Here is a 143782-nt window from a genome sequence, read left to right as displayed (position 1 = left end):
AAGTCCTCAAAGTTCGGGGCTCTGTGTTCTTCTTTCAACACTTAGCGGCAGAAACACCTAGGGTTGAGTGGAGAGATTTCCTCCTCACACTGGCATTATTCATTATTTCTGAGGTGTTGACAAATGTCTTCAACACTATACAATGCATACAAACACAGAGTCCCTGCCCCAATGAATTTACAGTCTGCGGCTGTTATCTTTGTTCTGCTTTGGTATATCACCACAAATTTCATCAGGGCACCAGATGAGCCCAATACAGCTTCCACCAGCAGTTTTCCACTGGTTTTGATAGGAGTTGGACCAGCCCCAGGCAGACAAAGTTATAGGATTAACTATTGCAGGAGAAAGCTGAGGTCTTGGCATGTGAGCAAACAGCAAAAGAACTGATTCTCAACAGTTTTGTTTCAAATTAAAAATATATTTCGAAGTTTTCTCATGTAATACATTTTGAGAACATAAAGAGTTCCCTTTCACTACATCTTTCAACCAACGCAGCGTTACAGATCAACCAGCAGTAGGTGATTTCTGAACCAAGGCAGACTGGCAGCTACAGTAACAGCTCCAGCTGGTGGAAGCTGGTGAAAGTTTTGTTTTGTTTTCTGGAATTTTGTGCTAAGCTTTCTGCCATCATGTTTCACATACTGGAAGTGTGTATTTTCTCTGACATTTTGAAAGTTCCCAAGTGTTCCTGTGAATAGCTTAAGAAATCTACTCCACATTCAAATTGCTGCAATTTCTGTATATCCAAAATTGTGCGCTCAGGTACTAGCCCTGCCTTTCCTCAGCTGTAGCTTGTGGAAGAGAGCGCATAGGCACGCGGTCCTGGGCGCTTACACGCACAGAAGGCACATACACCTATGAACACCCAAAAGGTAACATGAGGACAGCACCAAATGGAGATATTGCCTGTCTGGTTTATGCTCTACATGGGTCTTTGGACACATTGCTCTGTAAGCCAAACTCTTTTTTGAACCTGGTAATCATTAATTACTGCTGTTCAAGCAGCATTTGGAATCACAAGTGAAACACATTCTAGCTAAGAGCAGAATAGGCATTACTGCTGTGACTGGGGAAAGAAGCATCCTAAAGCCACGTGCCCCAGTTACGACTGATTCATATGAAGCCAAACCCAAGAATTAGCACATCCAAACGCCACGAGGGCAGCTTACACCAGACTGGCCTCGCCATGCCATAAACTAGGCTAAGTTCAAACACCGCATGACATGACTGGGAATCCACAGAGTTCACAGAGAAGTTCCAAAGCCCCATTCCCTCCATGTCCCCATCCAAAGCCTTCTCCAGCCTACCTGGTGCTGTCTTTGGGTCTGGAAGGACGAGAAAGTGCTTTCCTGATGATCGTGTTTTGGTAATCTGCTCTCTCTTCCAGGCAGGACATGGCCATTAGCTGTGCTAACATCCAGGCAAGATGCTGGTTCCTCTCCTTCTGTCCTCCAGCTTAGCAGTGCTTCTTGCAGGTATCCCTGGTTACAGGTAGTATTTTCCCAATCATCTCAGAGACATCCTCCTGCCTCCAAGATTCAAATTCAAAAGTCATCAAATTGGTTTCCATCCTCTTCCTCAATCACCTGGCTCAGCCACTCAGCCGTCCTAGAAAGCAAAAATCAAGATCATGAGATCTGTGTAAAACCACACCCAGATTACTAGAAAATGTGACAATACCACAAAAGTTTGCTAGTCCAATTTTTGTGTTCAATCCAACCAAATTGCTCCATAATCATTTTTAATGGCAAATGACTAAAATAATACTGTTTCTTGCTGGTTTTGCTATTGATGGTGTTTTTTTTTTTTTTTTTTTTTTTTTTTTTTTTTTTTTTTTTTTTTTCCTATTTCTTTGATATTTTCAGAAATCCCAAAACAAATGTATGCATAGTTTTAATTAGAAAGTATCCAGCCTACTTACCTGGAAACACTGTTTGGGTATTTAATAGGCAACTACGCGTCTACATTGCATGTAATTATTTACTTAATTTCCTGAACACAATGTTTAGAACTTATTGAAGTTTTAACTTGTTCTTTTTTTTTTTTTTTTTTTTTGGAAAAGCATAACCTGAGTTGTCTTGTCTTCTGTAGCATCATCCTACTGATTCCATATTCCATGAAGAGACAACAGGACCAGACAGTTATCAACTGGATTCAATGCATAATTCAAGAAAATCTCTTTCCATCCTAAAACTATGTTTTTTGTGAAACCACTATGGTATACAAGCCTTGTATCAGGTCAGTGATTTGGATAGGAAAGAGTTTTGGCCACATCTTTCATACGGGAATGGAATGCTTTGAAGTGTGTTAGATTTAAGTTATTATGAAAAAAGGAACCACTGGGAAGATCATATCCAAGCTTAATTTCTGAATGCTTCCAAGATTTTAAATGCTCAGGCTCAGAGAGCAATTCCAAGTTCTGTATAGAAGCTGCCTTATGCTCGAAGGAAATAAGGACTCCTGAGGAACTGTGACTGATTTCCTTTATAGACCCTGGAAAGTCTTTGGGGAAAAGAGACTTACATGGTCTACATTTTCACCATCTAGAAATAACCTCTTCTCACTCCCTGCCTCCCCTTTACTGCCTGCTGCCTCCCACTCACCCATTTCCCATAAAGGTTGTTTCCAGACACAATTGATTTGAAACCTCAGATTATTCTGTTAAAATTGCTGACTTTGGACTTGAGACCCCAAGCCAGATTGGGACAATCCCCTCAGGTCCTTTCTCCAGCTAATTTATAGCAATTTTTGTTGAGACAAGGAGTTATGGTCTGTAAAAGGCTTGCTGTCGGCCTCTCATAAAACCCTAGCACCCTGTCAGAGAAGGGCCAGAGCCTGGGAAGAAAGTTTCGGCAGCGATCAGCTGGTTTCCAGATGGGTGGCCTTCTACACACTGTCCAATCCCATGGGTCCAATAAAGCAGCCCTGATTTTGCACTTTAAAAAAACAAAGATACAAACCCTCCTCTACTCTCAGTTAGGCTTTATAAACACGCTTCCAGTCTCCACGTCAAATTTATTAAGGAGAAATTCATTCTGCCGTCTCTCCTCTTTGCTCTCTTTGCACGCATGTGACAGCCCCTCCTGCTCCAGTTTCTCACTTTTTCATGGGGTGGAGAGAGTTGCATCATGATTTACGTCCTGCTGGGTTGTTTTCCCATCAGAAATAAAGAAGGGGGCAAACAAATCAGAAAGTTGAGGGATTGGCCTCCAAGGTATAAAACCACCCACATGAGGCAATGTTTGTTCTCAGTCTGGCAAAAATTCTCCTCTTGTTCTGTCCTCTCCAGCTTAACAAACCAAAAGAGGACGTGATTAAGAAGGTAAAAGGTTGCTCAGCAGCTCCAGTAGTCAGAAAACAGCACACTTCTGGCTAATTAGGTGAGGATGCTGCCTCAGCAGAACCAAGGAGCTCCTGCTCAGAGGGTCTGGTTCTGCCTCAGCACAGAAAGCAAATTCACCCCAAATTGAAGGACTTTGACTTCAGTGTGGCTTTGACTTCTAAGTAGGAAATCTCTAACAGCCTCTAGACAACTGTTTAACCAGCTACCATCTACATTAATTGTGATGTGCAGTATTTTCCCTGTATTTAGCTCAAATTCCCCTTTTACTTTCAGCTCATTGCTCTTACTGACATCTTTCACTTCGGCAGTGCCAGGATTTCACACCTGGTGTTACCCTGAAGGGAACCAGGACTGGCTGATGTGGCTCCTGTGCCTGGCAGACATCTCAGAGCCAATATTCAGGCCTTGGATTTTCCTTTTAAAGCTGCAACTTTAAGCCCATTTTTGTTCTTATCTCAACTCAGTCTATAAACACTGCTACTCCTAAATAGGACTCTTTAGGACCATTTTCTCAGCTAGCCAGTCAAGATGACAACCCTGATCACAACTTGTTCAGAAAGTCAAAAAGCAGCAAAAAAAGAAAACAGTTGTAGGGGCAGTCTGATTGTCTTCACAAAGAGTGGGTAAATGTCACATTTAATCAAGATGTAGAACTAAATTTTTGGACATCACAGATGTCTGCTCACTAAACACGTAGTTAGGGGTGATCCTGGAATTGGAGTACTTAGACTTGGACTTTCTACCAAGCAAAATAGTGGGAACTGCTAAGGATAAGGCTGATCTAGCTAATATTCTTCAAAGGTTCTTGTCTGCTTGTTTGTTTGCTTACATTTTCTAGTAGTTCCCTTATCAAAGATTCTTAATGTTGTTACGGGGTGAGAAGAAACAGCCTCTTGTAGATTAGTAACTGATGAAAGAGAGTAAACTCCTTTCTCATAGCAGAGCAGGGTTGCTGAGACACTGTTCCAAGGAGCTGTCCTGGCATCTTCTAGGAGCCCGCTTTCATGCACGGGTTGTTGAGCTGTAGCACGATGCAGTAATGTCACGTGGCTAACACTGCCTGGGAATGCTCTACCCACGTAAATACTTTTCATTGAAAAATGATCCATGTGAAAGGCACAGATGTTGCTAGGCCAACATGTTGTTAGATGCTTTATGGTACAACATGATTGTTGGCCTAAAATATCTGTAAAGCTTCTTTCAAATTCCACATCCGTATGCACAAATGGAAAAAACATTGCCCTCCCTGTTTTGCCTCTATATAACACTCTACGGCAAGGCATTTTGCAAACCAGAGACACATTTTTGTGAACAATCCCAGGTGTAACATTTCCCCATGGGAACAGATCTGCAGATTTTAATGCATTTTGCTACTGGTAATTGTTTGCAGAATGGAGAGCATCTCAGAATTGCAATTTTTATTTGAGGAAAATAAAACCTTTGCAAAACAGTGAGAGCTCTGCCTGTGTACAGGCAGAACGAGGTCTTTGGGAAGAACCCTGCAATGTGCTCACCCCTGGGAGGCAGAGTACAACCAGCTGGCAAGGGGGATTTCTAGACCGTAACCAAATCACCATGCAAGTCCTTCACTTTGTAATGTTGGGCTTCTCTGCAGTAGCTATGTGTCACATCTTCAGCAGAGACAATGCATATTTCCCCATCGTTTCTCTGAAATATCCATCATAAAAATCCAGCTTTGCTCGCCATGACTTGCAGCCCCCTGAAGGCCATAACCAGTTTCTGACAGACTTCAGCACAGACAAGATTTCACTCTCAGACAGGAACAAATCTTTAAATAAAAACAAAGTGTCCCACAAACAATTACAGTGTTTTCCATCAACACAGTATTCGGCAGCCTCAGAAGTGCTGACACTGTTAGCGCAATGAATTTTTGGTGGGAGCCTACAGGAAGCTCATGGTGTAGGATCGGGGTTATTACACCATTTTTAGAGGCATAAAATTCCCTCACTAGGTGCACTGAAAAATAGAGCTCCTTTGCAAAGGATTAATACTTCACAGCCACTATTAATAAGCTTTCAGCACTGCGGTTTGGGATTGCCACAAAATGCTGTTACCAAGATTTCCCGTGCAGCCCTGCCCATCTGCAGTATTTACCAGAGAATTTAAAGTACAGTGGACTTGAGTTTTCCAGGGAGCAGCCATCATTCCTGCGCTCTCTCTAGAGTGACTACTGGAAGCCAAAAGCATTTAAGCAAAGCTAGATAAAATCAGCAGCACCCAATGTGGGTTCTTTCTGGTTTCCTGCAAGTAAACAGACATGTTTACAAGGGGCTGTACATTCACATCAATCATAAGGTGACTTTGTTTACAGTAGAGGAATTTCCTGCAGGCTTTTGCTGTCCTGGTTTCTTTCTCTTTGTATTTACTTTTGTTCAAATGCAATTTAAAAAAGCCATAGGTACTCCAGCTCAATTCAAAACGTGACACACAGAAATCTGAAACAGGCTATAATTCATGCCCAGATTTAGTTGTTCTTTTTCTTGTTTGTTTGTTTAAGCTAACACACACCTCCGCATTAAAAAGCCACTTTTCTCTACCCATCCAATTCATCTACACCTGGCAAGAAAGCAGCTTTGATTTGTCTTCTCCATAAAGAACTGCTTTTCTCATCAAGCCCACAAAACACCAGAAGCCCACCTGACACAGGGATTGGGCTTTTACTTCAGGCATTTAAGAGGCAGATCTCTCAGAGGAATTAAAGTCAAAATGGTCTTGAATGCAAATGAAAGAGTAGCATTAATATCAGCTGAGAAGCCAGGGATTAGGCAGTTTTGCTGCCGTGAATAAGAGCAAACCATTTCACACCCCTTGATAAAGTAAAGAGTGACTGCAATGGGGATTTAATTCGAAGAACTGCTGCAGAGTTTGGCTACAAACTCCAGAACTTTGACAGAAAAGTGCATCTCAACAGCAAGTTCTTCATTTTCTATGAAAGAAGTCAGAAAACCTCTAAAGACGACTTCTGTACAAGAGCTTTTTATCTGCAGTCACCCAGAGATGGATACAGCCAAAATTTGAATTAAAGGAGCTCCATGGTCACTTCTGCGTGATGCCACTCAGAGCAAACATGCCGCAGTGAGCCACAGGGCAGGAGGGAAGCTACAACACTCCTGGCCTCACTTCTCTCTGGTTCTTCCCTTCAGCCCCAGCTGTGCCCGGAGAGCAGACCTGCTGCTCCTGGTGCACAGCGATGAGCAGGGCCCACAGCGGTGCAATGTGACCACTCATTAGGTCACTGGGGTTTGTGACACCCGAGCACAAGCAAGCATTAACAAGTCAAACAGAGGAAGTGCCAGGAACAGGCACTCCTTTGACACACAAGCTTGTATATCCCACAGAGGCCGCTAAAGACAGAAGAGCTAGAGCAGGAAGTGCAGAGCCAGGGGTTGCAGAGAAAAGCGTAGATCCCTATTTCCGAGCGGCAGAAGAGGGAAGTGCTGCCCCCACTTGCCCTTCCAGGTAAGCTGGAAAAACCTGAGCAGGGCCCACATGAACATGAGGCTTTGAGAATTTCTTTCCAGTAGTCTTCAATGTACAAGCCATGATTCAGTACAAAAGTACGGGCTGTCTTTGTTAGCATCTGTTAGCAAGAATGTCAGCTAATCAATACATTTTTACTGCCAGATACCTACAGGGCTGGAAGAGACACCATTTCTGACATTATTTTCAATGTTCTTCTTACAGCTCACGATCCTGGAAGCAGTTTTCCCTCACCTTGTGTGGCATCGTTACTCATCTTCACCGATGCTTATCTAGCTCCATCAATCTGCAAATGCCCATCCAGAGAGCAGTGTCCCTCTAGACACAGCCAACTAAACCCGCACAGCTAACCTTCTCCTCCCCATCCCTTCATCCTGCCAGGCTGCGGCTAGGTCAGGATTCAGCGCTTCATGGAGCGAGCACCCCTGTAGCTGACTCGCACTGTCCCCACAGAACAGCTTCGCTGCTCTAGGCAAAGAGAGTGAAAAGCTGGGACTTGGCAGTGCACAACAAACAAACCTTCCCAGTCCTGTAATCCAATTTACAAAGCAGCACCTCGTACCACATTTGTGCATCGCAGGTGAATAGAGCCACAAGCCATATCTGTTAGCAGCCCTTGCTGCAACCATAGACTTCTACAGAGCTATTTGGCACACTGGAGAATACACGTTAGCAAGCCTGGAACTGCCTCCTGGAAACTTCCCAGCCTCTCTTCTTGCTCTTCCAGACACCTCTTTTCTCTTCCTAGCTAGCTGTGTGTTTTTCTCTCCCATACACTGGCAGAGCCCGGGGTTCCTCAGTGCTTTGTGCTTTTGAGGAATCCCAGCTGCACGCACAGAGCCCAGAGATTAACTGGCGAGGGATGCTAAGCCCCAGGTGCTACTCTGCAGCACAAGCACTGCTCAGCAGAAGGACGTGTAGTGCAGGCACGGGGTGCTCTGAGCCAGCTGGGCAGCCCTGCAGTCTCCTCCTGCCGCTCACCTCTTGGCACCTGGCGAGTCGCTCACCTCCTCCACGTGCTGGTAAGCTCAAGCACCGCTGTGCCTTGTCACTTCGGATTAATGCGCTGAGCCCAGCGATAACAACATGCTGCTGCATGGGCTAGGTGAATCCAAGCTTACAAAACACAATCAGCAGAATAAATACCAAGTATACAAAATATATTATCTCCAGGCTACTGTCAGAAGGGAATAAAATCAAGGGAAAATTCTTCTACTGTCACTTTTAGTCAATAAGGCAATATCAATTAAAAGAGGGACACAGCCAGCAGTTCCATGCACACTCTGGGAAACACATCAATATCAATAGTATCTTGGAATAACATATTTAAGAGAATTAATTTAATTCTGAATGCTGTCTTGCCTCAGGACCAGTTTCTATTTGTCCCAAGACATGTTGAAACAATAAAGAACATTTTCTTACCAAGCCCCTGCAAAAAAATTTCTCTTAAGGCTTAAAAAAATTGGCAAAAAGCCCTCTGCAACGAAAATGGAAATCCTCATTGCCGCATAATCATCATACTGTCTTGAAAAATTCGTATGGATATCAGTGAATTAGAAAAACTTACAGGTTTAAAGCGTGATCCTTTTCTGGGAAGGACAAGCAAACAATCTTCCTTTGGCTTTAGAAAGGGACAGAACTGAGCAAAACTTCTCAGAGTATCTTCTCTGAGTAAAGAGCAAACAGATGATTTCCGTAAGTACTTAGACACTACACACCAAGAAGCACGTGCTGTACTTGACAGGTAGGTTGTGATATGTTTGTTTAGCTGCAGGAAAATGAAATTCTGGGGCTCCTAGCTGCTAATACAACCCAACGGATCATCAGGTATTTTGAAGAACTGGAAATAACCAGGACACCACAGTAAACACACAAGCATTTGGTATTTGCATTACATTAACCAACCTAACAGGTCATCTGAATATGCCTGGAATGTATGTAAAATTCCAGGGGGCTGGTCAAAATGTTGAGGCTGATCAAAATGAGGAGCAACTTTGAATTATATCTGACTGCATCTTTCCATTCTTTGAAGGAAAGTGGCTGAACTGTAAGAAAAAAGGAGGCTTACTTTTGTGAACCTCTTTGGAGCAGTATCTGCCACACAGAAGATAGTGAGGGAGAAGAAACATCCCTTGTATCCCACATGCCCTGATATTCTGGAAGGAAACACTAGGGGGTAGCCTGACATTCATCAAACTTCAGAAGGCAAAATGCAAGTTCCAGCAAGTTCTTTATAAATGTCTGGTTTTCAGTGGAGAAGACCATTACAACTGTTTAGCAATATACAAGGACGTTGTGGAATAACAGGGTAAAAGGACTTGCCTTGTTAGATGGATCTCGTTGGATAGTATCTGCTACAGCTCTCTCAGAGCCAACCAGCACTGGGAGAAGGAGGGCACTTGAAGGGAATTTCAGCATGTCAGAGACCCTGCAGTTATCATCCTCCTGAGGCATCACTGGTGCAGAGTGCACTCACCACAGGAAGAGACAAAGAAGCGCAGTGAAATGACTCCTCCTGCATCACACACTCGATAGCTACACTTAAAACCCAGCAAGAGCACCTCCACGGCTTGCAGCCTGCTGGAGGCACCCTGCATGTGAAGAGGGGTTAATCTACACTGTAGACATGTACAAGGTACAATATGCGATCAAGGTAATAAGCAGAAAAATCACTGAACCTAAAGCAATGTCGTCACTGGGGAATGGCTTCCTCATCTTTGCACCCCACGCAAGGATAAACACAGTCTCTTCCCCCTTAACTCAAGGTAACCTTGTGAGCTTTGGTTACATTTTTCATTAGAAAAGGCACAACCTGGGCAAGGAAAATAAATGAGCTCCAACTGGGGGTGTTTTTCATGCTTAATGCACAGTGTACAGCAGTACACACTTCCGTGTTTGGGCTTTCTCATCTCCGTAAGAAAAGGGTTTCTACATTTCAAGAAAAGGAGAGGAATCCCCAGTGTTCTGGTCTCCTTGACATTGTTCATGGTGAACATTTGCATAGCAGATCCTGCAACCTGTACTTTCTTTATCCAGGCTGTGTGCATGCTCACACCTGACCACAGTCCTGCTGTATTTGCTGCCAGAGAGATTGCTTGGGAAACATCAGAGTTCCAGCAGCAAACCCAGCTATTGTTCTGTTGCAAGAAACCTAACCAATTCACATAGTTTTACTTAAGCTAATGTAAAAATCATTCAAGTGTTCTTCCCTTCCCCACCCTGCTGCTGATTAAAGGTTATTATAAGATTCACAGACCTCCCATTCCTTCCCATCTAGTAGAGCCATTTGTCCAATGCACTGGTGTGTGTGGTAGTCATTTGTGCCATCCGTAGGCACAGACGTAGAGAAAATTGTTGGAGCATGTAATTAAGGCCCTCTAAGGACAATGTCAATGCTAAGCACATGCCCAAATGCACTGCTGAGCTGGCAGCACTGGTAAATCAAGATTTTCAGCTGTCAGGCTTTGAATGAGAAACTCGATACCTGCACCAATGGGTGAAATCTTCTGCCTCAGAGTTTGGCGACTGCTGCAGCTTTAATCTGTTGGCAACTCCTGGGGCTGGTGCATCCCTGTCTCCAGGCATGGGCAGCACACAGAAAGCAGGCACCAGGGCAGAGCAGTGCTGATGAGCATGAAAGAGTTGCATGAGCAGTCAGGGACAAAACTCAGAAAGGTTCAAGGCGTTGGGTGAGATGTACAGATCAGGAGATGCCACGGCCAACAGGAGATATTATAAATGCTCTTGAGTATCAAGACAGCGAGGAAAGAAAGTGCCACTGGCCCGCTCACTTGGGAGCAGGGCTGTGATCCCCAAGCTCAGGAGCAAGAAGTGGTGCCAGCAGGGAACAACTGGCCCAGCTCTGCTAGCTCTCACACCCAGGTTAGGTTGTCCTGCTAACTCCTAGGCAAGCTGGCATGGCACAAAGGTGCAGTGGAGTCTGGGGGCAGTGCTGGACTCCTTGGGGGGATGATTACCCCGACTGCACTGCCAATCACTCCTGGGATCTCCCTCAGAGCCCGGCTTGCCCTGTGGGCCTAAGCAAGTCTGTGTGCAGGTGGTGTGTATTCGGGAGAGCATGCTCCTGCAGACACACTTCCCAGGCAGAAGCAGAACAGGAAAGGGGACGTCCTCCAGAAAGCAAGAAACTCCTGATGTTAACCTGTGACTGGAGAAAGATTCTCTTCATGCAAAGCCACTTTCCATCCAAAACCAACCCCACGGTCCTTCATTTTGATTTCTACCAGGAATTATAAACACCCTATCAGGACAAAATCCACCTCCTGTGTTCTGCTTCCAGCTCTCTCCAGCATCATTGGAGTTCTGTATGTCCCACTGAGTTCTTCTAACATTTTGTAAGGTAGCAGCTTAAATCCTTGTAATCTGTGCCCCTGACTATGGTTATCTGAATAAAGTATGAAAAACAGGATTTAGGGACAGTGGAACGAAAGTATCAAAAAGCAGCTTCTAAACATGACTGCAGCTGCAGAAATGAGTCTTTGAATGTCCAGGGATGGGGCTGCTCTCATGTAAACCAGGTCACTTAGACGCCAAATCTCCTGGTATGACCACACCTGCCAAAGCTTGAAAGAGGCAGGGAAAAAGGGAACATGCAGCAAGATGCAAATTCTCCATTTGCAACACTGGCGGTATGTATTTATCTTGCAAATGTCTCAAATAGGACAAAATCTAAAGGAATGCTCTCCCGTAACTGCTCTGCTCAGGTAATAGTAAAAAAGTGGCACAATTTCTCTGTATAAATCTGGGCAAAGAAGGCTTTTGCCCCAGAAATATGGAGAAATTCCTCCTCTCTAGATGCTGAAAATTGGTTAGCTAAAAGAGTATATCCCCAAAGGGGGTTGATGCCAGAGTCAATAGATGAGATCTAGTGCCCCTTTTTATGCTGGGGGCAGCCGAGATGGCCAGCTGGCTGGTGTCTTACTTCCCTTCTCCCTAGGCATCTGGACAAGTGGAGCTTTTAAACACCTAAGAGTTAGTATGTGAACCAGGAAAAAACCTTGTCATAACCTATCCCAATGTGAGGGGGTGAGGAGAGGGGGAAAGTTTAAATCTGGATGAAGATCCAAATATTACACGCTGAATGTAATGTAACAGAAATCAGTTAAGAGCTAGCTACAGCTAATAGTGCACTAATCATTTACAATGAGTAAGTCATATCCTAAGCAACAACAAACACACCAGCTTCCCAATATGTCAGCCTTAAATGCCATTTATGCAAGCCCTTCCAGTGTGTTACATTTTGATCACTTACTGTCATGTTGGAACCAGTTTGTTCCTGAGACCATCTTGGAAATGATCATCAAAGGAAACCACAATTATAAAGTGCAAGCCATGAGTATCCAGACAGGCACAGAGATTCTCAGCAGCATTTGGCATTACACTCAAGGTCATTTTTTCACTAGCTTGTAAGGGATCTGTAGTGACCTGCAAGTGCAAGGCACAAACCTGGAGGTCTTAAATGAGCTAACAGCGCACACAGTCTCCAGCCTTTTAGGGTAAGTGTGAAGATGCCTCTTAGATCAGATCCTCGAGATAGCCTAAGGATACTGGTGCATTCAGGTTTGAAATTCATGCCAAAACAACCCCAGATAAAATTGCTGTGAAAAATCCAATCTCACAGTGTCTAGCTTGGAAATGAACATGTCAAAAGCATATGAGTTGTTTTGCTGGGAACACAACTTTTAGAAAATGTGGGCTCATTTAAAGAGTGTGTGTAGAACTCTTATAACAAAAATACTCTTAATTATCAAACAGTAGAGAACTAGCAAATGCTTCATGTAAGATGAACCTGAGAGCATCTCTCTCTCTTTTTTTGTTGTTGTTGGGAGTAACGTGATACAGTGATCTTAAGGGACACATTTCCCCTAAGTATCCTGGATTGCACCTTCATAGTCTAGCGCATGGTGATTGCATGAGCAGTGTTGTATGTGCAGCTCTACCCATCTGGGCGTAAAATCTGCACTTACTATATTTGGAGGCAGAGTAGAAAGCCAGCTGACATCTGCCCTTCCCCTGCAAGATACCCCTTTATAGCCAGCAGTCACCAAGTACCAGACCATACCTTTAGCCAGTCACTCATCCTGACCCAAGTGTTTGTAAGGGTTCCCATTAGTCTGTGCTCCTGTGATTCACACCTCCAGCATTTGAGCATTAAAACGAACCAAGGAGACACTCAGACATTACAGATCAGCTCAGGATACTTTATATTTAGAAATCAGCCTCAAACTACAACAGGTCTTGAGACTCCTAATTATCATTTGACTCGAGCATATGCTGTATTCCCTGAAAATCACTTCAATTACAAATTGCATACAATTACAAATTGCATACAAGTGGCAAAAGCCACAGGGGAGCATGGGGCTTCCACTGAGTGAGGAAAAATGCCAGGAAACAGAGGACATGGCCCTAGCCTCAAGTGAAATTTAATCCAAGGGTTGCTCTGCTCAGTGGAAATCTGGTTTTAGAAATAATTAGATCAGCCCCCTTACATTTTATAATTAGTTGCTTGCTTTCATTTTGCAAAATATTTTTCTCAAGCACTGGCTTAAAGGTTACCATACTCTGGTCTAACATGAGCTGGCAAAAGATAAACATGAGCTGCCTACAAGATAAATCTAAAGAGGCTTGCAGGCCATAGTACAATCCTCCATTGCATCTGTTCACTTCACATGAACAACTGCTGCAATCCGGCATTTCTATCCCAACATATTAATGTGTTTCATACATCAGCGGAAAGCGATTAGGCAGAGCAGCCCCAACAGTGCAAGCAGCTCACCAGCTGAACTGTGCGTGTGGGACGATCAGCTGCCAGCCTGAATCCACATGGATTTTGTTACCTGTTGCCCCTGTGCAACACAGTAATCAATATTAAGGGATTACACTCTAAGAACATGAGCGGGGTTCAGTTTTCTCTAAGTGACCCAAGCACATGCTCAACGTGTTTGGATGAGGAGATCAAGTGAAAGATCCATTAGACAATAAAGCAGCACAAGCCCACGTTCCTGTGGGCTGAAATCAAGGGCATATTTTCAAGCTCTGAGTAGGCTAAAGAAACCCGACGCCATCTGAAACGGCCCTCAGTCAGCGTGCAGAGACTGGAGAGAAAATTCTCATTATCTTCTTATCCTGCTTTGTACCTTGCTGGGTTTTTGCAGTGTCTCAGTAATAAAAAAGCTAAGCAGCATCCCAGAAGGACGCATCGAAGTGTCACACAATGTTTTCTTTATCAAGTGGTTCATGTATCTGCCTCCAATAACTCTTACACAGAAGCTAAGGATACTCCTGGGATGGGGCACAGAGAAATACATCTGCATCTGGAAAAGTTGCTATGCTCCTTACTTGTTGTAACCCGAAGCCATTGACTTCTTTTTTCTTTTCTTTCTTTCTTTCTTTCTTTCTTTTTTTTTTTTTTTTTAATAAAATAAAATGAAATAAAATTCTGATACAGATTTGAGACCTGAGCCAAAATAATATCAGAAGGAATCCTTCTGTGGCTTTGTTTGTTCTTTGAACAGGTCCACTGCCAGCAATAAACACCCATGCTGATAGCAGAGGATAAGGCAATTTCAATTCAAGCCGTAAAAACGCAAAGCCAGATGAATGCTGAACAAAACACAAAAAATCTAAGGGGAATGCATGTGGTGATCTACTAGTGCAGTGTAACACCAGGTGCTGTGGTAACTCCTCCTGCTCCAGGAGCTGAGTGCTTTACAAATACTCCTGAGCTAAACACAGCAGCATCCCATGGAAGCAGGGAGGTCTCCCGTGTGCTACGCTGCAGGCTGGGGACTGTGATCCCAGCAGGACCACAGGATGCTTGTTCAGGAAGCTATTGACAGCAGTGGGACTGAACCCTCCACTCCCAGCCTGTTTCTCTAACTGGGAATAGCATCCTTCCTCCAAGGCGTAAGAAGAAAATAGACAAAGATATGCTGATATGCTGAGCTGAGGACAAATGCTGGGCTGAATTTCCACATTAGATGGTTGTGATAAAGATTTAATTTTTATATTGAATGTACAGGAAGATCACAACACATTTTATTTTAATAAATATTTAAGGCGTACTCATATAGTGTCAAACCCAAGTTTATGATTTAGTCCCCAACCCACGAGACTAGTATTAAAATAGCATAACATGGTGAGCTGGGTTGTTGTTTTCTTTTAAATTTGCCCCCTACTTCCTGAGCCTTGAGTTCTGTTTTACAGATTTGTATTAATTTCTTGGTATGACGAAGAGGGCTAGAAACTGCCTTGATTTTTGGAAGCTGAGATTCTCCCCTCATTACATGCGTGGCCCTAGGAAATACAGCAAATATCACATAACTTGGCGTTCTTAATGTGTTTTATGTTCAAAGCACTTTGCAAACCTCAGCTAACAAATGCTGCAGCCACTGGTGTATTTGGAGGCAGTCAAAAATTATTGCTCTGGGCAGGTCTTGGGACCCAGACAGGACTCATTGGAGAATCAGGCCCTAAGCAAGCTGTCTCAGGGTCATAGGAGGACTCATAACTGGGATTACAGCTCTGAATTCCTCCTGTCCTGAAAGCACACTTCCCTTATAAAAGATATTAGCACTCAGCCAGAGCATGATCCACTCTGGGGCATCTGTTTACATGGTCTAGGTAATTTTAACCTATTTCCATTACTGACCTATCCTTCCAGCCAGCCCTATGATAACAAAACATCATACAGCAGCAATAAAGATGCGTACCAACAGTTTTTAAGTTGAAATACTACACACCTCTAAGACCGGGGGAGCAGCAAAGCACAAAATGGCAGCTCGTGTTTCCACACCTGCCTTTCTTCCCCATCCACCCACCCAAAATTTTAACAGGAGTGTTTATTTGAAGAAAGACAAATTAAAAGCTAATGGATAAGAGATGCACACTGGGGATTCAGAGGGCCCCGGTCTAGGGACAGGGAAGGTCTCATTACACCTGGAGAGCCCTTTCTCCTTTCACTGCTAAATCCCACTTTTGGGCGTCCCTTCTGGAAGGCTTGCTGAGGTTGGCTGTGTTTGCCTTGCTTTGAAATGCAAGTCTCTCCCGCTCTGTTTGTTTTTGAAATGGTTTGAAAGGGAGGAGCAGACGTCCTTGGCTACTAAGGCTGAGCTTTCCCAAAACACAAGCTGCTGCTCTTTGTTTGCTTCTCGTTAATTAGCTGTGTGTCTAATTAGTGACAGGTTCCCTTTGGCTTTCCTGAAACCAAAGCCGCTCCATGTCAGTAGAGGTCCATCAGGGGACTTGTCAGTGCCCGAATGGTTTCCAGCTGCTGCGCAGTCCCCTGCACAAGCACATGTGTGCTCACCAACGCGTCCCCACTTCAGCCCACCGACTGGTGAGAGCCCTGCCAGCACACAAACCAGTCTCCACGTCTGCCCCAGTTCAGCCAGACCCAATGTGTGGTATTCCAATTCATATCAAATCCTAATTTACTGTAGATACAGATCCACAGCAGGATAGAAACCTGGGTCTTGACCTGTAACCCCATGCTCTAATCCGCTTTCTCTTCCCACTTTGCTGTGCCGCCCTGGTCCAGGCTCAGCCCTCAGTCACTGCAGTCCACCCACACCGATTCCACCCAAAGGTGTAAGCAGCCTTTCAGCTGCACAGAGCATCGCTCAGCTTCCAGGGCACTCACCATGGGATACGCTAATGTAATTTGTTTATTTAAGCTGAGGTGAGTCTAGCCTGTTAGCGGCTTTAAATCCACCTTTTGGGGGACTCACTGAAAAATCCCTTCAACCGTACATGCTGGTGTGAGAAAGAGGAAAGACACAGACTTGCACCATCCCAGGGGACAGCCAAGACTGTTCTTCCCCCACGCACATGCTTCCTGCTCTTCCCTGCTCACTTCCCCCCTACGGGTTTCCATCAGCAGGTCCCTAAAGAGAGAGGAGTTTATTTAATTCCCCACTGATGTCAGATCCTGTTGGTGCCAGAATGATTGATGGGCAAGCCCCATGACTGACGGGGAGATGCGCTTTCAATTAGCTGTGTGGGCTGTTTCCCCCTCTCTGCCCTCGCTCCCCACAGTCCCTCTGGGGCAGTGCCCTCGTTTTGGGCTTCTCTTTGGGCCGGTGCTCTGCATTCCCTACCCTCCGCTAGATCAGCAGCACCGTTTTAAACAAACACGGCTTGTTTTAAGCTGGGTAAAACTGAACGTAGAGATCTTTGCTTTGGGCATAAAGCAACCCCAAACCCCATCAATCCTAGGCCAGCAGAGAAGACTTTTCTCCCAAGAAATACGCTCTTGGAAGCCACAGGGTTCACAGGATTTGATTCAAAATTTCCCCAAAACCTTGCATCTGTTGTACCTGGCAGATCACAGCTCCAGGGAATCAGGCAGAACCAGGAGAAACACCGTACGTAGTCTTAACTCCTCTCTTGCAATATCCACTCTAAGACCGGAGTGCCCACACAAACTGGAATTGCTCCTGTGGAAAGCTACCAAGTGCAACGGAGTTGAGAATTCATCCTTTATGATTCCTTGTTTCTGCAGAACATGCAGTATCTTAGCTCTTGTCATTCCTGTGTAACAAGTCCATCCCCTAGCACAGCCACTTGTGAAAACAGGACAGCATGAGGACATCAGATGAGCGTTTTCACAACCTCCCTTTGGCATTCAGTTGAGACAGACAAATTAAAACACCTAAACCTAAAAATTCCCACAACTGTAATAAAGCCAAGACAACCTTCAGCATTTACAATGATGATGGTAAAAGCAAAGAATCCTTTGAGTTTTTAACACGGTCTTGAGTTAAACTGTGATTAAAAAAATGTCGCCCAAAGGATCCTGGTGTGCGGAGCATTAAACCATGTACTAATAAATCCAGTAAGTCTGTTTTACAGCAAGAGGACCATCTGCCTTGACAGCATCACGTCCTGGGAAGTATTTACCTTGCAAAAGGCACCTTATGTCGTAGAGTCTCACTTGGGAGGCAAACACAGTTTCCACAAAGGTAGTATGCTGCTATTTCTTTCCAGGTTGCACTAGAAGAAATACCATTTCCTGGAAATCTTTTCCTACACCAAGATTTTCCATGAAGAAGAAATTGTAAAATCTAAACATTAACTCCAACCCAGGAGGCTGAAACCACTTTCCTGTGTCAGAGGTTTAGCAATAGCCAGATGTGGATGAACAGCAGGTGCCAAAAGAAAATATCAGCTCTGAGCTCACATGCTCTTCACCAGCCAAATCCAAAGCATGAAGCTTTGCATTATTTAGCTTTCCACAGTATAGGCAATCTGTTCAGTGACAACTGTGTGGAGATCAAAGAAATCAGGGCACTAATGAGGGAAGAACCTACGTTGTTCTGGGACAATTGATCCCAGAAATAAAAATGGTAAGTTAAGAGTTGAAGAGAGGTATAGACAGACTTTGCTGGTGCCGTACTGAAGATATGAACGTCAGGCCTGCTCTCCTGATCAAACAAAGCTGTTCAGAGGAACTTACATGAAATTAAATCACGGCAGAGAAACTTACCTTAACCTAATCCACCTGTGATTGGTTCTCCTGTCCCGTACCCCATCCACAAACACATTCATAGCTTGAGCTACATCCAGCAGATCTATACAGACCACACTACAGAGCTCCCAGCCCACTGGCTCTACAAGTTTCCAGAAGCACTGTTGGCTTCTGCAGTTTACAGAAGCCTCTTTCATTCAGTTTCAGAAAAGCACATCTAGTGATATCCAGCATTTATATAAAAATAATTAGTTTGAGATAAACAGTTCTGTACTAGCTGGTAAGAAGATTCTCTACCTATGCAAATTAAATTTCATGGCTGTGTCAATAGCAATTAAATACAGATACAAATTTGTCTGCCTTTTCCAACACTGGGCCAAATCTTCCTGGTTTTATTCAGGCAATGTATCTCAAAGTCACTTACACTGTGTTTGCACTGCTTCAGGAAGAATTCTCCAGAGGAGTGGAAAGAAATAGCTTGTAATAGAGATTCTTTTCCGCATCTCCATGTGTGAAAAGAAACCTCCAAGGAATGGCTCTATTGTAGCTTTCAAGCCTCTGTTGCTTTTCTAGTTGAATTTGGAGCAGAGTCTGAAACAGCCCCGTGAAGGTTTCGTAGGAAGCTCTAACACAGGCAGCACTAACTCCTAAGCTGCCGGGCTCTTGATCACAAGGGCTGAAATACAGAAGAGCCACACCCTGAGCTATATTCCCTGCCAAACATCTCCAGACCACCTGAATGATGAAGCAGAGGAAGGGCAGAAGCAGCAGTCGCTCCCCATGCACCTATTATTTCTGATCCAGCCACCGATCCTGTCAACAACAACCTTTGCCTCGGTCACTGGCAGCAGAGATGAGCGGGGACAGCCGCGTGTGTGCGAGGCGGGCAGCAGGATTTGGTGACATTTCTGTGGAGCAGCCCCTGGGGCCATTCCCCAGCCCTGCTGGCTGCGGGGAGCAGCCGGAGGGGAAGGTCTGGCTGGGAGCAGTTGGCACCCAACGGGCAGAAATCCACCCCCCAGCAGGAAACCCGTTTTCCTCCCCTGCTCGCTGTTTGAAACAGCCGAGCAAATGCATCGCGAGGACTCTCCAGGTTGTGGGTGCCCCCTGCCGACCACCGGGAGGAGGATGAGCCTGGTGGGAGCAGCAAAGGGGAGGAAGGCCCCTGCTGTGTGCCAGCCCATGGCAGAGGCCTCAGCCCAGCCCTCAGCACATAAAACTTCCTCCCGCTTGGCCATGTTCCCTGCAGCAAAGGGACAACACGTGCCACAAAATCACACGAGGGACGACTTGCAAGTGCCTTCCTGAACTTCACTGCTGCTCCCGGCCCTTCCCCAGTCAGCACGGGCAGGGCTGAGCCGAAGCCGTGTCCCAAACCACTCGCTTTGGGTTTGTTTTCAGGGAACAGCCCCCTCAGCACCTACTGAAGTGCCTCGGCCCCTCCGGTGCTGCACTACAACAGGACAGGGGAGAAGCAGCGCAGCCCATGAGCACTCTGTTCCAAGTGAAAGAGGGGATTGAATTATCTGATTAGGTCTAAACAAGTGCCCTGGAAGTTCAAGCGATGTCCAGAAACAGATGAAAACAAGCCGTACTATGGCCACTCTGATGGCAAAAAATGAAGGGGCTGATGGCTTAATGAAAAAGGCCCATTGCATGAGAGAAATGGAGGGTAAATTGCTCTTTTTATTTCCTGTCCGTGTCAGCTGGTGATGAATTAGGCACACAGATCCCTGCCGCAGAGCTCCAGTGAGCTGACCGGCCGAGAATTTGGGAGGTTCAGCTCTGCAGGGACACACTGGGCTGCCTTGCCCAGCAGCAGCCTCCTGCAGCTGGGAGAAGCAGCCGGGAGGTGCCTGGGGACTGCTGCTGTGCCTGGCAGGGCAGCTTCCCCCCCCCCAGGCTGATGAAGGGGACAAGGAGACAGGAACAGGGGCTCTTTGCAAAAGGTGTCTCAGCCTTTGAACTCGACCTCTCCTCTGGGGTAAAGAGGGAAAGAGGCAGTGCAGCGATACGCCAAGATCAATATGCTGTGCTCGCACTGGCCTGGCTGATCTCAGCATTTCTTTCCACCATTCAGACAAATTCTAAGTTACGAAATCCATTCTCATTTCCAGCAAGGCCACTTTCTAAAGGGACTCCTCAGAAAAGCATCCTAAAGGAGTTTAGAACAAACAAAACCAAAACAACGAACAACTTGAGCACAGGGCTGCAGAGCAAGTACAAGGACAGCCCCGAGAACACGGGGCATCTGTGAGCTGTGTCTTCCTTCAGCACAGGGCTTCCTGGAGCAAAGGGGATTTGGTATGTGCAAGACAAAGAAAGTAATCCTCAAACTATTCCTCTGAGGCCCAGAAATGAGACTGCACATCCTACAGATGAAAAAGCTTACTGAGATTGTATTCAGATTTTAAGACGAGTTCATGCATTCAAAGCTTTTCTGCTTTTCCTGGCTGTATCAGCTCATCTGAAAAAGGATATTGCCTCTCTCGAGAAACCCAGCCAAGCTTTCAGACAGCAGCATGTGGAAGGAGAGAGATGGGCTGGCTGATTCCTTCCAGTAGCACTGGGATGTAAGGGCATGGGGACATTTGTCATTCAACAAGCTCGCCTTCTTTTGATCCCCATGCATTCAGCACACGGCTGTCCCACCACATTCACTTGGAATTTACTGAACCGGGCATCCAAGGAGTGACGGTGCTAGGAATGAAGCCATGGTACCTGCTCCATGCAAGTCTGGGAGGGGAGGAAGCTGCCTGGTTCATCTGGCAGTACCTTTATCTACTCTCTTTGCCCTCCCAGCAGTAAGCCAGGCAAAAAAGGGCCCTTCTAGAACAAGAAAGAGTCTCCTTGGGAAGGAAACAGTGGCTGCACGGTGCTATTTGTCATCCAGGCATGCTATAGACAGCTGGAAGGAAACGGAGGGGCATTTGTGGCAGAGCCATCCTAGCAGGAGAAGGCTTTGTAAGTTTCTCCCTGGTCTTTGAGGGCTTTTTGCAGGATGGAAATACTCCTCCTTTAGCAAAGCTTCAGTAGGGACAATGCACAGATTTCAGGCCCCAGCATCTCAAACTAACAAGCAGAGATGACGGCTTCCTTCAGCTCCAGTCTGTTCTTGTCCCCAACTGCTCAGGAGCAGTCAGAGCTGGCTCAGAGCACCTGCACAAGGGGTTTTGCAAAACCTCACAGCCACAATACTGTTACCCACATAGAAAGGAGTGAACCAGCCCCTCTAGAGAGATCCGCCAGCTTACAGCAGGCTTAGCCCTCAGCCACCCACAGCAGTTATTTCCTCTTTGTTCATTTGGGTGGCACTGGGTTGAAGAGGCCCTTTCCCAGCACTGTCTTGGAGCCAGCTGACTTGTCTGAGAGCCCTGCTTCCTTGCCTGTCTCACCACACTCTGCATGTAAGCGTAACTGTATTCATCTGCACCTAAAGTGTGGCATGCAGCAAAAGAGGAGAGCAGGCCTTGGCATCTGCTCTGCAGGCCCAGGCGGTGTGCACCGAGAGGCAACTGCTTTCAGGCTGCAGGAACAACAGTCAGGGCTGCATTACAGAGGGCGATGCCAGTCGCACATCCACAGGTGACCAGGTTTCACCCACAGGAGACAGGCAGCAGGATGCTTCAGTAAAGGGCACGCCAAGGAGAAGCACCTTCTCTTGGTTAACCTCTGCCCCCAGTCCTTGCCACCCACAGGGAGCTAAGGATGCTCCCTGAGCCCAGGTCACCAGCTTTGGTGGCAAGAGCACTGCTGGCTGTCACAGAGCACGGGCTGGAGCTCACAATAAACACTGCTTTATAAAAGCACTTCCCCGTGAGCTCTCCCTTGGGTGGCACTAGCAGCACCTCCCCTTCACAGGTGCCGTCTCCTGGCCTAGACCTCAATTAACTCGCAGCCTCAGGCTATAAATCAAGTCAATAAAAGGGGCTGTAAAATAAACACGAACAGCTCTTCCCCTTTCCATTCAAATGTACTGAAGTGGCAAAGGCTTTTTCCAAGCAGAGCTCAGACACCCTGTGCTTCACTGGCCTCACAAGAGGGAACCCAATGTGCTCAGGTATTAATACAGGTGACCAGGTCACCGGGATGTGGGTAGCACTAAGAGGTGCCCCATGGCTTGGAGGTCAGCTTCAGGTCACTCCTCCGGAGCTTCCATGGGATGGACAGGTCTCATTGATGCAGCTCATAAGAGCTGGAAATGAGGATTTTAGAGATGGAGGTTAAATAAGCAACTTGGTTGGTTTTTATTGTAAGATCTGGCCTAGCAGAAGACAGAGAAACAAATTGCATCCAACAGATTTACCTGACACCTCAAATTACGAGGAAAAGTAAATTTTTAGTCTCTGAGCCAAAATCTGCTCCGAGAGCTGCCCACAGGGTCAGCAAAGCTGGCTGCATGACACCATCAACAAAGAGGACTAAATTCTGCTGTTAAAGCAGCAGCCGTGAGAGCTGTGACCTTTCCTGGAAAAGTGCAGAGGAAGAGAACAAAGGGTCTGTAAAGCATTATTACTTGTGGTGCTCCAGTGTCTAAAGCTTCCAGTCCAAATAAAGGGCCACAGCATGCCAGGTGCTTTACGCCAACGTGAGAGAAACACCCTGAAGAGATGAAATCCCTCACATAGGCAAGAGGGGAAGAAGGGGAAAGCAGACAGAGCAGCACGAGCACAACTTCAGCCCAGTTCTCCGGATCCACGTCCCAGTATTCTCTCCCCGGGCAATGGAGCAGGATACCCTCTCCAAAGGCTGATGGGAACAGCCAAAAAACAAAGCAACGTGTCCCAGTTTAGGGAAAGTTTCAGTTAACTCTTCTGCCTTCATCTCCTGCAGTTTAACCAACTCTACTCATTGCCCTGCAGTCTCACTCACCTGGCCCACAGACAAGAAGCTAGATTCACTAACCAAAACCTGTGATGGGAAATAATTTTAAAACAGCTCAGAAGAACGGAGCTGCTCATTGCACAGGGGAGTGCACTGAGCACACGTGCACGTATCTGCAGTGGAACAAGAGGAGTAAAACCTTTTGTCCGTCCTTCTGTGGCCACTCCTTCTGTGTTGATCATGGGTTTGCAAACAAGTGCTCATTCAAAGAAGCAGGTGAGACATCTTTAGAGTCATAAGATGGAGCAGAAGATAGAGAAAAAAAAGAGTTCAAGAGAGGAGGAAAAAAGCTGAAGGGGACTGAAATCCTCCTTCAAGCCTTTGTCCCTCCTCTGTAAATGGGGAGCTATGACAATGCTCCTGTAGTTTGTCCAGTTAATTATAGAACAATACAAGGAGGAGGGCCGTGATGGATTGGTGATTTACAAGATAGGGGTGTGAGAGCCAGAGAATGGTAATTACACAAGCGCTTCCACACTGCCTATACAACCCACTGTTTGACTAAGGAAAAGAATCCCTTGTATCTGCCTTCCCGTCGCCGATAAGAGCCGAATGCCACACAGGCCCAGGCAAACAGCACAGCTTGGCTTCACTCAACCTCAAGAGGATGCCCGTTGTCCTTCCCCCACCCCCGATCCAGGAGAGGCACCCAGGGAGAAGGCACAACAGCGGCGACTGCTCACCTTCGCTGCAGGGAGTGGATACCCAGGGCAGAGATAAGAATCACTCAAGCAAGGCCACAGGCGAGCGGACAATGGCGAGGCTTGGGCCACAAAGCCATCCATCACATGGCAAACAAAGCTGTTGTCAGCAGGGACGGCCGCATCCTCCAGGCATGTCAGCTGTTGAGTGAGCTGGATGACAGGCCCATCAAGGGCTGACAAGGCCTCCAGGGAGATGCCAAGAGAAGAAAAGCCATACAGGGACTGTCCTGATCCTGCACCCATGCCAGGAAAGGCCACGCTGCTTCACAGATTCCCTCCAGGTGAAGGAAGCATCTCATGGTATGACGATCAATTTTTCTTAATTGAAAGCTTCCTCCAGTAGCTGAGGATGCAGGACTTTTCCTTAGCACAAGGGATTATTACAACTGCATAAATTAAAGCTCTTTATGTATTCTGACCAAAAATCCAGGCACAAAACATTCAGGGAACACCAAAATGGGATTTTCCCCCTTCTTTTCTCAACAGTGTGAGCTTTTCCCTAGTTAGACTGTTGTAACTTTGATCAGACATACAAGAAACCCCACCTGCCCTACAGCCCAGTCTGTGACTGGCAGCTAAATGCAGCAACCTTTGCTCCAGTTACTTCATGACAAAACGAAGGAATGTAGTGGGGCACTGCCTGCTAGAGAAGAAGACATGCAGAGGAAGAGAGCTGTAAGGTGGTACACGTGACAGTCCTTGCTTTCCTTCATACTTTACACATATCCCACACCGTTACTTAAGGCTAGCCCTAGGAACAGCTTTGTTGACGAGGCCCTCCAGCTGGATGCTCTTATTCCAGACTAACACAGCCAGCTCACTTCAACTTCCCTACCCACTTGAGTCTCATCACCCAGTGTAGACAAGCCCTCATGTGAGTAGCTTCGAATATCTGTAGTTCCACCAAATCACCCACCTTGAAAGAAAAAGCGAGCTCCCAGCAGGTCTGACCTCCACATGAAAGCAATACGAGAGGATTCGGAGTTCAATACTGGCCAGAAAACAGGAATGAAACACGTGGTGCTGATCATTTCAGAAGCTCCGAAGATGTTTGATCCAGAGAATGGGCTGGAGTTCGAAGGAGAAGAGGGGAAACACATGTCCTGTTTGAAGTGTAAGGGCTGATTTTTTTATTAAGCCATCTTAGCCACTCTTACCACGTGCACTTGAAGTGTCAGCCCAGGGCAACGTGCAGGGCGGTTCACGATGCAAATATGAGAAGTTAAGACATCCCAGAGCTTGGGAACTGCTGAATCCAGCAATGCGGCCTGAGCTCATTATAAAGAAAGGTTAAAGTGGAGATGAGGGTCTGAACTCAGACTCACAAATACCAAAACTTACACTGGGGTACATCTTGAATTATAAGCTGCTCTCCCTCCTTTCTTTCTTCTTGTTGCAGCTCCTGGGACTTTCCTTCTCTGTGTCATGTTTGGTGACTTTTTGCTTATTTTTCTGCAGTCGGGAGAGATGCCACGAACCTGGAGCTGGGCCCTTCCACCCATTAATCAAAAGCTACAAGTGCTCTGCAGGGAGACAAAACCTCTGTGTGTTTTCTCTGATATTTCTGGAGCGGGGCATGGAGGGCGGGGGGGGTGGGCCAAGGACCCCTAGCTAGATTAACATTTTATTCAGAGACCTATTAATCAAAGTCAGAAGTGGCGTGAAGCAGCACCAAGGGAGAAAAATGGCTGGACAACCAAGGCCATTTCAAAAAAAAAAAACTTCTCAGCTTGTCCTGATTTACTGCAATTCACAGTACTAGATGGGGAGGGGGGAGGATTTGCAGCCTCTATCCAGCAGGAGTGGACCATACAGGTAAATTCTGTTTTTTTTCCTCACGTTAAGCAAACAGCTCCGTATCCTGCCCCCATCGCAAGTCAAAAAGGTCCCTATCTTTCTTTCTGTGGAGCATTACATGCTTTCATGCAAGCTTACACTTTTTAATTATTATTTTTGGAAGACAGCACTATTAGACTCCTTTTTCTTACAAGGAAAGACAGGCTCAGTTAACAGGAACGGGTCTGGCCAGCGTTCTGCTTGATTAGGGCTTTTTGGAAGGGAGCAGTTTGCCCCACAGAGGAGACAAATGGCCTCCTGCAGCATGATAGCAACAGGAGGCAGGCACGTATGTGTCAGGAGACAGAACAGCCCCGCGCTTGTTCCCTCCGGCACCAGTGCTCACCCGCCCTGAGACAAAGCACAGGGACGCAGGTTGGAGGAGCCTGAAAACACACAGAGGCGCTGGGCACAGTGGAAAGGGGGTATTCTGGTTGAAGAGAAGAGTCCACCATGGAAGAACCGAACACTCATCTTCCCAGATGGGGTTGGGCCACTGGAGCCCAGCATATTTCAGCAATTCCCAGCCTCTGTCCCCATGTGTCGTTTGGAGTAGTTTAGCTCAAGGACCTTAGAAACCTTGAGGCACAGAAGGGAATTGGGCCCCATGGCCCAGAAGGGCAATGACAGAATAACATTATTCTCCAGGGGTCTGAGCAGTAGGAGGACTACATAAATTAAACAGAGCTCAGAGGAAAACCCTGGGCCTTCCTGCCCCCCTCAGAAAGCAGTGGGAGCCTCTTAGCTAGAAGAGAGGGAACAAGGGCTGAGCTGGAGAGCAGGGCTGTGCCCAGTCACACCAAGCACTCCTAGGAAGCTCTGGCAGCTGGCTTGTGCAAGGACAGCTCTGTTGCGGGGAAGGAAAGACTCAGCTCCTTCTCAGAGGAGATGGGGAAAACTCTGTGTGTGCATCCACAGACAAGGCCTCCACGCCCACCCAGGAAAAGCCGAGGCATCTCCAGCAGTGTTTGGTGGGTTTTCTCCCGTGGCAAGTTCCTGGCAGCTGCTGACAGCAGGGAGATTTGAGGAACTCGATCCCTTCCCTCTTCCCCAGGCTTTTGCGCCCTCGGATCCCAGAACACAAATACATGGATTTTTCCTGCACAGATACACAAGACGCCAGGCAAAGAGAGGCTTGTGGAATGCACAGCCCAGTGGATCTTGTTTCCCAGAAAGACTGGCCTGGCCTTAGCAGAAGGTTAATTAATTCTGGCAGCTCAGGGCTGGAAAATGTCCACTTCATGCATTGAAGTGCCTATCCACGGGTGGAGAGGGGGCCAGGCAAACCATAAGGGCAAAGGTCCATCTGCAAACATGTAGGAAAAGCTTGGCCGGGTTTGTGCCTGGGTCCTGCGGGAGGAACACAAGATTGACTTGGCCAATTGCTATAGCCAGCGCGGGGTGCAGGGGGAGAACACCAGAACCACAAAAGAGCTAGAAAAACACAGCCATGCCAGGCGTAGGTGGAGAAGCATTATCTTATGGGGCAGGCATGCGCTCTGCCCTCCCTTCTCTGAGCTCTGCAAGTGCCTTTGTGTCTCAGCCTCCAGCAAGAGCGGCTGAGGAAGAACGAGCCACAGACAGGTTTGAAGACCCAGCCCTCAGCAGGTGGTGTAGTTCCGAAGCCGTGGAGCTGTGCACGTCGTTGCAGCATAGCAGAGAAATAAAGCTACTTCATGGCCAAACAGACCTGCTGAGAGCAGGATCCGGCTGCCGTTGCCCACGGAAAGAGGACACTGTGCCATCTCTGCTCCCACTGCTAGTTCTGCGCCTTGCCAGACTGCAGGCTGCATTTCATGCTCAGCAGGACCAAAGTTAGAGATCTCACCCCAACACAGCAGCTCCCAACCACAGCACACACTGAGAAATGCCCTCGTTCCCTTGTCATTCCGGTAACATCCAGGATATGAATGCTTTGAGAAAACTCATGATGGCTTTTTATGAAACTTCTGTGAGGTGGCAGCTGGTGCCCTTCCATGCACAAGCCCTGAATACAGGCAGTGCCCCTCGTACGCTGGTGCCAGCATGGAGCACCGACTCTTCCAACCCCAGTTACGCCAAAACCTAAAGGGAACTTGAAGGCTAAATTAACGTCAGGCACTGAGGTCTGGAGATGGGAAAACCTACCTGAAGAACAGGGGAACAGCCCCTCTTCTGCAGTGTGCAAGATACTCAGAAGCTGAGGCAGAGCTACATGCAAGGCAACCACCTTGGGCTGTGCATCCTTCCCTCCCAGTTCCCAGGAAGGGGATGCAAGCAGCAGCAGTGTTCCCTCCCAGCTTTGCTGCTGACACACACCGTGAGAGCAGGCACATCCCCGAACTCCCTCCCAAAACATTCATCACAGGGTGGGTAAGAGGATGAACAGCGCTGCAGCAATTTTCAAGTGTCTCACCATCCAAAAGGTACTCAGACCAAATCCTCTATCCTGAGTGAGGATGCAATGAGCAGCAGCTGGGGAGCTTACAAATCTGCCCAGGGAAGCCTTCATGCAGCAAAAGGAGGGTGAGACATTAACACAGAATTTCTGTGATTCCTTGGCTTGCTGCTCAAGATAAGTATCATAGCCTTAAATATTTGAGGGAAATATTAAACCTAAACAGGGTAAAGTAAGGCTCAAACTGAATTATTTGCAAAGAATAGGGAAAGAAGAGAGAAGAAATAGAGGCCAGAAGACATTGGACAAGCCAAGGAAAACATTTTGAGAACGTCATGCCACTTAGTGCAGTCAGATACATTTTAAAAGCAAAGAAAGAGTTTTTCAGAAGTTCCTGTATGGCCAGGCTGCAGACAGGAGGGATATCCTTGCCCCTGCTCTGAACCACAGATACACCCTCTCCCTCTGCCCAGCATTTTTCACTCACCAATCTCAAAGCGCTTACAGATGTTCAAACTTAGCATACTTCTGAGATTAATTTTCTTGATAACTCTACTCAATACAATGGATTTCAGCTTTTTCCTTTTGTTCACAAAGTCCCTGCAAAAGCTGCTTTGCTGTGAAGCTAAGGCATGCCTCGTGGCAGCCCACAAGTCAGTTCCACTGCTTTTCTCTCCACTGCAAGCTCCCATGCAGCAGTTCCCACAGAGTTTATGCTTTATTTTATGTACAACTTGACATAAACTGACAATATCTGGGAGCGTGCAGCAGCCCCAACAAAGTACCTCCCTTTCCTGCTGTGCTGGACTCAGCCAGGGCTGAATTAGCCAGGAAGGTGAACCAGCATGGAGAGGCAAGGAAATCCTGGCATTCCTCTCCAAGTCTGTAACCAGATCCTCCCCCCTCTGTTATTCCTGCCACTCATTGCCATCTGTAGGAACTGCTGAGGATACAGCAAGGCCAACTCAGTAGGCAACTCTGTAATCAGCCCAGACCGAGCTCCTCACTGTCAGGGAAACACCTTTTTTCTTCTCCCTCTGGTTCATAGTTTACCCAAAAGTCTGTACGCACAGATTTCATCCTGAGGCTGCAGGCTCTGAGCACTGCTAGCTCTGAAGCTGAATACTCCAGTGAGGTTTTTGCTCCCCACCTGAGCGAGGGCACATCTTCCAGGCAGCTCAGAGCAGCAAGTGGCCAGCAGTGACCTCTGTTGCGCAGGGCAAAGACCTGAGGATGGGCTAGTGTTGGCCACCCTGGGCAGCTGCTGAGGCTGCCTCCTGCAGCCCTGGTGGGCTCCCCACAGCACCAATCCAACCCTGCCAGGTGGGGTACTGCCTGTCCTGCTGGGTACAGGGAACTCTGGCAGCCCAGATGTGGTCCAGGGATTCAGGAGAAGTGGGGTACAGGAAAGTGCCCTGCACTCTACCAAGCGTCACCTTTCCTCATGGGCAGTCGTGAAAAATCAGGGCTGAGTTTACATAACGCTCCTGCAGCTTCACGTGCCTTTTGTCCTGGGCACCGACGTGATTCCAAACCCCTCTGTGTCAGCAGTCCCCTCACGCCCTGCTGGTGCCAGCACAGAGGGCAGAGCACAGCAGCTAACGGCACCACGCTCAGCATCACACAGCCCAATGAGCCCTCGCCCCAGCCCCTGGGGGGCTGCACCCTGTGCCCAGCAAGGTGCGCAGCCCCTGCCCGCTCGGCTCCGCTCAGGTGCCTCCTGCCCCAGCAAAAGCTGCTGTGTGACGGGCACTCGGCTGCTCCCCAGCAGGGGAGATGTTCCCTCGCTGACTGCTGTTTCCTTTGAAATAGGAGGAATACGGTGGGTCCTGCACTCCCAGTGTGTCAACACGTGCAGCTCAGCACCTCCAGGGGTGCCGGGACTCCTTCCAAGACCAGTGGATGGATTGCTGTGCTTAATAAATTCTCCGCATCTGAGCAGCAAAAGCCCTCTGCTTTCCAGGGGAGCAACCCGAAACGCCGTCAGCCCCGCGCTGCTTCCATCAGGTGGATCCACCTGCACAACAGAACAAAGCTGTGACACAGGCCGGATCCAGCCTCCTTCAGAAATGGTAACTCCACGGAATTAACGCCCCAGGTGGGACCACAAGCCACAGCTCCTCAACAGCAGCAGCCCACCAGGCCCTGGGGCCACTGGCAGTCCCACCAGGAGAGATCAGTTACCCCATCCTCAACTTTCTGTTCCTCTGCTGTCTCACCAGGCACAAGAGAACACCCCCCAGCTGACAGACCCTCCTGACTGTACAAGGTAAAACGCTGCTGGACCCATACACTGATTTATTATTTCATCAGAACCCACCAACTTGTCCAGATGAAGGAACAATTGGTAGAAGTAACTATTTTTAAAACAGGGGACCAAAAAGCCTGTGGAAAGGTTCAATGTCTGTTTTCTAGTTCACATGTATTGAAGCTCCTCCTCCCCCTCCCTGCTAAGGTGGGAAACATCCCAGATAATTTCCCATCCCACAAGGATTTCACAATTTCCCATCCCTGGGAACACAGAGTGCCTGGCACGTGGGGCCCTGCAGACACCTACAGATAGAGGCAAGGCAAGGCAGGAATGTGGAAGCCCACAGACAAGCAGTGATTACAATTACATGCATTTTTTTCCACAAGAAAGCTACTTAACCGCTGGAACAAGGCTAGGGGGTATGCTCCCCAGTTTTCATCCCAATTTCCTCTCATTTTGACAGCCCTTGTAAGCTTTGGTGGTTTTAGAAACACCTGCCTTACTGTAGGTAACTGAAGGCACACTACCAACACATCCATAACCGAGAGACCTCACCCCCAGCTGCGCCTTCCCGTGTTGGGTCTCACCAAGAGCCACGGCAGCAGTCGGTGAGCAGGGCCTAGCACACCTCTTTGGCACCCTCCAAAGGCTCGAGGAATCCTGGCTTTGTTGAAGTCAGTGGCAGCACAGAGCAGGGCTAGGATTTCCCTCCCTAGTTCCCCTGCTTTTGAGTTACACACATTTTCAGCAGTTGCAGCTTCACATTGTTTTTTTCCCCTGCACCTTGCCCAAGGAGTGTCTTGACTTCTCCCCCAGTGTGAACACCACCACACATTTCAAACTGTGCTGCATTTCATGCAGAGCCTGGTGCATGATCTATTTTCAAATTACAATGGGCAGATGCTAAAAACTCTACCTGAAGTACCGTGGGAAATCACAGGGGGATTTGCAGACTGCGGTACAGGTACGTGGCTGAGAGGGAACTTCCCTTCACTTCGGGGCAGGGAGCACAGAACGTACAGCATTGCTTCTTGCACTGTTGCAGGTCTCAGGCAAAGAGGAAAGGAAGCGAAGGGAGCATTAAAATGTCATCCTTGACAGATGGTGGGAGAGGGGATGGGAGGAGAGGAAGTGAACGAGCTCATCAGTGTCTTGCTTTCAAAGCCTTCTGCACTGGATAATCAAATTAATCACTGTGGTGGTTTTGGTGCAGTTTGGCCCATGAAGTACCAAGCACAGCAAAGTAGCGAGCTGTACTTCATGTACAACCTGAGAAATGCTGACAGCACTTGGAAGGGTGGGGAAGAGCAGGTACCAACAGAATAGGCAGCGGGGCTGGGGATGAGGCAAGAAGGATGACGACAGCGCTGGTTTGGGAACAGCCAGCACAGGGTGGAGGCTCTGGACTGGACCTGGAGGGAGGTGTTACCAGGCAGAAAACCACGCACAGCCGCACGGGGAAGCGGCCCTCCACTTCACAGGTTTCAATGCGGACACTCTTGCTGCAGCACCAGGTGATTTTTGCAAACTCAGTCTGAAGCCCAACCCCAGTGACTGCCACTTTGTCTCACATCCCCTGGAACACAAAGGCTCGGTGCTTTATCTCCCTTCTCTCTCCCGGCAGGAATCCGGGCAGCTGATCAAATATGAAGATTCACCTGAGAAAGGTACAAAATGGCCTGGGGAAAAGGCTTCATTTCACCAGCAGGTTCATTCACAGAGATCACGCCACAGCACATAAGGGGGGCATTGTTTCTGGAATAAAATCTCCATTTGAGCTCTCTACTTTGGCCACAATCAATGGGAGGGAATTAAAGTCTCATCCTGGGAAAAAAACTATTTTGCTAACACTGTGTTGAAAGATCAGGTAATGGAGATGCACCCGCAGCACCTCTTGGTGAGTTTGAGAGCGATGGAGGTAAAAGCCCCTGGTGGAAAAAGCTCCCCGAATTCAGGCAGAGCTTTTGACAAGGGAGGCAACCAAACTGAGGGCTATTATTCACAACAGGTGCTATCAGTGTCTAATGGTACTTCAGCCCAGAGAATCAACACTATTTCCATCACAGCCTTCACAACGTGACACCTGCATTTCCCCGCCACAGTTTGTCTGGTATTTAGGAATGCCAGCAAGAAAGGGACTGCTGCAACCACTAGTCACGGGCTGAAAATGCAGTGTCTGCTGCTTGGACACTGCACCTGCCTTCATCCTCTTCCTAGCCCACATCTCACATTGGTTTTGTTAATAAAAGCGAACAGGAGATTAAAAGCTATCTGCTGCCCTCTTCTGAGCAAACCCCGACTGCATGTCGATATGGGTATCTGCTCGAGAAAGTCATTATTCAGTGAGCAGAGCCCTCTTTCCATGCAAGAGATGACACTGGATGGCATCACGCAGCTGTGACGGGGCAGCTTAGGAGCAATCAGCAGCTATGACAGATGGGGCCGGCAGATCATCCGCAGCCTAACCCGACAGTTATCCATAGAGGGCGTTCTTGGCATGTTGGTTTGTAGCTCTCGGCTTAACGCTGTGGTACGGGAATATAAAGAAATACCTCCCAGCGTATTCTGTTCCCATAGGCACAAACGTTTCAGAACTGAAGCAGACCATAAGGCACACAAGGAAAAAAAAAAAAAAAACTCGTAGATTTAAAGAGGGTGATTTGGTGTTTTTGTTGTTGCTTGGCTTGGTTTGGACTGAAACCACTCAAATCTTCTGTCTTCCAGCAGAGCTCTATCATATCCTTCCATGGAATAAATATCTTTAGATATGCAGTATGTATAAACACATTATCTTCAAAAAGAACCTTAACACTGCAACCTGATGCTCTCAAAGCATTTATTCAATACTGCTAATCATTCACAGAAACCTATTAAATTAGAGTTTGTGCTCTCCATTCCTCTCCAAGCCTTAAAAAAAAAATAAAAAAATAATAATAAAAAGACTTGTGAGCTGAGGGAGCCTCAGTTTTCATATGCAAATATACAAAAATGTAAAAGCCACTTCTAAACATATCTGAAATAGTTCTTCTCCCATGTACCCTAGGACAGATGAGATGTCCCATGATGTTGAATTACCACTGCTTTTTTTGGCACTCTCTGGGATGCCCTGCATACTTCAATCCTGAAGGGGAGTCAGGGTTTTGAAGAAGACCAGGTAGCCTCAAATTAATGACCATGAAAAATGTCTTTTGCAATTTGTAAGCAATGCAACAAACCCCAGACCAGGCTGCCACCAAGGCATCTATTAAATGTTCCCACTTGGGCACACAGAAAGCACACAGCTGTGACTATGTGTGACTGGAATATGCCATTCTTCTACAGGACGTGCCTCCACAAGATCTCTGAGCACTGCTTAATTCCTGACTGTCGCACAAAATTGGTCTGTCTCAATGACCAGGCCCTGCAGTGAATGTTAGCAGATTGTTCTTTGTGTGTACAAATGTGGTATTTTTATCCCATAAATGAGGGGTGCAGAAAGTATCAAAGTCTATTTAAAACAACAGAGGTAAGTTCCCAGGTGTCATGTGAACCCAGCCAATTTGTAAACGCCTGCAGCAATCGTGAGGCAAAACATAAAACTTATTGCTGCAAGGAGAAGGGACTTAAAAAAAAATGATTTTCTGTGGGATTTTCAATTAAAATTCTCTAGGCTCCAAAATCAGCTTGTTCTGCTTTCAGGACTTGTTCACTCTACAACCCATGTAAGTATCACCATGCAGACACCTAAAAAACGGCACACTGGAAACAAAGAACAGCCGCTGCGTCACCTACCAGCCATTTGGTCCTTTCCTTAGATAGTACTGACCTGCTTTGTAGGCACCGCAGGTTTAGAGTTTTGCACCATGAAGGCTGCAAACACATTTTGGTTCAGTTTCCCATTTTTTTCAGCCAGTGTCTCTCAAAGAAAGATGCTGCTTCACAGCACCCTGAAATTTTGGCAATGCAGCAGCCTGTCCAGCAGGCCTGACAGCCCAACCCTGCATACCCAGATGTTGGCCAGGATTGGCTTTAATACCAGGAAACAATTTGCCAGGAAAGAAGCTTTGCAACTATTTTTGCCCTCTTTCAGCACAGTTTCCCCTTCAAGACCACTGTGCAGCCTTGGACAGTCCTTTCCTTCAGCAGCAGCACAGCAGATCCTCCGCAGGGCAGTGGAGCAGGAAAGCATCTGTGACATGCAGCTTTCTAAGCCAGGAGAAGACAAGACATGCAGGCTCTAGATTTATGGAGTAGACATGCTGCCATGGCCTACAAATCACTCTGCGCTCAGTGCCATTCATTATCACACTGCTATGGCTGTTCACATTCTTCACAGGTGCAAAAGATGCCAAAAAGGCTTTTTACCTTCCATGTGCCAAGACTTAATGAGGCATAGTCAGGACACTGGGGGAAGTGAAACCGAAGTCAGCAATCGTTCTGCCTTTGTGGGCACACCAAGTCCTGAAGGATTTCCAGCACCCCACGGCAGTGCTGACAGGCAGGCAGCTGAGCACTCGCAGCGCTGGGATCGTGTCTGCTCCCAGTCCAGCCTCTCCCAGCAACTGAGCCCATTCGTGCAGCACTGTCAGTACCTGCCCACATGTACCATCAACATCCTCCAGCCCAGGTAAACTCAGCTGAAAATCTGCAGGCAAAACTGGGGATTCATCCTGCCTCATTACCAAGCCTGGCAGTGGCATTAGGAAAGCAAGGGTCTTTTTACCTATTTTGTATGGATCAGAAAAGAAATGAGACTTTGACAACAGGCACAAGGCACCTAAAATATTTGCATAATTGACCTAAAAAAAATAAATTGAAAAAAAAAAACATAAAAAAAAAAAAAGAAAAGAAGGGCTGAAGGGAAGACAATGGGTTGTGTGACTACTTTACGCATCTGCATCTTGATTCTAGGAAAACGACACCAGAGAAGAACAAGCCAGGAAAACAGGCTTTCTATTCCTGTGGAAAGTTTGTTCCTCAGGAAAAATAATAATAATAATGCTAGCATACTTAAAACCCAGAGATTTGAAAGTGTCACGGGGCCTCTCAGAGCATCGGTTTGGGCATCTCCTCAGGGTTAGCCCCCCAGCAGAGCCGCATGTCTCCTGGGCCACGGTGGTTGCTGGTGATATTGATCAGTCCCTGGCAGGAGGTGCATTGGCTACAAAACCCATCAATGCCCAATCCCCAGAAGAAAAACCAAACACACCTGGGGTGGAACTCCTTCACCCAGCCAGGAGAATGGCGGGAAGAGGCCGCCATGGCACTCACCTCACCTCAGCTCCGGCCGCTCCTGGCTCCATCTCCCCGCCTCAGCCTCCACCTCCACACCTGGCCACCAAGCGCGGGGGGTCGCCTGTCGCCATGCACCGTGCTGTGGTGGCCCCGCGGCCAGCCCGGCTCCTGGCCGCCCTCCCCTCCTTCCTCCCCCTCAGCAGCCCCCAGCCCAAAGGTGCGAAGAGGCTGCCGGCGGCGCCCGTCGGGGCCGGCCATGACCGCTAGGGGGCGGTTAGCAGCCGTTAGGGGCCTGTGGGAGCCGTTAGGGAGCCGTTAGGGCCGTTAGGGCCGTTAGGAGCCGTTAACGCCCGCCGAGGCTGGGCGCGAGGCGCCCCTTCCCTCAGCGCCGCGCGCGGCCGCCGCTTCCCGCCCTTTCCCGCCTCACGGCGCGGCGGCGCTGCAGGGCGGGTGAAAAGATAATTAAAAATAAAAAGCCCTTCACAGCATCAGTCAGCGTTGTTTTATTTCACTTTTGCGTCGTTACAAAAAATATTTGAGGCATAATAACCGGCAACGGGCACGTTAGAGGGTTCTGCAGCTGGAGGCCCCAACGCGCGGGTCTCTGTGGGGACGGGTGGCACCAACATGGCCCCGAGGAGCATCTGGTGCCACAGCCCCGGGCCTGGGGGGGTCTCGGGAACACTGGGGCCCGCTCTGACTCAGGACAGCTGAAGTCAGTATTAACACTAGCAGGAGGTTAAAAAGAATGAAGATGGGGTAAATGGGTAGGCTATTAAATGTTCCCCCTCTCTTCCACAGAAGAAAAATAAAACACACGCATGAGGCAAGAAGAAAGCAAGAAGAAACAAACATCCTTTCTGTTCTACTGAGGGAAAACTGAGGCAGAAGAAGACTTAAATCGCTCATCCAAAGTTACCAAAGCGTTCAGTGGTAGCACCAAGGAAAGTGTATTTTTCTGCTGTCCTAGTCCAGTATCCAGTTCACCCTCCACCTCTGTCCTGGCCTGACCCAGTGCAACCACAAGCATGTGGAAAGCACAGATGAAATACACCAGCACATTGGGGACTGAGCACAGCTGAAATACGCCAGCACATGGGGGACCAAGCACAGCTGAAATACGCCAGCACAGGAGGGACCAAGCACTGCAGCCCCTAAGAGCCTGTGAGCCATTTGAGTCAGTTCTGGTTGCTGTAGTTTATGGTTTCCACAGTCTACCAAACCAGAACTACTTCCAGTTCAGCAAAGCAGTGAAGATCATGCTGAAGAGTTAAAAAAGCATTAATTAAGAAGCACAAGATCAGCTCTTTGGAAACACAGCAAGTGTCTGATCAGTTCCAAGTCCTGCTCTGGACTGCAGTCAGGATCAGATGCTGCATTAAACGGTCCCCTCTGGGTATCACAACCCACATGGCTTTGGCATAGCAACATCCAAGGGGGAGTGGGACCCTCACTCTGCTGATGTTAATCACTGTTGTAGGGGCTAGGTATCTGCATGCTGGTGTAGATCTTGGCTGTTACTCCAGGTTTTGGCAGTCATTCTCTGAAATCTCCGCAGGTAGCAAATGATGAAGATGACCAAGATAGCCTGGACTAAAAGGAAGATTAACAGAAAGAGCTGAGAGAGGAGAGCCAGCGTGCAGTACCAGTGCTGGCATGTGGAAATGATCTCATCTTCTGTCAAATAAGCGATGATCCGGTCCTGAAGGTGAGCTGGGGAAGCACATCTCACATCCCTGTAAAAGGTCCGGTTCTGCTGCCACTGGAGCCAGGAGCGCAAATAGAGGATGTCACAGTTGCATTCCCAAGGGTTGCCCTGCAAGTAGACTATCTGGAGGTTCTTTAGGTTGTCAAAGAGCCCATTGGGAATAGAGGTGAGACTATTGTGAGCAAGGTTGATAATTTCAGCTGATGGCCGGAAAGCAACAGGTAGTTTTGTTACAGTTAGGCCTTTTGACGTGCAGTCAATAATGTTGGTGGCACACTTGCATCGCAGAGGGCATGTAGGTATCACGAGTGGGAAGAAGCCAAGGAAGGGCAAGAAGAGAATCCCTCTGTTCATCTTCACCTGCAAACACTCCCCCACTGGGAGTGGGTGAGGTGGAGATCGGGCAAATAGACACCACAGACTTTAGGACTACAGAGATCTGAAAAGAACAGAGTTTAAAAAGGTGTGAAAAATCTTGGTCTTTCATTACAAGAAAGGCAATAATTCTGGTCTTTCCAAATGTGAACTTGGGCAGAGATATGAGCAGATGAATGCTGGGAGGCTTAGTTGCAGCCATCAAATTAATTTTCACTAGTCCTCAGAAGCATACAAGAGTTGCTGGTACTTTCAGCATTACTGCAGAACAATTTATAGGGAAACCAAGAAAATTCTTGTCAGGAAGTAAAAAAATAGAATATGAAACTGCTCATGCCTTATCATAGCACTGAATTACATCTGTAAGCAAAACTTTGTTGTCAACTGCAAGAGGAGATTCAGAAATAAAGTTACTATTACCACAAGTAAAAAAATAGTCTTTCCAGTTTTGCATAGACACGATAAAACAGTCTGCAGGCAATAGAGAGGGTGCTGACTACTGGGAGGAGGTCTGTGGAGCTTTTCACACTAGACATTGCTCCTGCAGATGCATAATCTGAAGCTGAGACCGTGCTGAGAGACAGCTCATTGACCCATGTCTTTGTATTGCAGTCTCATGCCATCACTGAACACAGCCTGCTGTAACTTCTTTAAGAGAATACTACACGTGCCTGCAATGAGGCACTGTTATTTCATGCAATCTGTCGAAAGAAAGAAAGAAAGAAAGAAAGAGAGAGAGAGAGAGAGAAAGGGCAGAATGTAGCTTTGTTGACTTACTAAGGCAGATCAATCCTTGCTTTCTTGCTGGCTTTACAACACAAGACAAAGGTCTTAAGGCAGTCCAGTCAGTGCAGGAGTGTTTGCAGCTGCATAGTTGAACCCCTGAATAATCCCCTTACAGCTGGCTCACAAGATAAGGGTCAGGCTCATCCCAGGGACACCTCCCACATGAGGCCTTCCTGCAAGTTTGCTGCATGTCACCGGAAGCGAAGTCTTCATTGAGCAAGTCTGCCAAGAAATGGGAGCTGGCACTGCTTGCAAGAATGCATTTGCTGGCAGAGATGCTGACAGCACCGATAACTCTGATTCTGTGCCCACATGCTCTAGGTAACAAGTAGACCAGCAGTGCAATGAATTCAAGTATGCTGAGGATGATGACAGCAAAATATACTGCCCAAGTGTTTCCTTGTTATTCTTGTACAGGCAAAATACCTGCAGGGTGAAGACTTTGCCTTTCACCACTGTAAGTGGATGAGAAGAGCTTCCTCCATGTTATTTTCTCAGGTTTGAGCTTTTGGCTCTTGGAAATACAAAAGAGATAAAGCATAGCTGTTAGCACGTGCCCACTTAACAGCCAGCACAGTCACAGACTGCTTGAGGAATCCTCTTGTGGGTCCAAGTGCTCTGCTTTTTCCTCTGGCCCTTTGGAACAAGACAATTTAATTTCTTATGTTGAGCACCGCAGGGCTCACAATCAGCATCTTGTATGTGCCAAGTTGGCCTCACAGCCATGTAGAGCAGCAACAAATCTATGCAGAAATTCCAGTCCTGGCTGCTCCAAACGCCAGCTGTTCAGCCTTGCTCCCGTGCAGTTTGGTGAGCAGGGAGAACCCTTCCCCTCCCTTCACTCTGGAGGAAGTTGGGGCATTGAAATAAGAGAGGATCAGGCTGAATCTAGCAGCATTTCTGTAGAGAGCCATGGAATTTGGGGACCTTATAGAGCTCAGCATCAGCTGGAATGTAATAACTCTGGGTGAAGCCTTATGATAATTTCCGTATGCTTTACATGTAAATATATCAACTTTATGCAAGTTTCACAAACTTCCTGAATTATTTCTCTTTGCTGTAAGCTCAAGAAACACACCTTACTTGTAGTCTTTTATCCCTGAATAACACTAGTTTGAGAACTAAAGGAGAGAAAATACCTGCAAGAGGAAGCACCTCATTTTTATTTAGTCCAGAGTCACTTCCTCTGCATGACATCCCTTTTCTCCACTATTTTTTCTGGCCTTTTCTTTTAAAGATGATTCACTGTGAATAGAGCCAGGGTTTGTACACCTGGTGCACAGAACCAAGCAGGCCAGACAAGGAGACAAAGGAGAACACCATTCTAGCAGAAACATCACAAATTCTCAACTGCAAAGTAGTAACTCAAAACGTACTTCAACACAGAAGATGATGTTACCAGTTTGTTCTACAGTCTATGCGCACCGTGCCCTTTGGTTTCCCAGCTCATCAGGAAGACTCTATTTGGCAGAGTGGTGAGCCCTAGCACTTCGCAGTGTGCTGTCCCTGAGGTTTCTCTTGAAGCAGTGACACACATCTACTCCTAATCAGCAGTGGAAAGTCTGCTGAAAGAAATGGATTTCCAGAGATCTCATTGCTGTCAGTGGTTAAGCCAAGGAAGAAGACCCCCATGTGCTTACAGCCTTTCTTGATTGTTAGAGGTAAAATACAACTCAGCATTTCACTGTCTACACCAAAATAAAGTTGGTTGGCTCCACAGGAAGGACAACAGACCGGGGAACGCAGTGTTCCAACAGACTGCTCTATTGATAGCCAAGTGACTTGGCAGCTTTCAACAAGTGGAGCTTGCATCTACTGAGAAAAACTGACCACATCCTTCATTCAGAGTTTGCATCACACACATACTCAAACAGATAAGTACAAGGGTCAAAAATATTCTCAGGAAATATAGGCATAATTTTGTCTTCTTGTGGTCATCACACCTTCACAGACATTTTCTGCAATGGGCCTGGCTCTAGGCCATTGGCTATGCTAAAGGCTAAGGCCACCAGAACTGCATTGTGACACTGCTGCCCCACTGGGCCCAACTCTCCCTTGCCTTGCAGTGTGTACAGTACTCAGCATAATGTGGAGGAGCTCTGTTGGTTCAGAGCAAAAACAATGAACACCCTGAATGTGCTGGTGTTAGGAGAATCTAGGGTGTAAGCAGAAGCAGAATTTGTCCCTAACCACTCTTCGTGATGCTCTAAAACAATTAAGCTTTACACTTCTAGTGGGTTGGAGCAGATCATTCCAGTCATTTCACTGTGGCAGGCAGGCAGAGGGGCAAAGGGATCCTGGGCTAACAAACTAACCCATTTTTTCCTGCGTTACGCTTGGGAGCAGCCTGACTACAGCAGGGTAAGTTTGCCCAGCCACAGCCACGTCTCGCTTGTTTGGGTGCTACTTTATTCACAGGCAGGTGTTCAGGCCAGGGGTGGCATGGAGCTAATCTAGAGCCAGACCCAGCCTGGCTGTGCACGCAGCAGACAGCAGTGATTCTTTGGCTACTCACAAAGTGGATTTCCTGGGATTGGATCCTGCCCAGCTGCTCACTGCTGATTTAGACACCGCTCCTAGGGGAAGCTTAAAGACAGAAGAACTTCAGGATCATCTCGTCTAGCCTCTGACATAAACACAGTCCAGAAATCCCATGCCTGCCTGGAGCCTGCTCTGATGGAACTGGATAAAAGGACAGACAATTTTGCCCTCTCCTGTCCATAACGTATCACCAATGCTGCTGAAGGGGACTGAAAAAAAAAACAAACAAACAGAAAGGTTGTTTTTTTGAATGTATTTATTTCACTGATCAATTCAGGTAGTAAACATTATTAATAATAATAACAATAATAATCATTTAATAAAATGGATATGTTTTAAAAGGTTTCATTTTTCTTTGTTCACAATGACAAAATGTTCCAACAGAAATTTACAAAAAAAATATATTATAATAACCCAACAGATAGATGGGAAACGAAGAGCTTAGGAATGGAGTGGGGGGTGAGGAAGTCACATGGCAGGAGCAAGCCAGTGTTAGAGCACAGCTGGGGTTGTGAGGAAGCGCAGGGAACGCCATTGCACAGCACGAAACGTGGGACCCCCTCCTCTGGGGGGAGGCATGCGGGGAGGCAGCAGGAAGCTCCACACAGGCAGGACCAGCACAGCAGCAGCACACACGGAGTTCATGCCACGGCTCCCTCCCTAGTCAGGCACAAGGTCTGAGACCTACCAACAACCCCAGCTGCAGCCCGGGACAGACAGCGCTGCGCGGCGGGACGCAGCCCCTGCTGCACCCAGCTCGGCAGGGCACGGCTTGGCAGAGGCATGGGAATGGGCCTGGGAGCACAGGGGTCGCACCTGAGACTGCGGAGGGTTTGTGTGAGGGGAGGTGTTAGATCACCTGCCTATCCCCACTTCTCACTGCCAAAGCCCAACGGCTGAGCTGCATTTGTCTGGGAGTCTCTTCTTGGCTCACTGTGCAGCTCATGCAACAACACAAAACGTTCATCCTCTTATAAACTGTTGTCACCTTCCAGGCCAGAGTCCGGATCCCTGGTGCCCCAAAAAGTCAGTCCCTAATCGCTTGCCAGGCAGCCCCCAACTCTGATGCCCTGGGCAGGGAACCTCTGACACAGGGATGTGGATTTCTGCAGCACCCCTGCCCTCTGTAAAAGCTGTCTCTGGTGCCTCACTGCTGTGCATTCTGAATAGGTGCAGCTCAAGCCATCTACAGCTGGTAGCTGAAGACTTCAGCTCTGTGAAGAGCAGGGCTGACGCTATCAACTTGATCTAGAAGCCATGTGCACTGAGCTGATGGAGACTTCCTCACCCAGAGGGACAAGGCAGATACACGCTCAGCAATCCTGCCTGCCTGTGACCACAGTACCCCGTGCTCTCACCAGCACGCAGCACAGGATAAAAGCTGTCTGCCCTCTTACGTCCATGCTACAGGGTAAAGGTCTGCTTATTTTTTTTTTTTTCTGGGAATGAATCTGTCTGAAAGAGGAACATCTTTAGCTGAAAAGTGCTCATTTGCAACAGAACATCCTCCTAACAGACAAAACTCACGTAAGAAATGAGAGGGGACAGGTATTGCAAGGTGTTTCCAGTTACACTACCATGGATGAAGCTGAGACCTCAGCAGTTCTCCTGCTTCCAGCAAACCAGCTCAAGGAAACCTGGAGGAAGCTCCTACCTCAGGCTACTCCATCGCTCAGGCAAACGCATTGCAGAAAACAGGGCTGTAATTCCTCCTTAAGCACCTGGCCCTGGCATGTTACTGAAGACAGGCTGAGCCCTTTCCTTCGCCTAGGCTGGCACTGCCCAATGTCGCTTATGAGCCTGATACAGGGGAGAAGGAAAGAAAAAAAACATTGTTGGGACAGAACAGCTGCCTTCACCCCTGCCCTGCTGAGCTCATCCCCAGTGCCCCTGCCCCACCTCTCACCCCTGAGGCAGCAGAAGGGCACTTCGGAGAGGTTTGCCTTGGGCACTGCTCTTGCCCAGCTTGCACGTTTCTGTCAGTGGGCTTTGTCTTTGCACAGTGTCGGGGTGCCTCCCCTGCCCCTACAGCCCATGATCTAGTCAAACAGAGGTTCTGTACAGAGAATGACCTGACCCAGCCAGCCTCTGCACCTCCTGGACAAGCCCTGATCAGGGCTCTAAAGCCCCACAGGGGGAGTCAGATAAACGCAGCACCTAACAACAGTTTAGGGCTTGGCTATTCCTGGCCGATGCTGCCTCCTGCCCAGGGAGGTCTGCTGGGAAAAGCCTGAGATGGAGCAGCTGATATAAATGGGGAAGGGAGACAGGGCAACTGGGCTGGCAGCCAAAGGAGCAGAAGGGTCCAGCCCATGGCAGCACTCCGTGGAGCTGGAGGGAAGAGCCAAATGTCTCTCACTCCAGCAGCCCCTGATGCTCTGCACATGGCAGCGTTGCTGGTGAGTCCTGCCCTGTCAGGCACATCACGCTCCAGGGCTCTCCTCTGGCTGGACTGGAAGTTAAAAATACCGCAGGAAGCAGAAACAGGACAGAAGCTGCTACGAAAAAAGCGCTCTTATCTCTGCCCAGCAGATCCACCAGCTTTCCCAGCACTGAGACAGGAAGAGAGGGGGACTGGGGAGGGGAAGAAGGGCCGAGGCTCAGGGGAAGGGCAGGGGAGGAAGCGCCAAGTCTGCTGGGCTGTGCTCAGCGCAGTAACGCTCCTGTACCTGCCACACTGACCCACAGCAGCTCTCCAAGCCCCCCGTCACCCTGGGCTTCCTGCAGCGGTCTGCCTGGCCGGGCAGCTTGCAGACCTCTGGAACGAGCCTTCGGAAACTGCCCCTTTCCTCGGGAGAAGCTCAGAGCGACCAGAGCTAAAGCACGAGAGAGCCTCTCCCAGCCACCGCAGCGCCCCGCTGTCGTGCTTCTGTCAGCCCCTCCAGCCTGCCTTGGGAGGAGAGCACGGCTGGCAGGCTGGGGAGGTGTCCGCTCCCATCATTGCTGGTAATCCTCAGTAACTCATCCTCTCTGCCACAAAGACACACCTGAGGGCAGTGGAAGCTGTTTTCGTCTAACCAGCCCCTTGACAGACTCAGCTCCCTGCCACTCAGTGCAAAGTTCTGGAGTTCATAGGAAAAACAACCCCGGCCAACCAACCACCAACCAAAGACAAACCAAATAACCTGGGCAGGAAACCAGACAAGCAGCGGGCCCCCGGGCAGGTCAGTGCACAGAGAACCCCCCAGTCCCCGCTCTCTGGTCCACAGCTGGCCCCTGGCGGAGCAGGTTGAACTCCCAGGAGGGAAGGTCTGCCTTTACAACGCTTGTGCTGGCCCTGGACAAGGGGAGTGGGGAAGGGGGCACAGCACCTCAGGTGGGAGTAAACATCTACGTGCATCGACACAGATATTCTTCAAGTTCGTACACCAGAGAAACCAGGACTTTAAATACCAGAGCATTCCCAAACAAGAGATTAGTACATGGGAAAGGGAGAACTGTTTCTTTTCCTTTTTTCCCCCCTTTTTAGGATGCCTTAGAGACTTCCCAGGCTAGTTCCTTTTGAAAAAACAAAATGAGAAAAAAAGAAAAGAAAGAATAATAAAAAAAGAAATACACATCAGTAAACAGTTAAGTGAACAGCCTTCTCCACAACCCAGCTGACCGCAAAGCCAGCGCTGCTGCTAATAAATTAGAAGTTGCGGGTGCAGCTCTTGCCCACAAGTCTTTATACAACAGGAAACCTCTTTTTAAACGTCCACAGCTCTTGCCAGGCTTCAGTTGGTCGCTGAGGGGTTCCCTTTGCCCTCCAGGTACCCGCATCTCACTGATCCTGCATCTGCTGCTGCATCTTCTGCAGCATTTCTTGCATCCGCCGCAGCTGCAGGAGACAGAAGAGAGGTGATCAAAGACAGATCTGCTGGGGCTGGGGATCTGCACTGGGGGCTGGCACCATGAGATGAGTTTCTGGCTCCCCTCGCCCCCAGCCACAGCCAGCAGGTGACAAGTCCATCAAGCCCAGCAGGACAGCTGGGCAGGGAGCCCAGTAAATCCCCGCTGCACCGCACAAAGCCACAGGGCCAAGTCCCAGGCTCTGCATCACGCCTCTGACAGCCAGGCGCTGCCAGCCCCAGTGGCTGGCCAAGGCAGAGGGCCTGGACAAAGAGAGCCCCGAGTGGTGCTGACTGACAGCGTGACGGGCTTGGGGTGACGGGGTAGACCCTTGGGGGTGGCAAAAGGGATTTCTCAGAGAAGGCTAACTCCTGCCTGAGCACAGAAGCATCAGTGTCTGGAGTGGAACAGAGCCATGTTTCCCTGCCGGGGGAAGGTGGGCACAACATCCACGTCCTGCCCTACGCACCAGGAGAAGCCCAGGGGGAAGCGGGAGTGGGAAGCCCCAGAACAGCCTCTGTGGGGCAATCCTGGGGAAACACCTTGGATTTCAGCTCCAATATTAAAGCTGGCCAGCTTTGAGGGTCTCACCTCCTCGTCCTTCATTTTGATCAGCTTCTCTGTCTCAGTGTCTGGTGTTGGGAGAGGCAGGATAGGAATGGGGCTTTCTATCCTGTTGTCCTGAGTCAGCTTGCTAGAGAGACAGAGAGAGAGGGAAGAAATGCAGTCAGTTATGCTTCAGGCTAGATGGCTTTGGTGTCACCACATGATGGCTGTCACTCACGATGGCAGACCTGCCAGCAACGTGGGAACATGCACCCAGCCACTCAGAAGGGCTATGGGGGCAATCTGGCATGTAGGTGTAGGATGCACTCGGAGAAACTACCTGAGAAAACCCAAACCAGGATTACACCAAGGAAAAAAAAAAAAAAAAAAACCAGCCAGAAAGAGCTGGCAATTCTGAGCACTTTATGTAACAGCACTGGAAAATTTAGCAAGGACATTTACAGCCAATTTTTATCTATCTATCAGCATCTCTAAGCCACTACATGCTCACGATGTTGTGGTGGTTTTTTATTTGTTTGTTTTTAAGGAAAATAAAACCAGAGGAGCAGTTTAACTGCTGCAAGTCTGATAACAAAGCCTGGTCCCTGTACTCAAGGGGAGGCATGGTGCACAACAGGCATGGCACAGCAGCATTGTGATGAGGGCTGGGGGTGTGCACAAGTGCTGGCAGGGGACAGAGGAAGGAGGTGACTTCCAAAAGTTGGAGGAGCTCTCCATAGAAAAACTGGGAACTCAAGTTGCCACTTTCTGGCTCTCACCACTTGGAGTCACCAGTTCCTCATTATTGAGTCAATTCCAGCTCTGGAGCTTGGTATCTCCTCCCAAAAGTTTCTTCAGAGAAGAACCCGTATCCCACTGCTAGAAACGGCCACGCTGGTTTTTCTGAGAAAGAACCAGCCGTGGCGTGAGCAACAGCACCAGAGTTTTAAGCCGAGCAATTGCTTTTTCACCACTCTGTTCTTTTAATAGATACACAGCCTGTCTAAATAGCAACTGTGACACTTCTGACAGATCTCTAGTGTTTCACATGGTTATTTTGGGACTCCCTATTATCACTGTTGAAAAAGACAGGCTCATCTGCTATGCAAAAGTACTGGGATACAGCGTGTGTGAGCAGAACGTGCCAACCTGCACATTTGCACACACGCTGGGCTGTTCCTCGGTGCAGTGCAGCTATTTCTGCTCTGCAACGTGGCAGCACGCGGTCACCCAGCCAGCTCAGGCAGGAAGTGAAGGGGATGGTTTACAACAGAAGAGCCAAAATCTATTTAAACCTAAAATGTATCACCAATATTTCAGTCATGAAAGGGAGAAGGAAAAGATATGACTTTCAAATGAAAAGCCCGTGAGTGCTCTCTGTTTTCTGATCTCTGTGATTAAAACTACAGAGAATCAAATGCAACAGCAAGATAATGCAGAGAAATCTTTGGAGATGTGATGAGACTCTTGCTAACTGCTTGGGTTCCGTTGTCTGAGAAACAGCAGCATCCCAAGGGTCAGGCTGTCTTTTGGACAGAACTGCAGATTGCAGAATGCCTTCTTTGGCAATGCACACAGCAGTAATCCACCAGAGAAATGGTTTATCTCGTGGTTCTTTAGGCTGGATGTATTTCACCCAGTGCTAGGAACAGCTCTTCTAAAGAGCATTTATGGCCAGGCCTATTTCCCAAGATCTGTGTGGGGAGTCCTTGGACAGGAACATGGGTTCTGAGAAGCATCCTCACCGTGAGCTAAGGCTGTGGGAGACGAGCTCGGATGTGCTGTATTACTTCCCAGTGCCATTCCCCAGAGAAGCCATTCTGAAAAAGTGGTCCCTTCTCCACAGAGGCAGAGAGATACCCCTCCAACCCGCAGGCAAAGTGAGGGACCCACCTGGTCATTTGCTGGATGCACTGGGCTCGGTAGTTCTCATAATGGACATCGCAAGTGACATCCTTCAGGTCGTGCATGTGTGTCCGGATCAGCATGTTCCGCAGCTTCACAAAGTCGCAGTGCGCCTGATTTTCCACTGCAAAGCAAAACCGGGAGAGCACCTGGATGTCACACCTCATCGGCCACATCCAGGGAGTCCCTCCTCTGCACCAAAAATAAAATTCCCCCAAGGGCCCCTTCCCCATCCATCCCCACTCCCCCCCTTGGCCCCAGCACAGGCCTTGATGGAGCTCTGCACTCCTCGACCCTGAGGCCAGGCTGCCGAGGTCACTGCGTTCCCAGGACTTTTTCTGGGTAAGAGGATTAATTAAGCACATATAGCAGAGCCCTGAGAGGATGCTGCTCCCAGGTACAGTGGATGTCATTATTATAACCCCAGTGAAAACAGCAACTGCTGGAGACAAAACGGCCACCTCCTCAGAACTCAGCACTGATTGAAAGGCCGCTGTAGGCAGGATGGTTTCCACAAGGGATCTTGAATCAGCCCCTGAGGAGCAGAGCCATTAGCAAGCAATGGGCTAGAGAGCTGAAAAAGCTGCTGTTACCATGGGGAGCCAGGCCCCAGGCAGCCCTGTGGGAGTCTGGGGGGAAGCGTGTTTGGTAGCTGGGTACTTGCTGTGGTAATCTCCATTTCTCTCTCCGCAGGGCTGGGGGAAGCTGGCTGTGTGAAGCCCAGGGTCTCACAAAGCTGATCTCATTGCCAACTACCAGCACTCTGACAGGTACAGCCCACTCAGGAGACAGCAAGAGAGAAGAGCCAGCAGCTGGGCAGCCCAAGCAGCTGACACCAACCCACAAGTGCAGAGGATTTGGGGATTGAGAGCTCCAAGATCTAAAGCAACGTGCCAGCACGGGGAGTCAGCAACAGCAGGAAAAAACATTGCAGGCTTTTTCTACCTATGAAATTTCTCATTTAGAAGGGGAGAACTTCTACAAAGAGACAAACACACTGTGTGGCAGCCCTCCTGCCCTCTCCTCTAGGTCTCGCTGCGGCTTGCAGGAACCTTCACAGCCTCGGCTCCATCCCCACAGCAGTGGCACCACATTCAGGCTCCTCCCTGGACGTGTGTTGCACAATGCACCCTGGCTTCAGAGGCAGGGTGATTGCTCTGCATGCAGCAGCAGAGCAGGCAGCTCCCGGCACCTCTCTGTACCCTACTTTGTCCCCTGCCATGTGCCAAAGGTCGTGCAGTTGGTCAACAGCTGCTCAAGGCTGCGCAGGGGTGAACTCCCCACTGCAGTCCCTGTTGTACGTGCCCACCTCTGTCCCTGCCCCGTGCTCAGTGCCAGCTTGCAGGCACTGTGCTTACCTTCCACAATGCCCCACGGGTACAGCCGTCCACGGACTCGCTGGCCTTTTGCCTCCACCACTGTGTTACTGCCGATGACAGCAAAGGGAGCACTCTCCTGGAACGAGAGGCATCGCTGAGCCTGGGGCTGCCCACACATCCCTCCTCTGAGGGCTGAGCTCAGGCAGAGCAGAACGGGAGGATGAAGGCACTGATAGGAAAGGCACAGGGATATCCACACATCCCACAGCATGAGACAGCACAACATGATTATAGAGAAAAGCCTCAGGCACTGGGATCTGAAGGCAGCTTGATTCCCAGCTTGACATTCTCAGCTCTCCTGAGGGAGGCTGTGTCTTTGCAGGTGCCTGCATCTCTTTTTTGAGGGGAAACACTACAAGGAAGTCAGAGCAGAGAGGCTGGGACACCAAACAAGTGGGACAATGGAGGTCAAGAGCTCATCCAGGCAAGGAAGTACAGGCTGTGCTCCTCTCTGCTCAGAGCCCATTGCCTTCATCTGGCAGGAGAAACAAAGCCATACTGCACACACACGCATGGCTGGCTCAGCTTAGGAAAGGGTCAGGCCTGGGCTGCTGGGGCCTCCAGCCGGGCCTGTGTGACCCTGCTGTGTTTCCCACACAACTGAGGTATCAGAGTGGGGATGAGGCCTCCTCACCCACAAAGTGTTCACTCAGAAATGGGTGCTCACAAGTGTCATACAGCCCAGCCTCCATCTTAACCACACAGGCTGGGGTAGACCGAGGAAAGACTGGCACTGTCTGGCAGGACACCAGAAGTCCCGTGTCTTCATGCTGCACTTCATGGCACCAGCAAGGACATCAGCCCTCTTCTCCAGTCCACATACCACATGAGCCAATACAGGCTGCCTCCTGCGTATCGGCAGCACAGCACGGGACTGTGGCACGCACAGGGCAGCTCCGGCTCCTTCCGGAGCAACCAGTGTACCCAAGGGGCAGACTCTGCAGTCCCTTGCTGAACTGACTCCTTACCTTCAGCTCTCTATCTTGCTGCTTGAACTCCTCGTCTTCGTCAGAGTCACACTCAGGAAACTGGTATACTTTAATGCCAAATTTCTCAATCTCTTCCCGGATCTGCGTCCATGCAAGACAAGAACAAAAAAAATGCAGCACTGAATGACACAGAAATGCTGAGTCTCTTCCCTGTTTGTACTGCCATGAATCCTGTAGAGTTGGCTTCACTGCAGACACCACTTCCCTTCTCACAGGTATCACGTAGCACTGCTGCAATTAGATCTGCAGGTACTATATATGTGTGTGTGTATATATACATACACACACGCAGACACTATAAATACATACACACACAAGTTTATTTTTGCAGGCATACTGCTTTTCTCCTTTCTCAGCATATCCCCGCCACCACATCAGGTATGCCCCTGTAAGGAAACAGCATCTCACCCTCTCTTTTAGCTTCCGGATCTCAGAGGGGATCAGGCAGTCAGCTTTGGCAATGAGCGGCACAATGTTGACCTTCTCGTGCAGAGCCTTCATGAACTCGACATCCACAGGCCTCAGCCTGCAGCAGGAATGAGGAGAGACATGGTTAGCAAGGTGAGCCAGGACACAGCGGGCAGCTCCCCCTCCAGCCTCTCCCGCTTCACCCACTAGCCCCAGGAAGAAGGGAAGAGGACAGCACTGTCACAAGAGTCTGAGGCAGCCCTCAGCTAGGGCTGCATCTGCAGGAAAGCCATCTCAGATTTCAGATGCTGAGACATGTCATGCAGACACAGGCTGAGCATTCACCTTACAGAACAAATATTGCCCAGGCCACGGCCACAGACCTCCTCCTGGCTGCCCTGTGCTGCAGGGTGCCAGCACGGCTGCTCCAGGCTAGGTTAGGACACAAGCCAGCAAGGTCTGGCAGGGACTGAAGGCAGCTTAAAACTCCCTTTCCTATCTATCAGTCAGGCTTAGGTAGATAGGAAGATACAAGTCCGTGTGGCACTGCTTCCCCTGATCTCTCTCTCAGGCCTGTGGCCTGGTTTTGATCAGCTCTGCCTGACCACAGGCTGTCGTGTCAGCGAGGAGGGAGGCTGTGTAGTGCTCAGCAAGGGGAGCAGCTGATGGCTCTGCACCTGTGTCAGCAGCCTGGACACTGTACAACACGCTGTGAGGCAATCCTGGGGCGCAAGGGTCTTCCCCCCCAGCCTGAGTCATTCCCCATCCCCGGAGCGGGGTGCCTCACCCGTGCCCAAAGGGCGAGATGAAGTAGAGGCAGCAGTGCACTCGGTTGTCCTGGATGTTCTTCCTGTTCAGGCCGCTCTCATCACGAAAATACTGTTCAAACTGCTGGTCAATGTAGTCGGTGATGGGCTTCCAGCTGGGAAGGAGAACTCAATCAAAACCAAATCACGTGTAACAGGACACTGTCTCCAGGGACTATAAGGCAGCAGCATCCCGTCCCCACTGCCAAACCCCTTCCTGTGAAGCTGCCACAGAAAACAGATGTGGCCGAGGATGAGGAGGAAGGCAGCGCTGGCCTGCTCACCACTCAGTGTTGTTAACAGCATCTCCAAAGCCTGGTGTGTCCACTATGGTCAGCTTCAGCTTGACGCCCTTCTCCTCTATGTCCACCGTATGCTTGACAATCTCCACTGTCTGGTTGATTCTCTCTTTGAACAGGAATACACGAGTTAAGGCCAGGTAATGGTGGGGATCCCAACTCACACCCACAATGAGATGCTCCCCCCTTATCACTCAGCACAGGGACTAACACGGGTTTCAGAAGACCTTGATCATCCTCTAAGGAGCCTCAGGGGAGGGGTGGTGAGGGAGACCAGCAGCAGGCAGACAGGCCTCTGAGAGGGCACACAAACTTTCCAACTGCTTGTAGCCCAGCTGATCTGAACATGTCCAGTCACTGGGAAAAGGAATCCCTACCACACACCGGCACCCAAGAACAAAAGACAAATCTCAACTTCTCAACCCAAAGGGTTAGTGCTGCTCTGCAGCCTCACCTCCCCTTCATAGGGCAGAAGAACCCTACAACCAGACCCTTCGTGCTTGGATCCTAGTGCCCCTGCAGCCAGCAAAGGAGAGCAGAGCAACAAAAGCCAGGGCTGGGATCCAGCCAAGCTGTAGCTGCTGCTGAAGCAAGGCGCCAAAGGACTGGTCCTTAGGATGCTACAGACCTGGGGATGCAAGATCCCACTTGACCCCCTTTGCCCCAACTTACCCTCCGCATTGAGGAGCTTTCTGTCTTTGTAGAGGTCCGTCAGGAACAGGCTGTTCACCAGCGTGGATTTGCCCAGACCCGACTCTCCTAATTGACAGAGTGCAAAGGGGAGGAGGGAAAAGCAAACAACATGACCCACTAATTGACTTACAAATGAAACGCTGAACAAGGCTTTGAATCCTGAGCCAGAGGAAGTGTGAGATATGAGCTGTCTGGAGCTGTTTATGGGCATTACGTTTCTCCAGCAGTGGGAGGCCTTTTGCTGCAAGAAATCTCAATCCTTGTACAAAACCATCCTCCCTTCCCTTCCTCTCCCTCAGGTCCTGGCTGGCCCTGCCTTCACCGCCCACCCAGCCGCTCCGATGAAGCCCAGTGCTCACTTGAGAGGGCTACCAGTGGTCAGGGTGGGCCCCTCCACACACCCACCGTGCAGCCCAGCATCCTCCATGCACCGCAGCCTCACCTGCAACCATCAGGGTGAAGTCGAAACCTTTCTTCACGGATTTCCTGTGGACCTGGTTGGGCAGAGTGGCAAAGCCCACGTACTGCTTCTCATGGTCCTGCGGGGCAGAGGCGGGCAGGAGGTCAGGGTGTGCCACCACTCCTGCCTGAGCATTACAAAGCAACACAGAGCTGGATTCAAAGGACTCAAAAAGCCCCGAGGCAGAGCCAAGGGGTGGAGGAAGGACAGGTCCCTGCCCCAGCAGCAGCGTGGGACTCAGGGACTAGGCTCAGGGACTTCTGCCCTCCCTGCAGGTGCCTGCTGGCACCGAGAGCCACCTCCGTGCAACCACTGCCCGGCTCGGCTGCTCTCACCCACACAGGGACCAGGCACAGCCTGCCTCCCCCACACAGCACAGGGCTGGGCTGACAAACACCTCATAACCCTTTGCTGCTCCTGCACAGTCGCCGCTCCCCAGGTCTTTCAGAGCCACTCGGGCACCTCTCCCAGCAGAGGCGTGCGGCACGCAGCGGAGGGCTCGGTGTAATTAGCAAGAGGGGCTGGAGGTGTCCTGAGCCATGGCCCGATGAAGGCACGGTGGTTGGCTTCTGCGTGACCTGGGAGGGGATTATTTCTTGCTGTGTCACAGCCACTCCTGGCTGAGTAAGAGGAAATCCTGCATAATCTCTGGTGTTATTTCTGAAGAGACAGAAGTTCAAGGAGCACGGCATGGGGGAAGACGCACGAGATGAGGGAAGATGTGCAGGATCTTTGCCTAGGAGAGGTGCGATGGGTGCCCGTGTTACACGCGGTGTTACTGGAGGATTCCTTACTGCCCTACCACTGCCCAGACCCCGCTTCCTGTCACCCAGCACTCTCTCACCACAGAAAAGCCGCAGCCACCCGCTGTGGGCTCCGTACAAGCTCACCGAGCGCACTCAAGGAGCAGCACGTCCAGCGGCACCTCCCGCACACAGCACACATCCTGCGGCCACCAGCAAACACACAGCCTGCGCCGTGTCCTGGGGTGCACCCCAAAGGTGAACACAGCTCGTACGTGGGGTTCACAGCCCTGCTCCAGCTACTTTCCCCGCTGGGCTCAGCACACAGTCCTCCGCCCACAGCTCGGGTGGCCGCAGGTAGCTGCGGGCTGCATAGCTCCAGCCAGCTCCACCTGAGCAACCCCAGGGTTTCGCAGCCTGCTCCCCCCACAGCAGCGTGTTCCCCTCCCCAGGGCCTGTCGAAGCTGAAGGGTGGGCACAGACCCTGGCAAACACCTCCCTACTCACATAATTTCCAAGCTAGACCCAAATGCCTAAGCTAACGACATCCCAGACAACATCACTTAGGATAAATACACCCTGGGATTCACACCACAGGCAAATCTCCGGAGCCAGGAGTTCCTCAGAACCAGCCCTGGCTCCCACCCGGTCAGACACCATCCAGCCACCCTCTCCGCGGCTCTCTGGCACTGGTTCTCCAGGCACAGTGGGGAAGGTTCCCCAGGTTCCCAAGGTTCACTGGCTCCATTCCTGGGCACACACTCACATAGGTCACTGCCCTGCGTGTCAAGCTTAGGGCAGTGCTGGCTCTCAGCTCTTCCCGTGTTGCACTCAGGCAGGACGGACACTGTCACTGCCTTCTAGAAATTCACTGTTGGTTTGGGTCTCAGAATTGGTCTCTTTAGCCCTGACAAATTAGAGAATTAGAGAGTGCCCACATTCGCATCCCACAGCAGCAGTGCAGCGAGCAGTGAGGCCCCAGGATGAAAAGTGATGGCAGCCACTTGCAGGAAAGCAACATCTGCCTGGAGACTGCACGGCCACCCAAAAGGCTCTGCAAAGGGAAGACACAAGGTGTGCAAGGCAGGGTGAGAAATGTGTTAACAGCAAGATCAAGAAAACAAGATAAAACGTTCCCCTTCCATCCTTTCTGGCTGCTCTGGTTCCTGGTGAAACACAAGCACAACCCAGGTGCATGAATAACAGCCCGTGCCTCGCAGCACACGGAGCAGCGAGCGGCACAGATACACAGCATCCTGCCCCTTGCACCTCTCGTGCAGCCAAGCTGTGCTTCAGGAGCAGGAAAGAGACCTCACCAGCCTTTACCAGACTTTGGAAAGGCAGCGATTACCTGCCCGCTGCAGTGACTTTATGTGCCAAACAGCAATAGGCACACACAGTAAAACCGTGGCTGAGACTGGGGCGTGTTTCTGTTTCCTTGCTTTTTAAGCTAGGTGACTAAAGGCTGACAGTGGAGATACTGGGGAGCTGAGCTCTGGTGCAACCCTGCTTACTTCAGCCAAGTGCAACTGGCTGAACCTGATCTCTTGTTTCTGTTCAGCCCAACCAAGAAAATGGGGATTTGTTGTAGCTCCGGTTACTTCCCCATAGCTCGGTGGAGTCCGGACAGTTCGCAAGAAGCGAGCAAATCCCAGCTGGTGCAGGATGCTGCCCTTTTCCCATGGCTCATGCGGTCATTTCCCTTGCAGTAAGGCAGAGCAGGGCTGAGCACAAGGTCAAGGGAAGGGCTTCCCTCCTGCAGCGGGAGGCAGCAGGGATGCGAGGGGCAGGGCCCCGTCCCTGGCCGTGCCTCCCTGCAAGCAGCCACAGACACACTGTGGAGACCCGGTGGCAGCCAGCGTGTCCGTGAAGGGAGAGGCCAGAGATGTGGGGCCACCAGTGGGGTGGTCACATCCTTTAACAGCCCAGCTCTCAGGAACAGCCCCTGCACCACAGCCAGCCTGTCCCGTGGTTCTTCCCCGGCTGTGAGGCACCCTGTGTGTGCTCCCACCCTGGCCGTGTCGGGCACTCGTGACAGGCACACTCACCTGGGTTACAGCCACCTTCACCAGCGTGCCAACATCAGCGTGGTGTGCGAGGAGCCCAGGTGCCCTCCCGAGCCTGGTGCCTGCCTTCCTGGAGGCTCTGCACCCCTCACTGCCCTCGTTAGCGCGCAGCACGGCTGCTGGCACGGCAACTGTGCTCAGGATGCAGAGCCCCAGGGGGGCAAAGGGGGATGGGAGGGCTGGGGGTAGAAGGCAGGTGGCTTCCTGCATTGTGAGAAGCCGAAATCCATTAATTAGATGAGGGACTTTGCCTGAGGGGCCTCCAAGAGGCATCACAGCGCCCTTCATGTGCTCCTGACCCCCGAGAGCAGCTCCCCTCAGGCTGACAGGGGCCAGGACAGCTGGGCACGGGGCTCTGCTTCCCTCACCAGCCCCAGCTGTCAGGACGCAGCCCCGCCAGCAGTGCCAGCAGCGCTCTGCTCCGCGGAGCCCCTCTCCCCAGCACCCCTCCTCGTGCTGCCTTTGTTCCCGCTGGCGTCCTGCGCCTGGGAACGTGCCCTGAGCACCACAGCTGAGGCCACCGAAAACGTGGCTGACCTCTGGGGCCCTGTTACAAACCAAAGCTTCCCAAGCCAAGCAAAACACGTCTGTGCCCTCCTCCCTCAGCACACGCACCACGGTTCGCTGGACATCACGGTGACACGCCGTGTCCTCGCATCCTCCACCACCCCGCCGAGGTGCTGAGGCTCCCTGGCACACAGTGAGGTCAAGCCAAGGAACAAAGCAGCCCTGGGTTCAGGTCCTGTCCCTGTCTGGGCTACAGATCCCCACGACAGAGGTACCTGGGGGCTGTCCGTACTGCCACGGAGAAGGGCAGGCAGGCAGCAAGGACGCCATCGCTCCTGATCCTTTCCTCACCTCCCCTGTGCATGAGCTGCTCAAAGCAATCCAGATCTCACGTGACTTTGCCACTTATTCTGGGGATAAATGAGGCTTGCGGAGTGCATTCAAAAGTGCTAAAATTAAACACCATAGGATTACAGAAAATCTGAAGAACGGCCCCTACCCTGTCTCTGGAGCAAACCCCAGAAATGGTGAGGCTTGTGCCGGGGTCCCGATGAACCTGTCCCCACCAAGGCCCCAAATATTCTGTTCAGACCCTTCCTCCAAATCCTACAGAGCATGATGCCACCGTGACGCCAGCCGCAGCACTTTGGGGGGCTGCAGTTCCCTGCCTCGGGGCCCTGTGCCCATTACAGCAGAAGCTGCCCGGCCCTCTCCCGGCCGCCACATCCGCATCTGCACGGAGCAGCAGGGCCCATTCCCAGAGGAGGGGCAGACCTTTGCATCCTCTCATTCTCAGAAAGCTGCATAAATTCATGACACAAACAACCCCCAGGGGCTCCCCCATGTACATCTGCCTCCTCAGGCCCGGGGCTGAGTACGGAGCATTAGCAAAGCCGCCCGCCCACCAGCGCTGGGTGCAGCAGGAAGAAAACCGGCGAGCGAAGCACAGCTTTAACACAACGCAAACCAGGCTGCTCTGGGGCACATGCACAGCCCTGGCTCGTGCCCCGAGCCCCCCAAGCGCACACACACGCCATTCAGGGCAGGAATCACCGCGTGAGATAACCGCCCAGAAATCAGGCACGCATCTCCCAGCTGGCCAGCCTGCTCCTGCGCCCGCGGGGCTGCTCCCCTCCCCGAGCTGCCCGCTGGGTCTCTGTCCCCGGCCGTGTCCCCGTTACCAGCTTCCTTCCGCTGCTCTGCTCCTCGGAGATCTCATCTTGTGCCGCACACATCTGCTCGGGCACCATCCTCCCCCTGCCTGTCCCCGCTGCTCCCCGGCTCGCAGGGCGCTATAAATACATCCCCGTACCTTCAGCCTGGCCGGGTGGCTTCGCTGTGCCTGCGTCCGGGGGGAAAGCAGCCTCTCCACTAACCGCTCCTGGATAATGATCGAATCCATAACCGCGGCCGGCAGGACGGACAGCCACCGCAGGCCAAGAAAAAAAACACCCAACCCATGTGTTCCCTCCCAGCCTTCGCTAAATCCATGCGGCAGCCCCCCCGCCCACGCATGCACACACACGCAGGGCTGGCTCGGCTCGCCTCGGCGGCCCGCGAGGCGAGGAGCAGAGGCGAGCAGAGGAGAGGAGAGGAGAGAAGAGGCAAGCGGGCTCCCACGGCAGCTGCCTGGGATTTCCTGCCTCCGCCTGTGCTGCGGGAGGAGCCTGCCAGCCAGGACAGGACAAAAGCCACCACGGCTGCAGGCCAGAGCCGATGTCTCTCGCTCTGCCAGCATCCCGCGGAGAGGGTTTGCACGTACCGGCTGCTGCCCCAGCTCCGAGGCTGAGTCCTCGGGACAGCTGGAGGGTTTCTTGGATGTCCTGATACAAAGACAAAGGTTCGCTGTGAAGGAACTGCTCTGGGCAAAAATGTGCTGCTTCTGGCCGTGTGCGGGGAACACTGAGGGGTCCAGAGAACTCCCCAAAAGCCGACTCCAAACATAACCCCCAGGCCCCGGGGCTGGTGGACGTAGGGCCCCCCCCACGCAGCACCGGTCCCTCGCTATTCCAGAGCTATTGGTGCTTCACCTGAATCCACACCTAGCAGGCAGCTGGGCTGGGCTGCACCCGATAGCAACTGTTCCAGCTTTGGAGAAATTTCAAAAAAAAAGAAGTATCCGTGCATTTGTTAAGCACAAGGATCCAGCCCAGTAACAGCTTAGCACTCACAGAAAAATCACTTAAGCTTCAAGTTTAGGATTTGAACCCACATGAGACCTACGCTTCAGCTTTTCTGTGCAGCCATAGAAACTGAGCACGAATATATTTGAAACAAACCCTTATAATCTCATGTAATCACACAATCCCAGGAACTGGGGGTTAATGCCATGGCACTTATAATAGAGCCACACGAGATGGCAACACCGGTGGTGCAGGAGGAACCTGCAGCTCGACACACGGGTTCTGGGCAGCTTTCTGCCCGCGAACAGGGCAGGGTGCTGGCTCCCTGCTATGTTCCTGCCTCTCTCCCAGCCCCAGCTCCCGCTGCCTTTCTGGGAGCTGCAGATTTCCAGCAGCAACTTTGTATATTATGGGATCAGCGGGGCTGCCCTGCTCAGCCTCAGGCTGCAACCCCCAGCTGCACACCCCAGCTGGTAGGAGATTGTGCTGCAAGGTACAGAGACACCAGGAGATCTCCAGTGGCCTGGAGCCTGGGAGCAGCTGCAGGAGTAGAAAGGTCTTAGAAGCCGGGCTTCTGCACAGACTGCACCGGGGGGAGATGGGACACAGACAAAGAATGATGTTTTACTTACACTGCCATCCTGCAAGCTGAGGGAAGGTGAGGAGTTACAGGCATGAGGTTCTGGAGGCTGAGAAACATGAGAGGGAGAACTGGGAAACATTCCCAGAGAAGGAAAACTCCCTCCCTGTGGCAGCTGTCATATCACATGCACATGCACAAAGCCCTTTTCCAAATGACCTTGCCCTACCAGTAGCGTCCGTAAGTTCTGCTCACTGGGGTTTGTTCCCAGCCATTTCTGAGTGTAGTGGCCAAGCAGGTCTGCACTGAGATCCAGGTGTGCCAAGAGTTGCCACTTCCCAGAACAAGGCATTTTTCCTTGCCCCCATAAGGCAGCTCCATTTTCAGGGGGTAGATAACACAATGTCCTCCCAGCTCAGCAGTAGGTCAGGCCATGCTCGCGACACTTTTTTTCCCCTCCAAGATTCCCAGTGTCTGATTCCTGCTTTCCTGACTGGAGGTCTCCACCACCACGGTCTGCAGCTTGTGCACGACCGAGGAGCGCTGAAGGCATCGCACTGTCTGCACCAGGCAGCGAGAGCAATGGCTTGGGGGTGCACAAGAAACACGTCCAGACTTAGCTGCAATAACACTGAGGTTCCACCAGTCCTTCCACCCCATAAACCACAACAGCTGCAAGCAAACCCTCTCCAACCTCCACAGATTCTCATGGCCTGAACAACCCTTGTCTGCAGGCCGCAGGCCACATGGCCACCAACCACAAGCATGTGCCTGGGCACAGGGAGGCACGCTGCGTCCTCCCCAGCCCGCTGCACCCAGTGGGAGCATTCTTCTGAGCTGGGATCACCACGAAGCCAACAATGGTTTGGTTGCGACAAAACCACAGTGTTGTTCATGGCCCCAGGAACCGTGCTGACGGCGCAGCCGGGAACAAGGAGCTTCTGTCTCCTGAGCACCCTGAGCTCTCACATCACACACGGCTCTCGGGACTGGCAGCCAGGGAGGAATTCCAGCCAGGAGGCCACGCCTGGGAACGCAGAGAGCAGATTGGGAAAAGAAACCCAGAAGGGAAGGTCTTGGCTACAGAGAGCACTGTGTGGCCAGCGCTACGGCTTCCAAAGCGCTGAAGGTTTGATGGGTCTCAGACTCGGCCTCCTCTGCCCCTCCTAGAGATGCTCATCTTGGCTCCTCTTCCACCCAGAGGCACCAAAGCAGAAGCCATGAGCCAAGGACAGGCTTGTGCCACACAGACGTGCTGCAGGGCACACCCAGAGGCTCAGGTTGGTCCATGTGCAAACCTCCAAAGATGGCCAGGCCAAACCTTATTTTGCCTCTGCCCTTTCTCATTTCCCCCCTCCCTTTCCACGCAGGCCCTGGAAGTGCCCAGTATAAGCTCCGACCTGCTCCTCCAACAAGAAACCTGATGTACAACAGCCTTGAGAGAGAAACACAGCACACGGGACATCTCACACACTGCGTGCAGTGGAGCTCAGCAGAGAAACACACACCTTCACCCTTTCAAAATATAGCCCAAAACCAAAGTGTCTTCTGCCACCAGCAGAAAGGGAAACACAGCTGTGGGGTGCCCCAAGCCGGCCCCACCTCACAGACCAGCCCTCCTTTGTCATGCCTTGACACCAGAAAAGACAAAAAGTCACCAAGCGGTGCCATCAGGCACAGCCTGACCTCTCCGAGTTGCTGCTGCGTTGAGCACGTGCCTGCCAGCAAGGGGGCCAGGCAAGAGCCAAGGCACGTGCCCTGCTTTCTGTGGGGTTTCTCCTTTGGCTCGGGGCAGCTGCAGCCCAGGAGCTGAATTGTGAGGGAAGAGCTGTGGCCACACACCAGCGGTGAGGGAGCCATGTCCTACTTCTGCCTTTGTTAAAGGAGATTTCTAGCCTGCAGGGCTGAAGCCGGTCTCTGAGAAGAGGAGAGAAAACACATTAATTCATGGCTTTAGGTATAAACCCACAGAAGGCAAAATTTACCCCTAGGCAGCTGGCCAGAGAAGAGAAAACCTCCCTGAGAGCAGGGCATCAGCCTTGGAGGGGGTAAAGGCCTCACGCTGCACCCCCCCACCACACCCCCGTCCAGGGAGCACGGAGCCGCTGCAGCCCCGGCAGCGCTCGGGGCCTGGCAGGGACGGGCAGAGCTCGGCCACGCGGAGCCCAGCGCTGCGAGCGTGAGGATGGGCGAGGAGAGAACAGATCAGAGATGGAGGCAGGGAGAGGAAATTCTGCCCTTGGCTAAATTTACACCGTCCTGGCTGGGCTCCAGGGACAGCAACCAGCCCCCAGCCCCCACTGCGAGCTCCCAGCTTGGTTCCTGCCTTCTCCTCTCTCACTGCATGGAAAATCGGTGCTGGCTGTGGACAGGTAGATCCCTCGGGTGTCACGAGGCTTAGACTCTGCTGCTCCAACAGCAGCAGCGCAGCACAACCACCCCGAGGCTCCTGCTGACCTGAGCCAAGAGAAAACACCTGGCTGATCTCAACTCTGAGGATTAACTAAACCTTGAGCTTGTAAGCGAGGCTCTAAGTGGTCACTGGCAGCATCAGAGCCCTGACACTTCAGTCAGGCTTCATTCTTTGATGCTCTGGAAAAAAGCAAGCAGCCAGCTGAGCAGAGCTCTGCCGAAATCCCCAAACACGGGATTATTCCCCTGCACACGCCGGGCCACGAGCACAATCAACACAGCAACCAAATCTCCTGTGTTTTCTTTTACCTCCTCCACAGGTCAAGTTTTAATTTCCGCTGAAGGATCACTGCTGTTTTTCCACATAATCCCTCCCGAAATCTATTAAATTGCATTTTAATGGTATTTGTGCTCCCTGCTCCCACCTGAAGCACCTCAGGCTCCCCAGGCGGCCCTGTGTGACTCACCAGGTGCCTCCGCTTCCAGCTCTGAAAAAGGACCAGGGCCCATAAATTCCTTCCCACTTCTTTCAACTTGTGACTCCCTCTGGAGCGAGCTGACAGCTCTTGTCACACCCAGCTCCTCTGCTCTTCATTTAGGGTGATCTGTGAAACGTAAGAGCTTGGACAGGCATGGTCCCTGGCTGGAACTTTTCCACGAAACGCTCCGTTACCAGCCTCTGAGGAGAAGCAGAGGAAAAGCCCCTTGCAGGCAGGCTCCCTGCTGCGGTACCGACACGATCCACGCGAGGGAGAAGCCGGCCAGCAGAAGGCAGCTCTGCTGGGGTCTGCCTGCCCTGGGTGTCGCAGCCGGCAGGAGCAGGGAGCTCCCACTGCGGCTGCCCCTGACCAGGGCTGAAATCAGTCCGTGGAGCAGACCCGCAGCCCTCGTTGCCCCTGCCCCAGGTAGGGTCGCAGGCAGCAGCACCTCCAGCTGGGGGCACACTCCAAACTGTAGCAAAGGATGGGAATTTCCAAAGCTGGGCTGCTCAGACCGGAGGAGAAAGCAGGCGGTGCAGGAAGGGCTGCAGCAGCTCCTCAGCTCTCCCCTGCTCCAGCCACGAATCGGGCTTCAGTGGATCCCCTCCCTCCCACCTCGAAGCCACGGCTGGCAAAGGCAGAGAGGCGGCACGGAGCCCTGCCAGCCCTGGAGAGCCAGGAACAAGCACGCCTGGGAGAAAACCAGGTACACATCGTCCCAGGGCACAGACGTTGGCTGGGCTGGGAGCTCTGTGGAGTGACAGGGTGGGAAACAAAGGTGACTTATGCTCAGAAATGGCAAGGCACTGCTTCTGCAGCTCTCAAGTTGTCCGCCCCAATGCCAAGAGCATCAGCAGCTTTGGAAGCTGTCGATGCACATTTACGTGCTTGAACAGCAAAAGGGTAAGGAGAGGACCCTACAGGAGGTCCACTTTCAACTTACAGGCAGTGCTCCCAGTCCTGCATCCTTACTCAGAGAAGTCCCGCTGAAATAGAGACATCTGCTCACGTGATTAGGGGATGCAGGATCAGGCCTGCCTGCCAAAAAGGCTGAATCCTGAACCAGAGAGGGTGTCAGGGCCTCTGAGCATCATGAGACGCTCCTGCCTGGCCCAACAGGGCCAGCCCAAGGGCATCAGCAGGGAAGGCAGTCCCAGCTGGGGCAGCACGGCACGCCAGGCAGGGATCAGGCAGGGGACAAACATTGCTGGAAAAAGCATTACCCAGGCGGGGATGCTCCTGGTTCATCCCCGGTACGCCCATCTCGGGGATACTCCCAGCTCTTCAAGGAGGTCTTGAACACGCTGCCTTTCCTGCAGGCTCCCAAAACAGCACTGGGAGAACACAAGCCAACTATCTTTGGGCCAGTGCCCAACCCCTGTCTGGGTCTCCCAGCTACAATTAACATAACTTTAGGAGTAGCTGATGCCCACAAGAGAGGAGGATGAGCCCACTCTTAGCTCACCAGATCATTTTTAATTCCATTACATTAGTGAAGGGAGAAAAGGCAGTGCTTGGAAATAACCTTCAGTCGTGGAAGGCACGCAGCAAGAGGAAGGCCAGCCCCAGCCTGTGGGAGCAACCACCCCCAAAAAGCACCGCAGCCTGCAGCCTTCAAGGGCAGACAGACTGCAGTGTGCCATGGCAAGGGGGGAGAGCACCTCCTCCTTCCCAGGGGGGCTCCCGGGGGTCTCCCCCCAGCCCCCCTGGCTCCAGCCTCCCCCCCTCCCCCTGCTGTCCCCCCAGGACTCCCCATTTCCCAGCCCACATCAGCCTGCCCCGGGCTGGGCCCTGCGTCAGGACTAAGGTTTGTCTTTGCAGATGGATAATTAGATTCCCTTTCCATTTCCTTTTCCTCCTGATGGTTTCTCTGCCTGGCAATTTCCCCACAGCCCTGCATGATCCAGCAGCATTAGTCAGAGGGAAATTCTGCTCCCTTCCTCCCCTGGATGTTTCTTCTGGTTCAATATAAACAACAGAGCGAACTGCGCAACAGTTGGAGCATTTCACTGCAGAAGCATTTGTCCTTTTCAGCCTGGCAAACGCGGCTTTCCCTCCCACACCTGCACCCTGCTCCTTCTCCCCGAGTGGCACGGAAAATGACTGATTACAACCCGTGTGATGGTGTTGGCAATTGGAAGCAATCAGCTAATCAGCGGGAATAAGCAACAAGCCAGGCCGGGGTTGCAGCGCTCCTCGGTTTCTGAGCAGTGGCACAAAACAACTCCTTCAGGGCAGGCACGGGAGGCACACCTGCTTGTCAGCAGAGCTGTGAGATGTGCTCGGGAGAGGATCACAGCACACGACAGCAGGAAACAAAAAGCTGAAGAGATGGAGGAACCCTGAAAACTGGGGAAACCACTGGGTAAAGCAGCACAGCTCGCTCGCAGCTCTCCGAGCACCCACTGAGATTCTGACGGAGCACACAGGACGCCTGCCCTGCCCTGCCACCACGCAGCTCTCCGGGAGGCAGTGCTGCTGCCTGAAGCCCTGATGTTTGCTAAAGCATCCCCAGGACCTGCAGAGAGGCACAGACACAACACCTCTGCCCCACAGAGGACAACAGAGAGCAGAGCTGCCCTGCTGGCATTTACAGCTCCCCGCAGATCCCCGGCACCAGAGCGCACAGAGGCAGGCAGTCAGCTGCACGAGAGAAGAGAAGGTCAGGGCTGCAAAGCAGCAGTGCCTGTGCTAGGTCCACGCTTTAAAGACAGTCACATTGACCGCCCGAGGCTTCCTCGGCTCCAGCCAAAGGACAAAGGCTGGGAACAGGGTTGTTCCCTTCCCTGGCTGCCACCCACAGCTGCATGGCCACCCCGTGCCCCCTGCAGGTCCCTGCACCCCACCAGGCTGCAGCTCAGGATGATGCCATCAGAATAACCACAAGGGGAACAAGGAGATGCTGTCCCACACCTGCTGTCCCCTTCTTCCCCGTCACCTTGCTCCAGCAGGCACTAAGCTTGGATGCACCTCTGTGGCACACATCACCGCTCCTCTGCCCTGCAGCGTGCCTGGAGATTTACACATTGTTAAACGTGGAGATGGGAGAAAATGTCAAGTCACGGAAAATCTAAATCAAACCGTGCTGTCTGTCAGAGAGAATTTAAGGAAAGTTTCTTCCAGCCTTAAGAGTAGTAGGCAGGGACTGCTGAGCATTGCTTCTCCTTCCCAGAGATGCTGACCACTAGGGAAAAATATGAGGAGTTAGCCTGAGTGCAGTGAGACGGAGCAGCAGGCTCTCTGCCCGAACCTGAGCAGAGATCGTGCTGGGTAGGGGAGCACTCCCCACGCCCTGCCATCACGCAGTGAAGCGAGGTGTGAGGCTTGCAGTCGGGATGCCTGTTTGGAGGCTGCACCAAGCCTGACAGACGCCGACAAGGTCCGGGTGGCTCTGTGGTACCCCGCTGAGCACCCTGCCCGGGGCTGCCAGGGGAGGCACCGCCACGGGGAGGGCAGCTCAGCAGCACGGCCAGATTCCTGCCGACCCCTGAGATGGCCCCGTCTGTTCCCACCTACGTGCAGGCTCGCAGGGGCAGCTGCAACAGACCCCAGAGATATCGCTCTCCTGAGCAGACAGAGACCGAGCAGCCAGTCTGTCTGTCTGTCTGTCTGTCTGTCTCCCCAGAGCAACCTCACACATCCCTCTGTGCCAAGGCACACCTGGGACGCCCGGCAGCCCTCCCAGTTTGGTTTTGCTCTCAGGCTCTGCCACCCACCCACCCAGGCCACCTCCCTGCAGGCACCGAGGCCTTGCTCCCAGCACCCAGCACAACTGCACGAGGCACTCGGTGTCCTGCAGAGAGCAGGGGCTGACCAAGCTGTTCCCGCATCTCCTGCTCTGCCCCCTACAAAGCCCAAAAGAATCTGCCACTGATGAACCAGGATCCCCAAAATTAACAGCTCAGAGCAGAGTGGTGATAAAAACAGCAGTGAGTGGCACAGGGATGAAAACAGAATCAGTAGGAGGGAAGGGAGAAAAACTGCGTGCAGGGAAGCTTTGGCCCTGTCTGGCAGCTGAGCTGCAGGAGGACTCTGCCTCCTCCTTTTACCGTTTCCACCTGCTTCAGGAGAGAGCATCAGTCCTCTTGCTCAACGCATCTCATGCTTTGAAACAGATTGCTTAATTCTTGGCAAATTGGGTTCAGCAACTATCCTTTTCCTGTGGTTACTGCTTCCTCTCTGAGCACACAGCATTTTCTGGAGCCAGCAGAGACCTCGTGCTCCTCAGCCTGCCCGCCCAGGCCCTGTGACTGCCCTCAGCCGTTCCTCCCTTTGGAAGAGCCGTGTCTGCGGCGGACTGGCCATCACGGCAGGGCACGCACCAAGCTCTCCTTCCCTTCTCAACAAAACCTCCAGAGTCTCGCTCAGAGGCAGCAGAACGGAGCTTTCTGGGGGAGCAGCTCTCCTTGGTCGGGAAGGACGAAACGCCAGGGCCACAGCATGAGCACCGCGGGCAGCAGCAGCGCTCTGTGAGGCCGCAGCAGTGACAACTGCTGGACAAAACGACCCAGAATCAAAGCCACGGAGCATCCAGCACAGCTTCACGGAGGGGAATCCTTCCCAACGGGATCTTGTCCCACCGCCTCAAGCCCACCGCCAGCTCTCAGCCCACTTGTGGTGGTTTCGTGTACCAGCTGCTGACTGCAGGAGATGGGCAGCTCTCAACGCCCTGGCAAGTGCCTCCTGCAGCCACGGCCATGCCAAACTGTGCGCCAGCGCCACACCAAAGCTGCAAGCAGCAATGGGAGGGCAGCCAGGGGAGAGGACCCCAGGGGCAGGCATCAGGTCCCCGTGCAGCAGCCCGCAGGGCCCCGAACGTGGCACTGGGCAGCCTGGCTGCTGAACACCAACATGAGAGGCCAGCAGCCCCAGGAGCGAGGGCAGAGCGCGGGGCCGTGCCAGCAGGCAGCACCCTGCCTTAGCACCGCAGCCCCAGAGCCGACAAACCTCGCGCTGCCGGCAGCGCCTGCTACAAAAGCTCCTTTGTTCCTGCCACGCGAGCCCGGCCCAGGCTGCCGCCCGGACACACCGCCTGCATTGTGCCCTCCTGACACGGGCGGCTGGCAGGGCGCGGGGGCTGCTCTCTGGCTGCTGCTGGGGCTGGCTCACAGGGGGTGCCGGGGGGCTGAGCCCAGGCAGGCAGCGAGCACCAGCACTGCAGGGCCTCTGTCAGCAGCAGCACAAGCCTCCCTCGGGGCTCTGCTGACCCGAAGCGCTTGTCACAGGCACGCAGAGCTCCTCTGCCCCCCGGCTGGCCGCACTCACCTGCCACTGCACGGGCAGAGCTGGGGGGTGCTGAGCAGAGGGCACAAAGGGGGCGTTTTAAAGCACAACCCCCGCTTGCCCATGCTCCTTCAGGTTGCTCCATCACGCACGGGCACGGAGACCTGTCTCAGGCAGGAAGGAGGAAAACAGGACCGTGAGCTGCCATCCCCACAGCGACACTGCAGGATCTGCTTCCAGCCCCTGCTCCCACCCAGTGCAAGAGGGGCAGGAGGGGAGGGGGAAGGCTTTTGCTGGATCCCAAGAAGGGTTAAATTCTCTCTATTCAGCAATGGTGGGAGGGAATTTATCTCCAGGCAGGAGCCTTGATACCACCTGGGATGAAGCCAAGAGAAAAGCAAATTCCTCCAGTGAACTTATCCCCCTCCAGTGCTGCCTACCCAGCCACAGGGAGTTTCCTCTGCAGCCACGCAGCCACAGAGACACAGCACTGTTTTTATTTTCCCAGCCGCAGTCTGCCACAGCCCAGCATCTCTTCGCTGGAGCTGGAGCCAGCAGACAACTAGGCTTAAGGGGAAGCGGCTGGACTCCCCCGCAGGACTGGCGAGCCGGCGCTGCGAGGCTGCTGTTCCTGGAGCACTCGGTCCCTCGCTGCAGGAGGAGCTGCGCTTGGCAGGGCAGCCCCAGCAGCCGGGGTGGAGCTGGCCTCGCCTCGCCGGACACCGGCACGGTCCAAGGACTTCAGGCTCCAACTGTGCAAGAGAAAATCCCGGCTGTCTCAGGGGAGCAGACGTCAGGGCAGGAGGAAGAAGGGCACTTTTCTGTGTCAGGAAGGAGAATCCTGCTGTAGTCTCCACAAGCAGTGGCTGCCTGTGCTCTCCTCAGCTCCCCAGCACCACCTGGGACCTGGTGGTGACCGCTCAGCTGGCTGCCCCCACCCCGTGCTCTGCAGGACGGGGCCAAGCTCTTCACCAGGAGCTGCCCTGATACATGGTATTTCTAGCTGGGCCTCTTCTCCAACTGTCTTTGGACTTTGTGCTGTCATCTCTTCCTTCCAGAATGACAAAACACCCCACAGCCATCCCCAGCTCCCAGCACACTCGCACCCCATGCCACAGCCCAGCACCAGCTACATCCCTGCCCCAAGCAGCAGGGCAGCTCGGTGCCAAGCAGCCCAAAATCCTAGCAAATGGGGTGAGATGTCAGGACCTCACAGGGAGAGGTCCTCAGGAGAGGAGGGGCTGGGGGCTGGCGTGCTGTGGGATGTGAGATCCTACCCCCTACATGCCAAGAGCCCTCCGCTGAGCGGGGAGCACCGGGCTCTCCCCAGACACTCAGTCTCCCGTCTGCAATGTTCAAAGAGCGATGGAAGCTGTGGTCGGAGCTCCAAACACCGCTCCACCTCAGAGCAGGAGACGGATGAGGTCACCTCCAGGCTGAAATCACTTCCTTTCTCAAGCTGCTCAGAAAACTGTGCCACAGAACGAAAAGAGTGGGATGGGTGGGGAGGGAAACCCAAATCAGCAGAGCATGTTCCCCATTAAGAGCTCAACACTTCATTAATCTCTGCCTCCCCGTCGGCTGCCACCCGAACCCCCCAGCTCCCCTCCCTCCTTCCCCTGCAGGAAGGAGCCTGGCAGGGGCCGCTCTGAGTTAAAGCCGGGCATGGCACAAGCTGCGTGGGTCTGTGCCTGAGCCCCAGCTCCCCAAATTCCACCCTGGCAGGGCACGGAGGATTAATCACAGCCTAGTGCTGCCACAAAGCTCAGCCACACTGCTCCACCTCGTGCCCAGCTCCAAATGCTGACCTGCCCTGCAGCAGCCCAACTCCTCGTCCCCATGCACATGGTGGGAAGTGAGCCGTACTGCTAACGAAGCCATCCGCATCGAGCACAAAGTCCTGCGGTCTCTCCGGCACAGCGCCATTCTCCAGTGTCCATGGAGAACACACGGCCAGACTCGATCCCAGAACAGGTCTGTGCTGGGAACCTGGGCAGCGAGCACAGCACAGGCTGATCCCAACTCGTTTTAGAGGAGGTGGCAGACACGAGCAGCTGAGGATCTACCAGGCTGTAAAACTGCTGCAGGCCTCCAGACAGTGCTGCAGTCAGCTACTGGGACACCACCACGCTGGCCACAGGGACAACTGGACTCTCACTTCACGCCCAGCTCAGGCACCTCAAGGAACCAGGCAGCACGGGGGCATCCTCAGGACAGGAGCCTTGCAACAGCCGCGCTTGGCAGCAGCAAGCAGAGGGACTGTTTGGTGGCATCATTTAGAAACACACTGACCACAGATGGATCAGCGTCTCAGCCTTGGAAGCGCTCAGCTTCCCACAGTGCCTCAAGCAGTAAGGGCCAGGATACGTCACGGCCACACAGCTCCTTCCTGTAAGGCCATGGATTTGTCCCCTCACCCCAGAGTTTGCCCTGCAGAGGGAGGCTCTGAGGTTTTGTCAGCCCCTTCCAGAATTCCCCGTCTGCCATCGGGGTGGCAGCCACAACGTGGAAGGGGCCGTTTTGTGAGCAAATACCCACGCTGCAAGCCACGTGCTGTTCGGGCCCAAACCAGCTCCAGCCCATGCATGAAAACACACAAGACCTTGGTCCTGAACGTGTGCCACAGCAGTGACCGGCCTAATGCAGCCCTGGGCAGAACTTCTTGCTGCCATAAAGTGATGGAAGTGCAACGGAGAGATCGCAAAGGGCACGGTGCACAGCTGTGGATCACATGGCACTTACTTCTCAGATTTCCTACAAGCAGATAAAAAGCTGGCACTCAGGACCATTTGCTGGTGTCTCTAGCTCACACAACGTCCCTGGAGCTGAACGGCCAGAGAAGTACAGCATGACTGCTTCTTCCTTTGTTCCGTAAACTTCTTCCAGAGCCCAACCCTGGATACCAACCAGCCAAGAAGATGCTGAAAGCTAGAGCTTTCTCCCTTGGGGGCTTCAGCCCTTCTAGAAGCAGTGGGCACCAGAGAAAGAAAACTCTTAAATTCTGGCTCCAGGCACAGAGAGCTGGGCTGTACACGTTGGTCTTCTTCAGCACAGACTAGCAATGAGTACAGTATGGGATGGGCACGTTTTGGTGCAGGAAGCAGCAAGATGTTCCCACCTGGCTGCATTCCCACCAGTTTCTTCCTGCCAGTTCTAGCCTCACATCTGTAACTTGGTAAGATGCCAGCAGAAGCCATCAACATAGCGAGGACCTGGTGGGGAAGCAAATATCCAACAGCCGGGTCACCTCGCTGGGAAGATGAGCAGTTGCAGCCCTCCTACACAGCAGTGCCTGCTGGCTCCCATCAGGAGAGCTCCAGCAGCAGTGAGCCGAGCATGCTCCACATCCCACTGCCCTGAGGAGCACCAGTGCAAGGCAGAAACATGCCTGAAGTCAAACATTTGGGCTAAGGGCACTCCTGAGGCTCAAAGGAAGCTTCAGTTGCCGTGTGACTGACTCAGCCACAGAGGAATGGAGCCACTCTTCCACCAAAGCAGCTGCTGTATATCCCTAAAAATCACAGCCTCCAGACAGAAGCTCAGAGGTATCACGTCCTGGGCTTCAGTTCTGCCACCTCTGAAGCAGCTGTGAGAACCCATGTGGCACCTGCCCTGGCTGGGCCAGGGATCCTGCCGAGCCATCAAGGATCCTGGGCTCAGAGGCACCCGGGAAGGGCTGTGCTTTCACCCTACACCCAGCCACCCTGGAGAGCTCTCCAGGCACTCACACCAGCGCTGGTTGCAGAGACCTCCTGCTTCCTGTAAGCTTCCCACTTCTCCAGTACTCAGATGCTCCTTGTGTGTAGGACCAGGCAGTCATTTTATCCACAAAGCAGCTGTACATGAATAACTCCGCAAGTGAGAGCAGGCATGCACTAAATTCAGATTCAGAAATTTCATACACGTTTGTTTTGGTGGGTTTTTGGGGAGACACTCACTCAACCTACAGGTAAACGCCATCCAGACTGAAAGCAAAGGCTTTGCTCAGTGCAGTCTAATAAGAACCCGACTGTGCCATGCCTGAGGAACTCACGGATAAGAGGCTAATATACAAATACACACCCTGTACTTTCCAAACCTAAGCTCATGGACAGTTGAACATTCTGGGCAGCAAGATCTGAGGCTAAGAAAGGGATGCTGTGAACCGTTAGTCTATTAAGATCAACAGAAAGTAAGCTAATTCCAGAAAAATCTCGCTTCCCAGGCAAACCAGGCTTCCTCTCTGTGAAGGAATTCCACAGGCTCGAGGACATTAGTGCCCTGGCAGAGCTAGAGATGACGAAGGTTGTATTTTCCTTTTCCAGTAATACTTATATTTAACTATACAAACTGTTCCCTTTGGAGCAGATCCTATTTCACTGTTTACACACAGCCTTAGAACTGGATTTTAAAGGTGAAAGCACCTACTCCCAAGCTGCAGGGAGCCCGCTCAGTACAGCTGCTACAGCAAACAGCTGCTTCGCTGCACTTCTCTCAGACTCTTTGCCCAGCCACCCCTGATGTCATTTCCTTATCCAGGAAGAGCAGGGCACAGGAGGAGTTCAACCAGGCAAAAATGTCAATTATCAATACTGCAAAAGGTAAGAGGAGATCTGCAATAGAAAAGTTTACAAGTGTTTTACCTGCTGTCACAAGTCAGGTGAAGCAGGGACAGGCACAGGGGATGCGGAAGCTTTCAGCCTCAGGGCAAAGCACTGCCGAGCTCTGCAGCCCAGAATTTATCATCTGGAGAGCGGATTGCGACCAGCTACATGCTCCTGGGGAGCACAGCCCCATGAAGAGGGTCCTGAGCCAGAGCACAAAGGCCATTCCAGCCCCGAATGGCTTGCAGTCTCAAGCACACAAGAAAACTAACGGGTTATCCCATCAGAAACACACAAAATAACTACACTTCCCTCCTCCAGCTGTATGGAATTGTGCACATGTGGGGTGGGGATGGGGGCATTGATCCCTTCAGAGCCATTTTCCAAGAGCTAGGGCTCTTACTATTTTTTTTTCAGGCAGAGATGAAAGGGCCATTCAGAGCAGCCTGGAGCCCGCCTCCTGCAGTATTTTCCTAGTTATTTTCCTCCACCAAGCCCTTTCCTGGATTTAATCCGGGGACCACAGCGCATGAAAGGCAACTGTAAGCCTGGCACCAGGTGTGTAAACTCCTCAGCAGCAGCTTGCTCATGGGCGATGGCGAGAGCTCCTGCTACACAGCAGCTGAGATCAGCTACAGCAGTGGGGGGAGACAGCGGCAGACAGCTCACCGAGGCCGAGCCTGTAAAACTCCAGGGGTCCCTCGCCCCTCTCATTTTCAAAGGACTTGTGCACTTTCATCCACGTTCACAGAAAGCTGGCCATAGATTTGTATTTTATTGCAAATTCCCCCAAAGATTTGCCTTTAAAATAACTCTATTTGACAGTGGCCTTTGTGGAAAAGCTGCTGTTTCATCCTATTGTCTTTCATCTCTACGTCAGCGCAGACCAGAGGAACACGTCAGCCCCTGGTTAATCCCAAATACGCCTACAGAGGCACCACGAGTGGGATCGCAGCGCCGGGCTGTGGCCCTGGACAGCGTTTCACAGACAGCACCGCCACACGGCCACCAAGCAGCCCTGGCGCCGTGCCACAAGGCTTAGCCCTGGGAACAAGAACATCAGAGCTGCTCTTATGGTCTTCTTCCCCCAGAGGCAGGGGGTTACAACCCAACCCGGCCATTCTGGCAGATTTCAGCAGAGGTAACTCAGTATAAAATACCACGGCTGGAGCAAGAAACTTACTTTGATCAGGACAGACCTGGAATACTGGGATTTTTCCAAGAAAATCTCAGGAATGGTATTTTCTACCAGATTTAAAGGCATTTTTCCTCTCTCATCATCAAAAAACACGGCCTTAGGGACAAACCTTAGCACAGAACTGGACTGGAGGAGACAGAGAGCTAAGGCCTAAACCTTGCAGAGGGTCATTAAAGGAAACACAGTCTGAAACACACTGCTCCACTCCTCCTCTAACTCTTTCCACCTTAAGGTAACAGTTTCTTCCCCCAAAATTGAGTGAAAAAGCAATCAAAAAAGGTTGGCACCCCAAATTGAATAACTAATGTCACTCTATCAGTGATACAACCCAATCGCACAGAATAATCAGGGTTCTCGATAGCATCTGTTCTTTCCAGATAACATTACTGTGGCTATTTCAGTCCTGACTGCCACTCTAATTTGCAGTTTATCCAACCAGAGCCATCAATATAATCTGCACTTGCCCTGCAGCAGAACTGTTAGCAGTGACTCACTGATACAGTCCTGATCTGAAGGAACAGCTCATTGTGAAATCCTCACTCCTGCGGATTTTTATTTTTTTAATGGATTGTTGATTTCATTTTTTTTCTGGGCTTCACCTGAAAATAACCAGAATGGTAAAGTACAGGAGGTGGAAGATGGGGGACATTAATGGAACGGGCACTGGAAGAGCAGAGTTCGTGGAAATGTCACCTTTGAAGTGATTACAATGGATTTCTGGAAGCCAGAGAAGTGAAACAGGACTAAAGAAGTTATTAGAGGAGACAAAGTCATTTGACTGTAAACGCTGCGGTTGTTGGACACACAAAGCGCAGCAATACCCAACGTTAGAAAGAACTTTGAGGCAATGAAGAGGAAAAATTGCATTTGCTAAATTGTGCTTTCCTGTGAGGCAACCCAAAAGCAATGGAAACAGCCACACGGGTGAGAAGGAAGAGTGGGGCAAGACCAGCAACGCTCAGCTCAGGCAGTAAGCTCAGAGCCACAGCTCGCCCTGTGCAACACAAGCACAAGGGAAGGCCGCAGCAGGCCAAGAGCTAAAGTCACTCACGGCCTTTCAATGGCCATGAACAGCTCTTGGGACCTGCAGCACAGCACAAAGTCAAAGCTCTGTATTTGTCAGATTCCAGGGCTAAACATCTCCAAGCAAATCCCAGAAGCAATGCTACATGCCCAACAGGGAGGGATTGCCTTGGGCTCCCAGCCCAGGTTCAACTCCCTAGGCCAAACAGAGGTCTCCTGGGATTTATTTCCTGGAACTGGTTCTCGAGGCATGTTTTGTGGTGGGATCTCCTCCTGTTGTCCCTTACATGCTCTCAGACTACACAAAGTCAAGCAAATCCCACTGTCTTGGGAGATAAGAGGAAAGCAAAATCTGTAACGAGAGCATTCCTGACCTATGCACAGGGTAATGCCCCCTCACCTGCTCGTCTCTGGAACGGACTGTTCCCACTGTGCATGACCAAATTCAGGGCCCAGCTTTAAGAAATGGTGATGGCACTCCTCCCTGATGTAATTTTGCTCTAAGTGGGGAAATATTTTTCTTTTCAGGCTCATTTACAAACCACTGCCTCAGGAATACAAAGCGAGACCTGCTTTCTCCACGAGAGGAAACGCATGCTGGCCTATTCTCTGCACAAAGGAACATCCACGAGCTTTGCAGAGAAAAATAAGATGGTTCAGGAAGCTTTTGGACCAACCAGTCCTATGAGATCCCTCATTAGCAACCCCACGCACACTGCACTGCTGCTACACGAAGAACAACTCCACCAGCACCAGCACTTGTTTACCAAGAGAACAATTCTGCTATTGACCGACACCTGCCCATGACACTATGGCCACGGGAGGAGCAGGAAGATGTTCAGATCACATCGGCCATTCAAAGTAGGCAGCAAAACGCCTGGCACTGCCTGGAGCCTTCCAGCAGCTGCTGAGGACTGGCCCTACCAGCTCAAACAGAAAGGCTTTCACTGACGTTAACGAGAGCTGCTGAAAATAATGCCACCACACAGCTAGGAGATGGCAGGCAGCCTTTCTGTTCGAGGACCAGCAGCCCAAACAGAGCAGGCACTGAGGAAGAGGAACCCTGAGCTCCATCCAGTTGGTTTTGGTTTATTTAAACTCCTCTGAAGTCGAATGCTGTGAACCTAGCATCAGCTGAGCGTGGCGGGGCAGGCCAGATAAAGCAAGTGACAAGAGGACACGCTCCTGCTCACAGCAAAGTCAAAAACCTGTCCTGTTCATAGGAATGATGTTTCTGAGGATCCCAAACAGGTCAGTGTGCCAGTGCTGGGGTGCACACGGAAGACATACCTCTGACTTTCTCACCTCTGTGGGCCTGGTGTGAGCTTCTGAAGCATCAGGCTTCTGGCAGACTAGAGCAGATCCAGAGCATTCGGCTGCTCGGTGGACCTGGAGTCCTTCCCAAGCATGTGCCTGGATTAACTGCCCAGAAGAAGCACCAAGTCCTGTTAAATAACTGTCCTCTCTAATACCCGCTTCCCTCATAAATATGTGCTCTGCCAAGGGCTCCTTTCAAGGGAAGAAGAGCTCTTGAAAGTAAGCAGACAACAACAACGGTATTAACCTCAGGAGCGAGGCATGAGCAGCTCCCCTTCTGCGTGCTGCAGCCAAGGGAGGCAGAGCAGTGCTCCAGCCACGTCGCTGAAACCACCTAGGCAGTGTCAGGACTGTAAGAGCAGCCTCTCAGAGACAAGAGAGCATCTCAGCATCTCTCTTCCTGCCGTGATGACACTCTCCTGCTCCCCTCTCAGCGCTGTATAATCACAGAGCAGGACTTTTCTACGGGCCAGCTGTATCACTCCATTTAACCCCCTCAGCCTTGGCTCAGCCCGCTCCCCAGAAAGCAGGACGAACACCAGCTCCCCAAAGCCTGGGTTCTTTTTCTTCTCTTACTGCCTGACCAGCTGGCACCAGCTCCTCTGAGCAGCATGAAGCTCTGAGAATTTATAGGGTCCTAAAAGCCTGAAACCTCTCTGACATTTTTTATGGCAGGCCTTGAGCAGAGAGAACTTCCTATTGGTCCACATGGACATTTCCAACACCGTCCATCTGCATTTCCAACACTTCACACCACTTAACTCCCAATGCAGAGACTCAGGAGAGCTCTAAACTACACAGAAAACACAACCAGGGGACAACGTGGGTAGGACAGGCAGACAGCAGCTGCCCAACTTTGTGAGTCATATTTCACCTGGACATATACTTTATGAAGTATGTAATTTATTTAGAAATAAAAGCGGATGGCAGGCTGCAGGCTTTAAAGAGACTTCACGTGTGCGTGTATCACGGCAAGAATGAGCTCAGCACAGCAGGCAGGATTAGAACAGTTCCCACACTGAGGGAAAAGCCAGGAGACATTACAGAATGCGTGGAAAAAAAAAAAAAGAAGTGAAGTGACTCGTCTGGGAAGTGATCTTAAAAATAATTGTAACACAAACTGAAGCATTAAAAGGCCTGGTCTGCTCTCATGTGTGCTCACACAGCTCTGAGCATCAGGGGTCTGCAAGGCAAAATGAAACAGTCACCGGAGCACAGCCCATGTCTGCACTGCCAGGGGCTTCGCCTCACCGAAAGCAGAAGGCAGATGCTGAGCCCTTGGAGCCTCTTTTCCCACAGGCGGAGGGGATCTTTTTTTCCCCTCCCTTGCTTCTGCACTGAGAACGTCCAGAGGTCAGCGGGACGGGCTCGCTCCCCGTGGCCGCTCTCCAGGAGCTAGCACTCAGCAGCCCGCGGTTTATTTGCTCAGCCTGCATTCCCAGCTCCTGCTTCCCCGGGGCCAGGAGTCATTCTGGGAGAACGGCACCAGCTGCCCTGGGTGGGGTGAGGAGGAGGCAGGCCATCCCCGTCCGTGCACACACCCTGGACACTCTTGATAACATGCTTCAAAACAGACGGGGCACTCCCAAAGTTCCCAGGGAGAGCAAAGAGCTGAGATGAACAACGCTGGCAAGCGCAGGACCTCGGCTCTCCTGCTCCGAGCACCCCACAGGGCCGCAGCCGTGGCAGGCAGGGACGGGTCAGCCACCACCCTGCTCCCACCTCCCCACCAGCTAACTCCAGCGAGCACTCCAGTCCTGCCGCAGGCTCTCGGTGCTGTCAGCAAGCCCAGCTGTGCGGAGAAGCAGCACAAGATGCGAGAGAAAAGCTGGAGGTAGAGCTTGTAGCAGGGGCTGCCCATCTCTGCCTGGCTCCCAGCTCCCCTGCTGCCTGGCTGCCACCTCCAACTCCCGAGTACGCACGGCAGCAGGAGATCCTCCGGCACACCCGGCTTGTGCAGTCCTTGCCCTGAGCCTCCTCAGCCCTTGCTGGCACAGCACCGGGCGGATGCAAGCTGAAGACTGCCCAGCTGCTCCCAGCGAGGTTTCTGCCATCTCAAGCATCGCTGCGTTGTGCTGTCCTGCACGGCATAGCTGCACCTCTCTTCCAGACATTAACTTCAGCTTTAACTTCTACCCCCTCTCATTTTTTTTTTAATTTTTTTTTTTTTTTTTTGATTTCAGGAGCAGACAGTTGTACTAAAGCTAAACAATCCTCCTCCCACTCTTGGCATCACACCCTTGCAGATGCTTGCGCAGGGTTTCACTTCCTCTTGGCCAACGCTTGGCCAAGCTTTGCTCATCAGCAAGCCGGGCCCGGCAGCCCTCCGGTGCTCTCCTCCCAGCACGCAGCCGCTGTGGCAGCGCTCGGGGTGCCACACGTAGGTAGGGGCCAGGAGTGACAGGCCGAGGGAAGGCACTGCAGTCTGCAGCTGAGCGTCAGCAAGCCGTAAGATTCCGATTAATGAGCTGGAAACACACTCCTAGAAGACGGGGAATTAAGAATGCTAATCTAGTCAGGCCTCAAAACATAAAGGGCTCTTACTTGAATTGGGAGCAGCAGAAGATGTCCTTGGCTTTCTGCGGTCCAGCCGCTCTGGGTAGCGTCACACAAACAAGTCCTTCCCCTCAGCACACCCAGTGCCACCTTCCAGTGCTTATTTTAAATGATTTTTCTGGGCTAGCAAGTCACGGATGACCAGCAGCACACACGCTGATGAGGAGCACATGTTCTGGGATGCGATCCCAGCCTTTCTGATACACCACACACAAATCCAGCTCCTGAACATCCCTGTGGGAACGAGATGACTGCAAATCTCTTCACTGCTCCAGGGACGATTCTTTGGGACAAAAGGAATGCGTAACAGCCGACAAACATTTTTCCTGTGCTTCGAGGCTAACCACACTGTAGACATACACACAGAGACAAAATCCAGCCCATGTGGAATTATTCCAGTATGCTGTGAAACAACTTGCATATGCCTCACAAAAATCTGAAGTCACACAATGTATTAGAGACGTCGCATATTTCCTTCAGAAGTAACCGAGGGTTGCTCTGGGAGATTTCACTGTCCCGAGGAAATCTCTGCCTGGGGCAGAAAGGGTACAAAGACCTAATGCTGGTCAGGCAAGAACTCTGTGTGGGTGAGCAAAGAAGGTGCCCTCCAGTTCGTACTCTGTTATCCAGAAAAAAAGTAGCACAGCAGTCACCTGAACTGGAAGAGCAATGAGAGAAACCCTCCTGGCTTAGTTAGCAGATACCTCAGCAAGAAGTGCTCGAAATGTTAAAGATGGAGCTGAGCTCTCCAGGCAGGGACTCAGCACATGTGGGCTCTGTCTGACAGCAGCAGCAGAGCGACAGCAGCCACCGCTACGGCAGTGGGGTGACGCAGGACTGCTGGGGAAACCCCTCGGACTGAGTATTTAAAACTAATTCAGCAGAGCTCTAACGCAGCACGAACCCAACCTGGCACAGTGAGCGACCAGCTGGCTGAGCACAGAATCCTCCCTGGGTTCCCAAGATGTCCGTGTCACTGGGCACGTAACGAACAGCAACTCAGGCCGAGACAGGGCAGCTGCACGGGCTCCAGCAGACGGCAGACTCACGCTGTTCCCCTCCAGCCTTGCTTTCCCTCAGATCTTGCAGCAAAGCACCCTCTGCTCGAAGGGCAGGACAGCGCAGTGACAACAGCCTTGCATCTATTTCCTGCCGGGACAGTCCTGCAGAGGATAGCACTGGTGTGCAGTTGGTATTACTCCTGAGAGCATTAGGAGGTTGGATGAGACTCCTTGACTTTGAAGACTAAAAGCATGCAGGGACTGGGTTTCTCCTTCACTTAGGCAGCAGCAACGCTTTCACCTCTACCTATGGACTGCCTTTCATAAGGCCCCAGCAGGCTGCAACCCAGCAGCTGAGCACCAGTGTCACAAGCATCTCTTGGGGTTAAACGAACTGCTACCTCGTTAGCATCAGCGAGGATCAGACCACAACAACTGCCACACATTGGGCTAACGAGCCCAAAACGGCCCTGCCCAATTCACGTAAGGGCAGAACAATTTTGGACACACACGTAAGTAGCCAAGCAGTTCGTGGAAATTCAAGGGACAAAAATCCCCGTGCAGGAAACATTTACTTCTCCTTTTCATGAACTGCAGATTGCTACTCGCACTGAGAAGGCCGGGGCCGGACCCCTCCCCAGCCCTGTACTGATGCCCGTTTCATCCATTTGGAGCATAAATAATTGAAGAGAGAACAGCAGCAGCAGGAGGCAGGCTGTGCCCAGCTCTCCAGCAGCCCTGTTTCACCATGCAGCCCATGTCCTGACCTGCTTTTACAGCCCTTTTCTAAGGGCAGGCAGAAAAAAAAAAGGGGAAAAAAAAAAAAAAAAGAAGTTGAAGTGCCCAGGATGGACTTCCCTCCAGAGCCCAGAATAGCCCATCTGTGTGACGCAGGGGCCTCCTGCAGCAGGCCTGCTTAGCCAGATGCCCAGCAGGACAAGTAGGGCTGAATCTCTTGACCTGCTGCAGTCCCACCCAGCTCCTGACACACTGCGCTGAACACCGAGCCCTTGCCCAGTGCAGAGGGCAAGGGACCAAGCTTGCCTTTTGAAATGGGCCAAAAACAATGAATGAAACACACCAGGCTTCTCACAGAGAAGTAAAAGTTTCCACCCCTATGCTACGTCTGGCCAAGATACACTGGGCCAGCAGAACCACAAGCAGAGATGTGCTGCTTTAAGGCCTTTTCCAGTGTTTAGCTCTAGATGCTGTGACTAATTTGCTACTCCCTTTCTGGCAGGCACATATTCGTGGCCAGGATGCAAGACCACTATTGAAAAACACAGGTTGGAAGAAGCATTAACATGGAGAGTCACAGTGAAGCAGCCTCACCCAGAGCCATCAATGACACAGTGAGAGACGATCCAGCTGTGGGGAAACGGCCATGTGCCAGATGCAAACATCATTTTGCTTTCTCCTAGAGAAAAAACCCTCACCACAACCACCCCATCTGAACCGATACAGATCATGACGGACTTGTGCACAGGAACACAGATCCCTGTTACCACTCCCAATGACTCAAAGAATCACAACTACAAAATCATAGGGTTAACCTGGAGGAAATTAAGAAAGCCTGTAGAACTGTTTCTCTTCCAGGTTCTGTTTTCTGTACAAGCTCAGGCACAAGAAAGCAGAGCTTGCCCCACATCACAAGACTACGATAAGAGTTATTTTAAGGAAAATACTGAGGTGAAAGATAACAATGCTGCAGCCATGTAACACAGGTATGAATCCTACAGGCTGCTCCAGCCCAGAGTTGGAGGCCAAGACCTGCCCAGCAGCAAGCTGCTGCACATGGGAACCGATCCTCGCGCAGAACATTTCATCAGGTATTGCACAAAATTCAGCTAATCTATTTTTGTCTCATACACGTACACAGAAACTGAAGTCACGCTAAGGTCATCCTCAACTAGTTCAAGACACAGGAGTCACCACTCCTCCCTCCTCCTAATCTGCTCTTTGTCATGAGCAGCCACCTGCACCTGCAGCGTGTCATGGGCGGCATCTAGAAGTGTCTCTGGTACCTCTGCACTACACGGAGGGGGGTTACACAGTTCTTGTAAGCCCACCTGAGGTTTTCTCTCCATAAACACAGTAGAAAAAAGGAGAAGGCGACAGCTCATATTAGCAGGGATTGGGGGATTTCCATCAGCCAAAGGTATCTGGTAGGCAAGACTAGGGTGAAGGTTGACCTTAAATTGATGCTCCGTGTTGGCACATTCACCATTTTAGATGAGACATCTCTGCTTTTGTAATATATCTACACCACTCCAGTAACAATGGAAATCACTGATTTTTTCTTTTTCTTTTTTCTTTTTTTTTTTTTTTCCCTAAGAAGAAAGCAAAGAAGTTATGCATTTTGAAGACATAAAACCCAGAATCTCAAAAAGAGAGACAAATGCAACAAATTCAGGAGTTCTCAACACCCAGGCCATTCCTTAGCCAAACAACCTTTTGCACAGCATCCTCTTTATACACTGTACCCCCTACGTATATTTTTACTGACAAGCAGATCACTTCAACATACGCTTAAGAAGAGAAAAAGACCAAGCTGAATGCAGAAGGCACAGCCCTGTAATTTCAAACCCACTGAAAGAACTGGATCCACCAGGTAGTCTCTGCTCCCACACCCAAACAGCTTTGCAAGTTGATGGGGTGGAGAGATCAACTTGGGAAGGAGAGGTTCCCATCCTCCTGATTTAAACAGAAACAATGACTTCAAAGAACTTTAGAGACATGGGCCTGAGTGAGCAGGAGCCAGCTCCAGAGACACGGCAAGGTAACACCCCAAACAAACACACGCCAACAACAAGAGCTAGGAGGCACGTTCTGCAGGAGCGTGCCAAGAGACTCCAGTTTAACTGGGTATTTAGAAGGTTTCACCTGTACTCCTCCCACAGCGATACCCTGGGCTTGGGCAGGGTGTCCTCAAGCTGCACTGCCCTGTTTGGTACACAAGTCAATACAGTCTTGCGACAAATTGCTAGGTTTCCCTTACCCATGGCCTACTCTTATGCATATGGGTTATTAGCCACTGCCTCATCTGCCTACCCAGCTTCACCACGAGAGGCTTTCCCTCTTAGAAAGCTCTCCAAGAGTCCGTGAGTTCCTAGGAGAGAAACCATCCCGATCGGACAGGTGCTGAACCGAGGCTGATTGGTGACACCAAGCTCCTTGCTGTAGAGCTTTGGACCAGAGACTGATTTCTCCTAGTCCAGGGTCCCAAAGCAGGGTCCTTCCCCTTGGAACGTGGGTGCTCTGCGCACGGACAAACCTCCCCTGCCTTCAGTGGCACATGAGTTCAAAGCCAAACACACTTTGAAAATCAAAGGTGAAGAACCTGAGAAAACCAGAAAACAGGGACAATCCACTGTTATTTTCTATTCATAAGTGGTAGCCACGAGGAGCCAAACCCACAAATCAGAGTCCCTTGGACCCAGACAATGCATCAGCCCTGACTATTATCTGAGGGAAGATGAACGCACATTCTTTGACACCACACTGTTCCTGTTTTTTTTTTGACTCAGCAACTCATTAACATTATTACTTTATTGACAGCTACCCTGCTTACATGCAACCTATTGTACTGCCGTCTCCTTAGCTTCTATAACATTTTTTTTTTTAAATGGTTCAGCCAAGAATTGCAGCTTCAGTAAACCCTTTAAAATTGGTACTTGCTGCCAGATGCAAGAGGATTGGAAAAAGGTGGCACAGGAAGAAAATCCCTGCTCTTGAAGGATGCTAAATAAGGCTATCATTTGTGGTTTAGTACGTTCACTCTCGTTTCAGCAGATTGCTTTGTATTCACAGCTTGGTTTCCCTCCACCATCCGCAAGTAATACAGCTGGCACAAATTCATAATTCACCATGCGCTGTCACCAGGACCTGCTCTACACTCAGCAGAAAACACAGGGACACACGCACACACCTCCGGACTTGAGGAAAGACCAATTCTGTGCCAGAAGAGCCTATGCTATCCTGCAAACACACACACTTTTGGGTATAGTCTCCAGCCCACTCTTGCCTATAAAGCGTGACAAAAGCCTTTAGGAATTACGATAACATCTACACCAAAGTACTCTGGTATCTACTGCACTTCTTACTCTGGGGATCAAGCAGAACGGAGCCCTATATATAACCTGCTTCCCTCTTTGTTTAAGGACAAATAAGCTAAAGAGCAGTGTGATTTTTGGGTCACAAATCTCCTCTTCAGTTCCCAGCTTACCCTGATTTTTCTGTAATTTCAGAACACAGCCTGCATTGTTCCCCTCCAAAATAAAAAAAATGTGGAATAACAGCAATATACTAACAAATAGCTACAAGATGCTAGTAAAGCTCCAGTAGCTTGAGAAAAACATGCCTGATAAGACCCCATTATCCCATTACCGCTAGATTTACTTTGTTCCTCTCACCACTGCAATCAGCAGCTCACAAAACCACACACGTGTCTTTTCACAGACAAGCGCCCCAGCCTGCGCTACAGGGAAACACCATTTCTTGCAGTGCCTGGGTGAACGCCTAAGCTGCTACAAAATCAGTCTGCTTCTTTGTGCTCCAGAAAGGCTGTGCAGTACCACTGCCTCGGCAGGTAAGGTGTTTGCTTCATGAGGAATTACAGCCCCAGACAGAAATAAAGCAGACCCCAAAACAAGTGCAAGCCAGGCTGGGAATGGGTGGATTTCTTCCTGCTGCATAGCCCCACTGCACTGCCCTGCTGTGTCAAGCATCGCCTCCATCCCTACCTTTGTGAGGCACAAAAGCTTTTCCAAGCTCATTTACAGCAGACACTGCCTACAGTCATGATGACGGGTGCTAAGGAGCACACGGTACTCTGCTGCTTACCCCTTACACAGACATTCAAGCCCAGCAGAGAACAATTCTCCCCGTGAAACACCCTAAACCCCTCCAAATACAAAACGATGAACCAAAAAACAACCAATGTCATCTGATTGCATCACCCCCTCTATCTCTCGGGGACTTGGAGACATGCCTGCAAAGCAAAGCAGATGTTCCCTAACGCCCAGCAAGGAGGTGATGTGCTGCGCCAGCGAGGAGCGGCGCGACTGGGTCAGTGCCTGCGCATCTGTGCTGCGGAGGGGACAGGGAGCGATGGGCGACGTGAGCCTCATGCTGAGGAGCCTCCTCCAGCCCCTGCGCTGCCTTTCTGCATCCGAACCTCCTGGGCGCACCCAAAGGAGAGAAAGGGAAAAAAGGAGACCCCATCCAAAGCAGGGGAGGGGGATGAAGCAAAGCAAAGGCGCGTTCCCCGGATGGACCCAGCTCACCTACCTGCTTCTCCTCTGCGGGGCGCATCGATGCGAGCGGGGCAGGCGAGGGCGGGATGCCCGGCAGCAGGGAGAGAAAAGAAGAGAGAAGGGGCCGTGAGGTGAGGGATGGCTTCGTGTGTCCCCCCCCCCCTCCGGCCCCGGCGCCTCACCTGGGTTGAGCAGCTTGCTCTTGTAGCGCATGCCGGTGCTCATGGTGCCGGGAGCGCCACCAGCGCGGGGCTGCCGCGGATGGGGCCGGCACAGCCCGGCTCGGCTCGGCACGGCCCCGCCCCGGGTGAACGCCCCGCGCCCGGCCCCCCCGGGAACGGTGCCGGCTCCCGGGCACCGGGGAAGAGGAGAAAAGCAGCGAGAGGAGCTGCTGGGGGCGGAGGGGAGGCGGCGCCGCAGCCCAGGGCCGGGGGAAGTCCTGGCTCCCGCCGCGAACCTCCCGGAGCGCAGCCGGGGCGATGCGCACAAGATGCACAACGCGCGGCCCCTCTCTGCTGAGCCCTTGTAAGAATAAGGCTGGGAGTTATTTTAGATGAAAGCTGTCGGTACTGCTTTAAGAGGAGGCAGGAGAGAGCTGGAGTGAACCTAAAATGCTCCAAAAGCGGGACTAGCCCACGGTTTAACAGCTCCAAGGGACCTCAGCTGAACCGTGAGGGTGCAAATGTGGGGAGGGGAAGGCTCAGGAAACCCAGCGCCTTCCACGGCTGCAGGGAGGGCTCATCTCTTCCACCTTTCGAGGTCAGGTAAGTAGTCAGACTTGAAACTTCTAAATAGAGGACAGGACTGCCCTGGCACGGTGATGGCTGCACAAGGACAGGGCCCTGCCTTAACACAAACCTGACACCGATGCCACAACAGTAACTTTTCACACCCCCATGGTCACCCCAGCATCTCTCTTGTCATGTCTTCCACCTGCTCATTGAAAGCACACCTCACATCCCAAAGCAGAAGCTGGCAGTCCGAGGCATGGATATTTTAAAAACTCATTAGTTTGTTCCCAACTTGCTTTTAGCCATTGATTCAAAGCATCAGAGAAAATATTTCATGTAGCTGTTAGCATATTTCCTCTATTTTAAATACTAGACAGCCACAGACCATTAGAGACTCCACACCACAATTAAAGGCACCAACAATCCAATGGGCCTTTCATGAGTTGTATAATAGTCTGCCACAGTGCTTTAAAACTAATGAAGACTGAAAGGACTGCAGTTGCCTGCTTCTTGATCCTCCTAAACAGAGTCATTAAAACAGTTACCTGCGGGTACTTTGTCCCACTGCTGGCAAATATTTGCCTGGAGAAGGCCTGGATGGAATTCACAGAGAAAATGGGATTGTCTTCCACAGCCGGGGCACTGCCAACGCCAACAGAGTGCAAATGGAAGGTCCAAAATTAGGCTCTTGTCAGAGCCATCTCTCCAGAGATCTTCACAGCAGCAGACAGCTTAACAAACACATCCCCCTTTCAGCTCTGAAGTATTTTAACAAAACCAAGTTCAAAAGTAACTGAAGATTAACATCAGACAGTATCAAAGAAGTGACATAAGAATTAAGTCCATGTAGAAAGGAAAACACTCAGGTAAGGTATCAGTAATACTGAGTCTGGTTTTGAGACAAAATGCTCCAGCTGGAATGGACAAGCCAGAGGCAGGCACAGACTGATCAGGATCAGTGGCTGCTACTGGTCAGTAAGGCTTCCCACACCAGAATTGTGACACTGATCCTAGGTGCCTTGCTTTGAAAAGAGAGGGGAAAAAAAAGCTCAATTTTTAATAAAATTAAAGACAAGATGCTTTTGAAAGCCTGCTTCCCTACTGTGCCAGTTTCTCTTGAAAGATGAACCTTTCATGTTACCTTTGCTTAAAAAACTACTGCAGTCTGCAACTAAATGTCTTGGTTTCTCAGGAAGGGTGTGGCTGTCCTGGCTTTCACAAGTACAAATGGACAGCATCATTTTAAGAAGGTTGCAAAATATGATGCAGAACTCTGGAAGAAAACCAAGAAAGGCAAACATAATTGGGCACAATTAATGAGAAAAAAAATTCACAATTAAATCTCTCACCTTGGCCCTCTTGACAGACATGCTTAAAATTCAAATCTCCGTAAGTCCTGCAGAGGCTTTGCATCTCAGAACAAAGCTGTCACCTCAGTTCTTCTTTCAACTTAATACAGTAGCCAAGATAACAACATTACGTCCATTTTATGCAGTTTAACTCTGAACACAGGCCAGATACACTTCCCTGTGATGCAAACTTTAAGTCTATCCTGATGAAACAGTCATCACTAGGCAGCAGAATTAGGGCTAATACCTACATGAAAGGTGCTCCAATTTAGTACAGAAGACAAAGTACCTTAATCCCACATTTGCAAGATAATTTACACTTACGTGTATATAATACACACAAGACTACAGAAGCATGCAAAAGAGCTATAACGACATACAGGAAACAGCAACATTCATGAATTCCTACACGAAGGTGCGTGATCAGATTTTCCAACGTATTTACTGACCTAAGCAATGTCAGAAGATGCCTAATGGACTTTGCAAAAACAGCTAAAAACAACAAGAAACACCGCAAAAATTCAACTTTTTCCACATCCATACATTTATTACAAAACCTCAATGAAAATTAGTGTCATGGTATATAAAAGGTTCGGTACATGCCATCACTCAGCTGAGAGAAAAATGCCTGTGGTAGGAATTCTTGCAAGCAATACTTGAGACCTGAAGACATCTTCAGAGGCATCCACAGAAATCTCTGGCATGCATAGTGTTCACAATATTTTAAGGCACGATGATTTAGAAGAGCCAGCTTCTCTGCATCACTGGTGTATGGTCCGTGTTTGTATATTTTCTCATACATCACACAAACACAAGTCACCAGAGAGGAAGCTTAAAAAGTAATTGGATCAGAGAGAAAGTTATGAAGAAACTGATACAATACAGAATGGCTTAAAATAGCAAGTGAAAGTTACGATACTGTGCAAACACATACATTTACTGTAAACAGGCCACAAAGTCTTTTAGAATTAATCACAAAACGGTTCAGAAGAATCTAGCAGATACACGATTAACTCCTTAAACCCAGCACAATGACTAGCCCAAACAGCGTACTCTATGCATTTCTGTATCAAAAGGTATAGGAAGGATAATAAAAACACATTGATAAGTATGAAGACAGTGTTACCAAAGTACTCAAAAAAGATACAATATAACTTGATTAACATTGAATATATAAAACAAGCAGTTTTACAACACAATCTTCAGACTTTGTGTTTGTTTTAACGCAGGTCTTGATCTGCGGCATCTTGCATTTGAACGTTACCACTTGGTCAAAGAAAACAGAGCACCCATCCACTTAGAGAAGTGTATACTGCTGTGAACGAAAGTGGAAAACAAAGAGCATTAGAACTGACAAATTCTCAGCACCGGAGCGTTTTTGGCATTCTGACCCCCCTCCTAGCAAGCAGCGTAACGCAGGGAGCAGGGCACCAAGTTGCAGCTGCAGAGACCTGTGCTAGGACTGGATCGAGTGAGCTGGCTGATGACTACGGCGAGTTCCTGACGCAGTTTGGCCCCAGATATTTATCACAAATGTCTAATAAAAGCACAAACAAGAATCTATTTTTAGTCGCATACTTTCTTAGGCACCCACACTCCCTCTAGCCTGTGAGAACACGAGCACTGTTAGGGCTCATCCAAACAGTAACACAAGAGATCAGCCCCTGCCGCCTGTTATGTGAAGCATTACTCGTGATGACAAAAACTGAATTAAAAAAAAATATCATCTAAACATGGCTAAAAATAAGCAGCAAGATTAATATTACGTATGAACACTCTTATGACACTGCTTAGGTAAAACAGGAAAGCAACCATTTTCCCAAGGCTTCATACAGCAGCACTGATTGACGTGGCTGGAGGCAGGGATATTGAGCTATCACTTCAGAAATGACCAGTTCTGGATATCTTTGCAGTCACTTGCCAATTGAAAAGGCTGCTACCAAGAAAGCAGAATTCCAGCTTCTCCTGAAAATTAAGCCCTGCTTAAAAAAGCCGTGGCAGGTTTAGAAGTTGGGAGACCCCTCTGGTTCTCTAGTCCCAAAAGTACTTATTCACAAGAGGAAAAAACAGCTTAATTGAAACATTCATCTGCATGGAAATAAAGAAATACCCTAGAAAACATTGCTGTGCCAAGGAAAGTACGGTGCAACACCCATCCAGACTGCACTTGCTGATTACAGTTGGGATAACAAGGAAAGGAAGCTGACAATCGGGGTCCTTTGCTGTTTATGTATTGAAAAAAATTCCCACTGTGAGAATGGCAGTTACCTAACATCTCAAGTAGGCCATCACTTCACGTAACCAGAACAAGCAAGCCAGCAGTAAGCTTTAAAGCCAGAGTCCATGCATTGCTAACCATATTCGATATTAAAATGCAAAACTACCCTCATGCTACACTGTTAGGTCAAATATGAAAAAGAAACTAAATTCCTGATATGGAAGGCATATCAAGAGGAGGTGGTAACTGATTTCACAAAAAGACTGGAGTTCCCAATAAACGTGAAGGCTCTGGTTATAAGCACAAGTGTGTTGGTGTTACCAACATCAGCAATGCAGCATCTGTTTTTGTTATTATGCCTGTGCAACATCACTGGGCGAAGTATGCTTGTGTGTTTTCAGTGTGGATTCACTTCACTGCTTTCTTCCTAATCTCCTCATGATGCAATACCTTATGAGACATTAGGTTGATAGTGTTCATTACAGATTTTATCTCCACTTTTATGCATGAAGACTCCCCCATACGTATCTTTATTAAATGCCTCCACCTGCAACATGAAGCCCCGTTATTTGATGTAACGCAATAAACACATTTCTGCAGTATGCCACTAAAACAGAACCAGAAAGGAGCCTAGCCAGCACTACATACACGCACCCTGATGCACGTCTTCAGAACACTGATTATCCTACATTTGTAAAGGTTTCAGAAGACTTTGGAAGGAACAGGCTTGTTTTGCCCCCCTTCGGTTGCTTCAAAGGACACCACTGTAACACAGGGCAGCTTGACACATCTCCCCCTAGAGTCCTCAGTTCCCAGGGAGGGAAGTTTTATAACCAGTTACATTTTCTTACTGACCTGAATTCTTTTTATTCAAGTATCACCCATTTTATGTTGCAGCTACAACCATTTTGCTTTCCAACCCCTAGCAAGAGCTTTGAGAAATTGAGTCTTTCCACAAGGCTTGTGCTTTATAGTTAAACCCTGGAGCTTCTGTATCAGAAAAAAAAATAAAAAAATCTGGAAACTTTATTAGAACTCCTGGAAAAAAATAAACCATTAAGTACTAGATAAAACCAATATCCTGTTGTTTGCTACTTTTGATTCATGTTGTTACAACCTCAGTTTGGGTTATAGTTAAATTTGTCATTCTCTGGTGAGTCTCATGCTTCAAGTTTGTTCCATTTCCTTTTGCTAGTCTGTAGCAACACCTTTTATTTCTCCATAATAAATGCCATCAGCCAACTATACAGTTACAAAACTGGCTTTTGAACTGTTTTCCAACATTTATCAGTTAATTTAATGTGCTAATAGGCTTAATGTGCACTGAGTCACATATATATGAGGCTCCAAGCTCCACAACTATTACAAAAGTTTCTCTGAAAATGCTTACAGAGTAAAAAGCTGCCTGAAGCATTTAGAGGCCCACCACGATAACACGTCAGGCCTTGGCACAGCCCTAGTAAGTCTGCGTGCTCCCCTCCTTGGCCTGCTAGTGCCTACAAAACTCCAGCAGTGAGTGCTTCCCTTCACCCTCTGCATCCAGTGCAGAGTGTCACTGAGATATAATAAAAGGTGGAAATACTTAAATTGTATCATTCCTGAGAAATCAAGCCTTTCGGAGGCAGGAATGCAAGGTACCACTGCATATTCACAGGAACTGTACATGTCACTGCACTGTGGCCTTAATCTTTCCCAGGGCATGTACATACTAGTAAAAATAATAATAATAATAATAATAATAATAATAATAATAATAATAATAATAATAATAATAATAATAGGCATTTCCACTCTGACATTTCCCCACAAAAACAGGATTTCTGCAGGGACCCGCTAGGAATTTGATTTGATCTGCTCTCTATTCAGGGATCACTTGGCAAAAATCAAGGCAATTTGCATTAATCTATTTACTTACATTTTTGTGTAATTATGTGAAATTATCAGAAAATTTGCTTTTGGGTGTTTCAATTGTTTTCATTTTACATTTTGCAAACTCATCGTATTCCTTGGAAAGCTTTTAAGTCTGCAAAATGGAGACTGTTTTTGTTCTGGGGAGGTGGGAGGGTCGTTTCTCTCTCTGCTCTTCTCTAGAGGGAACAGAGCAGTTCTGGAAATTGGTCTCAATGGGAATGCAATTTTCAAGATGCATCTATCCTAAGAGTTAGAAATGAGACATCATTTCTATTCCTTATTGAAATAGGTCTTGACAAATTCCAGGAAGTTTTGCATACAGAAATTGTACAGAGAAGAAAACCCAAGCGAGGTTCTTTAAATAGACCATGTTTAGGTACAGCAGGTTTACCGACCTGACTAACTCCTCAGTCTTACCATATTAACAATACGTATTTTTTCTGTACAGTGCTTTGAAGACTACCACTTCAACAAAGTGCTACCTAATTTCCTACTGGGAAGAGCTGAACTGATTATTTTCTGTCAAAATCCACAAGCAGAGATAGTGTAGAACAGCCCAGGTCACAATCCAAGCACAACATCACCTCTTCTTAAATTCCTGGATTGCAAGTGGAAGACGACTGATCTACCAGTTGAGAGCAGTATGGACTAATAGAGAGGTGTCAGATATTTTTAGATGAAAGAGTTCAAATGGAAGCTTTGTCATTCTCTATGATGAGGATTAAAAGCCATGTAATGTCCATCACCTGTAAGTATGCCTAGCTGTCTCCACATTATGCACAAGGGCAGGCAGGCACCAACTCCAAGTGGGCAGGCACCAGCCCCAAGGCAGCTCTTACGGACACTGCTGAGATCTCTGTATCTGAGTTAACATCAAGGTCCTGCAGAGCCACACCAAGTCAGTGCTGTACAATAGCAAGGGGAAAATGTTGATTTGAAATCAGAAGTCAAGTCTAAAGGAAACTAAAATTTGTGCTAATCCATCAATGCAGGGTTTGTTGAACAACTCCAAAGTTCAGAGAGCTGGAAAGTGCTGGAGAATGACAGCGCTCCGCTAGGCCAGTTTTTGGCTAGAGAAACATCCCCCGGCAGTGCCAGGTGCTTGTTCCAAATAGTACAACTTTGCCAAAGCTCCACATTCTCTAGGCTTTCAATTTCAGCTGCCAAAAACTACAACATGATCTTTACTTCCTCAAATGACATTTCTCATCAGATCAATTCGGCATTCAGCAGCATCATTTTAGAAGGCTGGTTGCTATGACAATGCTTTGTGGAGCTCTGTTAAATGCTGTCAATTCATAGGTTGAAAGAACTAAAGAACTGGCTGTTTGGGGCCTTCGGAGCAGTTCTTATCTAGAATCAGAACAGTGTTAGGGAGCTCAGAACGCTTTAAAGTACTCATGGAAATCACGAGCTTTACTAAAGAATTAACATCCTACAGATATTTTAAAATGCCTTTTTTCCCCAAAAAATACATTTCCCTAACCATAACTGTATTTCCAGCTGGCTATATTTGTTTTCCATTGCCTGGTTTCTGTTACTGCTCTGTCCCACTGTGATCTTGAAGCTGTGTACCAGACAGACGATTCAGATTTGTAAGAATAACAAGAGGAAAACAGATTGCAAAGACCCACACTTTCAGAAACAGAAAAGGAAGGGGAAAAAAAAGCATCAATAAACATCTCACTTTACAAAAATAACTGCAGCTTTTCATAACAGTTGCTCATCTGAGATAGGTTCAGAAACTAGTAAATATGCTGTTAGGGTTACTGCAGACTTACTTCAACAGGCAAGAAGCATTTCATATTGGAACCAAAAATTAAACCGCATTTTTTTGTTTTATTTTCTGGTAACTTCAGATCTTCACCTCCTTTCTCTCTGAGCATTCATTTGAGCTGCCTAATGTAAGAAGCAATAAGCCCCTCCACTTTACAGCAGTCTTGCATTTTGGAAGCAAGAAATGTGGAAATTAAACTTGTCCTGAAGTCTTTATTGTGCTCCACATGGACTCATAAGACTAACATATCAACAGTTAGGGGAAAAATGGCTCCTGCTTATTCTACCTTTATTTTCACGTCTGGCTGTGCTCTCACTGCCTGCTACAAACAGCTCTACGTGCACGATTTGTAGAAAATATTTAGGTGGAAAACTGCTCTGAAAAGCTCTTAATCACCACTATCATGTAGAGTAAGTACTCTCAGACTTGTGTCAAAAACTGCACTTGGCACTATGGTTGCTACTGTCCACAAAATCATCTTCCTTTCCTCAGTCTCCACCAGTGCTTTTCTTCACTTCCCCGCAGATGTCTACTTTAAAAAAAAAAAAAACAAAAAAAAAAAAACAGCCCACTGTGTACAACCTTCACCTATGTCACTCCCCCATGCTTCTCTTACACTAGCCTGAAAGCAAAGGAAACTGCCTGCAGTCAATTCTCCCTTCACTCCTTCCATAAACCTTTAAAGACACCTCTATTCAAAGGGGACCAGATAAACCAGACCTTCCTTCCAGTCATCCCTTCTTTACAGCACTTCATGCTATACAGACTTGCTGGTCTTCGGGGCGAAGATCTGATTTCACCTTTATCATCGTGCAATGCCAGACTCTACGGAAAGCCCCAAAACATTCAGCAATCTTCCCCACCCCATCCCAAAGTACATCTGAAGGCCAGAAGTGGGTGGGTGTTTCACAAATTCGGACATCACCGCATTTAATTTTCCAGCTGTTCACTGCCCAGCTCTTACCCACGAAGACACTTAGACCACAATGTTCTTTTTCCAAAAATACCTGAAAACACCTTTGTGCAAGCTTTACAGAGATTTAAAGGATTTCTGAAGAAAATGTATAAATATGCATTTGCCCAAAATAATAACAGTGACTTCACATGTTGTCCACGAAGTTACTTATTTTTCTCAGTGTAAAGATAAGTGCAAAAAAGCAACAGGAAGAGAGAGAATGCTTCCAGTAGCAGTGCTGTCAGAGGCTAATACTTAAATTCTTGTAGAACTAGAGCCTAAGAGATGCTCGAGATAAGCTGAGATAGAACAAAAAGATACCAAGTATATTTTGATACGTGTTGACATTTCTGTTCTGTTAACTACTGCGTTAATTACAGGTTTCCTGCTTTCTCTGGAAATAATGTATTCAATAAAACAGCACAAATAAGATTTGATGGGAATAGTGGAGGTTGAAATCATCATTCCTCCTTATCTGAAGCCAGTTAACATACATGAGAGAAAACTTCCCTAGGGATAAGTTCTTGATGAGGATTCACTTCAGCGTACTGATGGGCTCATACAGCAACACTCCAGTTTAGCAGGACTGCAGCTGCAGTTCTGACTGTGCATATTAGCCAACGAGTTATATTAAAGTCTATCAATCAATATCTGAAAGGTTACAAGAAGTTTTCAAAACACTTTCCTGAAAGCAATCTATCAAACAATACAATTTCCCTAGCAGCTGCAGAAATCTAGCTTAGCAGATTCCAAAAAAAAACAGGAGGACCTTTGCACATGAAGATGTCACTCAAATCCTTCTCAACTTTTTTCATATTGACTATTTCACACTTATTATTTGGTTCAAACTAAATCACTACAAGATCACATAGCCTAACCTGGAAAGATTTCCTGCTTAATATATTTAGTGATCCAAGATGTATTTCAGATTAGTAAACTATCTAAAAAATCACATTTCACTTGGACACACATAAGCATGCTCAGAACTTTGTTTACTTATGTAGCCATGGCTGCGAATTCAGTTTGGGACACACCATGCTGCAATTTGTTTTCATAAATACCATATTCAGTATTGCCAGAAGCTGTGAAACACATGGAATCTGGTGCCATTGCCGGCTAACCCTTACTGTGAGCCCTCAGATGCCAATTTCAGACATCCTATGCTCTGCAAGCAACTATAGACAAGGCAATTAGACTTAGGGTGCTTTTTTCTTACCAAATATAAGTTTAAAGGATGCATGTTATTAAATGTGATTTGTAAGTCACAGAAATAATTGAGCTTGCTTGCAAATAGCAATAGTAATTTACACTATATAAGGTTTCCTGCATCAAACAGCTTTTTTCACAAGATGCCAGAGTCTGGCCTTATGATAAAGTCAGCAAGAAATCTTGGGACCTTCAGTTCAAGCTAAAATATTTAACAGTCTGCATAATTACCAGCTCCTGTCTGAGGAAATGAGAGCTTTATGTCAGACACTGATATCACATACGGTGCACGGTCAGCCACAAATTAACCTCAGGGTTTAAATTTCCAGCTGTGGGAATATATATCTTAGTATGAAAGTTGGAAGACTTGATGTGAAGACTCCCCTGCCCACAAGATTTGGAATTGTAAGAGTAAGAAACCTAAGTCTGAATTACTTCTTTCCCTTAACTACTTCACTGAAAGATCACAGTACACATACCATTAAAACCATCAACTTCTGCTTAAACAGGAATCCAGTAAGTAATCTTGTTCCTTAGGAGATTCTTTATTTATTTATTTAATATAAACAGGAAGACTGAAGGTTCAAATAAAGGCAACAAAAATCTCCTTATTTTAGGCTTGGAATGTTGGCAGCTGCCACAAGGTCATACGGGATAATATAATCCATTTTATTCAAGCTTTACATTCCAGAAGACCAGCAATCACAACTGGAGTACTAAACTGAAGTATTAAGCAACAAGATTCCTCATATTCTATGTTTTATTCTTGCATTTAAAAGGGAAATTATGCCAGAAAAGCTGTAGAAAGCAGAATTTCTGAAGAAACCGTATTTGCTACAAGATTTCTTCACTCACTCTGATGTGCCACAGAAGTGCAAAACTGACAACAGTCACTACAAAAATCTTATGTAGGAGGAGTAAAATGTCAGAAAAGTCATACCTGATACATCCAGATGTTAAACATCTTAATCATCACTGGGCTTCATCCTCATTTGGGCTTGCATCTGTGCAATCATCTCCTGCATGCGGCGCAGCTGTAAGAGAAAAACACCCACATGTTTAGGACAATTTCTCTTAAACTTCAACATGGAGTCCAAAATCCAGGAAATTTTACATCTTTTTCTTCCATAGTACAAAGCAGATCCTATTCGCATCCTTTTAAACTAGAAATGTTAAATTCAATCACATAACTGAACACTTTGCTTCTCCTATCCCAGATTCTTTAGAGCATTACATCCAACTTTCACAAGAGTTTTGTAAAAATACTTAAGAGAATTAATCAATAAAATCCAGATCTTTTGAAGCTAGCAATGTTTGCAGCTGTTTGCACTTGTGAATATTTATTCTAGGATAAAGAAAAAACATTCCCGTCATGTATGTACAGAGATACAATGCTTGAGTGAGGTGAAGAAGCTTTGCTCTGATACAAGCACTCAAAGCACACTATCCTTCATGAATACTCATCTTGTGGCTAACCAGATAATTACACAAGTTTTTAGAAACAATAACAGCCAAAATTGCCAACAGAATTTAAAAACTTCTTCAAAGGCAACACAGAAAGATGCTTATAAAATTTGGAAAGACAGGATAAAAATATTAAACGTTTTTTTTTTTTTAGTATCTAAATGATGACATTTTCTTGGAAATAACTGTTTTTCATAAAGACATTTTCTTAGGATGCTGACAAGTTAATTTCCATGTAATAAAAAAATGCTTGTTATGTATCATGCCTTTTTTATCCTTTTTTTTTTTTTATATATATCATGCTTTTTTTTTTTTTTTTTCATTTTTTCTTTCTTAACATTCCTAAGAAAGAATAAGAAACACTAAGGCAGATTTTAAAAATGCATATGCAAATACCTCTAATTTGGTATACAAATAAACAGGTGTTCTGTCGTACAAATTGGAAAAAATAGGCTGCAATTTCCATGCACGCTGTATAAAATGATGCCATTTCAAACTGAAGATCACATAATGGATCTGCTGCTTGCATAGTAAATGCTTATTATTCTAAGAATAATTGTATTGTTTTAATACTCTGCCATTAAGCTTTATTCTTCAGGAATAAATACTTAGAGGATAATCTTCTTGGGGGGGGGGGGGAAAGGGAGGAGGTGGGGAGGAAGATGATGAAACATTTCAACTCACAATGCACCGTGTAAACAACTATACTGTATTTTCATCCAGGCAATCATAATAGCCACAGAGATACTAGTTACTTCATTACATTCAATCCAGAATGATCTGCAGTGTGCGTGCAAGTAAATATATGCAGTGTTGAGCTGTCTTGATTGTTTTAAACACAAAGAAACATCATGGAACAGGGATAGAATAAGCTAAAGGTGCCTCTATCACTTTTTCTTGCCTTACTTCAGATGTGGGTTTGGGAAAGAGTAAGAGAAAAGACGTGCAGGGATCGGAGCATAGCTGGAGGTAGCAGAGCTTGCCTAGAACTAGCTGGCTTCAGACTGGGACACATCTCTTGCTGCAGCAGCACAGAGAAAGGCTAATTCAGGTTCCTGTGACTACAGCACAGATACACCCTGACAGAAGAAGATTCACACAGGAACAGCGTGGTACAGTTAAGTCTGTAGTGATTATTATATATCCGTCTACCTCTTTCTGCTAAACAGTCAAAAGGCCTCTGATCAAAAAGATGACACTGTTGCAGGAAGGAAGAAAAGCAGAAAGTCTCAGAAATGAAGGGTTGCGTTGATTCCCTGGTTCAGGAAAATAAAGTTTCATAGATGAACCTGTACAAATGTAAGACACCTGGTCTTTTGCATTTCCCCTCTGCAGCTTTACCATCAGAATAAAACCAGCCTATTGGAAGCTCGCCTACTTTCCTTCCCAAGAGCACTTGAAACTGAGCCCTGAAATATTCCCAAAATAGCAGCCATTCAGTAATCACAGTGAAAGATACTGCTGCACATGTATTATGGAGATTTGCTCAAACACAGCATTCTGCTAATAATCAACATCATATTTTTAGACTTGATTACATCACCGAGTCTCACATTTTCTTAACCTTAATTGACACAAACATGCCCACACCATGAAAGAAATCATACGCTGGAAGACTCAAATCTAAGGCAGGACAAAAAATTAGATCTGCTCTGCTCCACCATTGAGTAAGATTTTATTTTTACATTTTTACGTAGAGCTCTTGAGATCTACTGGTGAAGAGTTAGTCCTATCCCTTAGTTAAATAATGGCAGGTTGCTGAAGCTTTCAGCATAATTCAGTAGGAAAACCTTCAGGCACACACAAACCTGTTAAACTAAACATGTTGTTGTATCCCATGGCTGTTAGTTCATAGTAAGACATTAATGTCTCCTTTTAATAAGAGAAAGCTGGCCCAAAAATAAAGAAAAATAAAAAGACATTTAAGCATACCTATCTACCAGAGACAACCAGTGTATTTCACTGCATTTTGTTTTGGCTTTTGTTGAGCATTTGATATGCAAACAATCCAGAATGGTTTCTTGTTCTTAAACTGGAGCTTCTCAAGAGCCCTTATCAAACAACTATGCGTTTCGTAACAACATGCTTAACAGGCAACCTATGAGTAATGCTTGATACCGCACACTAAAACCTGACCGTGCTGAAGTTTGAAGTAATAACTGAGTTCAGAGAGAATGCACGTAAATATCTTAAGAAAATCATTTGCACTATATGAATCCTGGCAGCTCAACTGTAAAATTCACAAACTGGCTCTTCTGTGCCTTCCTTCTTTACTCACTCTTTATGTCAGGACTAAAGCTTAGTTTAATCTATTGTGTAACTACTGGGTATCTATTACATGCAACTGCTGTAGCAATACAGAAAGGACACGAGCTTCTAAAATGAGAGTGAAAGTTACTGAGTTAAAAGTGAATCACACAGCTTCCTAACGGATTCCATACCATTAATACAAATCACAAATAAACAGCTTTGCCAACAAGATTTCATCTGTAATGTTTTGCCCAGAATACAGACAAGCACTGCTCCTGTCTGAACAAGGTGTCTCTTCAGTGACAACCCCACAGATATCACAGGAAAAGCAATGTTAAGAACTGAACACTATTTACTTCCCACTGACACGCTTCTCCTCCCCACACCAAGTATGACTATTTCTGTCCATGCTTTTACATAAAAAGCTCCTAACAGAAGAGGCTGCGAGAATAGGACCAGATGGAAAAATGAAGCTGCAGACTGAATTTTCTAATACACCAGGATGTTCCCACAATAGCTGCTGTTGGTTTAAAATACTTTCAGTACCAAAGAGTAGAACTAAACTTGTTAACTGAGGACAAGAAAAATACTCCTGATAAGGTTGCCACATTGGAAAAGCGTCTAACAGAAAGCTAAACGTATACTTTCATAGCATGTGCTAACACTATAAATAACAGAAGTCACTATGGTCACAGCCATCATGCTACATGGGCAGCAAGGACTGTTCTTTCAAAGAACAGCTCAAAAGGACAAAAAACGCAGTTACTCAAAAAAAATCTTCTTCACTCCAGCCTCCAAGGGATTCCCACTGCTAATCATCTGCTAAGGGCCATCTTCTCATGATGTGCTCCCAGGACTCACTTCACAGAAGTCTGCATAAGGTGCACCTCCTTCCCCCTACCTTGGGTAATAACGGTCGACAAAACCAAATTAAACATTAGAGCTGTTTCTATTTCTGTCAGGTCTGGAGGCCTTTATCAGCAGTCACGCTGCCTCCCCACATGAAAGTTTTCACCTTATCTTTCATGAAAATACTTACGCAAATACCTGCAATTCCAGCCAGCTACCGACACATGGAAGCATTTGGCACACCCTCACCTGCCCACGGGGCTGCTGCGAGACCCTGGCACTGCAGGCTGCCCCCGAGAGGGCTCCCATACTAAACCTATGGCAGAGTTCTTGATCTCAACTGCCAAAGGGCTAAAAACGATTTAGGAAGTAGGACAAAGAAAATGTTAACATGGCGATTAATTCTCTCATATTCAACCAATTGTTGACCAACCCCTCTGAAGACACTGGAGCCTGAAGTCTCTGAGTAGCTCACTGGAGGGGAGGAAAGAGAAAAACCTTGTTCCGTGCTGTTTTCACATAATCACAGCCGTAACATTTTTCTGGAAGCATTCCTTCTCAAAAAACTTTGAAAGATTCTCATTACAAGATATTTGCAGGGTAGGAGAAGTATTGCACAACACTATAAACTTTCCTAAGTTTGGGTGCCCATTTACACCACAATGTCAAAATGATCTGAACTGCAGCGTGTTTACAGGAAGGAATGTGGATACCTTTAGTCTCATTTTCACTTCCCAGCTCAGAAAAACAGATCATCACTTGCAGATGAAGAAAAAGCACAACCAGACTGAGCAATAAATCCAAAATGACAGATTAGCTATTCCAAATTGCTGAACTGGGGACCACTTCCTTTGGCATAATAAAAGATCACTTAAAAGTGATGCCTTGATAATGATGATCCTGGCACTAACCCAAGCATTCATTCCTTCCAAGGTTATATAAACCTTAAAAAACTGTAAATAGAACTTCAAGCACCGTTACTGATGGGAATGCAAAACAGGAGGGGAAATGGATATTTGTTTTCTCTGCAAAGGCCATGGAATGCAAACCCATTTCCTCTGTGCCTCTTTCCTCCACAGACTTTTCCCAGTCCGAACCATCGGGACGATACAGAGATGAAGGGATTTCATACCAGCTTATCTACAGAAGATTCAGCAAAGCCTCTTGATCTCTTCAAGACAATAGAATGCAGAGCTTAAAAAATCTACTTGTTTTTTCAAGTTCTATCCTAATCCTCTGCAACTTCAGCAGCAGTTATTCAGAGATGATTACTCCCAGAGGGAACATGCAGAGATCATCCTCCAAGAAATTCAAGACTTCCCCCGCTTAGCCATAATATATAAGAACTACATTACATACATGCATGTAAATACTACATATTCGTTCACATGGAGCAGTCAGCATAGAACAGTATATGATGATGTGCTTACTGTATCAACAGTTTCCAGCAGAAACAGTTACAGCATTTTTTTTTCAGGTGTAAACCTGAAGACAAATAGTTCTAGAAAGATACTTAAGTTTCTACTTAACTGTTAGGCAAGTATAATTCAGTTTAAATAAAATAAGGAGAAACAGTTATCACTTAAACTCTTTAAGTGTGTCACATGAAACTTTGAAACACTGGATTATAAAAAAGTATTTCCAAGCCATGCTCTTGACCTTTCCAAAGCATCTAGTACTCTCTGCTGTCAACTGATGGTCTGCTGTTGTTTTGCACATAGGTCAGTGAATCCAAAGCAGTCAATTTGTGTACAGAACACTTGCAGAAGCTCCACTGCCCTAAACACATTTCAACAATATAGCTGCATTTTTATCACTGCACAATTTCAAGTTTGTCGTATTTATTCTCTGATAATTCATATTATTAGCTACTAGTTATGGTGATAAATACAAAAAAAAAATCCTAAAAGGAAATGCAGAAGCAGCTGATTATGTCAACATGCCAGGTAACCAGGGTTAGCTATTTTTAAATGTGGATGCTACAGAGGAAAAAGGAAATGCATAGACTGAAGTAACTATGCTCCATTAGCTTGCGTGTACTGGAGTCTGAATGTTTCATCTCAGAAACACACAAAATTGCCTGTATTTTTATTTATAATTTCTTACTCTAAATCACTGCATGTATGCATCGGTCTTTTAAATCATGAGTCCTCCATTTATGGACTTGGATCCAAGCTGACTTGGATAAAAGAAGGATAAATAGGAAAAAACAACAACAACAACAAAAAAATCTTCCAGTTGGCAGAAAGTGTTGCCACAATGAAAGCAGTCATAAGCCTTGGCAGTGTACTACTTGAATTTAAATACTAGGCTAACAATCTCTGAATCTTTAGAACTTCAGAATAAAAATATTAGGTTGAAAGGCTTAGCAGTAACTTGAAAGCAGAGTAAGAAATCAGGGACTAAAAAGATCAAATCCATAAATTGACTGATACAAAAGAAATATTAGGAGTTTTCCGCTGCAAGCTGAGATTGAAATGAAAAAAACATGCACATTAATTGTATCACGGGATTTTTAAGACTTGGTAACCTTTTTCTACTCTGTAGCCACTTAATGCATGGAGAAATTTATTGCTAACATGGTTGTACTAAATCATGCACATCAGAAATGACATTAGTTTACCAGTCTACCCCAACATATGTTCAAAAAAACACATGTAGCTGACAAGTATAAATTGACTTCTTCGCTTAACAAAAAATAGAAATTATGCTTTGAAGAAATCAGCATATGTACTGGAAAAGAACAAAACCCTGCCTACACAACCAGGAGTCCACACACTACCTGCTGTCCATATTATGCAATTAACTTTGGATGGGCAGCCTGTATGTTCAGATTAGGTCTTATTTTTCACAACTCTCATCTTACACTCTCTGGGCAGTAGTTGATGCAGAATACTGAAATTGGAGCATGGCATATTATATAAGAGAACAAGAAGTTTTAGAAGCTTTGCCTTACCTCAGCTTCTTTCTGCTGGAGGATTCTATCCTTGTCTACAACTTCTTCTTCAACAGGCCTGTTGGACAAAAGAATGAATTGATGGTCTAAGATACAGAAGAAAAAGTCTGCAAGAACAGATTGAAGGCTCATATTTCAGTTAATATAACAATGAAACAGCATGCATGCCTTCTTACAGGGAACAGAAGACATTGTTAAACTCACTGGCATCCCTTTTGTAAAAATGCCACCTTCTATCTGTTCTTTGCCTACTTTGCATTCTGTTATTTCCACCCTCTAATTTTCTTCTTCAGTTTCTTAAAATGGGATTAAACAGCAAAAAAATCCTATAGCAATGAAGAAGTCACAAGATTCCTCTGCCACCTGTCAATACTACAAAATCATTCATAAAAGCAGCTGTGAAATAACTGCTTAAGCTATTTCCTTTCCTCTAGGATCAAAAAGCTTAGCTGAATACTTAACAAGTAAAACATGGAGAAGAAATAGTTGCTATCAAGAAAGATGTAGCATGAATAGTTGTGGATTTTTTTTTTTGCGTCAAATCTGCCAAGGACAGAAGGTTTACAATTAAAAAAAAAGACTACCATAAAATTGGGCTCAACTTCTCTCTGTAGCTATACATGAAGAAGTACAAAGGAATAAGGAAAAAAGCCAGCATGGCAGTCCTGAAATTACTAGAGAAGCAACATTCTACTTAATCAGATAGACTGTGTCCTATATAAAAACAAACTCTAGGAGGCATATTGTTTTTCCAGGTAGACATCATTAAATAAAAACCTATCTTGCTTGCAAGTCCATTGCTTCTCTATGCATAATTCCATCTGAAAGCATAGCGAAAAGGGAATGGATATCAAAACAAGACCAGCTGTTTGTTAGCAGGGCACTTTGCAAGTTTTAACTCTTCAAGAAAATAATCACATGTTTCACTAACTCCACAGACTGAAATCTCATGAGAAATAATGAGATACAGGGGAGGATTAGTTAGGAGGATGAGAGTGTCAGATACCACAGAGGAAAAGAAGAGACTCACCAGTAACAGGGCCCAGAGGGACACACATACTTACTTGCCAGTTCGTTTTAGCCTCTCTGAACGGAAGTTCTCATAGTGCAAATCTTGGGTCACCTCCTGCAGGTCCTGCATGTGCGTTCTAGAATGAGCAAAGGGCTATTGAACATTTTGTCCTTCTTGTCAAAGGGAAGAGAAACACCCTTTTATCTTCCATTTTCATTTTATATAATGGATATACTCACTGGAACATTAATTGCTGTACCCTAAGTCTGCCATAAAGCTAACCAGAACACTGCTTTCATGTTCACTGGTCTTCGAATTCATAGTTTGGTGTCCTACCAATATTATTAAAACACAGAAAGTGTGCTGTCCTTTTCTTGTTCAGTTATTACTTTATAGGATTTTTTTTACATGAGCCTGAAGCACAAGAACCTCGTGAAGACCATTATCTAAAAAGGTAGATTAATTACTAAAATATTTTTTGACACTTAAGTGCTGTTAGCTATAATTTGTAACTGAAAACTAGGCAGAGTTCCCTGGCTAACGGAACAGCTGACATGGCATAACTTTCAATTGTCAAAAGAGAAGAAAACGCTTGCTAGAAATGATGACCAGTAGAGGGCAATCCCTGCCCAGCAGAGAGTAAAACTCAAAATTCACAACAAAATTCAATTTGCAACAATACCGAGACGTCATAAAAATTATTTAAAGCTATCTACACTGGCAGAATATTTGTATCAGCTGAAGTCATAAAGGGTGAAAGTTATCGCATTTAACAAAGGATTTCCCATGCTGGCAGGAAATCTGAGCTTTGCCTTTACAATACTCATCTTCATAGATTAATCAATCATTTTTGTATTTTAAAAACCTATCTGCCCCACCCACTGCACTATAAGAAAACTTCAATGTACATGTAAAGCCATAAAAGCAGTTAACATAAGATATAAAAGCTATTAAATGCATCTTACAAGAAAATATTTTCTAAATTTTGCATTAAGTCAGATCAGAGGATCATAGAAGTAAATCAAGCTGCAGGAGTATGCAAAAAAAAAAAGTCAATCTACACTGTCACCAGGACAACCACTGAATTCAAGAATATAGATTCTTATGACTCTCTAGTCATTGTAACAGAATTACATCACCACAGGAGATGGGATAATTTTACCATTACTCACACCAGCATTGTGCGTAATTTAAGGAAATCATTGTGCTCTGGATTTTCAACTTCAACAACTCCCCAGGGATACAGACGGCCTCTGATTTTCTTCCCTTTCACCTCAATAAGTTGATTGGATCCAATAACAGCAAAGGGAATGCTAGCCTAGTTGAGACAAAGCAAAACAAGTTACTGTGTTGAGTTCTGATTGGCTATGGGTTTTTTTGTGGGTTTAGTTGTTTGCTTTTTTCTTTTGAGGAAAGTGCAGAAGTATTATAAGTAACAGACAGGAGACAGGGAAAGGAAGTGTTGACAAACGTATTTTACTAAAACCCTTCTACGTGAAAAAAAACAACAAATCCTATTCTGAACAATGCAACCTCTCATTATTAATACCTGCAGTCTTGTTAGGATCAGTTTGTCTTAACAGAACTTGAAAAGGAAATGACGCTTTGCTTTAGGAACACTTGACTGTTGTTGAAATACAGTTTGGGCATAATGTGTCATCTGACATAACATCATGCATGGAAAACAGCCAACAGAAACATACTTCAGATTCAGATTAAAGTATCTGGAGACTGAGAATTTCAGATATGTTCTTCAAGCATCTTTGTAAGTATCACAACACAAAGAGGAAATGACTTCATTAAAACCCTTATTATCTATTCTAACAAGAGGAAAGTTGTTAATTAGTATAGTAACTGCACATTCTCTTTTGCTTACATGTTAAAACGTTTGAGTCAGAAAACAGACAGCAACTCACAGTTCTTGGTGAACAGTTGCTTACATTTAAAAAAGAAAAGTTGTAACACTACATTTGGAACTCTGACAAAGCAAATGGACTAAAAAGGATTATAGTTCACAAAGAAAACATTTTCAATGTATTGAAATGTAAGAAAACTTTTCAATACATATTATAAAGGAATGAAGTATTTTTAGCACACAGTAGGCCTGCATAGTTACTGCAGCAAAATAATAAATTGAGAGATAGTGATACTTGCCTTTAAAACTCTGGTTTGTTCTTTAAATTCCTCATCTTCATCAGAATCTGCATCAGGGAGCTGGTAAATTCTAATGCCATGTTCAGAAATCTCATCCAGAACCTGAGGAGTTTACAAAAAAAAATAGGAAGGAAAATAATAAAATCTTATTTTATTGAAAAGATATTATTAGGTTAAAGATATATGCAATAGATCTACTAGACTGTTAAGTATAGAAGTCTCAAAGCATGTTTTTCTGCTCTAAGTTTGAAAATGATTTAAAAATCCCTTAACAGAAATTATCATTACTTACTCTGACTATATTACATTCCATTAATTTCATCCTGCCTATGAAGAAAAAATACCATTTTTCATTTTTCTTCATTCAGACAGATTTAGACCTCAAATCCATAAATACCTTAAGAAGAACAGCTCAAGTTATAAAAACACCCATCCAGCAACCTACATGTTCTGAGAGTGAGAAAATAATCACTCATAAAATGAGCACAGAAACCCACACTACATACTTGGATTTTAAAGATTTTATTCTGCTACTACAAAAAACGTATCTTAAGAACATCGCTGAGATTTGCTAACATAGAGGTTCTCTCTTTAAAAACAGCTTACTAACAGGCATTTAAAATGCCAAAGCATTTGCTGAGATTACCTCTGCACTACACTAATCCATTTGTGATACAATCTACAGAATCAGAAATGGCTAAACACAAACTCACCTGTCTACTCAAAGGGAAACAGACTCACTGACTAAATAAATACATTTTGTGACATTTCTAAAGTATGTTTGTTTGCATATGACCTTAACTAGCATATTTCTGTTCTGTAACAGAGATAAAGATCTTAAACCCTTTTTGGATTTCAGCGAAGCTTTTGATACTGTTTCTCACAGTATCCTTCTAGATAAAATGTCCAGCATACAGCTAGACAAGTACACAATGAACAGCTGGATGGTGGGTCAGGCTCAAAGTGTTACAGCAAATGGGGTTACATCAGGTTGGTGGCCAGTCACTAGTGGGGTACCCCAGGGCTCCATTATAGGGCCAGTTATCTTCAGTGTCTTCATAAATGACCTGGATGCAGGACTCACTACTGTGGTGAAGTTTGGGCATAGGGTTTTCTTTTTTCCCCACTTTTTTTTTTTTTTTTTTTTTTTTAAGATAGTAATAAAAAACATTTTTTAAAGCCTATGTAAGGACTTGTGCTGTCATTACAACATATATAGCTGCATCTGTTAAAAAAACAACACACACCATCTTGATATTACAATTAAAACTAGATTTCAAATGCATGAGAGGTCTTAATGAACCTTCACGTAGCATTGTTGGGTTCCCTGATCCTCTGCTGTGATAGCATCTGACAGCTACAGTATAAATAAAACTGTCCAAGTAGACCTTGGTTGTTAAACAGTTGTTGAAAACAAAACAATCCCTCACACCATTAGATTAGAATTGACCATGTATGAACCACAGCTGTTTCCATGACAATGCTTTCTTGGCAGGTGTATGAACATCCCCCACAATCACACATGCGCACATACAATATAATATTATTAGCCCATTCCTAAACAGAGTAATACTTTAAAAAAAGAGAGAATTGGGAATAAGTCCTGCCAATAAGCAATTAACAGTTATGTTAGCTCCATTACATTTAAATCAATACATGTTATTATTGCTTTGCAAAATGGAAGATAACTAAATTGTCACCAAATGATAGTAAAACACAAATCTGGAATAGGTTGGGCAGTGCTGCAGTGCGATGCCTTTAAGTATCTGCATAAAATAAGAAAGCACATTTAACCTGACTGAGATCTTGAAGATAAAATGCAAGTGAAACAATAGCGGGAAAGCCAACAACAAGGGGTGCTAGAATAATATATTACAGCTGTTAAACCTAGTGCCTTCCTGAAAGGAAAAAGAAATGCAATAAAAACAAACTGTATTTTATGGTCCTAACAATGAAACAGCATTTTGCTTCTTCAAATCTCAATTTTATTGGCCTCAGAGGATTCTGTGTTCTTAAAGATTAGCCTTCCCATGGGAAATTAAAAAAAAAGTCAAAATATTAGTTCCCCTCTCATGAAGTCATTCTTTTGAGCATGTTTCCTTAGCAGCCTTGCATGGCACAGCTTGTGAAACTCCCTTGCATTTCTTCCCACTTGAGAGTTTTAAAAAATAACTTTGAATTCCAGAAAGACCAAACAGGAATTACTCCAAGCTGGGTTTCCTTTGCGAGCACCACGAACTGATTTTGCTGCTTAGTCCAAAGCAGCAAAACAAAAACATTTTACTTCAGATTGACGGCCAAATGGCAGAGAGATCTTAAAAAAAAAAAAAAAAAAAAAAAGGCTTCAAGCTGCGTCAGCAAAGCAGGATTTAGATTCTTATTCTTGATTAGAGATTCTGTTAGCAGAGACGCTTTGAGTTAGAACAATATACAGTAGCTAGGCTTTCAAAGCTTTGGAACCACATTATACATTTGACTTAGTATAAACTCAGTTTGTTGAATGACCTTTACCAGCAGAACAAAAATAACGAAGACTGTTGTTTACCTGCTTCCTAACCGCTCCCTCCGACTACAGCACAACTGCTGTTGATTTCATTAGATCTAGCCCATGCATAAGTGTGGCTTGGTGTAAGCAGAGGCTGTTTTAAAGACTAGACTGAGTAACTAAGAGTAACTTTGCTTTAAACTGGAAGGAACTCAACATGGACTAGCAATACGTTCAAGAGAGGCTGCTTTTAAATTAATCTGTTTATCAAAGGATGTAAATTGCAATTCACCTCCATATTCCACAATAAACAAGTACTGAAAGCCCTCAAATCTAACTGTACCAATTCCAAATTCACATCAGGAAATGCATTTGCCTGAACGACTGACATGTTGTAGCTAAAACCCTGTGTTAACAACCCACAGAAGCAAATGTCTAACAGCATGGGCACTCTACTGTGCGTGACCCTGAGACCAACAAGCAGCAGATAAAAGGAGCACAGAAGAAAAACTCGAGATAATTACAGCAAGCAACGAAACCTAGTAAGATTACGTTCCTCTTCGTTTCACCTAAGAACTGTTTTTGTGAAAGATGAATGCAGCTAGAAGCCATTTTATATCAACTTATTTTAGGCATTTGAACTGGCACAAAGCAGAACATTCAGCATTCCCAGTGAAATACATTGTCAAATATTTCTTTAATGTTCCATTTAAACGCCTGCTTCAACTCTCTCAGCATCATTCTGTTACCAAATGCTGAACCGGAAAATCAGTACCTATGAAAACTGAGCTTGAAGTACGCTGCTGAAAGATCAAATACAATTTTATAAGTAGCAGCAGCTCCATGAACAGTATTGATATCAGATGAAAATCTTTCACCAACTCAGTACAACCACAGAAAAAAGAAAAAAAAAGAAAAAAAGACGGAATAAGCAGCCACACATCTGCTTTGTTATTTCCCTATGAGTGATGTCCCTATAGAGTTCTTTCAATTTGCCCATAGTACCTGTTATCTCCCCATGACATTTGTAGAAGAATGAAATAAAAGCTCAAGAGCCTGGGCACAATTTCTTCCAGCAAGATCTAGAGATCCTTTTTAAGTTGGTGAATGTCTGTTTTTTGTTGTTGCTGTTGGTTTTTTTCCTTCCTTCCACCTAGTTCATCATAAAGCTGATTGCTTTCATATAAACACCTCTGTCCCTTCAGTGGATGTTTGTCTATGTTGCAGACAAGGTTCAAGGTTCATGCAGCCACAGCTGACCCCACTTTAAATTCTCTCAAAAACAGCAGATATATTCATTTTTTTGGGCAAGTTTTGTTACATCACCAAGCTTTATAGAAACAGAACAGGAACGTTAGTAGTACCTTACTTTGCTAAATTACGGTTGCTTACAAGTCTACACAAACCATAATCAGACCTTTCACTGTGGGGCACTGGTCTTCTCCAAAAAGAAAAACCCTCTAAATTTAGGCTGAAATCAGTTCAGCTAGTGTGCTCTTTTGTAAGGATATCTAACTATATTATTTTCTCAGTTAAAATAAAGCTGTACTTCCTCAAAAAAATAAAAATAAAAATAAACAAAACACAAACCAGAAAAATACCCCCATACAAAAGCACTTGGAGTAAAGATCAAACAACCATTCTAAAGAACTACCAGAAGCTAGAGGATCATAATCTAAATATTAGCCATGGCCCCCATCAGAACCAAAAAGCGGTAGTACAAAAATGAATTAAAAAATAATATAAAAGATTAAGGCAATCTTACCATTAAAAAAAGTTTGCATAATAAAGGCATTTTAGAAGTACTGATTATCTTTATACCCACGGCATAAGTTACTAAATATGTAAAAACTCAGAAGGTATCATTTTGCTTATAGGTTTCAAGTCTGTCACACTTTACAACTGATTGCTCTGCTTTTTAGTCAATAAACCTGAAAAATGCTCATAATCAATAAATTTTACTGATCCACCTTATGTGAACATATAGCCTACTAGAAAAAATGCATATAAGAACACCCACATTTTGATAGTAATGAAGCTATAGAAAGCATCCTGCTAGTAAATCAGCCAACTATCCTACCTCTGTATTACTGTTCTCATTTGTATCATGGGTGCACTTACTAAGAAAATTTCCAGACGCCCCAACTTAACCATGTTTTAGTACAAACCATACAGCACAGTTAGAGCAAACAAAGCAAGTTTCTTTTGGATAAAATTAAATCTGAAGATACACTGTTAGAACATCCTTATCACACTCCCATCACTAAAGGGCATTCAGTCCACTACACTAAATTAGGACTAGTCTGAAACAACATCTGCACTACAAATATTTCAGAATGATTCAAGTCCTCATTACGAATGGTTTCATACAAAAAGCCTTCTCTACTGGGTGCACTGCTTGCTAAGACAGACAAAGCCAAGAATGTCCAGATTCTTATCTTGTGTAACTGGTAAAGTGCATTCAACTTCAGAAAAGATTTCCCACCCCATGCTTCTTGAAGATTAGTTCCTTGGCCAGTATCATTCACCCCTCTTTAGTGTGAATTTACTTTATATTTGGCTTTAACATTGTATGGGTGACAGTGTTTCCAGGATGAAGTGTTAGACCTACTCTTCTCTTCAGCCTTTCTCTCTCCTTCAGTGTCAGCGTGTCGGCCTTGGCGATCACAGGGACAATGTTGACTTTTCCATGAAGAGCCTTCATGAATTCTACATCTAATGGTTTCAGCCTGCCAACAAGTGGAAAAAAAAAAACCACACATGTAACATAAACTGCAGTGGAGTTTGTTTGCTTTGGATTTATAAAAATCAAGTAATATATTAAAAATTATTTATTTCAAACTATCTACATAAATAGTACATCCAGAATAAATTAAACCAGAGCACTTGGTTATTAGGTTGGCTGAATTGCAATTAATATTATCACTATAAGATAAATTCCGTACTGTAAGCTCTTATGTTTCTGGGCGATAAACAATGTAATACTGGCTGCTTCAAAACCATATTAAATGCCAAAAAGGGGACAAAGCAGAGGAGAGTGTTAATCCCCAAAGACCATTTTAATTGCATTGGCTAACTGACAGTGTGGGAAGTAACTCAGTTAACATAAAAGTTAAGTTTCCATTTCAAGTAATGAACACTTATGAACATTAACACCCTAAAATACAAGAGCTTTTTCTTACCCATGCCCAAAGGGAGAGATGAAGTAAAAACAGCAGTGGACCCTGTTGTCTACAATATGTCGTCTGTTTAGACCACTCTCATCATGAAGGTATCTTTCAAACTGGTTGTCAATGTACTGGATAATTGTTTTGAAGCTGTGGTATGGAAGGGGAAAAAAAGAATCATCTTAAATCAGTTTTAAAATAACAAAAAATGAATTATGCAAAGATAAGAACAGACAGGAGAGCATGATTATGCTTTTAAGACCTTTGCTGTTGCAGAAGTTCAACTTTGTACTATTGTATATACTACAGAGTAAAAGTATTTTGATAGAACAAAAAGGTATTTTCATAGCAGCCACCAAATGCTTATTTATACCTAAAGCTACTTTCAGGTGTTACTTAGTCCACCTGGACAAAAAATGTCAAGTGTAAACTCAGAAAAAAGCACTCAGTGGTGAGCCAACGGACAGTAACAAAGGACTGTCTACTTTTTTTCTGGGAATAGGGGGTGAGTATTTGTTTTTAAACCAGCTGAAAACTGACATATCCTGGATATCCTCTTGCTTTACAACCCTGACCTAGAGCTAGGTTTCTACAGTTACTTATGAAAATTCTAACATTCTATTTGTGTTTAATTCAAATAGATTACATTTGAAAGTCATGCACCAAAGTATCACACGATCTAGGCTATTTTTATTACCTAATAGAACCCTTTTCTGTTGGCAAAGAAACATAATTCCTACTTAGTTCAAAGCAAATTAAAATATGCTCTGCAAAGAAGTAAAGGAACACAAAATTTGATCATATAGATTAATCAGATACAAAGAACAGCAACTAGAGACAGAAAAGAAAATATGATGCAGTACTACGAGGCTTGTTTTAAGATATTCCAGAGCATGTAGACACCTGCAAACAACATTAATACAAAAGGACACTTAATATAAAGTACTGCAGGGGAAGGAAAATGAACACACTGATGCAGATAAGATTAGGCAGATAACTGTGTGTCATGAGCATATCTTAAACTACTTGGGGGGGGGGAAGTGAGCAGAAAGTTTATATTGAAAAATAAGCTTAGTGTTGTTGAGAAATTGTGAATTTGAGTCAAGAAATTTAAGAAGGAAACAAACAAGAGAGCACAGAAATAATTATTAATCAGGAAAACAAACACACAATGTTGGCAATTACTGTGACAGGCAGAGAAGTCCAACCCTGGGGTATGCAGCACTACTGAATGTAATGAAATAAACTACTAGGAATGATGGATATGATCCTGAAGGGAAATTGATTTTCCAAATCTGAGTAAGCTTTTGGATCTGGGAGGAATATATATATTTATTCTACTATGGATTTATACCCATACACGTCTGTATCTTTGCAAAATTTGCACCGTTTTAATTCATTGCCACAAAATAAGACAACACAGCAAAACATGGAATCGTTTTTTGACCTTTGTGCTACTTGAGCCTTTAAGAACTAGCATCTTAATATTTGTGTGTGTTGGAAAAGGACAACGTGTTTTATGTTCCTGTTGATCTTTAGATACACTCCTTTTAGCTGGTGAAAGGTAACAAGACTGAAGACATACAAATATTAGGACAGAAACCAAGTACAAACAATGGGAAAGCAACTATCACACATTTCTCTGGCAATGTAATCAGTTTACGTGCAGTTTTCTAGTTCTAACAGCCATAATTTTCCCTATAAATGTGGTGTCAGTGTCCTGTACCTCCTGGCTTCCGGGAAACACCTGGCTTATACCACTGTGCTATCATTACTTCAGAGATAGCACATCCTGTATTATAACAGCAAACAACGTAACCATTGCATTTAAGAAGCCCATTGGGGGAAAATGAACAATATTACCAAGCTGCCAAAGCCCACAAAATACAACTTAACATAAGCCAGTGAAAAGGAAAAAAGATAAATAAATAGTTAGCAGCAGCCAGAAAGCAGTATCAAAAATGACCTGGGATGCTGTAACAAAGACAAAACAAGGCATATCATCACCAGTATCTAATAAGTTGATCTGCAGATTTATTTTTTTTTTTTGTCAGCCATCATTTTGATGGCAGATTTAATCCCAAATCTGTGCATGAAGCTTCTCCCTCCCCACCTTAAATCATTTCTCTCCAGTCTGATGAAACACATTACTTCAAGAGCATATTTCTCTTATGATCCCAAAGTACATGGAATACCCATTCTATGCTTCAATCCTCCCACCATTAAGAATTTTGCACTTCTCCAGACATTTTTTAAGCCTATTTTATGGATTTGGTATAACACATTCACTAGTAACTCATTCTCCAATCCAATACTGCTATGCTTCCTATCCAGGCCACCCATCCAATAATCTCCCAACCATTACCAGCATTTCTTCTGTGATGAAGAGCACATAAAAACTGACCTCCAGCTCCCACCCTTGAAAGTCAAACCCTGGTAGGAAACTTACTCAGAAGAAAGATATTTTGAAGCTGTGTTAGTTTATTGCTGCCTGCTACAGGCATTGTGCCAGTTTGATTTGCCAGTCCAAAAAATAACCTCAGGAAAATTCATCACCCTAACAAACGGGTACTCTGCATAAATTGCAGCTTTCAAAAAATAAGGTTTTTGAAATTTGAACTAGGATCAGCACCACCTACTGGTTAACAACCGCAGCAAATGTTCCTAAACAAAAACACGAGTTCAGGAACACGAGCCTGCTGCTTCCTCTGAAAGAAGGTAGCTGCATAGGGTTAGTCTTGATCAAAGTTTGAAACAAGGAGTCTATCCAGCCAAGTTCCTCTGACATGCTGTAAAGAACAGACTTTGTCAAAATGACATGCACCACAGCCCAGGTGAAGTCTCTATACGTGACACAAGAATATGGGACTAGAGAGAGAAATCCAAAATTAACTGCATATTTCTCTTTTGCATTCCGTAAGTAATGCTTGTTCCCGTAATATATTTTGATGATTAAGAATTGTTACAGAAAATAAGCATAAAACACCAGGTTATTCTACTGGGTCTGAATCATCACAGAATGACTTCTACTTAGCAAGCCTCCAAAAAGAAAAACTCTGAACACGTACGTCTCCAAGAAACATCTTAGCAGAATAAACAAAGGGCATTAGAACACAATCAACAGGAAGAGCTCTATGTAACACAATGCACGGGCTGCTGAGCTCTTAGCCCCAGCGGAAGGAAGCTCTAGTCGACAGTGCACAAAAGAAGTAAGACCATATTACAGTCCAGAAAGATGTCTCACTGTTACTCGAAAAGTTCGATTATTTTTAACTTAATAACATTGGAAAAGTGGAAGAAAAATAAAGATCCCACACTGTAGCTTCACTTTCAAACTGTGATTTATTTCACACTAATGCAAATACCATTAAATAATTTTATTTCCTTCATTTTTGCTGTGTTTCTACAGTATGCCATAGAAAGAAATGAAAAATCATGTCTGATAAACATGTTCTGCACTCTGCTCTGGTTACTGCCGTATCCTGTCAAAAAAAGGCTAAAAAACCAAGCACCTACAATGCTAATAAAATGTTTCATAATCACCTATATGCCTCTTTTCCAGTCCTTAACTTAAATTGAAAAACTCTAATCATACCACTGTTAACTTTACACTCCTTTTCTATACATAGTAACACCGTTTGCCTTAGTATTCCAACCACCAAAATAAATGTCAACAAAAATAAAAGGCTATGCAAAATAATTATTATTAGAACTTCCTCAAAGACAAACACATGGCAATTCAAAGCTTAGCTTCTAGTTGCACTGGAATAATTCAGGCTTCCCAGTAAGTGCATTAATACATCTCATTTTATTTGAAAAAAGTGTTACTACAAAATCAGTTTTCTATTAAAAAGCGTATGATGATTTGGAACTTAGATTTGTGAACAAACTTATTAATTCTAACATATGCTACAAACTGCCTGGCTCCTTCATTGCTACTTTACCGTTTTCTCTCTTCATGATAATTATACTAAAGCAATTGTGTACATCATCCAATGCATCTGCCCACATTTAGTTCAGCCATTAAAGATCATCAGTAACATTTAGGCCAGAGAGAGCTAAGTAGTAACTGCATCATAAATAAAATTCAGTTCTACCTAAATTGCTAGAAATACAACACAAAAAAAAGAGGGAAAAGTACTTATCTTCCTTACACAGGAAGTAAAAGACAAAGAAAAAGTTTCTCTCCAGCAGAATTCTGTCCAACCAGAGAGGCTACGGAGACAAAGTTAACTGCAGCTCTAACAGAGAACCTTACTGGAAGAAAACCATAAATTTTGAAGGGAGAATCCTATATAGTCTAGGGAACATTAACAAAACCTTTTTTAAAAAGTGGGTACAAAACTAAAACAGGAAGTTTTACTAAGTACTACAGTTTTCCTAGATCTGTACTTGATGCCACAACAACAAAAAAGAGAAACTTGGTTTGAAAGCTCTCTCAAATTAAACGATTGTGTCACTTATTATATGAAGTTGAACATCCAGAGCGTCAGAGCGTTTAGTGTCTCTAAAGAGATACTCAGCTATGAATTCAAGGTAACACTGCATTAACATTAAGAACAATGAACCTGTTGCTTCCGTTCAGTACATCACAGTTCCCCAAGACCACCACCTTGAATCACTTAAGTACAGATGGACAGACAGAGTAGAGAAGTGTTTGTGTAAGATACAAACTACCGAGCAAAGCAGTATTTACACACATACCAGTCCTGGCTGTTAATGGCATCTCCATATCCTGGTGTGTCTACTACTGTTAAACGCAGTTTCACCCCTCGCTCCTCTATCTCTACTGTAGAAGCTTCGATTTGAACTGTTCTCTCTATTTTCTCTAAAATAAAGGAACATTTTAATTGTTATTATCTCTATCAATGCTGCAGAAACCCTTGCAGGAGAGAATAATAGAGGAGAAAATGCAATTCCTGTATTGTAACCTACACAACATAGAATATCATAAAGAAAAAGGTTAATCAAAATTTAACACCATTTCTTTGTTAAAAAAAAAAAAAGTGAACACAAAAATCAATTTATTCATGATAAAATACAAACTTAAATACTTAGAAGCATGCTAGCTTCTTTGTCAAAAGGCATGTGCACCTCTAATTGGGATTTTTAGACATTACAGGTGAAAAACAGAGGAAATAGGGATCAGAGTAAAACCATATTTAGGTATATGACACCTACACGTGTTCTTATTAAGAAAACACAACAAAACAAATTGATGAAGAAACAATAAAAATGAGTCTTTGAAAGGAAATTAAAATGAGAAAGTGACATATCAAAAGGCTACAAGTGGGAGAATTAAAACACATTAAGATAGTGTGAAGAAAGGGTCTCGTGGGTGAATACTATCAGAAGGAAGCAGTGCTAGCTGGAAGAACATGAAATTTCATAGGATTAGATGTATGTGTTGGACAAACTGCAAAACCACATTTACCTGCTGCTCCAGGAATATAACGTTCTGGATAAAGATCAGTCAGGAACAGACTATTAATTAAAGTGGATTTTCCCAAACCAGACTCACCTGTAAACAAAATAATTCAGGTTATTAAGCATATACAGCTTTTACTCCAGGCTTTTTTAAGTACCTCCTCTTTCCCAAACCCACATCAGAGAGGAAAAATAATTTGTTCATCAAGATCCACCCTAGCTTTGAGATAAAAATATCAAAGGTTCAGCTAAGCAGTTTTTAAAACACAGGAAAAACAAGCCTTTAGTGTTTTTATAAATATTACATGAAAATGCTAAGCTTACTGCAATAGATTTCATAATAAAATCTGAAAAGTCATACAGCACTTTAACTATATAGATCTAGAGATAGCTTACTTCATGGAAATAAAGGCTGTTTTTTGTTTGTTTGTTTAAACTTAAGAAATCAGGACCTGTAGCTTTTCTGTTGGAAGTTTCTGTGATATTTAAGGTTTTCCTAACCTAGAAATTGAAGATGAAACATTGTTAGGAAGGCAAGTAAATAAAGCAATACCAAATTAACAGTAGAGCTTTGCACCCTCATAGTTAGGCTAAATACATCCTACGAAATATGAAACAAAGAAAATTATAAGAAAATCACTCAAATTTCTCTTGAGAAGTTCCATCATTCTATAATTTCAGGTCATATAATTTTTGCCCTACATCAAAGTAATAAAGTTAAACCTGTAAATGTAATCGCTTAATCTGAATTTCAAAAAGTTTCTTTATCTTTCCTAACCCAAGGAATCAGAGGAATCAGCATTTAGAACAATTGGCCATGTTATTTTAGATTCTACTGACCTAACCTTAGAGGTGGAGAAATTGTCTGTAATTAACATCAGACTGCATTAAATAAAAAAAAACTCCACTCATCTCAAATTACCTATTTATCTTACAGACATTGCTAAACGCTCTGTCACCAAGTAATCCAAAACAGTACAACAGAGCACGCAGAATAAGAAGGAAGCATTATGCATCTCATTTTCATTTTTCAATAACATGCAATTCCAAGGTAACTACCACTACAAAAAAAAGGTAGTATATTGTACTCCCTTTGCATTTATGTAACACTAAACAGATTCTGTGCAAGCACACAACTTAAATCAGCTTTGTGTCTAAAGGTCCTTTCATCAAAGACTCCTCCTACAGGTGCTCACTCATGGAAAAGGCAAATTAAAAGTTTATTTATGATATCAGAATGAGTCAGTATAGAACAGTGGAAAACACAAAAGCAGTATCACCATGTCAACGGAAAGGCATTCATGTCTTCAGTGTGGAAATGGGAGTCAAATAAAGACTAAGCAACTATCCCTAACATCTGATGATGAGTCAAGAACACAAGAATGTCCTGTTGGATCAAAGTCATCCTCTTTAATCACTACAAATATTCCCTTTAACATTACTAAATAGAGATTTAACTAGATAGAGTACAGAGGTTTGAAGCTTTTTAATTCTGTATGCCAACAAATTGCTACCTAGGAACACATACTTGTCTATGTGTGTTTTGTTTTTTTTTCCTCCTGGTTTAACAGTCAAAAAAAAAAAAAAAAAAAAATCTAAAGAAGTGACTTACCAACCACCATCAGTGTGAACTCAAAGCCCTTCTTCACAGATTTCCTGTGGACCTGGTTGGGCAGATTAGCAAATCCCACATAGCCTGCTCCATCAGAAAACTGACAAGACAAAGAGAAGTTGAATACAAATGAGACCCTCTTCCCCTCCAAAAAGTTGAAACAGAGTTCATGTGATTCTATACCATAAATTGCACAGGAGTAAAGCACACAGAAAAACAGAAATAAAATATTTTTTTGCCGTTGTAGCAAAGCAGACCGTAAAACAGATTCATTTACCAAGCAGTCTGACACAGTTAGAAATTTGATAAAGAACTTTGGGCCACCCCTAAGCAGAAGTCTCCCCTTGGGTTAAAAAAAAAAAAAAAAAAAAAAGTATATATAGGCAAAATATAAATACACACACAAGAAAATTTGCAAGAGCATACTCCTATAATCTAGAACTGTAAACAAACAAAGGAACAAAAAAACCATGACACAAACATTTTAAGCCAGAGGGCAAAAAATGTTTGTTCAAATTTGTTATCTGCTGCTATCACCTATAGTAAATAACGCATACACTAACGTAGAAAAACAAGAACACTGTAGTAACACAGAGATAACCAAGATACAATCACACATCCACCTTCTGCTTGTTAACCTGTTCACCTATCTTCATAACGCTTAACTTCTAACACAAAAGCAGGAAAAAGAAATGTGCCTGAAAAAACTTATCAAATAAGAGATCTGAGCCATAAAAATGGCAGTCTGTTTCACCATCTGTTATAAATTGACTTAATATCTAATACGAGCCTAAAAAAGAACCACAGCCACTTGATTTAAGGACATATGAGCTAGCTGTAACCAAATGTTTCTTCATAAATGAGCTTAGGAGGAAAACAATTCTTATGCAATGCCATACGTCCAATTGGGGTGGAGGGGAAGTCACTTAAAAGCCAATTAGTTTTTTCTAGCAATCCTTTTAAAACCCACTCAGACGAGCAAAAATACTAGAAATGAAGGATTGTAAAATGAAATTTCTTGAGGTAAAGGCATCATTTTAAATATGCAATCAAGCACTGAATGTATGGCAAATATCTAAAAGCATACTACTAGAATCACATATAAGCACAGTTTTCATTAAGTAGTTATTTTTACAAAATGGATCTGGAGCATTAAGGTATCATCTATTTATAATTTAACTCTTCAGTAAAACCACAAGTATTTTAAGAAGTCAAATAGATTCAAAACACAGAATTTTGGCTATGCAGTCATCTCTTTACCTTTACTTTTTCACCTGACTGAGACATGTTTCGTCACTCCAAGTTTCAGACACTGGAAAATAAAATTCAGAGTACATGTTAGGCGACTTGAAAATTACTTTAATTTTAAACTGATTAATTGCATATAATCACTGCATTTTATTTCAGTGGAATGAATTGTTATGCTGTGAAAGATATGCTGCAGAGTAAGCCAAAATCAAAATGGCTGCTTCCGTGAAGCTACTCAGACAAAAGAAACTACTCAGGATTATCAAAATCAGAATACTTCATTTAAATACTTCCTTTAGGGGCAAAAAGTCCCCTCAAAAACTCAAAATATTAAAATTCAGTATCTTTAAAGATCTTTCATCCATCCTGTCTTTAAAGGAAAACCATCTACTGAAAGCTAATGCTGAATATGCATTCATCCTATGGATGTTTGGTTTGTAAGTTCACTGTGGTGAAGCTAATAAAACTTAATTCAAATATTCTGCTCCCAACCCTCTACGCAGGGGTTCTTCTTCCTTTTATTTTCACCCTTTCTACATATGAATTATATTTTTCCTTAAAGTTTGGTTTACAAATAGCTTACTGGAATTGTTGTCCAAAAAGTAACATTTGGAAATTGCAACCGCATATAAAAATTGTCTGGAGAACAGGACACCTACTGGCTTTCCAGGTGAAGGTTGTAACGTTACTTTCAGTCACTTCAAATTACTTTCTCTAACTTTTAACCGAACGCTGTAGAACCTTGGCATATCCACACAGGACACACCAATTCACGCCGCTCTGAAGGGCCACCAAAGCTATTTGTACTTTAGTTTCAGACATCAAGAAAAGCTGGGTTTTGGCAAGCCTTTATCTTTTCACTCGAGGCTGTTAGTTGTGCTATAGATTAGTTATCACGGCAATAGTGAGGCCCTTTTATTTAGAGTAGCCAGAGAACACTGACAGGAAATGAAGAAGTGGAAGGAGCACTTCACAGCTTGGTTTGTTGACAACACAGCTCTTGGCCTGGAAAGCAGGGAAGTGACCTATGCAGGCACCTGTGTGTTCAGACATAAATGCTTTCCTGTTGGGCAGCAGCAGTCACTGGAGCAGGATATGGTGCGGGCTCTGACAACGGCCGCTTGACAGTCAAACCCCCGTACAGAAATACCAGGCTCTGGACTAAAGGAAGAGTCAAAGTTAGCAAAATTGCTACTTGGAGTTTTAAAGAAAACTCGTCTTCAGCTCACACGCATTTAATTCACCCTGAAGCAGGCATTTCAAATCTTGCCCGTGTGTAGACACCTGCAACCACGCAAGCAAGGACTTTTTTTTTCCTCCTCCAACTACTTTCTCCATATTCCCAGTTCATTTGCTTGCTAGCAAAAGCCTAAGACATCCACCACTGGGAAAAGAGGAGGTCTCGATCCTAATCACCTTCTGACTGCCTCTAATCAGGCGTTCCTCAAAACAGCCTCAAACACCCCGTAAGAATAACTTTGAAAAAAAAAAATTATTTTTCTTTGGCCATGACGTAAGGCTCGTGCAGGCCTGCGGCCAACTTGTGATGCAGATCCCTGAAGGCTTCACAGCTTCACTGACAGATGCAACTCATCGCTTTGTCCAAGTTTTGTTTCCACATTTGGAACTCACTGTTCCCACCTCTGTCCAAAAAATCAGCAGCGTAATTCAAAAGCCTCAGAAAAGCTCCCAAGGTGTCACCAAGCACTGACATGGGCAGACCTGGCCAGTTTGCTCACAGCAATGGAAGCAGAGGAGCCACCCAGAGCAGCTGCCAGAGGTAAAAGGAAGGAGGGGAGCAACTCAGATTTGGATATGTATGGCAAATCCTCTGACAACTCCAGTTTTAAGCTGACAGCAGTCACATCCCCTGAAGCATTAACCCAAGATACACGATTAGAAAGAAGAGTCAAAATTGACAACTGCATTTGAAACACCTGGCTTCAGAATTCATCTGTCATCTCCCCAAACACTAGATGTACAAGAAATTATTCCACAAACAACTTACAAAGCCCGTTTCCTGTGGGCTTTGTGCCTTGTGGTTGAACCACCCCCTAGCTAGTACTACGTGAGCCCTGAACAAAGCTGCTCCATCCAATGCCAGCTTTGGCACTTGTAGCTGCTGCTTGCCCCTGGGCACGGCAACCTCCGGCTCCTCCCTTCCACCCCTTGCCAGCTGCCTGTTTTCCTTCCAGCTTAGAAGACTTAACTCCGTTTTCTAAACCTTTGAAAACTATGGCTGAAAGCCATCCGAGGCTCCCTCGTCTCACTAATAAACTGCACCACTGTTACAAACATGGCCTAATTATGTAGTAAGGGAAAGACCAGTGAGTTGATGGACTCAGTTTGCCTTTCTGAGAGCAATTATCAACATCATAAAGTAGCCTTCATGCAACTGGCACTTCTGGAAGTAGTCAAAACAGAGAAGTCAGGTAATAAATATACTTGAAAATTGAACCCACATGAACCTTTGCTTTTCCAAATGATCAGTTTTCCCACAAACTACCAACCGTAGGCCTAACGTAACAGCCTAAGCTATGAAATGAGCTATTGCCCTTACTTGCATAAATATTATTAATGGAATAAATAGTTAAAACATGAACTCAGTCACCTACAAGAATGATTTAATCTTAAAACTGCCCCAGGCACCCGTATTACCGAGGCTCTGCCGTTTCCCAGATCCCACCAGACAAGTTACATTCACCTCGCATCCCTCTGGCCAACAGCTGCCAACAGAGTTTCTATTCCTCATGGTATCTACCTAATCTTTCATAAAGTACTCTGGAATCAATTAAAGTACAAAATGCAGAGGCATTTACAATCACGTTTCATCAACTCCTAATTTTAAGATACTGCGATCTGATGAGCACACAGGACTTTTGGAAATTAAATTTACAGGTGTTTTTTAAAATAGCTATAAAATAACTTGAATCAAAAAAAAAAAAAAATCTGTAAAACTAGGAATTACCAAATTCCCTTCAAAGGTTTTCACATCCTCTTTTACATGGTTCTATTATTAAAGATAGCTTAAAGTAAAGATGGTGTACTTATTAGTTTAAGGCAATTGAAGCAATTTTCAGTTCAGGTCCTATCCTACAAATGCAACGTGACACCTGCGTGTGCTGCTGCTTTATCAACAAAGGATTTAGAATGAATTTGTGTCATGTTATGAACCTCCAGAGTCTTCTGGGAGATCGTAATCTGTTGCACCGGACACTTTTCCTGATTAGTAATTTAGGTTAGAAGGTCTATTTCCTTGTGATTAATGCTTGCACTGAACATCAATCAACAGAACTAAAAGTGAAATGCTCTCCCTGTAGTCAGAGAATCAGCTTCAAAAAAGTCTTTTTCCTCATCTTCTTATTCTTTCCACCTTTCTAGGCATATTTTTTTCTACCCAAAGGGCTAGGATAGTTCAAGTTGAACAAAAATTCAACTGCCGTAGGTACCTATCATTCTTAAGAAAAAAAAAAAAAAAAAGACCTGTTCCACAATGCTTAAACGAGGCATTGTTCCACAATGCTTAAACGAGTTCGGACGAATCCTCAATCCTTCAGCCTCAACACATTTTCTAATTCGTAATACTGCCCTCATGAGGTTTCCTAGAATATTATTCAATCAAGCAACTTCCCTGAAAACCCATGAGCTGTCTTTCTGCAGCCTTATTGTATCATTACAAATCCAAATCTTAGAATTAGCCATTAAATGTTGTATGTTACATCTTCTTGCAGCTTGAAATACCTGCAGCACTTAAAACACCACTTACAAGTTCTAACTTCTAAGGAATCACACTGCACAACGCATCAATGACCGCTGAGATCTGTCCACACACAGCTCAGTCAAGTATTAAAATAACATTGGAAGTTCAGTGTCTGACAACGCTCTGGATAGATAAATTGTGGTGGTTGATACTTCATCAATTCTCCGTAATAACTAAAAAATAATGATTAAGTGAATACAAGTCACAGTTGTTCCCCTTTTTTTTAGATTTTCAAAGGACTATCCCAACTGCTACAAGAAGAACAAAGCAACACATACAAAGTATTTCAAAAAGAAAGGCAAAGATAAGATAAATGTTATTAACACATTCATCAGCAGTGAAACTTGTTTGTAAATACTTGTAGGTCCCATTTTAGTGGCTCTAGCAGGAAAAAAAAAAAAAAAAAAAGCCAAGCTGGAGTACAGGAATGTTCAACAAATTCAATGTTTAAACAACAGATATTGCAGTGACATTTCAGTTTGGAGATCAGTGAGTTCTTATCCTAAATACTGTGTTGTTCAACAGTAAGGGCAAGCAGATGGCCACTAAGTGCAGCTGCAGCTGCCTCCCCTACAAGCACAGAGGCCCGGGCCATGCCTTCCTACCATCTTCTGCTAGGAAAAAATATTCCAGCAAGAGAGAAAGAAAGGGGAAGGAAAATGGGTCATTTCCTTTGTTCCTGTCAGGATGCAAGAAGTAAACTCTTAGGAACAGGCAGTCTGGGAGTTTCTTAACAGTAGGGAGCACAAAGAAAATGCTATGAAAACCGTACAAGGCGTGCTTCCATATAAGGCTATTTAACAACATTTGAAAGTAATCGCTCTGCAGTGACCCCAACCATCTCCACAACCAGAACAGCCTTTCTGATTCATCCAATGAGTCAACTTTCTTTTCATCCGAGATTATATAACTTCGATTCTCTTTTCAAAGGAAGTATAAAATAACCTAATACGGAACCACAGAAAGCAGTAAGGACTTCAGTGGGTTTCTGAGTGCTGAAAACAGCTTCAACACCACCAGCCTTCTGAAGCCACATTTTCAGACTTAAAGCAGACAGAGGAAAAGAGGAGTATCTCAATAAAATATCACAGGCTGGTTTCTCTTTTATCACAAAAGCCCACAAAAGAAATGGCACAGCCAAGTCCTGAGGCACATTTAAAATAAATAAAGAATCTCAAACTTCTCAAAGTGTCTTACATAGAAACAAAAGTTATGCAAAAGTTAAAAACTATCTCACTGTATTCTAAACTGCAAACAGGAGTATTCAAATACAAAACAGTTATTTTTTTTGTCACTTAAGTTACCAGTCTTGCATGAATTGCCCAGTTCTATCAAACAACTGTGGGTCCAGCAGAACCCACCCGCTGTCATGCTTTGTTTGCAGCACATCCTCACCTCTGTGGCTGACCCCCCCCCTATCAGAAGCTGGAATAAGAAGTGCTGGCTCCCTCTCTGCCAGCAACCCCAGCCAATGCCATTTTCCTCATCCGAAACAGTTGCCACCCACTGAATCAATCCTCTTTTACACAGTGACAATTTAACTACATTCCGCTTTACCCTTACTCAGGAAAATGACTGTATCACTTCCACTAACCACGGAGCTCACAATGTAACAGCAGATGGAAAAATAACCAAAAACCCAACTACAGCACTTGCAGGTAGACAAACTTCAGTGTCTGCCACTGCTTTGCCTGTCAATTCAGATTCAGTGTTCAGAAGTTCTACAGACTTTTATTTATGATAACTTTTGAACCAATGGCACACAACAGTGTTATCTTTGTTGTTAGGAACGCAGCACTGTTCATCACAACTGGTAACATTTATGTGTCTTTAAAGGCCCTCTTGGTGTTAAAACAAGCACTGTAGCACGTTTCCCACTGCCAATGCAGCCTGGTGCACTGCTGTGACCCCACAGCACGCACAGCCCCAGCACGCCGAGGCAAGGATTAAGCAAATAGGAGGAAGGCGCGATGCAACAGCTCTGGTCTTAAAAACACAACACGTGAACCCAGAGCTGCAATCCTAAAAAAATTATTTAGGGGTGCGCTTCAACGTTAACACATTACTGTAGACAACTCACTTCCTTATTGCTATTTCAGTTAATTCGGCCCCTTGAGAAGCCCCCGGTGCAGCGCTGTGCTCCCATTAGCCGCTGCTGGCCCAGCCCTGGGGGTCGCTCCCCAGCCCCCTCCTCAGGCCGCCCCCACCCTGCGGCCGGGGCAGGCCCGGGGCCCCCCCTGGGCGGGCCGCCTCTGCCCGGGCCGTGAGCGGCGGGGCCCCGGGGCCGGCCTGGGGCCTCCCCCCCGCCCTCCCGGCGGCTGCGGGCCGGGCCCGGCCCCTCCCGGCCCCTCCCGGCCCCTCCCGGCCCCCGCCGCTCACCTCCGCCGCCGCCGGGCTGCCAGGCCGCGAGCCGCCACCTCCACCCGCGCGGTCCTCCAGCATCCCACGGGCCCCCGCGGCGGAGCGCCCGCCTACCTCCCGCGCCGCTCTATGGTCCGCGCCGCTCTATGGTCCGCGCTCCTCCCGGGGCGGCAGCGAGGCGCGGCTGAGGGACGAGCGAGAGGCGGGCTAGAGGCGGCCTAGAGCGCCTCTCCGCCCGCCCGGCCGCGGTCCTCCAGGGCGTTTCACCTGACGGTGAAACGGGCTTACATGGCTCACGCATTCAGTACAACGCTGGCAAAGTTAAAACATAGCAGAAGTTTGGGAAAGGCTCATTCCCACCTAGTAGCTGCAAGGACTGGATTGAGGAAAATACTTTGCAATCCATCCAAACATTTTGCAGAGTTTGTGTGTGTGATCTACCAGCAAATCTTTGGCCTTGCAATTTTGAATACCAAGAAGCACAGCTCTGTTCTGTTTGCATTTCCATCCGTTAAGCAAACAGGGTCGCAGTTCACAACAGGAAAACGTGGAAGTGAGACAAATGCTACAGAAGGCAGACTGGCATTATGTGCTAATTCACATTGTGCTCGTACTCACGGCAAGCTGGCTCCACAGTCAGTCAGATTGTACAGTAGGTCTGTTTATGCAGCGCTGGGCGACACGGGGGGTGGTCCCACCAAAGTCGTGCGCCCCTAACACAGCAACTTGCTTTGGTTATATTCAGTAAAGACTTGTATATGCATGAAGTTTCCCAGTATGCCTATATATATTCATAACCTGTCCCTGATTAGTATTAAAATTAATTCCAAGAAGTCATTTCCATAAACTCCTCCCCTCTGTGCTTGCGCGGTGCCTTTTGGTGGTGGGCGCTGAGGGTCGTGAGGATGAAGTAAGATGTCTTCATCGGGGTTGAACTTTTCACATTGTCTCCTTGCACATGCTCTCTGAGCCCCTGGTCACAATTTGGGCCATAAGGTTGCTTTGGTCCGGTTCTCTGGATCTGAGGGGCCCCTGTTACCTCGAGGCCTTGCATGTTTGACGTCATTTTTTAAGAACAGTCCTTATCTCTGAGCCCTTGGTCACAGCCCGAACCATATGGTTGGTTCAATCTGGTTCTTGGAGTCCCAGGGGCTCCTGTTATCTAGAGGCCTAAGCGCAGCACAGGCACATCACAAATGTAGCACATATTAAGCAATGAGTGTTGCCTACATATTCATTCCTAATCAATCGCTCTCTAATTGCTAATCCCGTTTCAGTCCCCCCTTTTCTGGAAAATCTAGTGAATTCTTTTAGTTTATACAAAAATACTTCTTCCCTATCTCTATGATATGTACCCCTCAATGCCATGCCATGTACTTTTATCAAGGAAGCTAATATAGCCATTCATTGTAACAATTTCCAATTCCAAACAAGTATTACAAAAGCTAATATTAAACTTGTACCAACTAATATCAGTAAAACAATAATTGGGTGACACAATGTTTTCAAAATCCCAGTTGCAGTTGGCAACTATCCAAAGACTGTGTCCCACCAGTTGTGATTTTTGTCTTGTTTTACTCTTTGCAAAACTGCTTATTTCCTTTGTATCATGATGGACAGTGATTGGAGTCTTCTCGCCATTTTCCTGAATGCTTTTTAAAATTTTGATCAGGTTTTGGTGTTTAACTAGTTGCTCCACTAACGTGAGGTTCATCCCAATAGGTATAAGTAATAACTTGTGATACATTGTGTTGTTAGACTTGATCAACTGGTGGGATACCACTGGTGCCAAATAGAGGAAATCACACCCGACGGTTCTAACAAAGTTACAAATACAGAAGTTAGAATAATTTTTGCTAGGGAGAGTTATGTTCTCCTTATCTACTTCTACAAAAGCACAAGCAGTTCTTAAACACACACAGCCTTGACCAATATGTACACGCACAGTCTTTTGATGAGTATTTGGATGAATTTCAAAGTGGCAAACACCTTGCTCTGTGTCAAGACATACATCCTGAGCATCAGTTGTGTTGCTTTCACAAATAAATCCTTGTTGTTCCCAGGTAACACATCATTCTAGATTTACAGACTGCCATTTCCCATTCTCCATCCATGCCCATGTTCTATGCTCCGAAGGATAGAGCACTGTCTCCTCATGGTTTAACCCTAGTGCAATGATGGGGTGGATAACATAAACTGGTATTACGTATAGTAAGCACAAAGGCAGTAGCCATGTTAACAATGGGATCACAGGTCCATTGTTAACCAGAGTCCACCAAGACTGGAACTTCTTCTCAAAATCATTGGCATTGTCCCAAACAGTCTTTGGGACTTCAGCCGGAAAAATGCCTTCACTTCCTTCCCTAATGATCAAGGCAGCCGTTGCCTGCATCCATAACCGTGCTTGTACACAACTAAGAGTTAAAGATACATTATCTTGCACCATACTAAGTGCATCTATTATTAGTTTGTGGTCTTGGTCTTCAGCCTTTTCCCATCTCGGTAACACCTTTGAAACTTGCCATTGGCTAGTTCCCAATGCCAATAAGGATGATTTTAGGGGCTGTTTTAGTTTTGTCCCACTGTTGTAGGAAGTACAGCCAAAACCAACTAATTACTAGTCTGTGTCAATATAAAATTATACCAGCAATCTGATTTACCTGGGCAGATACAACCTTCTTGCCACTTTTGGAAATCAGTTTTACTAAAATCCCCATAACTTTCTTGTCGGTCGTTCCATTAATCATTCAGCACCCTATTTTAATTTTGTCCCCTACAGTTCTTTGGTGTGTCCACTCTTCCCCAAATTTTTGCCTTTTTAATAATGTATATAAATGGTCACCATTTGTTCACCAAATACCCATAACTGCTAACTTTCCATTAATGCTCTTATCCTCTGTTGTTACGGCTTCGGACCAAGGCCACTCACCTTTCTCTATTATCATAGAGGCACCTTCTTGAATCACAATTACAATTTATAAGCCATAGAAACAAAACAATTCTGTTAACTAAATTCCTGCTAACTATATTACTCAATACTCCTGACTGTGATGTCCTCATTTTGCTCGACTGAGCTTTAGTTTCAGTTCACCATTACCTGGCGTTACTTTCCAGGGGGCTTCTGGAGCTTTCTTCACTTGAGAATGGTGAATCCAGGCACTCTGTTCCTTGATCTTAATTGCAGTGAAGGTTGTAAGGAGCACCTGGTATAGTCCTTCCCACTGTGGTTTCAAAGTTTTCTCTACAAGAGACTTAGTTACCTCTCAGGCTTTGGCAGCCCTAGTGGGGAAAGCCTCTGGACATCCTGAAAAGGTATCTGTTAACACCAGTAAGTATCAACAACCCCCTTTTCTTGGAAGTACAAAAAAGTCAATTTTTCACTGTTGCCCGGGCCTATGGCCTTTTCCAATTTGACACAGTTTTGGTCTGGGGGCATTTTTGGTGTTAGTCTGGAGACAAAGATCACATTGTTAAGTTATTTGAGTGATGGTGACATATAAGTTCCTGGCAATATTTTTTCCAATTAGATAGTTATACAAAGCATCTATTCCCCAATGTGTTTTCCCGTGTTCTTTCTTTACCAGTGACCACAATAAATTGGAGGGGATGACTAGCTTCCCTTCCCTTCTTTGCTAATAGCCCATCCCTCTTGCTTATATTTTCCCTTCTGACTTTCGATGAATTTTCTATCCTTTTTGTTCCGTTTCCTAAGACAACGTGTAATGTTATTACACAAAGTACTGTTGTGCACTACAAGTTAGAAGATGGCATTTCAGCCTTCTTTAGAAATCAAGGTCTTCTCTTAGATTATTTCATGGATACCACTATAGGTGTTTTGTACTATCACCAATGGAACAATGGTGGCAATTTTTATTCTTTCACTAAATGTGACCACTGTGATGCCTAAAGTATTTCACACACATAAATAGGCACTACAAATAAATATTTACCACCTGAATAAACCAGAAGAGATTAGTGTGGACAATGCCAGATTACAGACTGGCACGAACACAAAGTCTAGCGGAAATTAGTGCTTTCCCATGATTGTCACTCCTTTGATTTTGCAGGATTTACTGCAATGGGTGAGAAATTCTCAAGCCATTTAAAATGCCTCAATACCAAGGCATATAAATCACTTCCCCAAGTCATGGGTGAATCTGATGCTGACCAACTGTTGTACAAAGTGTTCATCTAAGTCGCAATCCTCCCAAAACCATCCAGTTGTGCCAGCGTGTAACGTGAGGGGCACTCTGGGTGAGAGCAAAGATCAGCTGTAGTCAGTGCCCTACCTCTGCAGTGCCCAGTAGCAGATGCTTCAGAAAAGATAAAAGTAGCCCTGGGGCTGTGTATCCTCCCAGCTTCCGGCAATCTGGAGCTCAGCGACTTCCTGAGCCAAGAGCTTTATCTTGATGGTTTTCTCTTCCATGAATTTTTCTTGCTGCTTTTTGAACCCATCTCAACTTTTGGCATTAAGAGCATCCTGTGACAATGAGTTCTACAGTTTAATTACGCAGTTTGTGAAAATGTATTTTTGTCACTTTTGAAACCTGTTATGAGACTTGTTATGAAACTGCAGCACGCAGGACCCCCGAGCAGCAGAACTGGAACTATTTGGTGCAAGTAACCAAGAAATGCTGCATGGGAGAAATCTACATATAATGCATGACCACAGAACACGTTCTGCACATTTGTTATTTCTCACACTGGTATTAGCAGAGGTGCAAATACAAGAAATTCTTGTATTAAACAACATTGTTCCTCCCAAATTGCTAGTTAGTCTAGAAATGCTAATGTAGTCAATGGCAGTCTGACTGTGAATCAATCACTCGTTCCCATAATTATTATTTCTGAATGAATTTTGTTTTATTCTTCCCTTGGAATCTCAAATGCCTTTTGTAAATGTTCCTGCTATATCTAGGTTTATATTATCAAAAGCACAGAGTCCTTCCTTGAATTCAAATCTCAACTTTGTGTGGAGTCACGTCTTAGCAAGTTAAAAATTCCTCATACCTTCAGGAAAAAAAAAACAAACAAAAAAAAAACAAACAAAAAAAAACATATTTTGTTCTGCTTTTTAACGTAGAAAATGGTATGATACTGATTATAATAAAGCAAATGCCACCATATAGCTGAAGATTGGATTGCACTTTAATAGATAAAACAGCCCCATGTTCCTTGTTATGATTTCTGTTAAATCAAAACAAATCAGAAGATATGCTGCTTAGATGTAATAAAATGGTTTCTTTTCAGTTATAAGATCCCTTTTAGCTTTATTTCCTTTCGATTGTGTCTGCTCCTCACAAAGCTGAATAGTTGGGATTTAAGCCTAAAATTACGTGTATTGCTGCACTGGCTGTGCCGTTGTTATGTGTTTTGTTATAAGGGCAATTCATGCAGATAGTGACTGACTACCATAGGACACCAACCATACTGAATTCTCTCAGTCTCCCCTGGAGATAAAATTACTCAAGTCCTGATTTAACTACTTATTCTTAAGCATATTTATAAATCCTTCTCATTTCCATGAGATTTAAGGTTGTGTTTAAGACTCAGAACGTCTGTGTATACTTTGCTAAATTAGAGTCCATGGTTCCAGGACCACTAGGAACAAATACATAACAGTTGCATACTGTGAGTGACATCCTCTTTCAAGGCATTAGCAGGAAAAAAAGAAGAAAAAAAAAAAAAAAAAGGTACTTTGAAAATAGCTATACTGGATGTCAGATACTCTAACTTAGATATTTCTTGGGCTAATTTAAAGTCCTTGGGCATGGTTTCACATACTTGTGACAGGGAATTTCCAATTTTCTGTTAGTGTTTGGTAAATCCATGATTTGATCAAAATCCTATTTTAAGTGGTGATTTATCTATTGAATAACTAATGGGGTACACTATTCTCACATCTCAACCTTTTCTGTTTTCACCTGTGATTTTGCAGACATGCTGCACTGGGAATTGGAAGTCTCAGGTCTCCTGAAAGCTGTTCTCACTTCTGAGCCCCTTTAAAGTGTGCAGCGCAGAGCTGGAGCACTGGCTGTATACAAATATTAAGCCAGTATCTGGGGATGTACCAGGAATTATTGATGGAAGCTAATTTGCAAGTTATTTAATAATATAGATAAATGTGCAGCAAATAAATATTATCCCTTACTACAAAAGAGAGAAATACATTTTTAGTATTGTGCTACAGGAAATGAAGATTGTGCATGAATTATACCAGTCTCAGAGGAATAGAATTGTTACCGTTGTGTTTATAAGCACACACAAGCCTACGTCTTCAAGATGCTAATTATGGCAACAAAGAAACAATATTTTACTTAAAAATGTTCTCTGGAATAAGAGACATTTCACATCCTTTCACCAGTAACAGCCATCCTTTAAAGTGCTTCCCAAACATCTGAAGAACTGGCGGAATTTATTTGCTGATGGCTTCATTTCCTTATCTATTTTTTCTGTATCACAGAGATGTTTCCTGCTCATACTGGTAAGAATGAAACCCTAGTGCAAAATGAAAGTTATTCCTGAGGTAACATTTCTAAGTAAAAATGAACATTTTCTCCTTTGCTCTTCCAATTTTTTTATATTACTGGAAGCCAACTTCACATTTAAGGGAATCGGGACTGACGAAACAGATACAGGCTATTCTTAACGGCAAGGTTTGTCTCACACGTATCTCGTTGAGAACAGGGACAGCGCCGCTCAGAGTTAATCACTCTTATAATAAGAGTCCCAAACCTCTGACATGTTCTCCGGAACTCTAATTTCCTGGGACACTGGAGAAATGTATCATGTTTCCCATCACTAGCCTTGAAGATTTTTCAGTTAACTCCATGGTCATGTTTTTACTAATTACTTTCAACATCTGCAATGTATATTTAAAACAATGGCATTTGTCCTTGCTGACGCTGTTCTTTACAAAATGACATCTGATGTGATTTCCCAACAATTACATGGGAAAGAGATCTACCAGAGTCCTGGTACACCACAATCCGTGGAAGGAGGCTAACTTTGGAAGAGGACAAAATTAAACTACAGTTCTCCCGATAGGAAACACAACATAGAATAGACTCTTGGGCATGAAACAATGTATATTTCCTATAGCTTTTTCCCCCTGCGTGTCCAAGCTTTAATACATTCCCAAGAGCTGTCCATAGCATACATGAGAAGTATTTGAACCGGCACGACCTAGGCATACATGCAGGCTATTTAGATATTGATCTACAGAAGGGACAGGTACTGATCTATGAAAGATCTTTGGGAAAGGGGCCTTCACCATTCATTGTATTAACTGCCCTGAAACATCTTTAACGTGCAGTTACAGCTGTCCAATTGCACCACAGTGTCCTCTGGAAAGTCCAGTTCAGAAAATAAGTTGCCGAACAGCTAGGTGCACCCCAAGTCTCCAGGGCAGCACAGCTGGTGCTGACAGGGTGTCTGGGAAATGCTTCAATCAGGGATCTGCTTTAGTTAGACACAGAGATACGGAGATAGCTCAGACCAAGGGGAAGTTTCAAACACTGATCTAGAGGTTTGTATGTAGAGGAATTAGAGTAGGGAGGTGTGGAACTCAGTCCTAATGATGGTTTTGCACAATTAATTTCCACATTTTGTCAGGAAAGGGCTCATAATACTGTCTCAATGTGACGTGATGTGCAGCCCAGCCAGAATCCCCTTCTCCTGGCTCCCTGGCAGTGCCAGTGGGCAGTACACAAGAAAAAGTCCAGGCAGGGAGTGCCTGTAAAGTGCACAGACTGATACAGGGTCAGGACAGCTGTTTAAAAAGGGAAGTGCAGCAGCAAATACGTGAAAGCTCGAAGCAGATCTGTAACCCCTTTCACCTTTTTTTCCAACTGTATCTGTTTCTTCCCTTTCTTCCACGCAAGTTTTGTCCCATCATCACTGAGGAGGAAGAATAGCTTGGGCATTCATTTCTCAATCCTGAAGGGTAGCAGCAACACTTGTGCTAACAAAAGGTATTGGGCAACCACTTCGACTTGTTCCCAAAATAAACGATCTTGAGATAAATCTTATGGTAGAATTACGTACTTTCATTTTGTAATAACCTGCTCATTTGACAAGGATTCATCCTTACGTGTCACTCTCCTGATGTGTCACACTGGTCTGAAGACGTGTTGGCACTGCTGATGTACAGGAGCTTCATGGAGGCTCACTTTTCTGTGAAATGTAGTATGTGAACTCAAGCTCCAACTGAATCTCTTCTTTTGGGAAAAACAGTTGCATTTGAAAGGATAATTCGGTAAGGAATGATCTTGATGGAGAAAACTGAAGCTTTCTAAGTAAAGAACAGCTAGACTAACGCTTCTGTATTTGTAAATTTCTTTGCCTTTATTTCAGCATCCATTAGGAGACAAAACATGGCACAAAATTTATCTGTAATAGGATTCCTGATTCTTCACTTTTGCTTCTGTCTGATCCAAAAGCTATTGGTAAGCTCCCTTGAGATCACTGGGCTTTGAATTTATCTTTTGACTCATGATCTGTCTTATTCACACAAACAATACCATGTTTGTGCATAAGCTTGATACCAAATGGCACTTTCCTATCTTCCAGATGCTTAACATTTTCGGGGTGAGAAGGAGCAGAAGCACTTATGAGACTGTATGAGACACTCTACAAGTTATAAACCAAGCATGCTCAGCAGACTATCTTTCAGATCCCAAAAGGCAAATCTATCTAAACATTGCTGGTGGGATGCTTTGGGGTTTAGCAAAGCCCTGGTCAGACTGGAGGGCTGGGCACAGCAGTTCTGTGCCATGGTGCAGGGCTCGTATACCAGGACAAGCAATGCTGCTAAGAGCCTGGACCCCGCCCCCCCCTTAGCAGCCCTTCCAGTGAATGTGCCTGGTATTTGTCCTGATTATGTCAGGAAAAGCGTGAAAACACAATCACTTCTAATCCCAAAGCCCCTCTAGCTATAGTATGGTTTCTGTGCAATTGTTCTCAGCTTGAATACCACTTCCGCCCATTTTCACAAGTCTCCAAGTCCTCTATATATCCTCCCCCAGGATGATTTAATAAATGCATAGCTGGAGCAGTAATAGACATAACGACATAAATGGTCATTTGTTAATGACTTACTTTGTTTCAAGAACATCACGCCTTTGAATTGAAAGGAATACAGACTTTAACAGCAAGGATTTCAGTTATAAGTGGTGAGTGATTTAATTAATATCTCACACAAAGCACCATGCTGATTCGCATTCACTTTTAAGAAGTTCGAACCTCTTAATTTTTGGAAGTTGAAATTATTTCCCAGTGTTGTGAACACCATCAGAAGCCACAATGTGCTTGCGAAGGCTGGCGGGGTCCTCAGCCCCCCCAGCAGCTGTGTCAGTCGAGTTACCTGTAAGTAACCAGGCCGGAGAGCTATGGCAGTCCATGCGCTCACGCTCACCGTCAGGATCAGGGAACAGAGTAATTAAAGATGGATGTTATTGCCAGTGGCCAGGATAACAGACAGTATTTGGGTAAGGAGAAGTAACAAACACAAGAAGCTGAAACACCAAGAATGGCAATTCCTCTTTAAGCATAAAGGTTGGTTTCCTCTGTGATTATTAAGCATGCATTTCCCCAGGGTAATAATTGTCCTGGATTAAGTGATTTGAAGGAATCAGTTGCTCGGTAACAGGTAGCAAGGGAAGGTGGGGTGAGGGCTGCCGAGGTAAAACAAGCCACGTGCTGGTTTCCCTTCTCAGCGTGAAGCCCTGGGCAGCCGCACAGGCCCCACGAATGCCTCCCGCCTGGCGCAGGAGCACACACAGGCCGTTTATCGGAGGAAACTCAGAGTTCCGTGCTCTTGGGCAAGTGGCAAGGGTGGGGCTTTCCTGTGCTTACGGGCTAAGATAACTGGCATTTCTTCACCCCGTTTTTAATTGTTCTTCTGTGGTGTTTTCTATATAATCATTATTATCATCATAAATACAGATGTTATTCAGTTTCAGCCTGCATTCTGGGTTTCTTCCTGTTCACCTCTGAGATATCTCTGTCTCCGTGGCTGGTTCTGGTACACATTCTCCTCTCCCTGACACCAGGGACTTTTCTGACTTATGTAAGCAGCCGCATTTTGACAGATGCACAGCCCCAGTCACACATTCCTCCTGGACTTGCACATTGGAATGTACAGTTTTAAATAATTGAAGTAAACTGTATGTATTTCATATACAACTGGAAGAGGAGATAACTCCTCTTAACTCCTTATACCAGGCAGCCTCTGTTCGGAAGATATTTTCCATGCTAGAAATGTTTACAGCTCCTCAGGCAGAGATAATCAATGAGAGGCTGCAGTTGTCACATGTTATCATGTCCACACTATGATGGTCCACAAGCTGCTGATGTTCTTTGGTTTGATTTTTTTGGGGTGTCTTTGGGATAAATTCTGTCTTCTTGTTGGAATAACAAGAAGCAAAGGGCCACGTCCCATGTGCTGTGACCTCATTGGCACCTTCCTGTTACCAGCACTTGGGTCCTCTGCAGGAGTCACCAGTGCTGCTGTCAGGACGCAAGCAGGGCATTGCTCAGTGTTAACTCATAGTCATGTCCTTGGCTGTTAATGCATGTCGATGCATCCCTTTAACCTTTGTTCTATCATGTCTTGTGCTTCTGCTTCACACATGGGCTTTTCCATTCATACCTTACTCATACCAGTCTTATTATTTCCATCACAGAGCTCTGCATGCTGTAATACATGCTGTAAATCACTGCCCAGCAGAGAAAAATGCTTACATAGGGGCAGGAATGCATTATTTTCCTCTCTGCAATCTGCTCTGTACCAGAAGGATACTTTGGACTAAATAAAACCAAATCTTTCCAAACCAGTTCAAAAGTAATTGCGAACATAACTCTCATTTTTGTCTAAAACATTTTAACTTAATTAAGACAAACCCAAACAATCCCAGTTTAAATCAGAACAAGCCTTTCTCAGGGCACCCAGCAGAAAGCCACCCGAGTGCAGCTCCTTGCCAGTGCAGTGAGGCAGCTGGTGGGATCTGTCTCTACTGCCTCTGTAACAGCAGCATTTACAGCACGACCACTTGCTGCATCTGCGAGCCTGCAGGTTTGCACTGCTTGGCAGCCGGGCTATTGGCCTGAACCAAGGGTTTGAACCAAGGCTGGTTTGCAGGAACAATCCAGGATGCCAGCGGGACATGAAGAGGCTGTATCAATCACAACCTGTGTGGCCTGATGACGAAACCACTCGCAAAACCACTCTTTTTGACATGGGCACTTAGCTTGTTGAGACACTGTGAAGATTTGAAATGTACTTGAACAATTAAAACAGCAAAGTGAAGCTCAAAATCCTTCTGGCAACATATCTTAATGGGGTGCCTTGCTCTGTGCTCCACTATCAAACCAAGCAGAGTTTCCTGGCTGGCACAACCTTCTTGCTGAAAGCATTAAAGCACTGCTTGGTACCGACAGATGACGTGCAGAGCCCATTGTATAAAATTCTGTCACTCCTGGGTGGTTCCTAAGGCCTTTGGTGGTGCTTGCTTGCACTTTTGCCTGTCACAGTCCCCAGGAGATGTGCTGACACATGCTGGTCGGTCAATCTGCTGAAACATTATTAATTAGGCTCTGATAATTGGATCGTCCATACTGCTGTACGCCTGCATTGGCAGGTCCTCTCCGCGGGCTTAGCTGTGGGCTTTACTAGCAAATAGGCAATAGAAGAATAAACGCACTCAAAGGAGGAAACCTGAGGGGGCAAAATCCGTGCGATTTCTCCATCCCCACACTTTCCCAGAAGCGCAAAAACTTGCTCGCGAGCTCCTCGGGGCTCGGGCGGGCAGCAGGGTGCCGGGAGCCGAGGGACCCTTCCCCAGCTCAGGCGGGAGCCCCCCGGCAGCCGGCGGCCGGGAGCAGCGGGGGAGCAGCGGGGGAGCTCCGCGCCCCCGGCCCCGGCCCCGCTCGGCTCCCCCCGGGGCGGGCGGTGCTGCGGCGGCCGGGGCTGCTTCGAGCCCCCCCGCGGAAAAAGGGCCGGGCCGGGGGAGGGCCGGAGGGCGGTGGGAGGGCGCCCCGCGGCTCCTCAAATAGCGCTGCCCGGGGCCGGCGGCGCTCAGAGCCGGCTCGGCAGCTGCCCGGGGGCGAGAGGTGCGCGGCAGCCAGCGCCGTCCCTTCTGCGGAGGCTGGGGCAGAGCAGCGGCGGCAGCATGACTTCGGCGGCGCTGGAGATTTTGGGGCTGGGGCTGGGCATCCTGGGCTGGGTGGGGGTGATCCTGGCCTGCGGGCTGCCCATGTGGCAGGTGTCAGCCTTCATCGACGTGAACATCGTGGTGGCGCAGACCATCTGGGAAGGGCTGTGGATGAACTGCGTGGTGCAGAGCACGGGGCAGATGCAGTGCAAGGTGTACGACTCCATCCTGGCGCTGAAGCCCGAGGTGCAGGCGGGCCGGGCGCTCACGGTCATCGTGGCGCTGCTGGGGCTGGTGGCGCTCATGGTGACCGTGGTGGGCGCCCAGTGCACCAACTGCATCCGGCCCGGCAAGATGAAATCCCGCATCGTGATCGCCGGCGGGGCCATCTACATCCTCTGCGGGATCCTGGTCCTCGTCCCGCTCTGCTGGTTCGCCAACATCGTCATCAGCGACTTCTACGACCCCTCTGTGCCGCCGTCCCAGAAGCGGGAGATGGGGGCCGCGCTCTACATCGGCTGGGCGGCCACGGCCCTGCTGCTCTTCGGGGGCTGCCTCATCTGCTGCTGCTCCTGCTCACAGCGCGACGAGACCTCCTTCCCCGTCAAGTACTCGGCACCGCGGCGGCCCACCTCCAACGGCGAGTACGACAAGAAGAACTACGTCTGAGCAGGGCTGCTCGGCTCCCCCGGCCCTGCAGGGCCGCAGATGGACGGCTCTGAGCCGGCGCTGCCGGGCTCTGTTGCCCAGGGGCACAGGCAGGGACCAGTCCCGGGCTGCTCGCCCGCTGCGCCGGGAGCATCTGCGGCCAGCTTGGCCGCCGGGCGCTGCAGCGCTCCCCTGCCTAGAGGCTGTCTTAACGGGGCACCCCGGCAAGCAGCGGCCCTAGGCAGGGCAGCGCCCCTCTGCCTGCCAGCCCAGCCTCCCGTCGGGCCCTTGGAGCACCACTCTGGGCCCTGCTACCACCTGCCTGCCATGCCGGCACTGGCACCCACCTCCCCGGGGTGGCAGCGGGCACCAAGGAGCCCGGGAGAGCCGTGGCCAAGTCCTCCAGGGCCGAGCCTGGCTGCTGTCGCTGCCTCCATCTGCCTGACGGCCCCCGCTGCAGCTCTGGCCCCGGCCGGTGTTACCGTGGGAGGCTTTGGGAGCACTTCGGCGCCTGCTCCTGCTGCTGGTGCCTCTCAGGGCACTGCCTGGCTGCTGGGACAGGCCATCGGCTGCACACTGGCATGGAGGAGAAGCTTCCCTGCTTCGTTTTCTCTCCTGAAAACCTGCGTCTGACTGAGTTCTGCCATGGCTTTAACTGGTTAAGGTTTTTTTCTTTTGTTCTTCTTCAGTTTGGGCAACTAAACTAGAGTTCCTGTCTAAAGCATGACATTAGCCTTGGTCCTTAATCCCGCAGCAAGTAACTGTTTGGAGAAAGGCATGTGATTGATTTTCTTCAGTTGTGTTTGTCCCTCAAAGGAGTGCATTGCTCTGTGTGCCTTTGAGACTTTTGAAAGTGATTTCAGACAGTTGCTGTTGTTTAGCAGAGTACAGAGATTATCCTAGGTTCTCCATCCCTTCTCCTTTGTCAGCTTCTGTTCTGTTTTTACTTGAATATGAACTCATTGCAGGTTGCCAGAATTACTGCAGGACTAGGTTCGGAGACCTAGGAGACCTTTGCATGTCGTGGCTCCAGCAGGGCGAGCCTCTGCGTCCTCTTATCTGCACTACAGGAGACTGGAAACATAAATATTGCCCCTGATATTGATGGTTAGGTTATGGGAGGCTTCCGTGGCCTTGCTGATGAGCACTACTTGCCGCCTGTTTTGAATCACGTGTGTTCAGTTGGACATGCACTTGCTTGACTCCCCACTGTAACTTTGTTAATGTTTGCTTTCCTTCATTTACCTAATCAGACAGAAATTAAGTGCTAGAAAACTTTCTCCGATTATTATGACTGAGCCTTTATGGACGGTAATTGGGAGATGTGAAGTTATGGCTCTCACAGCCCTCGTAGCTCCTCCATAGCGTCCTGGTACCTGCAGACTGGAAGGAAGATGCTCTGGGCACCATAACTCTTCTGAGCTCAGCACCTGTTAAACTTCACCACAGCCTGGAATATTAACACACCTTTCCTTTTTACACTGTAGAGACAAATCTTTCTTAAAGAAGGGGCTAAGGGGTGGTGTGATGCTCTCTCGCACAAATTGTGAAGAGGGGAAAAAAAAATCTTGTACCTTTAAATCGACAGATTTCTGCTGCAGACTGGCAGCATTTGTACCATCATAAGGAGCTTTCTGCCAACAGCTAGGGAGGAAACGTGCTGTGAGTACTCAGAGCACAACGCTACAACCTCGTGGGGCCCTCACAAACAAACAGCAATACAGCACCACCTAAACCGGGTATTAACTCCTACAAGTTTCTGATGATGCCGAGACTTACAGACTAACCATTACCGGGGACGTGACAGATCCATATTGACTGCGTTTTGGCTTTGCTTAGCAAAATTAACACCCCAACAGCATCAATACGTACACAGACCTGAAGGAGAGACCAAAGCGTTGCCCCTGCATATATAGATGTTGAATACTGAGCACAAATTTCACCCCTTGAAAGGTTACCTTCATTTCAAGCGCATACACTGCAGGGTCCGAACCCGTCAGACAGTACAAAAGCAGAGCAATATGTCTAGAACTAGTTCTGTTCTATAAAGAGGTGCAGTTCTTATACTGTCTACATTTAAATGAAAGCTATAATGTTGTTGTTGTGATGTGATATATAGTTTTGGTACAAGAATGAAATGTTCTTTATTTCATCATTGCAACTTCTTTTTTTTAAAGCAGTATAACCTTGTAAACTGTAAATGTATTTAAATGCATATGTTTTGCAGGAAAATACCAAAGTTGGCTTGTTATATGGTTTGGTGCCTTAATTTCTTTCATGGTTATTTTGTTTGTATTTTAAATGGTAACGTCCACCTGTTTTTGTCACCCAGCCCATTCCTACTGACATGTTACACCATCACTCAGACCTCTGGTGTCTAGCAAAAAGAGTCAATGGATATCAGCTCAACTCCTGCAGACTTCACTTTGTGTTTTTTACAGATCTCATCAATTTAATGGGAATTTGTCTCAAATTAAAGAATTAAAAGAAAAAAGTCCCAACCTTGCAGACATGCCAGCATGTATCATTACTCTAGAGCCTACAGAAGTGCTGCAGGATTTGGGGTCTACCAGAAGGTGAAATCTTTCTGAGGAGTTGGTTGCTAACATTTAGAATCCCATCAGAACGGCTATCCTGGGTGGGGAGGGAGGAAAACTCACACCTTTGAAGGGATTTATTATTTTTTTTTAACAAGCCAAAATTCCTGATAGACAGCTTCATGTCATGGCAGGGCTGGGTCCATTTATAACTGAAATCCAACAATTGCATATGAAAACCTCTTGGAAGAAGCCAGTGCTAACTGTGTATGTACCAGTCAACACAGCATCGCCCAACCAAAACCACAGCTCCTTGCTGATGGAAGGAAGCTTCGCTGAGGCCAGGGGGGCAGCACCCAACAATACTAGCAGGAAGGGGGCCCCATTTAAAAAAAAATAAATATATGTTTAATCTCGTCCTTCAATGTACTTGTCGCTGTGCTTTAAAAGAAAACCAAACAAACAACCCAATTGAATGCTGTTACTGACGTCACTGGCTTCAGGGTGTAAATTGTTTTTTTGCTCTGTTTTGTTTTCCAAGACCAAAACATAGTCCTGGAGATTAAAAATCAGAAGTGCTCAGGATCAGGCCTGAACCTCATCCCAGTGAAAACAAAAATCTACAGCACTTGTTTACTATTTTTATTTTGTATTTATGATTTCGCATAAAAATAAAAACCACCTAAATCCATCTCTGGTTGGTCACTTTTTTTTTTTTTTTTTTTTTTTTTTTTTTTGTTAAAGGCACGGGATTGTTTGGGCTCAAGAAGATGGGGTGTGATGTTGGTGGCCACAGGGCAACCTTTACCTAGGTCACTTTGGGGGAGAGAGCTCCTGGAGAGGGTCACCTCTGGGGAAGTGGGAACCTCCCTTGTGAAGGAGCCAGCAGCCCAGCACTCCACTGGAGACTCAGACAAAAGAGCAAGTGGCAGCGGTTGGTCTTGTGATGTGAGCCCGTTAGGAAGTGGACTATGAGTCCCAGCTATTTTGGGAACAGCTCTAAGCGTGAAGCCCTTTAAGCTTTCAATTTCTACAAGTTTAAAATAAAAGGAAAACAAAAAAATAAAACAAAAAACCACTGCTGCTTGGATCAGCCCCAACCTGACCTGATACCCTAATCCTTTCTGCCACTCCGCTTTTTTTTCAAAAAGTGCATTCAAGCTGGAGGAAAAACATTTTCACAGTTGCATCAGAACAGAACCTGTGAAAAAATAGCTGTTAAAGGAAAATGTAGAGGCTAATTGATACTGGGGAAATTTGCCTAAGTTACATGACTGCCAGGGAGGTCTTGCAATATTCTGTGGATTTTTTTTTTTGCAAGATTTCCAAGCTTTCTTGAACAAGCTGTTGCTTTAAAAATGAAGAAAAAAAAAAAACATCTTCAAAGACTTCATTTTGCAGCATTCTTGCCAGCTCGGTTGAGATTAACAAAAGCTCCTTGCCACCCTCCCATTGCTATGCACATGCTGAGCTGGAAAAAGGGTGTCTGCCGGCTTGGCCTTTGTCCTGCTAAACGAACCATTTCATAGTTATGAATTTGAAAGTATCCTGCAGTTCATACTCTGCAAATCTGGTTAGATCCTGTCTGTGCAAAGAAGGGAAATGCACCAGGCAGAAGGAAAGGGAAGCTCAATCAGTCACGTTTGCTGCAGGATGTTTAAGGAAATATTTCCTTTTCCTGCACAAAGATGTTTGTTGGGCATCTGCTCTCTGGAACTGACTGAAAAGCTTTACTCTGGGAGTGAGAAGTACGTGTAACTCCAGATTTTCATTTATAAATCTATTCCTTGGTCAAATACCACACAATATGTTTATTCTCTTTCCTTGGCCATCTTTCAAACCACAGATGCAGGTAAATATCCCCTTAAACCTACTTTCCTCGGTCTGAGAAAGATCCGTGCATCAATAATGCTAAATGAGAATCCAGCCTACCAAAAGCCATGTGCCACACGAAAATGCCACGTTCCTGCATATATTCAGCAATACATTCATGCAATATTCAGCATCAGGTGATACCTACATCTTTGTGTGTGTGTGTGTGTGTACTAAAAAAAAAAAAAAGGTTAAGTACATGTTCGAGGATTTGCTTTTCTGAGTCCACTTGGTAAGACACCACAAATATTTCTGCTTAGACTAATCAAGAGACAGCAGGTGAATTCTCTTTTCATGGCAAATATTGTATTTGTTTTACCTGTACACTGATTGTGGAGGAATAAATGGTTCCAAAAGCGGAGCCTCAGGGAGGATCTTGTATTTATAGTTTGGAGATGACCAAGCTCTATCATTCTTCTTTTGATCAGACCCTTGTGCATATCTCTGTGTGTGTGACTCTGCTCCAATCTGTTTCTTGCTGAGTCTCTGCAGGAGGGGGGCTATCTGCCTAGAAAACCCCCTCTTCTTCCTACCATAGACTTCAGTTACAAGAAAAGGACAATTTCAACCAATGCGTCATTGATAAAACCTCCCATGGCAACAGTAAAGGCTTTAGAGTTGCTTGGATACACAAGTCTTGCTTCACCTTTTCTTTTTCTTAAACACAGATTGAGACTTTCTGCCATGAATCAATTTAACAGTGTCTTTTGTCTGTGGCATTTTGGGGTTTTTGTTTACAACTCTGAACTTCCCCTCCTCCTGAAGCTCACCACGTAGCTTCAGAACAAATTCTGGCAAAGGAAGTTGAGGAGTAGTAGGTCTTAACATGGAAGCACACGTGTTACATCTAAGGCATCTGCTCAGGGCTTGTGCCAATCTTCTCATCACACTTCTTTCCAGCTGCACCTCAGCCACTCATGTTGCCCCACAGTACAGCTTTGCTTTGCTGAAACTGGCCCCTCCTGTTTGGGTTGCTGATCACCCCGAGATACTTGGATCCAGAACGTGCACTAAGCCTGTCCCATGCGAACAGCAAGGAATTGTCACAACTGATTACACACATTATGGTCTTGATTACTTCAACACCCAGTCACAACATCCTCTCTGCCTCCAATTTATACATGTACAGACAAATTCATATAGTCCTTTACACATTTGTAAAATAAATACGGCATTGTGCACCCCTATTCTGACAGACACCTGAACTGGCACATCTTACAGTCACTCCCACCAGTACCATGTAAATAAGCTCAAGATAATGGGGAATCAACATACAAACTTTACCACTTAGAGTGTGACAAAAATGAGAAAATATTCATCAGTAGGAGGCTGTCTTAAAAGTTCTCTAGCAAAATGAGTATATCAATGAAGTTGGGCACTAAGTAGCCTGAATATAAATAGCCGCTGCATTTACTGAACTACTGACTTTAGCTTTCTGCTTTGATGTCAGTGGGGTCCTACAGCATGGGGAACTGTAAATACAGCACTGATATCCTTAAAGCAAAAGAAGGGTGAACCTTGCAACCACTGTGCAACTATTCTGATTTCAATCTACAAGAGGAAGAAAAAGAAACCCTTACCAACAGTGCCATCAATGAGAAACAGCAATCTCATAAAGTTATTATAGGAGATTAAATTAAGAGAAGACCTCCAACACCCAAGACACAACAGTACAAAAGGACTTTGACCAACTAGAAAACCAGGCAAAAATAATAATCTGCATCTTGTACTCCAGTCCTCGGTGCAGTTTGGTTGGCAAAGACCAATCACCAAAGGCCTGGCAGCAGCTGGCAGAAAGTTCATAGCAGTTACAAGATATTCCTAAAGCCCAGCTGAGATGTCATTCACATGAATCACTACCTCTTTGGGGAAAAAGATGCTTAGTTGAGACAGGCTTACAGTGCCTTGGTGCTATTAGGTACAGCAATAGTGGCGGATCCAGTCCTTACAACACCTCACCTTCAAGTCCAGGGAGGATGTCTGCTGCTGGGTGCTGCAGGCTGCACGGGCCAGGCTGAGCATCTGCATGATGCAGGGAGGTGCTCTGGTATACACAGCATAACAGATCAGACAAGCCAATCCATGTTTATTTACAGTTGAGGACAAAAGTAAATACTTGCCTGTAAAAATCAGCTATTTTAAACAACGGATAACCCTTTCAAAAGGGACCCTGATCCAAATTGCAAGCCATGAACTTTGTACCAGTTGTAGCTGGCCTGGTTCCACAACATGGTATATTACACATGGACAAATTTCAGGTCTTAGCATCATACTGAAATGGCTATGTATTT

General features: G+C 46.6%; 3 protein-coding genes across 5 annotated transcripts; 1 reads left to right on the top strand and 2 right to left on the bottom strand.

Annotated features, from left to right (window-relative positions):
* Positions 1-43611: 43611 nt before the first annotated feature.
* SEPTIN5 (septin 5) lies at positions 43612-83666 on the bottom strand. 2 transcript variants are annotated; one of them, XM_032198767.1, is made up of 12 exons: positions 83573-83666; positions 83425-83435; positions 52307-52403; positions 51844-51930; positions 51157-51280; positions 50854-50988; positions 50067-50184; positions 49638-49739; positions 48649-48745; positions 47279-47414; positions 45431-45533; positions 43612-44828 (listed from the first exon to the last, which is right to left on the bottom strand). In XM_032198767.1, the coding sequence occupies exons 1-12, from the start codon at positions 83613-83615 to the stop codon at positions 44772-44774; spliced, it is 1110 nt and encodes a 369-aa protein (XP_032054658.1). In that variant the 5' UTR covers positions 83616-83666; the 3' UTR covers positions 43612-44771. The 2 variants fall into 2 exon arrangements, with proteins under 2 accessions (XP_032054658.1, XP_032054656.1); XM_032198765.1 differs by lacking the exons at positions 83425-83435; positions 83573-83666 and adding an exon at positions 56953-57064.
* A 2324-nt stretch (positions 83667-85990) lies between these two features.
* LOC116496104 (septin-2) lies at positions 85991-124385 on the bottom strand. Of its 2 annotated transcripts, none has more exons than XM_032199001.1 (13): positions 124301-124385; positions 118174-118225; positions 116914-117013; positions 115309-115395; positions 114579-114702; positions 109890-110024; positions 109319-109436; positions 104223-104324; positions 103241-103386; positions 102121-102204; positions 101057-101114; positions 94478-94571; positions 85991-86782 (listed from the first exon to the last, which is right to left on the bottom strand). In XM_032199001.1, the coding sequence occupies exons 2-12, from the start codon at positions 118198-118200 to the stop codon at positions 94503-94505; spliced, it is 1050 nt and encodes a 349-aa protein (XP_032054892.1). In that variant the 5' UTR covers positions 118201-118225; positions 124301-124385; the 3' UTR covers positions 85991-86782; positions 94478-94502. The 2 variants fall into 2 exon arrangements, with proteins under 2 accessions (XP_032054892.1, XP_032054891.1); XM_032199000.1 differs by having other exon boundaries at positions 85991-86785; positions 124301-124384.
* Positions 124386-136447: 12062 nt separating this feature from the next.
* On the top strand, positions 136448-140263 carry CLDN5 (claudin 5). The gene has a single exon (XM_032199250.1). It carries the CDS (start codon positions 136453-136455, stop codon positions 137101-137103), a length of 651 nt encoding a protein of 216 aa, XP_032055141.1. The 5' UTR covers positions 136448-136452; the 3' UTR covers positions 137104-140263.
* Positions 140264-143782: the final 3519 nt, after the last annotated feature.

Source organism: Aythya fuligula, chromosome 17 (genome assembly GCF_009819795.1).
Source record: "Aythya fuligula isolate bAytFul2 chromosome 17, bAytFul2.pri, whole genome shotgun sequence".
Taxonomy (NCBI): Eukaryota; Metazoa; Chordata; class Aves; order Anseriformes; family Anatidae; genus Aythya; species Aythya fuligula.
This window is presented reverse-complemented; position numbering and strand designations above follow the sequence as displayed.

Bases quoted from the DNA above. Each gene is read 5' to 3' on its own strand.
- SEPTIN5 (XM_032198765.1), bottom strand. From the start codon at position 57,042: ATGGATTCGATCATTATCCAGGAGCGGTTAGTGGAGAGGCTGCTTTCC. The intron at 51,281-51,843 runs GTAAGTTGGGGC...TCCTGTTCAAAG, and splicing joins AAAGCTCCTCAATGCGGAGG to AGAGAATCAACCAGACAGTG. The intron at 48,746-49,637 runs GTAAGGAGTCAG...CTCTCGTTCCAG, and splicing joins AGCAAGATAGAGAGCTGAAG to GAGAGTGCTCCCTTTGCTGT.
- LOC116496104 (XM_032199001.1), bottom strand. From the start codon at position 118,200: ATGTCTCAGTCAGGTGAAAAAGTAAAG. The intron at 104,325-109,318 runs GTAGGTCTAACA...TAAACTCCTCAG, and splicing joins GAGAAAGGCTGAAGAGAAGA to GTTCTGGATGAGATTTCTGA. The intron at 103,387-104,222 runs GCAAGTATCACT...TGTCTCAACTAG, and splicing joins AACAAACCAGAGTTTTAAAG to GCTAGCATTCCCTTTGCTGT.
- CLDN5 (XM_032199250.1), top strand. From the start codon at position 136,453: ATGACTTCGGCGGCGCTGGAGATTTTGGGGCTGGGGCTGGGCATCCTG.